Raw genomic sequence first — 144,179 nt, 5'->3', positions numbered from 1 at the left:
AATATCCTCATTGGAACTTGCCTGGGTCTGAGAACAGCCATGCATCATACACAAGAATGACTTTTTGTGGTGCTACAGAAATAGGAGACACCTGTATTTTCCCTTTCTTTTCATTATTGGACTCTTGTTTCATGCTATATTGTGCAGTAGAGTAGTAGACTTCTCTATATAGTTTTGACATAGATAGGACTCACTATTTTCTTCATGGCCTCCAAAAAGGTTCTTCTGTAATCTACTCTATTAGGATTTGACCCAAAGCCCACTGAAGTCAACTGAAATTATTTTCATTGCCCAAGTTCTTGACTTTTAAGGTATCCTGTGGATAGAAGACATAGGTAAGGGGCCCACTGATATCAGCCATCAGACCAAAGGAGGGCATAATTAATATTTCTCTCTTCTATCACCAAATACTACTCCTAAAATTGGATATAATAAATAGTCTTCTTTGAGGCTGTTGTTAATACCTCTTCAAGAAAGAATAGCAAGTGGTTTCCCCTGAGGTTGCTATTATTACCTCATTATGAGATTATAATGAGAGGTCTCCCTGGAGTCTGCCAGCAAGGCAGCTGTTAGAATAGATGAAATGGGATTGCTCAATAGTGTAATGCTTTTGTAATCTTATCCTTGGAGATCATATTATCTTTGCAGCATGTCCTGCTCTCTGTCAGCTGAAGACAAGCAGTTCTGTAGTAACATTTGAACCTGGCTTTCTTGAATGGCAACATGCCATTTAACATCAGGCTGGAATACATTAATATTAACATGAAATGCTGGTACTAGCTTCTAAGAGACCAACTACTTCAGTAATCGAGCCAGTATGTTTGGAGGAGAGTTGGCGTATTATGGCAATGACTGTGTCAGTGAACATTAACTCTGGGTTGTTACTGAGAATGGAAAAGTCCTGAAAGGTGATCCACAAAGGAAAGAAGAATTGTTTTTATGCCCTGTTTAATTTTAAAATAGGTTTCATCCTATGAGTTAAGGATGAGTTAAGTGGAAGGGTTGGGGATTCTGGTAGCTTTTCATGTCTACCCTATTTTTGTCAGTGGCTTCCAGGCTGCAGAGACTTTAATAAAGATTTTGCCCACCATGAAAATTTGCACCAGTTCCTGTCACTGGGTAGCTGCATGCTGCAAATATATAGATGACACTGCCATTTGTACAAGTTCCCCATGCTTGAAAGTGGGATGAGCTGCACCAGTGCTAATTGTGCTTTATAGAAAACAGTTTCACCCATCTAGTGTTGGGATTTGCACTGCTGCAGCTACACTAACAACAGTCTGCAAAATCTAACCTTAAAGGAAAATCTCTTTTGTAGTCAAGTTAAATCAGAATCAGGGCAGCTCAGTGCCTGGGGCTATACCAGCTGGTGCATGAAGTAGCACCAGCTGCTGCATTTCCAATGGCAGTGGCACAGCCAGCCACTGCCATATTTTTGTACCTCCCCACTGTGGTATTCTGGATCTTAGGAAGAGGCAGGGAGACTCCTTGTTCTCATTAAGCCTTTATTGTAACAACTAACCCTCCCCCCCCCCCCCCCCCTCCAAAATGGTCAGCCAACCACTTCCTGTGTAGGACATCACTGTTTAGTAAGGGAGTTAACCCTTACAACTATATCCCCCTTTCTCAGGGGAACATTTGATACATACTGGGTGAGTCTACACGTACATTTATGCCGGCTTACTTTTACTCTGCAGTAAGTTACTAAAGAGTAAACAGGAATATGCCAGTGTCTACACATATGCAGCCATTAAAGCTCATTAACGCTGTGTGTGGACTGACTAACTAAAAATTAGTCCCATGTCAGTCCCCACACACAGTTTTACTGTTCAGTAAAGCGCCTACATGTGCATTACTATACAGTAACTAATTGGGTGTAAATTTGATACCTGCATGATGTTAGTGTAAGTCAGTGTAAGTCGCCATATTTACTGTGCAGTATGGGCATGCATGTGTAGACACACACCTGTACTGCACAGTAATTTTGGTTACTAAGACATAAATGTGCACATGTAGACGTGCCCACCTAGTTACAAAAAGTAACTCACCCACCTGGCCACGCAAGAGGCAAGCAGGTTCCTCCGGGGGGGGAAAAAAAGAAGTGGGCCCCTCAATAATTTTTGGAGAAGGTGGTGGGGACAGTGCACAGGGCACTGGAAGCCTGCCAAGTACAAGCTTCCATGAGCCTGCTCAGGCTTCTAGTGCCCCATGCACCATTCCCACCACCTTCTCCAGCCAGCAGACATGTATGTGTGCACAATTTTTTTTATCCACAATGGGACAATTTGTCCCAATCAAGTTAAAATACATTGGAGGTTATCTAAGTTGCCACACTCAAAAACATTTTTACACAAAAAAATCATGAACCTGTACATAGTGATGCCATTGTATTAGACAAATGACAATTTCTTGTCACTTTTTGTCACCTCTACATGGCCCCACCATTACGTATTTCATAGATTTCATAGACATTAGGGCTGGAAGGGACCTCGGAAGATCATCGAGTCCAGCCCCCCGCCCAAAGGGCAGGAAGTCAGCTGGGGTCATAGGATCCCAGCAAGATAAGCATCCAGTTTCATCTTGAAGGTGTTCAATGAAGGCGCTTGAACAACCTCCGGCGGCAGGCTGTTCCAGACCTTGGGGGCTCGGACAGTAAAGAAATTCTTCCTTATGTCCAGCCTGAAATGATCTTGAAGTAGTTTGTGACCATTTGACCTCGTCATCCCTTGGGGGGCTCTGGTGAACAAACGTTCCCCCAGATACTGGTGGTCACCCCTGATAAACTTGTAGGTGGCCATCAGATCACCCCTGAGCCTGCGCCTTTTCAGGCTAAAGTGCCCCAGGGCTCTCAGCCTGCCATCGTAGGGTCTGCTTCCCTGACCTCTGATCATGCGCATGGCTCTTCTCTGGACTCTCTCAAGCGAGAGAGTATATAAGTGCTCTAATGGATAGACAATGTCTATAAAGCTGTGACAGAACAATAAAGGGACATCCATAATGGATTGCTCTATGCTAGTGAAATAGTGGGTTTGCTACCAAGAAAACCAGTGACTTTTTATGAATTTATGCCCAAAAGCCATGAAGGAGCCTAGAAATTTGCCAATGCAAACACAAGGGCAAAAAGAGGGGACAGAAACTTTGGAAGCTATTTTGCCACCAGAAGCATCATTCTTCTCTTATAAACAGTCAAATAGTGCTTCTTATTTATCTCATCTTCCTCTGTGCTCTCCTACAGTATTTAAAACAGGAAGCCATAAACCAAAATAAATTTAATAGATTCAAGTGTTACTAAATCAGCCACATAGGGTGCTTCTACACAGGCATTTACTCCAGCCTAGATTTACTGTGCAGTGAACTACTGCACAGTAAGGGTTTTTGTGGAGGTGTCTACACATGCAAGGATTAGGGAGAAGATTTGCTCCCAGTTACCAGCAGCTCAGCAATGTGCCCCTGTGGCCACCAAAGAGAGCTCCAGGCTCCACCTGGGTGCTAGCCCAGAGGCTGGCAAGGAGCACTGGACCAGGACACAGCTGTCTCCTAGCCCCGGGGGCTGCCTGCTACTGGGGCAGGGACAATGTCCCCCTGCCCCAGCAGCAGGGAGTTCCTGGTTCTGGCTCTCTGCTCAGGGGCATGGGGCTTGGAAAGAGTTGTGGGGTGAGGGGGCAGGTCAGGTCCCAGCCTGCTGCCTTGATCCACTGGTGGGGCAGCTAGCAGCTGCCTCAATCACCTGCTTAGGGCATGGGGCTGGGACCTGCCCCTCATTGCAATAGTTCCCAGCCAGCCCTGGGCAGCAGGGGGAAGTCTGCATGTGCAGCCTGGAGATGGCTGAGGACTGCCTGAAATAGGAAAGTTCCCAGGCACCTCCAGAGTGCACATGCTTCCCCATGCAGCCTGGGGCTGGCTGGGAACTGCCCTGGTTAGGGGCAGGTTCCAACCAGCTCCAGGCTGGGTGAGGAACTGCCTCCGTGCAGGGAGCTCCCAACCCCTGCTCCATAATTGCAATTTCAATTGCAGTGTGGGTGCTGAGGAGTTTTTTCTCTGCCCAGCTCTGTGAGCATGGAGGCTGGGCAGGAGGGCGAGACAGGCTGGGAAAATTGTTCTCCCTTCAGCTCAATGTTCATGGAGCTGTTGGGGGAGAAACAAGCTTCCTGGCCTGTTCTCCATAGGCGGTGGAAGGGGAGGCTAACGGGGCTTAGCTCCCCCCAAATGCAGGGCAGTGGTAGGGCCACAAGGCAGCCCTGATGAGGGCTTCTAGGACCTGTAGCAGGGGTGGGGAGGGAGTGAGGAAGATGCTGCCCAGCCAGCCAGGCGGGACTGAATCATGAGTGCCTCATCCAGGGGGTGTGGCTCCTGCTGCTGCATGCACCCCGGGAGGCTGGGGAGGGCATGTGCCCCCGATTTGCGTGGGGCTGGGTGGGCTGCTGCTGTGGACTGAGGCCAGGGCCATGCCAGGCTCTTCCCAGTGGGGAGGAGGGTATGCTATGCTTGGGGCAGGTGACAGCAGTGCTAGAAGAGGGCTACAGGTGGAAGGGGCGGCTGCAGCCACCCCAAGGTTAGGCTTAGCCCACCCGATCCCCTTCCCAGTGCCACCTCTGCCCACCCCCCGTGTAGTATGCCTCCCCCCACTGTAAGAAGCCTCATGCATATCTGGGGGCATGCACTTTCCATGCCTCCCAAGATGTGCAGTGGTGGGAACTGCTGCACCCTCTCTGTGCCCCCTGGTTGAGCTGCAGCTCTGTCCTACACCCCGCCCTGCCCCAGCTGTGCAGGGCCTGATGGAACAGGTGCAGGGGTCCCAGGGGCTCTGTGCCCTCTGGCCCAGCCAAGGCTGGCCCTGCTCTGGCCCCCCACTACGGGCCTCTCTGAGCAGTGTGGGGCTGGGCCGGGACTGGTGTAGCGAGGCAGCTGAGGCCAGTGCAGGGCTGGGGAGGAAGTGGGTTTGTTGGGACAGGAGGAACTAGTGCCAGGCAATGACCCTGGGTATGGGGGGAAGGGGTGGCTGAATGGGCACAGTGGCCCTTGGCCCTGATCCCGGGCCTGGCTTGGTCTGCTCCCTCCTGATCCCTAGCCCCCATCCCAGCCCCAGCCCCAGTCCCATTCCCTCTCCCCGCTGCCTCTTCCCCTGCAGACTTTCCCACCTTGGGGGGGGGGGCATGCATGCTCATGTGCACATGCATTCAGCTCCCCATCCCCCCGCAATTTTTCTCTCTCCACCTATGCTGTTGCCCTCACCAGCTCTGCACTTGTTGAGCTGGGCAGGGAACAAGCTCCTCAACCTGTTCCCTCCCAGCTGTGCGCTCATAGATCTCAGTGGGGTCCAGAGAAGGGCCACTCTCGTGACCAGGGAGTGGCAGGCCAGGCCCTATGAGGACAGACTGAAGGGCCTGAATCTATTCAGTCTCCACAAGAGAAGACTGAGAGGGGATCTGGTGGCCATCTATAAACTCATCGGGGGGACCAGCGGAAAATAGGTTGGGCTCTGTTCCCCCGGGCACCACCTGGGATAATAAGGAATAACAGCCACAAACTGATTGAGAGCAGGTTTCAGGCTAGATATCAGGAGGCATTACTTTATGGTTAGAGCTGCCAGGTTCTGGAATAGGCTTCCAAGGGAGGTGGTGCTCTCCCCTACCTTGGGGGTCTTCAAGAGGAGGTAGGAATCATTTCTGGCTGGAGTATTATGATCCCAGCACTCATTCCTGCCCAGGGCAGGGGGTCAGACTTGATGATCTGTTCAGGTGCCTTCCAACTATAGAAACTATGACACTAAGCTTCTCAGACCCCACCTTCGGGGAACTCCTAGCACTGGCTCCACAACCACAGAGCCACCACTGGGAGTTGCTTATCTCCCAGCCTGAGCCCCAAGACCCTTATCTTCCAGCCCAAACCACAGAGTCATAGGGCTCAGGTTGAGAGATAAGCATCTTCCAGCAGTGGTCCTGCAGTGGTGGAGTCACTGCTGGGAGACAAGGGTCTCCCAGCCCCCCACTCCATGATCTGGGAGCAGGGGCTTGGAGCTTCCTGTTGCTGGGGCAGGGGGACATGGTCCCCACCTGGGTTCCTGTGGCAGAACCCACCCCAGCAGCAGGCAGCTCCTGGAGGGAAGGAGCTATCTCCCACCCTCTTGTGGGTGACTGACTGGGAGTAGATTTGGCTTCCAGCCAGGCATCTACATGAGCACTATGTTGCCATTACTAATTCCAAGTAAATTTGCTACTTTCATTTGCAGGTAGCAAATTTACTTGGGATTAGAAATGTAGCCCAGGTACACCCAGGGGGGCATGCCCTGTCTTCCAATGACAGTGGTGGTGGTCAGGCAGGGTGCTGATGGAGGAGCTGGCTACTAAAGCAGTTCCCTCTCCGCTCTACAGAGCTAGGCCAAGACCAAGTGCTTAACTATATACAATTTAGTACTATAATAAATACCTATCCTTAAGATAAAACATGAAATATTTACAATAAAGTTTAGCATATGACACTACAAATAATATCCCACAATCCACATAAACTGGATAACTTACAACATATATAATAATTAACACATTAAACAAGATAGTTAAGGTTTTAACATGATAAACACATATGGGGAATCAACTTATATAACCCAAATAAGTTAATGATAATGTTCTCTTAAACCTACCAAGTAAAAATACAAATATACATATTAATGCATTAAAACACATGAACCAAATAAGCTCCCTTAAAGAATACCCATAGCTATATAGACCTTAACACAGGGGTGGGCAATTCTTTTGGGCAGAGGGTCGCTTACTGAGTTTCGGCAAGCCATCGAGGGCCGCATGACAGGCAGCCCAGGGCAGATTAATTAATTTTCTAAATTTTTTAGGGGCCCCATAGGCCGGATAGAATGGCCTGGTGGGCCACATCTGGCCCCCAGGCCGCCTTTTGCCCACCCCTGCCTTACACAACAACAATCACCAAAATAGGAAGTGCACTCAGCACCTCCCCAAGGGGTTTCCCTGGAGCCCCTCCCCTTCAGGGCTCTGAGATGTGGACACACCCCTCCTGCAATGGAGAGTGGAGGCCACAGACCCTCCTCTCCCTTGCCCACCTCACCTGCAGGGCCCACTTCCCCAGCAATTCATGTTTCCTCTCTGAAGCAGCCAAGGCTCATCCCCTGGTAGCTGATACCATGACAGCCTCTCTCTAGCAGCGCCTTCGGCTCTCCTCAACAGCCCAGCACTCCACACTGGGCACCCAGGATTCTCTCTGTCACGGAAGCTGGGCCCTTACAGGATCCAGCTCCCCGGTCTCACACCAGGGTTTCTCCCCTTTCCCGGGCCCTGCTCTGGGCACCCGGGCCCTTTTTGTTAAAGGAGGAGCCACACTGTGGGACTCTGGTCTCTTGGCCTAGGGCTGGGGCTAACTTGAGCAGCTGCAAGCTGCTTGTAAGCTGGGTTCTCTGTGCGCCAACCCTCACACTGGGTGGGACCCGAGCAGCCTCGAGCTGCTTCCAGGACCAGCTCTCCGTGTGCTGATCTGCACACCAACTACCCAGCCACTTGTTGGGTTCACAGGTATAAGCCACCTCAAGCGGATCCTAGAGCCTGATCCCCAGCGCCAATTCGCATATCGCTGAAGCTCAGGCAGGGTCCTAAGGACAGCCATCTCCAGAGCTCCTCTCTCCTCGCCGTCCCTCATCGTCTGTCCTCCAGTGTGCTGAGCACGCTCCCCTTTTATACTCTTAAGGGCTTTCACCCCTGAAGTTCTCCGGACCTGGCTGGTGCAGTTCTGATTCAGGTCCAGCTGCTCCTTGTTCCCTACCTTCCGAAAAGCGCATGGCATTGCTTCCCTTTTGCTGCCCCCGAATTGGTGGATGGGCTCCACCAATCAAACAGCAGACTCTCGAGCCTGTGGCTCAACCCAAGCCCTGAAAAGGTAAGCCTGCTACAGGAAGATTTACTTTGAAGTAAGCACGTGCACATGTAGACCCACGTGCTTACTTCACAGTAACTGTGCTAATTCACCATTAAGAGTCTTGTGTAGATTATATGCATTGTTCTAAAATTCCAAATAACCTCAAAGATCATTTAATTGTGTACAAATCCACCCAAGACTTGATATTTGTCTCGTCTCTATATTTCTGGTTTGTAGAATAATACCATTATAAATTATTGCTGCTACTTTGTATGTTATCATATGTCCATCCTGGTTTGATGGAGCCATAATTTTCATACCTAAATCTATTATGAATGTGTTATTAGTTCAAGATGTTTCATTAATGCCTTTTTCATCAAATCAATGGAGTGAATCTGCTTTTAACAACGTAATCTTTTGCCTGATGACTTGTTCTTAAAGATACAAGCCATATGAGCAATCAGTCTGAATGGCTTCTTTGAATTCAATTTTTTCAACAGCGCTGATTACTCCTAATTGTCATTTTTTAGGGAGAGATTTGAAATAATGCTTTAAGGAGTCATGATTTTGCAAATCTATTCATATTAAAACAGTTTGGAGATGGTTTGGAGAAGACTGATTTTTCAAAGCATTGCAGTGGAGTTAGATTTACCACTCTGACTAAATGAGCAGGCTGACTAAAGTCTGTGTAATCTTTTAAAAAGGTACCACTTTCATCAAAACTTACTGTTCTCAGAACTTACATTTCTGAATGTCATACAGACCAACCACTTCCAAACTAATCTCCCACAATGTTAGTGATGCTCCCAATTAATTTGTCAACCAGCGCTACCTTGGTGGACAAACTAAATAATATTTAATGGTATAACTGGATTTTCAACTCTCTTCAGTATACTCAGAAATGCATCCAGCACAGGTCTCTTCTGCCTTTTGACAATGGTGCCTTTTTGCATTTATTAAGCTACATAATGCAGATGTCCTTGAAAATATGTGTTTATTTTAATTAAATTTATAATGTCACATATGCAATTATTTTCTTACCTTTCCATCCACTTCCATTTTGAGAAGCTGTGCCTGATTTTATATTCTGTTCATAATGTTCTTAGCTTTCCTTCTAATTTGGATATCAAAGAAAATTAGAAAGAGAGACAGCCTATTCAACTTAGCACACATGCTGAGATGTCAAAAGGCTCAGTGAAGAAATAGGTCTGCTTTGCAGACTTTATGCAAAGTAATAGGATGTATTTGCATTCCAGTCTCAGTGATTCAGACACTTCGTACCTGCTGTCATCATCTTTACTTCTTTGCTACAGTATTCAGTTGAACAAGTCATAGCAGAGACTACTCAGTTCAAACATAAACTGTTGTAATCCATTTTATAACTGATTGTTCTGAATTTCAGCATATGAAAACAGCTTTTCACAAATAATTTTCTTACTTCTTTGAAGATCTATTTCACATTTATACATTCCTCCTTTAAAGTTGTTTATAATATTAACCACAAAAAGTAACAGTTAATTATCAAATTATCAATGTATTTATTATATTTATTATTATTTCTTATTGTATTTCGATGAGAGGTTTTTGGTAATATTTTAAAAACAAAAACAGACAAATAAAACTGTTATCTTGACATAAAACCATAAAATAAAACTTTAATAAAGAATAAAGCAGGAACTTTGGCCTTAGGAAGCTAGTATCCCTTGAGAATATACTTAGCAGTATAAAAACTCTCCAATTTAAAAATCAATGAAAACACTGCTTAAAAACTGAGAGTGGTGTACAGTCCCAAGTATTGCTATTATATTTCATACATCTATTTAGCCTCTCTGAATTGATGTTTTCAGCACTGGTGAGGTCTCATCTGGACTATTGTGTCCAGTTTTTGGACTGTACATCAAGAAAACCATGGACAAAGTAGAAAGAGCAAAGAGCAACAAAAATTATTAGAGGTCTTGGAAACATGGTTTTCAAGGAAAGGCTAGAAGAAATGGGTATCAGGAGAAAAGAAGACAGACATGGGATTTGATAGCAGTCTTCAGATTTCTGAAGAAGGAGTATCAAGAGGGTGGCAATAGACTGTTCTCTGTGGCTAGAGGAGACAGGAGCAAGAATAAAAATCTTAAATGGCAACAAAGGAAATTTAGGTTGGATATTAGGTAGAACTTTCTTGCTATGAGGGTTGTTAAGCACTGGAACAGATTATCTAGAGATCTTCATCCATGGAAGGTTTTTTAAAATATATTTTTTATGTTTTTAAAAGTTTTTAAAACTTTGTCTGGACTGGTTTAGATAGCAGTGATCCTGCCTTGACCAGAGGGTTGAACGAGATGACCCATGGAGGTCCTTCAAACCCTACTTTTCTATGTTTCTCTCATTCTATGACTATGCTGTTTTAAGTATATCATGGCACTTCATAGTTACAGTGTTCCCCCTGACCCAGCGGATCCTAGCTGTTGGGTCCAGAGGTTTGGAGGATTGAGCTCCAGTTTAAAGCGGATGCTTTCCTCTAGTCCACCCCTCCCCTTCACAGCTCCAGTGCTGTCTTCAGAATGGGAGTGGGGGAAGGAAGCAGTGGGAGCTCAGTTTGGGGTTTGCCCAGGCTGCACTGGAGGGTTGGAGCAAGTGGACTGGAGCACCCCCACCTTGATCAAGATAAGCTTCAGCCCAGCCCTGCTCCTGGTGTGCACTGCCAGACATTAATGAAGGTACTCTGCTTTGGAGTGCCTTTATCTGATCCCTCATGTAATGAGGGTTCAGATAATTGCCCAAATGGGCATTTTTAAAGTGCTCTGCAACATGCACTTCTGTCATTGCATGGCTGTAGAGAACTTCAAGGGCCCAATCATGCAATAAACCATCACTTCTGACAGTACCCTCTTAAGTTGGTAGAATAGCCGGAATTGAGATGTGGTGTCATACAAGTCTTCTCCTGTTTAAGATGAAGAACATGTTAATGCAGAGACATTCAGAAAGGTTATGACAAAATTGAACATCTTAAGGCCACTTTACTTCTGCATGACAGCATCTACACAGCGTTTAATGTGCTTTAACTCAAACTCCTTAACTTTAGCTTTAGCTTTGTGCATCCTGACAAGACAAATCCCAAGTGTAGCAACTTTTACAAATCAGATGCATCTTCCCTTGGATGAACCATATTGTGCATTTGTAAACAGATGGATTCAGTGACACGAGCTGGTAGATTGCAGGAGAGGAGGCTCAGTTCCAAAGTGCTGAGAAGGCTGGTGCAAATATTCTGCTATTTCTGAGGAGAGAGAGCACCCAAGTGTCAAAGGTGACTTAGCCCCAAGTGTCAAAGGTGACTTAGCATGTCAGTGCCTTGGAAATCATACAACCAGAGCAGAACAGGAAGCTCACCATTGGCATTCAGTAGTGAATTGAGCATCTCTCTCACTCTGCATTAGTGCAGCCTCTTAGAAAACCCAGAGACTAACAAAAGCATTATAATAAGGACCATGTCTGAAGGGAACCCAAGTGACTTTAGGAGTAGAGGTTGGAGGAGAGAATGATTTGGAAATTATTTTGAGTCTAGATTGAGCTAAATCCAAAGCTTTCCTATAGTCTGTAAAGCATACAAATCTCTTTCCTGTTTTGTTCTATTATTAATGAGCATCTCTAGGGTAAAGATTTGGTCAAAGGTTCACTTCTGAGGGATGAACTAATCTGAATTTCATGTATTATGCTGTCAGTCAGGGAGCTTATTTTTTAATGCAGATGTTAAAGCGTTGCCGCTTGCATAGCTATCTCACTGGTTGTCTACAAAGAGATGATCTATGTTTCTATGTTCTGGATAATTAGCCCATCTAAGCATATCTCACAGTAGTGTTTGGGCAGAGGAGACATGTTAAACACCATTGATAGGGTCAGAGCTATGTTTCAGCATCTAATTTTATATGTTATCTAAGATGGTTAATTTCCTGAGTTTGACTTCTTGAAAGATTTTTTCTCTTGAGTACATGTGCCATTAGAGAGGTGTTGGATGTTTGTAAATAGTGTTTTCCAGTGTAATGACTTTTCTAATGACGCTATTTTGTTCTCAAGTAAATTTCTCTAGTTAGATGTCTGTAGCCTTTATAAGTGTTCATTTCTGCCTTGCCAAATTTCATTTCTGATTTGTTTTACATGCTTTTCAGGAAGGAATTATTGTCTGTCACCTTTTGAATCTGTACTAATTTCTCTTTCATTTGTTTTCATTTTCTTTTCTCTGCTAGAGTGCTGATTTGTAGTTCTGCACTATTCAGCATCATGTTTTTTCAGTTTTTTGAATTGGAGAATTCTCTTTATTTCCTAGCTTTTATGGCAACCTGTATCAAATAACGCCCTTGTCCCTCTTCTGTCCCCCACTTTTCTTGGCAATGCTTTGTTGCTGGTTGTGTGGCTAGGAATTGTTTTGCTATGATCCTCCAAACTCAGTGCAAGAGTTCAGTAGCCTCAGGATAGTGGGCAGTTCCTAGTCCAGAGCATTAAATGCTTTGTGTTACTCCAGCAGTTCAACATGGACAGAGTGCTGATGTAAGAAGGCATCCAGGAATTCTCTGGACTTACAGAAAGTTGTCCAGGTAGTACAAAGTCAGTACAGCCCTGTGCTATATCCTCTGCTCCCAAATACCTCTCTCAGCTTAGGAAGGTTTCCTGGAAGAATAGCAACAGAAGAGGACTAAGCAAGAGCACACCAGGCACAAACTATCCTTGTTGGCAGAAGGGCCCAAAAGCTGAACTGTGGTACAGTCAGTGCTCCAGTATTCCTGAGGGTCCAGTGAGCATGCTGAGTATCTACAGGGTGATTATTTTTCATGTGGAAGCAAAACTTCAGCTAAAATGGTTCACCCATTTCTCTGAAATAGCTTTGGAGAGAGGGAGCGGGAAGTTGTGCTGATGTTATAAACTGCCTTACAACTGGATCATTTAGAAATTCTGGTGCTTCTGATGGAAACATGAACAGCAATGTAGATACTGAGCATGGCTCGATCTGAAAATGCTTATGCTGGCCACTTGGGGAGGCTGTAATACAGGGCAAAGAATGCAAAAGAAAGGAGACCATTTTTTCTGTGGTCTCCGGGCTCCCTGCTGGCAGTCAGGGAGCATGGAGAAGAGGAGTAGTTTGACTAGAATGCAGAAAGCAGGGGATATCCACACAAGGATATAGGTAGGTGCAAGAGCTCAGAGGAGAGTAGAGGAAGAAGACCGTGGGTAGAAGAGAATGGGGCAAGAACAGAGTGTGTTTAGAAGCAAAGGAAGCATAGAAGCAGGATTAGGCAGCAGATGTGGAAAGATACAAGCAGCGGGGAGTGAGAGGGAAGGGTCTATGGAAGGGGTTGAAGAGGGAACATGGGCAGGAGCTGAGAGCAGTGGTCGAAGTAGAGGACAGGTAATGAGGGAGAAGATGGGCAGGTAAAGAACAGCTAGAAGCTGTGTAGGCAACAGTAGATGAGGTAAGAACATGGGCAGGAGCTGGGAAGCAGACATAGGCGTAGAAATGACAGGGATCCTGGAAAGGAGAAGGAGGTTCTGTAACCACCAGAAAATACCCATGTTCAGAACTGTAAGATAGCGACCACAGATCCTTGCCTTATTCTCTTAAACTGAGAGATACGAAAGGATGCCAGCCTTTTCAGCTGGTTTCCTTGGCTTAGAATTAAGCAGCACATTAATGGCTAGAGCTCACTACCATTCTTTTAAGGGGAATCATTTCCAAACTCAGTGGTTTTAAAGAGCATGAAGCTGGATGGAAAGGGAGCAGCATCAGCACTGTTGGGGTCCAATACAGAGATACAATGACCCAGACATAAAAATCCCAGACTCAGGTACCAGTATATATGCTTGTGGGGGAACCACAGATGTAGCAATTTTGGACAAAGCACTGTTGTTGTTGTTGTTGTTTACTGCCATGAAGAAAACATGGAGGTCTGTGCCTTGAGGGTTAGGGGCAGAAATTACACATAAACCAGTATAAGTGATCGGAAACTGGTTCAAATCTGTAACGGAACAGAAGCATATAAACTGCTTTCAAAATAGCTGAAACCGGTTTGAGATAAACCTGGATGGATGTAGTATCAGACTTAACTGATTTAGGTTAAATTGGTTTATTTAACTTCTGTCCCAGATCCCCTCCAGATTCAAGTTAACTCACAGACCCCCAGCATCCCAGGATGCTTTGCACCTCCCCCACAAGCCCTTCTTTGCAGGGTGGTGGGCTGGCCTTGGCCCAAGCTATCTGCTCCAGCATAGCAGAGAGGTGTTCTCTAGCATCCCCAGCTTCTCGCCTGGGCCACTGCAGGAATGTAGCTGCATTTCTAGAATCATAAGTGAATATCTGTTCATTTGCTTATCCATTCAATTTACATAGCTTAGACTAACCTGCAAAGATTGATTCGATTCAGCCTTGGGCTTTTTGACTGTCTTAGCTGATGAGTCTTATTCAAAGTTCTTGCTACATCTTGCAAAGGGAATTCCCAAAGAGGAGTTACATCACATTGATGACACAATTGTATCTCTTGTCAATTTCCTGACATTGCATTTAGAAGTCTTTAACTTCTAAACCTGCCTCTTTGGGACACCAAGAGGTTTTAAAAGAAAAAAGAGAGAAGGGCTCTCTATCTCTTCATGAATCATGATTGAGTAAAGCTTTTTCATTCACAGAAAAGTAAACTATGTTCTGGATCCATTCCCAGACCCTTTGGAATGTTAATAATTCTCCCCCAATTACCTTTCAGTTCAAATGAAAAAGGCACGAGAAAAGGCCAGAGGCATATAAGCCAATCTGACAGTCTTTCAGGATCTGTTTCTTCAGATTGTTTCCAATAATAACTGTAATGGATATTTGTAAATTGTGAGTAAAAAAAGGCTGTAAAATGGCTCAAAAGAATTTTCACAGAGAATGATGTAATCCTTTTCACCAGCTGAAAGGATCTTTCACTTACTATTTAGGTCATTATTTGCTGATAGGTAGAAAGAAGATTAGAATGTCATTTGGATTTTGAAGTCAAATGGATTCTTGTCTGCATTTTTACTTTTACCATTTGTTTCTTTTCTTCTGAAGCATGTAAAGGGCAAAATTCTGTTTTTACATATAACTGCACCATTTTATGCATATGTGCACTTGGGGTCAGGATTTGGCTCAAGTGTATACCTTTCACATTTTCTGAGAAGCACTGGGGGATAGTTCCCTGACAATTCTCGGAGGATCACCTAGAGAATCCTGAGGGTCTGCCTTCTATGAAGGAGAAAGAACTATGTCTGAAATACCAATAGAGAATGGAAAATTTGTGTGCCAACAATTGTTTGCGATAAACTGTGAGTCTCATGGTTTACCATGGAAAACTGCAACTACCTATTAAATTCCAGGACATATAACATGACAGATTGTAGCCCTTGTCTAACCTTTGGGTCAGATATTCCTTGGCCCTTAGGTTACCGTGCGAGGGCAGATAAAAAAACCTCTCCATCACTCTGCACCCCCTTCAAAGGGTCTGACCACAGCTGCAGCTTGCAAACTACCCTGGGCATTGGCAACGTAGAGGGGGTGCACATGGGTGCATGTGTACCCCCTGAGTTTGGCACTGCAACCCTGGAAAAAAGGTGCTGCCGATACTGCTGGCGGTGCCTGTGTATAGTTGACAACCACTGGTCGGTGCTCGCCCCACCCCCGCCACCGACAGCACCATAGCCACCTGTGGGAGTTCGCTGCTTGTTGCCGCCACACTCCTGCCGCTGACAGCGCCACTGCCACCTGCAGAAGCTCACCATGCCCCCCCCCCCCAGCCTCTGGGGGCACGTGGCATTCATGACCCTGGGGCTTATGCCCATTTCACTCCAACACATAATCAGAGGGGAACGCATGCTAAGCCCTTTAAGAAAGTACTGCAGTTGCAGAATTCTCTTACAGCTCCTTGCAGGCATTATCTTTATCTAAGTCCTGGGATTGATGTGTCCTGGAAAGAACAGACCCAAGTGTGCCCGGCCCATGCTCTACTCACAGGTACCCACACAGATACTTACTGGTAAAGATGCTATATTTCTTCATTGTCAACAATCAGAAGAGTCCCCCAGAGACTGTTTTCAAATCCCCAATCTCCAGAGTGCTTGAGATCAGCTGGGGCCAAGCCTAGAGCAGCCTCATTGGCTTTGGAACATCTTGGTTCATCCTGGGCACAACATGACACGAGCAGTGTAGAAGAGGACAAATTCTCCTACTGCTCCAGCTGAAATAGTGTGAGTCCCTACACTACGTGGCACAGGGAGATTTGTGATGGGAAGGATGTGGTGGAATCCAATGCTTCTTTCCTCCCTGATGAGATTCTATGTTTATTATTCAACTTTGAGCAATTATTTGTTTTAAGTTCTATCCTTTCCACACCTAATAAGTTTATTGGAAAACCTGACGGGTTGCCAACTCAAAACAAATCTTTTTATGGGCATTCTGCAAACATATAACTTATGACCAAACTTTTTTTACTACCATATATTTTACTTCTGCCAAGGCTGAACAAGGGCCTGGTTCACAATTTAGAACTGAATAACAACAATGGTAAAAAATGTTTGGTCATCAGTAAAAGGTTTGGTCATCAGTAAAAAGATTATCAATATATCATGCAGGGGAAGGTAAAGGAATAATGGGCATAGACTGATAGAAGTTCACTTCAGACTGGACATAAGGAAAAACTTCTTTACAAGTCGGGTTCTGAGGGTCTGGAATAGGCTCCCCCCAGAGGTGGTACAGTCACCAACCCTGGTGATCTTCAAAAAGCAGTTTGATGCCCACCTTCCTGGGGTCATCTGACCCTAACAGTCTTTTCTGCCCAAGTGCAGGGTGATTGTACCCAATGACTTTGCAAGGTCTCTTCCAGCCCCTAACATTTATGAATCTATGAATAAAAAAAATTGGGGGTTGGTAGTTTTACATAGCACTGCAGTTTCCACTGCAGGGGTCCCCTACTCATCCCTATGCCATGACACCCCTAACTGCACCCCTCACTGTGCTGCCCCAGCTCACTACCCAGCCTTCCTCTACTGGCTATGCACCCCTCATTCTGGCAAGAACTCCAAAGAAGGACTACTGTCTGCCAATCTGTGAGGCACTCAGTGTTATAGGTGGTGATAGGATGCAACAGTCACACCACATGGCTGGTGGGGGAGTGCTACAGGCTTCAAAACCTTGAAAGAATGCTCCCTGTAGTGTTCTGCACTCCTGCTCAGACACCAGGTGGTGATCCTCTGCTTTGTCTGTTCTTCAACAATCGAGATTTGTTAAAAGATAGAGCTTCAATCAAGCTCTGGTTTCTTAGTGCTTTTAGAGGTGGCTCAATTTTTTATGTACTTTATAAACAGGTATTTTTAGGCTTGTTTTTTATATTTGGTCCATAAATGTACAGACAGTTAGCAACCCAGATTTGCTGTATTTTCTAACTTCATCTGGGATGAAGTGTTTCAAGGACTTATGTAACAATTTAATTTTGACTATTAAAAATTTATTTGCCAGGTCCTGGGACAGGTCCAGAATATTATTTTGGCTATGGATAAACTTGTTTTGTCTCCCTCAAAATATAAACTGACACTAGTTTCCAAGTTGATTCCTTACAAAATTATTTAAACCAACATGATTTAAAGGAAGTCATCCTGAAGAATACCTGGATGCTACTACTGATTACACAGGTTGTACCTACATGGAATGTTCCTTAATGTATTTCCTACATATTGTGTAATTGTTCCGGTCAATACAATATCCATTTTCTCTAGGTGAATAGTTAAAGTGAATAATCTATTATAAATTCAGATTCCTGAGGGTTAATGTGTTAAAAGATATTTTGCTTGTTAAATATAAGAGTTATAGAAATGTTATAAATGTTATAAAAAGTGTTTCTTCCAAACATTTTTTCATACAAAATAATAACCTTTGTACCTATTATGCATTAGACCATCATTCCTGAATTAACTGCACCCCTCCTCCCCAAGTGATCTCTTCAAAGCACCTTCCTTATGTAATGGCTGGAGGCCTGAGATTTTCTTGGGGTAGAATTCTGCAATTTACTCCCTCCAGGCTTGTTGCTTCAAAATTCTATGGTTCACTTGATCACCTGAGCAGGTCTGACTTCAGGTCAGCTCCTCCAGGTCTGTTCTCTGGAGGCAATGGTGGGATCACCCAGTAAAATGAGCTACAACTATCATTCTTCAGAATTCTGCTGTATACATGAAAGGTCACCCAGACCTTCCATCCCCTCTTTAGACAGAATTCAAAGGCCAGACTGAGTCCAGACATTTGGTGCCTTGGTGGCCATAGTTACGTATGCACCTGAGACTCAAACCCGAGTCTCCTGCATGGCAACCGTGGATTCTACCACTGAACCATGACAGGAAGTCCCAGTGGAATAGCAAAACAGTACAGTTTAAATATATGCCTAGCTGGCCAGGTGGTCACTCATCATCCACATCCTCTCTCTTCTTCTCAGTTCAGGAATGTTCTGAATCCTTTATGGAGCCTTTATTGTTTAGACATTTTACACAAACTGCTTGGATCTAGTTCTTTCCATGGGCTTTTTAGGTTTTATCCCTTGGACTTTTTACTCACAGGGGCATCTACACATGTGCTTTACTGTGGAGCTGACTAATTAGTTCTGCAGTAAAGTGTCACTGGGTGCATCTACACATTTGTTTTAATGTGCAGTAGCTTATTCCACTGTGCATTAAAGTGGTGCATCAAAAAGTGCTAATATGCTAATACGTAGTGGAATAGGCTGTTACACATTAAGCATCGCCTAAAAAGCATGTGCTTGTGCTACTGCACATTAGCGCAGCCTAATGCACATTTATTTAGTACCTTATATTGGAGGTACTAAATTTAATGATCATTAGGAAAAGTGCATTAATGCACGTGTAGATGTGCCCACTATCTACACATGCAGTGCTATTAGGCCAGAGTAAATGAATTAACTCCACCCTAGGCTAATACTGCCCAACACAAGTACTATCCTATGAGACAGTTATCTAGCGTGCCGCAATGCACATGTAGACGGTGACCAGGGCAAGCTGGAGCACAAGGGTGCTTCAGTGTGGGGGTTGCCTGCTGGCTAGCCCCGCACTGTAGCACCCTTGTGCCCCATCCAGCCTCTCCGCAGCATGTTGAGCCAGGGCAAAGCAGCTCTGGGCTGGCAGGCTCACCCCCCCGGGCTTCTGTAAGCTGGGGGTGCATTACCCGGGCTCAGCATGCTGTGGTCCTGGGCGCACATGTAAACACTATGCCCAGGAGCAATAAACTCTGTGCAAAATGCACTGGAGTTTATTCAGCCACGCTAATTGCACATGTAGATGCGCCCACTGTTTATGGATATGTTTTAATTACTCCCCAATGTCCTTAGATCCTATGGGAAATGTTATTTGTCTCATGCATTGAGCCATGAATACAATCACTAGCAAGCCTATTTACAGCATAGTGTTTGAATATCCATCTGTCCTCTATCCTATAATCAATAACTTTTTGAAAGAAAGAAGGCGGAAGGCAATTTTAATCTGTTTAGAATTGAGTAGATGAGGAAAATTAATGTAACCTACATTGACCTGATATTGTGCCAGGAGCAAGTTCAACCCCAATGTAAACAATTATTGACAGACCATGAAATCACTGGGAATTATGCCTGTGTACATCAGAATAAAATTTGGTCCTTAGACTTGTGACAGGAGGTGAGGAAGTCTGCTTTATTTTAAATCTACTTATTAGTTTATTTTCCTGCTGTCCCTGACACTGTTCAGTTTTCCATATTACTGCTACTTTTACAGTACTTACAGCCTAATTATTGGGAAGAGATACATTAGAAATGAAAAAGTAACCTACAAAAAGCAGAAAAAGAAGAAAGTAGGTTTGTACCTACTCCTCTTTTTTAGGATGCAGAAAAATGCTTATTGTTTAGGCTTTTTTAAGTCCCCAGAAGCCTTGTTTTCTGATTATTTGTATACTAAAATTCAGGTTATGTCTAGCTTGTTTTTGTAGAAAATTCTAGGGATACCTAGAGCTTGTATCAGTGACATCACAGATATCAGGGGGATTGAATCTGATTCAATGAGGGGAAAATGATTTTCTGACTATTACACTTTAAACAATCCGTTAACTCAAATATCTAATGAACTGTAGAAAGAAAACTTGCTTCTTAAAGATTTAATATACTTTGCCTTTGCTCAAGGGCTGAGAGAACTCCTCAATTTACTTTATGTAGTGCTCAGAGATTTAAAGTAAAGTCAGGAAAGACAAGACTGAAAACTTTTGATATTATTTAAAATATGTAACAAGGAATAAAAAACAACTTAAAAAAAGAAAAATAAATGTGCAGACTTTCACCATAAAGGAGAGAGTAGTATATATTCCACATTTCCACTGTTAGTTTAAGAGAATAACAATCACCAGACTACTTCAGAAAAAAGGCTCATCTAGCCCAGATAACTCATAAAAAGACAGCTGGATGCCTGGGGCAGCTGTCACGCACAGAGACAATGGCAACTTCCAACTGCTGCCATGCTACCAGTGTGATCATGCAGATACACTGGCATCTAGTATTTTTCCACTACCTCTCCCCATGTTGGCACCTGGGGCTGCTGTTCTGGTCCCTCCACCTTAGTAATGCTACTGTAACCCAGTATCTTGCCTCTAACAGTGGCAAGCAGTAGATGCGTCATATGAAGAGTACAAGAAACAGGGCACATGTAAAGCAATGTATCCATCACCCCCACAACGCGTACTGGCACTAGGTTACATCTTTAACTGCTTTGTTAATAGCCCTTGAAGGATCTATCCTCTAATACTTTGTGCAATTTTTTTGTGCCCAGTTATACTACTTGAGTCCACAACATCCTATGGCAGTAAGTTCCATGTATTAATTAGATGCTGTGTAAAGAAATACTTCCTTTTGTTTGTTTTAGATCGGCTGCCCAATATTTTTATCAAGTGCCCCCCTTTCTGCTTTTATTATGAAATGAAACAACAGTTGCCTATTCACTTTTTCTTCATCATTCCTGGTTTTATAGACCACTATCACATTGCATCTCTTTTATCAGATTTACAAGCTGAAGAGACCAAGCCTTTTCTGGTCTCTATCCAGAGAGAAGTCATCTTGTGCCCCGATCAGCTTTGTTGCTATTTTATGTACCATTTCTAGTTCTGCTGTAGCCTTTCTGAGATGGGGTGAATACAGCTGAAAACTAGTCATAATGTAAACTGACTGATATAATGGCCAAAAGATATTTTGTTTTATCTTCAATTCTTTTTCCAGTAGATCCTGACATTCTATTTGCCTTTCTGACTGCACTGAAAATTAAGCTGCTGTTTTCAGAGAAAGGACTACAAGGACTCCAAGATCTCATCACTGAGTGGTGACTGCTAATTCAGAGCTCTTCATTATGGTTATGCAGTTACGGTTATTTTTTCCCCATGTGCATCACTTTGAACTCAGGGGCTAAATTCACTATTTTGGTTAGGTTGGCTCAGCTCCACTGAAATCCACAGTGGCAATTGGACTGTCTTTTCAACTCAGTGACTTCAGTATTTTATTTGGAACCAATTTCTGCTGGTTAAGTACAAATGATTCATCTTAAGAGCTCTTAAAATGTAAATGTAAATAGCCGTACATTTGAAGCCATTTGCAGTGCACAGCAACAGCATTTTTTGGCCCCAGAGTAACCATAAACAATGCTGCATTTCTTGAATGGCATCGCTTGGCAAATTATTTATTAACTATTTACATAGAAAACTTTTTTGTAGAGTGCTTACATAACAGTTTAGTCAGAGAAATCTCATTTTGGGAAACAAGTCTGTCAAATCTTCTAAGAATATACCATCCCCTAAGCAACAGAAAAGGAACAACAAGGGGGAACACAACAGGCACTTACTGTTGGAAGAGCAAAAGGTTCAGGTGCCATTTATAAAATAACCACTTTAGGAAATAACTGTATTCAAATCATAGAAAATTAGAGTTGGAAGGGACCTCAATAGGTCATCTAGTCCAACTCCCTGCTCAAGGCAGGACTATCTCCAACTAAATCATCCCAGCCAAAGCTTTGTCTAGCAGGGACTTAAAAACCTCCAAGGATGGAGATTCAACCACCTCTCTGGGTAACCAGTTCCAGTGTTTTACTACCCTCCTAGTCAGAAAATTCTTCCTAATATCTAACCTAAACTTCCCTTGCTGTAACTTGAGACCATTGCTCCTTGTTCTGTTATCTGCCACCAGTGAGAACAGTCTAGCTCCATCATATTCTGAACTCCCCTTCAGGTAGTTGAAGGCTGCTATTAAGTCCCATCTTAGTCTCCTCTTTTCCAGACTAAAACCAGTTCCCTCAGCTTCTCCTCACATAAGTCATTTGCCCCAGCCCTTTCACCATTTTTGTTGCCCTCTGCTGGACTCTCTCCGATTTGTCCACATCTTTTCTGTAGTGGGGGGCACAAAACTGAACACAGTACTCCAGTGCCAAATAGAGGGGAATAATCACTTCCCTTGACCTGCAGGCAACACTCCTAGTAATGCAGCCCAGTATGCTGTTAGCCTTCTTGGGCACACTGTCGGCTCATATTCTGCTTACTGTCCACTGTAACCCCCAGGTTCTTTTCTGCAGTGCTGCTGCCCAGCCAGTCAGTTCCCAGCCTGTACCAGTACATGGGATTGTTCCGTCCTAAGTTCAGGACTTTGCACTTGTCCTTGTTCAATCTCATGAGATTCCTTTTGATCCAATCCTCCATTTTATCTAAGTCACACTGAATCCTAGCCCTACCCTCTAGTATATCTACTACTCCCCCGTGCACACTTGCTAAGGGTGCACTCTATGCCATCTTCCATGTCATTGATGAAAACATTGAACAAAACCAGCCCCAGGACCAACCAACCCCTAGGGCACTCCACTTGATATCAGTGGCCAACTAGACATCGAGCCATTGATTACTACCCTCTGAGCCTAAGGCTCCAGCCAGTTTTCTATCCACTTTACAGCCCGTTCATCTAGCTTGTACTTCCTTACCTGGCCAATGAGAATGCTGTGGGATACCATATCAAAAGTCTTGATAAAATCAAGGTATACCACATCCACTGGTCTCCCCACATCCACAGAACCAGTCACCTTATCATAGAAAGCAATCAGGTTTGTCAGGCATACTGTTTGGTTCTGCTCTTTTTAGAGGACCAGCACCAGAAAAGTAGGTAGGAGGAAAAAAAAGGCAGCAATCCTGTAAAAAGAAGAGCATATAGCAACAGACAGACACTAAGTAAAATGCTTCTCTGTAGGAAAGAGTTCCACCTGCATTTTGCATAACATTATGACACTGTAAGTTGTGAGTAGTCATAGTAGATATATATATATATCTTACTGATAAGCTTTCTAAGAACTCAAAGTCTATCATTCTGCCTCAAGGAACCTGCAATCCAAACACAAGAGATAACAAATAGAAACAAAGGTATGGGAGAGTACAAAGTAACAGTGAGACAATACTGATCAACGTTATGGGTGGTCTCAGCATAGCAACAACCTAACCATTGTCAAGGTTCTGGCAGGTACCAGAGCAAGTTTAAAGAAGGGAGAACAATGGAATGATGTTACAGATGTTTCTGAGTAATTAGGCCTAAACATTAGCTGCAGCATGGGAGAAATGCACATGCTTGAAAATTTAGTAAGGGAGGATTATAGAGGTTGATGCCTTGTACTGACTGAAGGCATCTTTCAACAATGAATGGAAATTATTCTGTAAAGGGAATAGACCAGGAAGAGTCCTGGAAGTACAAATTAGTGGTCCACAGTGATGGAGAGAGGGCAAAGCAGGGACAGATTCTGTGCAGATGGGGGTAGAGGTGGGAATTAAGCAACATCTTAACTATAATGTGTTTGATCTGACAGCTAGACATCCATGAGTATGTCAGAAAGGCAAGACAAGGTTTCAGTTTGGGCAGGAGACACACCTGGAGAAGAGAGAAAGAAAGACCTAAAGATGGTAGGTAACTGTGGGTTTGGTTTTGTGGGTGAGATTAGCCAGAGAGAAGATGTAGAGGGAGAAGAGAAGGAGATTGTGTGGAACCTTGAGAGATACCTGGGGAAGGATGAGGGGGTGGTCTATAAGGAAGGTGTTCAGCCCTGACTCCTCAAAGCATATATGTATTGGTTGTTGTTAAAGGTAAAGATGATCCTCATCCATCATAGTCTAATCCCTGGGAAAGGAGTGTCACACCCGATTTCACTGATCTTTATAGTCCAGTGGTTTTCAACCTGTGATCTGTGGATCCCTGGGGGTCTGCAGACTATGTCTAAGGCAGGTTTGTCCAGCATATGGCCTGTGGGCTGCCATGCGGCCTGCCAAGCCATTTTATCTGGCCCATGGCGGTGCCAGAGTGCAGAGCTGTGGTGGTGGAGCGCACAGCCACGGCACCGGTGCTGCCATGGAGCGCAGACTCGCAGCAGCAAAGCACGGAGCCACAGTGGCAGCGGCAGGGCCACTGCAGAGCACGGAGCCGTGGCGGCAGCAGCAGCGCCAATGGAGCTGCGGCCCTCACGGGCCCCAGCCGACAGCGAGGGGAGAGCAGCTGCTTACTCCCGCAGGGCCCGGCTCATCAGTGAGCCAGGTCTTGCCACAGCTGCCCCGAGGGCTGCGCAGAGCGGGGCTGCCCCACCCGCGCCTGATTGGATGAGCTAGGGATGGGCTTCGCCCCTTGCCCCCAGGGGGAGCTGCAGCATGGCCTGCGCCCTGCACCCATGCATGGTGGATGGAGGCACAAGGTAAGTTCCTGTGCGGAGCTGAGGATGCCTCGGCCCGAGCTGGGGTGGACAGAGGCACGGGGTAAGTTCCCATGCGGGGCTGGGGGTGCCTCGGGGCCGGGTTGGGGCTGCGTGTGTGTGCATGCATGCATGCATGTGCATGTGTGTGTGCTTCCCAGCACATCCCAATAGCTGCTTTGGCTCTGTCTGCTGCAACACACGTGTGCACATTTCCAGACCCATTTCATTGTCACTTCCTGCAACTTCATTGGTATCAAAGGTCCCGTGACATCACTTCCTGATGTGATGTCACTTCCTGTGAGGTCTTTGAATATGGCTCGCCGGCCCACTGGATGATAAAAAGTTCATGATCCAGCCCCACATTCAAAAAGGTTGGTCACCCCTGGTCTAAGGGGTCCATGAAAGAGGACTATGATCAAGAACCCACCTAATTCATGGCTTCATGGTAACTGGGAAATCTGGAATTGTCCACTAAATCAATTAAAATAAAATGCTGGCTCTCCAGTGGAAGGCAATGATCCTTGCCAAGACAGGAAAGTGCCATCTGCCTGGGTGGCATGAAGGGCAGCAGACAAGATAGTGATTGCCCCCGTGTCTGTGCTCCCCTGCCAAGGCCTCTCTGCCAATCAGTGCTGAGGGGTGGGGCAGCCCGAATGGAAGCCAGTAATCAAGATGGTGGCCACTCCTTTGCCTCTCCTCCCCCGGCCGTGTCTCCTCCAATAAGTGTCAATCAGCTGAGGGGCAGGGCCACACAAAGGGCAGCTAGCAATCAAGACAGCGGCTGCCCCCTGTCCCTCCCTTCTCCACCAATCAGTGCCGAGGGGCAGGGCTGACCCTTTGTGTCAGGGCGATTTAAGTAGGTCCCTCACTGTGATGAGCAGGGATCTGGGTTTTCCACAGATAAAGGGGGTAAAACACAGATGCTCTCATTTTTAAGGAGAAAAATGCAGATTTTCTCCTTTAAAGGAGGAAAGCTCAGGAACCAGCTGGATTCCCCTTGTAGGCTGGCAGAGTTCCAGTCTGCAAGGGGCTGGGGGGAGCGTGATCGGGCAGGGGGCACTGCGTGCAGGTGGCAGCCAGGCAGCAAAGGAGCAGCTCCCATAGCTCCCTGCAGGTAAGTTGGGGTTAGGGGGGAAGCAGATTGATGCCCCCATAATGAGGGGGGGGGGGAGGGAGCTGGGCAGGGCAGTGCATGGGGCCTAGGGCTGGGGCAGGAATGTGCGGCTGCAGGGCCCAGCTGGTCAGTGGGACAGAGCCATGGGCGGCTTGTCCAGGGGCCGGTGGGGGGGGGGGGGGGGGGGGGCTTGTTCCCTGCCACTATGCGCACTCCTGGGGGGGCATGAGCCCCGCAGATTTGTGCATAGGGTGGAGGAGGATGCGGGTTGCCCTCTGTGCCCTGCTGCCCTCCCCCAAGGCCTCCACGCCCCAGTGGGCAGGACCTGGCATGGCAGGGCAGGGAGGCTCGGTGACACTGCCTGAAGCCCCACACTGCCATGGCGAGGCACCCCCTGCCCACCCAGCCGCTGTGGGGGACACTTCGTGCTGCCACCCCAGCTGCTGCACCAAGCGGGAGTACCAAGCAAGGCCTGCAGCAGGGCTCCCTGCCCTGCTCTGTCCTGGTGCGTTGGGTCCCACCCGCTGGGCGGTGGAGGACCCTGGTGGAGGGCAGCAGGGTGAGGAGCCCCGAGCCCGCAGCGGGCAGCCTGCATCCACCTCCCACCACAGGCTCTGCTCTAGCTGTGCCACCCATGGGGGAGGTGAAGATTGGGCTCTGTGCTTTGCTCTGGCCACAGCAGCCACCGCCTCCCACAGGCAGCAGCCGGGGCTTGGGCGCTGCTGCGGGGGGAGGGAGCTGCAGACCCGTGTCTCTGGCCCTGTAGCAGCGGCAGCTGAGGGCTCCCTCCGGTGGGGTTGGGGGAGGCAGGGGCCTGTTGGTGGGGCGCGGGGGGCACCGGCATGGGCAGGGCCCTGGCAGGTCAGGGCTGCTCAGACCCACAAAGCAGCTGGGGGACAGCCGTGGCTGGACCTACATCCCCGTGAACAAAGCGGGCAGGGGGAGCTCCAATTTCCATGATAAAACCCCCAAATCAAAGGCCAAAATGTATAGGTATTTAGACTTCATTTTATATCTAGTGATTGAGGCATTATTATTTTATTAGTAGTGACAGTCATTAGTGAAAAGACTACTGTTTTATTATAGCGATTGAGGCGGTGGTAGGCTTCCAAATTGCTTTAAAATTGTAACTCGATCAACAAAACATTGTGCGCGGCAGAGACAGACAGACGCATTTCATTTTACTCGTGGCTACGCACGGATTTGGGGCTTGTTCATCAGAGAATCTGCGGTTTCTAAGCAGAGGGAACCAGGGTCCCGTCGGAAGTACGCGGAGCGCGGGCTACAATCCCGCCCCACGTTGTGTCGAGGTGCAGAGGAGGGGAAGCAGAGGAGGAGGCGCCGAGGGGTTCCCGGGCAGCGCGACCCCGAGCCGGAGCCTGCCCCGCTCCTCGGGGCCGCGGGCGGGTGCGCGCCGAGGCCCGCGACGCCTCCCCGCGCGCTCCGCCAGGCCGCGCCAGAGCCGCTCGCAGCGCCCCCGGGCAGCCGCGCGCGGCCTTTGCGAGGCGGGACGCGCCGCCCAGCCCCGCTCCCCACCCCCGGCCCGGCTCGGCGCCCATTCGCTGCGTGCTGACGCCCGGCCCGGCCGGCTAGCGGAGCGGAGCGGAGCCCGGCGCCGTTCCCGCCGCCCTGCCCGAGCCGGGCCATGCTGTAGCGGCGCGGCCATGGAGCAGCCCCCGGGCGGGCGGCTCGTGTCCTCGCTGCTGCTGGGGCCGCGCGGCTGCGAGGTGACCCTGGAGCGCGAGCTGGGGCTGCTGCGCTGGCGGGACCCGCAACCCCCGCGCCGGAGCCGGGGCCGCGGCGGCGGTGGTGAGTGCTCCCCGCTCGGGGCTGGGGCTGGGGCTGGGCCCGGGGCCGGGCCGGGGCGGTGGACTCCCCGGAAGGGCCCTCGATCCCCACTTCAGGCCCTGCTGCCCCGCCGGCGTAGGAGAGGCAGAGCCGGGTGCTCCACGGGCCCTCCGCCGGGCAGGAGCAGCTGAAGAGATGCAGCTTCAGCCCCTGTCCGCGGGGCTGGGACCGGGAGGGCTGCTTGTAGCTGCTCAGCCCAGCCCCAGAGCACCAGACAAGTGCGTGTTGGGGAGGTTTGTACCAAGCAAGGCCGGGAGCCGTCCAGCCGCGCTGCACAGACTGGGGTTTCCCGTCGTGCGGCTGGGCTGGTTCCTCATGCTCCCCTGCCCTGTTCAGCTTTACTGTGAAAGGGCTCACGGGTGCAGTTTGAGGTCTTTAACCATTATGCACGTAGAGATTAAAGCCTGCCTGGCAGGTGTTGGACATGTGTTCTATAGGAAAACCCTCCCACAAGAGCCATAGCACTGTGTGACCTGCTAGACGGCCAGTGACTTTGAAAGGAAGGGGAAAGCAGGAACCGGAGGAGGTCAAGGTCATAGGAGACCTAGCTGTTTAAAAATAAGTAACGTTTGCAGCACTCGGTTGCATAGTCGCTTATGCCTTGTGAAACGTGAAAGGAGTCCTTAGCCGGTCAGTGCTGGTAATGGTGGGTTGTTGGTACCTGCAGTAGGTGCACTGCTTTTTAAACCCTGCAATTTAACACTCTTAGCCTCCATCTCCAGCACCAGAATGCATGCCAGCATAACTGGATTACAGCAGTGCTAATGTAATTTAAGCCTGTAATTTAAGCCTTCATCATGTAAGAACAACCTTTCGTTTGCCCAAGTGTGGGTTAGTTAGTACAGGGCTTTTTTTGTCCCAGTCACAGTAGGACATGATAGAATGACTAGCTCTTTAAAATGGAGGTAGAAACATTCTTTTGTTCCACCTAGTTGATTTAGTTGTGGTTAAAGAAGCACTTGCCTGCTAGGTACCAGAGTTTTAAGCATTTCACCTTTCAGATACATTTTTCTTGTAGCTATATCATGCTTCCTGGGTCCAAAAGTAAAAACTCCTTTTGGAAACTTCTGAAAAGTTTTACTGGTCATATTTGAGATTAAAGTATGGATAAGAGAAGTTTTTACACAATAAGAAAACTACTGAGATGGTTTGTTCATTTATGCAAGGGGGGAAGAGAGGCTTTAATTTTACAATTTCAAGCTGGACTTGCATTTTGAGTGCCTGACAAGCTGCTAAGACATCCACTGTTTGGAGACAATGAGTTATCATTTGGAAATATTTTGGATATCAACAGTATCAAACTTCCTTTTAAGTAGTATGGTCATCTAGTGCACTGCCCTTGTGGTTTCAAATAGTTCTGTAATTTCAATAAGGTTTATATAGCTCCTGCTGTCATACTATTGAAGTATTGTGTGATCTTTAATGTAGTTAGGCTCACAACAACACTGTGATGTAGAAAAGCACTATTATCCTTATTTTACATATGGAAAAGCTCAGGCTGTTCACATTGCTTGCCAAGGTTGACCTTAAAGCTGGCATCAAGCCTGTAAGTTACAGGTGCAAGAGGTCAGCCAGCAACTAAGCTTAACTACAGGGGGCAGGTTGGCCTGAAGCCAGAGACTCTGCTGAACTCCAGAGGTCAGGCCTGCCCACCCTTGCTGCATGTTTGGAGCTCACTTAAGTTTACAAGGACAGGATGTCTGCTAGCAGCAATCCCACAGCTTCCTGTTCTCGATTGTGACCACTTTTGTGCTTCACATCCTGTCTTGCCTGCTTGTAAATAGAATTAGGACAGAAAGAGAGACCAAATGTAAGATATATATATGGGAAGACACAGCTTGTGTGTTTTGGGTTGGTTGAGGGCAGTCCTCAAGTGTAACCCTAAGTATCAATGTAGATCAGGATGGGAAAAATATGGCCTGAATTCTGCCCTCCAAGGCATTTTGTCTGGCCTGCAGCAAGTCCCTTGACCCCGCCCAGCCCAGGCACATCCCACACCCACTTTGGCCTTGGCATGAAGTGGCTGAATGACCTTTCCCAGCAGGCCCAGCTATGACTCCTGTCTGGTTCTGCCATGACCTGGCCCCACTGCCTGGGCACCCCGGCCCATCTGCCCCACACCCACCACCAGGAGCAGGACCTGCGTGGGCAGGGTATGGGGCCAGGGGGAAGAGATGGAGCCATGTGTCAGTGGGGATCTGTGTCTCGGAACAGGATGGGCAGGTAGGGCTGGGAATCAGGATCACAGGGTGGTGACAGCATGGGCCCGGGGCAGAGCTGTGATGTGCTTCCTGCACATCCTTGCAACAGGTGCCAGTTCCACAGGCAGGGGCATGGAGGGAGCAGATTTCAGCTCTGCCCTGGGCTCCAGCCCCAGACTGTCACCACTCAGCAATCCCAATCCCTGGCTCTGGCCTGCTCCTAGACAGCTCCCCAGCTGGCCAGTTATGTGCTGGGGCCACTTAGGACACTGGTGAGTTGTTGAAGGGGAGGGAAGGGTGCTGATCCAGCCTGCGACAGCTCACTAAAACTCCCTAAGTGGCCCTCTGGCCAAAATAATTGCCCACCCCTGCCATAGAGTTATTCAGAATTTATTTGTACAGGAAGTCAAATGGATCTCTGGGAGAGCAGGGTGCTGAACCAAGGCATCACAAGTCCAAGGCTAATATCTTACCCTTGGGCCGTCCAATTAGAGGGTGATGGGGAGCTGCAAACCCGCAGGCTGCATGGGCTGCACACAGTGGGGATGGTCCTCCTGGATTCCCCAGACTGTGCCCCCATTGGCCCCTCTCTCACTGTGCCACCTTGCACTCAGGAGTGGGGCAGGAAGCAGAAGCTGGAAGGGGAGGGGAAAGCCCAGAGCTCCTAACTACTGTAGCAGAAGGAGCAGTGGGAGGAGTTGTGGTCAGGAGGGAACTCTTGGGCCACATGTTAACTCCTCATGCATGCTACATGCAGCTCATAGCCAATAGAACAGCCTTACCCTAATCCACAGGTATCCTGCCCTCTGATATGTTGTGATCTGTTATGTTTTACAGCTCTTAATATTTCTGTTAAAGTGTACACATCTTAATTATATTCCAGTTGAAGCAAAAAAACACACTCCAGAACAAAATGTAGTTGAGAATTTGGTGTAAATACATCAGGAAACTGCAAAGTATGTCACTGGGTGCTGTTTATTGCTGAAGTACAGCTCTATTGCAACTCCTGTATCATGAGGTCTTGGCAGCCATGGCTGTGGTGTGTGCATGTGCGTGTGCTGTTCTGAGCTCCTTAGATAACTGATCCATAGATTCTTTTGGTTCATTTAAACCAGAAGTTGACTTTTCAGAAGTGTAATAAAATATTTTGTTCCAATTTTTGAGCATTTATTGTGGTCAGTTTTTTTTAAACGAAATTAAAAGGAAAGTGTCAAACAAAGTAATAATGAATTGAAAAATATAAAGCCATTTCATTTTTTTCACATGAATGATGTAAAACAAAACCAAACCTTTTTTTGCAGAAAAATTGTATGCAACTGAAGAGTTTCACTCTGTCTAGTATTGTGCCTATCCTTTGGGGGCCCTTACAGTAGTAGTATTGCACTCTGGACTCACTGGTATTACTTTAAATCAGACCTAGAATTTTTACAGTACTCTTTATGTTGCATAAACACACACTAAGACTAATTCAGTGGTATATGCTTGATGCCTTTGTATAGGCACATCAAGTCATAGGAACCTTCCATTTGAAATCTTAAGTCTAATCTTTTTACCATAATATTAACATTATTTATACTGTTTGCTTTGGAATTTATCACAAGCATGTTCCTGGAGGCAGCGCAGACTTCATCAGCTAAAAGCTGGTGCTTCACAAGAAATAGTATGCCTTGGTAGGCCTAGGCTGCAGTTAATGTAAACTTTACCCTTGAAATGGGTGTTAACTGTGGGTGATATTTACTAGATTTTTCTTGTATATTTGATATTTTGCTTATATCTTTTTGTCCCTCTGGCACTAACTCCAAATCATATAAGAGTTGTCTGCATTACCAGTGTTGCTGACTAATATTTTATTGTCGTTACCTTCAAGCTTTCTGGTGTAAATCTTTGACATGCATTTCTAGTTTCTTTTAATTGCTGGACTGCTGAGGACTAAGCTTAGTTATAAATTCTGAATTTGTATCAACTTAAGTGCCTGACCGAATGAATTAAAGACTTAACTGTAAAGTTCATTCTGCAGTTCTTCCTAGCCAAGAGTGTAACTGTGATCAATATAAAGTTCACTCTTCTTAGTGCAAAGAAGTAAAAGCAGGATCTGTACATAGAAACCATGGTTCTGAATTTACAGTATAAAGTTAAAGCTTTTAAAAACAAAAATACACTTCAAAAAGAAAATGATAGCCACACTTGCATGCATAATGTTGAATTTTTGCAATTCCCTATCAAAAAATCTCTAGACTTGGTAGTTGACTGACTCATAAATTAGTATAGGGCTGCTGTTGAAGTGGTTTCTGTGGAAATGACACTTCCTGCGTGCTACGAAAATGTTGCATAACCCACTGACCTTGGTGCCAGTAATCAGAAAATGCTTGTGTTGCTGGTTGTTATTGACTGGGTTCTGCTAAGATATGACTGGGTATGGACTGAGGAAGAAGATGGCTGCAAAGCAGTTGGTATGTGTGCACCAATAATAAATACATTTGCATTTAAAATAGTCTCTTATTTTTTTATGTAAAATAATTAATGTAGCTGGCTTACATCTGTGCAGGGGGAAAACCTGAGCTCTTCTTGAGATTGACCTACCTAATGCTTCGGAAACTGAGATGCTAGGCCCCTTTATTAAATATGACTGCAATTCTACACCAAGGCTATATATTTAAAAGATATATGGGGAATACAAAAAGTAAGCAAAGAAGCAAAAACAAAGTATATTTTCAGTAGAAAGTAATTCAGTGTTTGAAGTTTTGTTTTATATGCTTAACAAAGGCATGAAATTCATAGAGTCTGCGCTTAATAGAGATGGTGAAGCAGTATTTACTAGAGCTGCACGTGGCCTCATGAGCCTCATACCAACTCCCCTTGTATTCCAGGTTTTGGGGCTCTGGAAGCCAAACCATGTTCTGTGCAGAGGTTTGAAAACATAAATGAAATATATGGGGATTACATAAGTGAACAATATTATGGGGTGAATGACCAATGGCAAGCCAGAAATATCTAAATTAAGAGGTAGTAGTTTGGCAAAGGTTGACTGCTTTTTATAACTTGGTCTTTAATTGGGGCATTGCTGTGCAGTATGTCTAATACAGCTTTATCTATGCACATCAGTATACAATTTAATACACTTTTTGAGTTGGTGCTCAATTATTAAGCTGGTGTTACAGTAATCTTTTTAGATTGAGGTAAAGTATTCATTAAAGGCCATTTAGCTTTTTAGTATTACATTAAGTTTTGGACTTGGCCATATTTGGAGTAACCTGGTCAAAAAGTTTTGGTACATGTGCTGCTAGTTTTTATGTTTTTATAGGAGTGAGGCAAAAAAGTGGTAGATGAGTTTTAAAAATGTTTAAACACCTACCTGGTCCTATTACACTCAAATTTATAAACTTTTAGTAAAACTTAGGACTTTAAGGTTCTAAAAAGAGAATGGTGGGAGGGGAACAAAGGGGGAAGCTCTTTTGTGAGGAGATTAAGGCACCACTTGGAAAACTGTCAGGCTGATATACCTATTCTATTGTTTTGGCAACTGTCGATCCATCTGGATCATAGATTCATAGATTGTAAGGCTGGAAGGGACCTTGGAAGATCATCTGGTCCAGCCCCCTGCACCAAGCAGAAAAGATAACTGGAGGTCAGGTGACCCCAGCAAGGTGACTGTCTAGTCTCCTCTTGAAGATCTCCAGGGTAGGTGATAGCACCAGCTCCGGAGGGAGCTTATTCCACAGTCTGGACACCCTGATTGTGAAGTTTTTCCTAATGTTGAGCCTGAATTGGTCTTCCAGGAGTGGTATTCTGGCCATTACTCCTAGTGTTCCACTCGGGTGCAGTGGTGAACAGTCGCTCACCAAGCCCTTGATGTACTCCCCTAGTGTAGCAGTAAGCTGCTACCAGGTCCCCTCTCAGCCTTCTTTTCTTCAGGCTGAAGAATCCCAGATCTCTCAGCCTTTCCTCGTATGGCTTGCTGTGTAAGATGGGTCATATGGGGGGCTCTTCTTTGGACTCTCTTAAGTTTGTCCATGTCCTTGTTAAAGTGTGGTGCCCAGAACTGGACACAGTACTCCAGCTGCGGTCACTAGTGCTGAGTAGAGCGAAAGAATCGCCTCCCTGGTTTTACTGGAGATGCACTGATTGATGCATGCCAGAGTATTATTTGCCCTACTGGCTACAGCATCGCAGTGCTGGCTCATATTCGTAGTGTGGTCTATTGTTACCCCCAGGTCCCTCGTATTTGTGGTGCTAATCAGTTTGGTGCCACCAAGCCTGTAGGTGTGTTGGGGGTTGCTCATCCCGAGGTGGAGCACTTTACATTTCTCAACGTTGAACTTCATCAAGTTCTGATCTGCCCAAATTACTAGCCTGTCTAGGCCCATCTGTATCTGTAGCCTATCTTCAACCATGGCCATGCTTCCCCATAACTTGGTGTCATCTGCAAATTTGGCCAGTAAACTATTCACCACCACATCCAAATCATTAATAAAGATGTTGAAAAGTACTGGACCAAGCACTAACCCCTGCGGGACACCGCTGCCCCCTTCTCGCCAGGATGACACAGATCCGTTCACTATGACTCTCTGGGTCCTGTCCTGCAGCCAGTTTTTCACCCACCTGATTGTCTCAGAGTTAAGCCCACAATCCTCCAATTTTCTCATGAGGACATCATGGGATACTAGATCAAAGGCCTTTTGGAAGTCTAGGTTTACAATGTCAACCTGCTCTCTCGTGTCCAGGCGGCGAGTTCCCTGGTCATAGAAGGAGACAAGGTTGGTAAGGCAAGACCTGCCTGCGACGAAGTCATGCTGGCTGTCATTCAGGATCTTACCTTCTGCAAACTTATCGCAGATAGACTCCTTGATAAACTTTTCCAGGATTTTCCCTACGATGGAAGTTAGGCTGATTGGTCTATAGTTAACTGAGTCTTCCTTCCTGCCCTTCTTGTGGATGGGCACAACATTGGCCCTCTTCCAGTCCTCAGGGACTTCCAGAATGCCACAAGTTGTGGAAGAGTTTTGCCAGGGGCTTCACAATGACTTCAGCCAGCTCCTTCAGCACTTTTGGATGAAGGTCATCCGGTCCCACTGACTTGTATAATATGTCTAATTTTTTTTTTTAATTGGTCATACACCAATACTATGGCCATAGTAGGTAGGAGATTATTCCTACCATGCTTATCCTATATTCTACCTGGTGTTGTTTTCCCCTTGGTCCGGTGAAAGACTGAGGTGAAGTAGTCATTCAGGACTTCAGCTTTCTCCTAGGTGCCAGTAACCAGTTCTCCTGAGTTGTTGAACAATGGCCTTACACTCCTATTTGTTTTCCTCCTGTTCCCTATGTATGTAAAGAAGGATTTCTTGTTGTCCTTGATTCCCTTTGCTAATGTAAGTTTGGTCCCGCTTTAGCCTTCTTTATCTTTTCCCTGCAAATGCATCATTCCTGTACATCATGGTGTATGCGTGAGGTCACCCAGACCGTTGATGCATATGCCTAGGCAGGAGTACGGAGGAGTGGAGGCTGCCCAGACCTTCCCTCCCCCACTTAGGCCATTGAGACAGAATCCAGAGGCCAAACCGAGTCCAGATTTTTGGTGCCTCCATAGGTGTAGTTGTATAAGTGTCCAGATGTTGAACCTGGGTCTTCTGTGTGGCAGACAAGAATTCTACCACTGAACAACAGGGGACTCCACCTATTTTAGTAAAGTATCATTTTGTGAGGAAAAAAATGACACTTTTCAGCTGTTATAGCTAGTTCTTTTGCTATTATCCTCTAATAAATTGTGTTTTAATGTAAAGTTGTTTGTTCATGCCACAATATATTTGTAATACTTTTATGGCAAAGTAATTCTTTACCTCACCACTCCTGTTAGTGCTGGCTTGCCACAATATATTTTCATATGTTTACTTCAGTCTGATTTAAGTGAATAATGCAGGGTATTGGCAACCCCTGGCATGTGTGCCAGAGCATGGCACACTACAGCCAGCCTAGACTTTAGGAAGCTTCTGCCAGCAGCTGCAGGTCTGCAGCCCCGGTACTAGTTCTGTGGCTGCAACGTCTGTGTGTGCACCCCTGGGTGCGTGGCTGGGAAGGGGCCTGGGGTAGTGCAGCCATGGCTCCTCCCCCATTGTCTGCCCAGAGATGTGTGCAGCTGCTGCTGCCTTGGAGCTGGTGCCAGGGTTGCAGAGCCCAGCACAGCCGTTTGCAGCCTTCCAGTTCCCTGCTACTGCTGCCCAGAGCCTGGGCTAGCTGTGGAAGGCAGCCAGGAAGCTGCAAACAGCTGTGCTGGGCTCTGGACCCCTGGCAGCAGCTCTGTGGCAGCAGTGGGTGAATGCACATCTTGCAGCACGTGGCAGGGAAGAGACTGGGACAGCACAACCAACCCCAGCACCTCCCCTGCCATTTACCCAGAGGCATGCATGCAGCTACTGTCAGCGATGAGAATCGGGCCCCTTGCAGTTCCCCCATCTCTAGCATGCTGAGCTGAGGCATAGGTGGAGGTTGGGGTGATTTTGGCACTCTGGCCAAAAATGTTGCCAACCCCTTGAATAATGCAGTGAGGCTTCAACTTTTTTTCAGAAGTAGTTTTTAGTCTATTAGACTTAAGCGTTAAGAATATTGTGCGTGTGTATACACATATACACACCCCTCCCCCCACACTTGCTCTTTAAGTTCAGTTTAAACTCTATTCTGTTACTTCTAATCTTTTTGGTGCATTTGAGTTCAAGTACTTTTAATGGAATTTCTCTCTTCCCACTCTGTATCCAGAAATCACATGCCTGGCTCTTAGTGATAAATCATGCTCAGTTATTGATTAGTCAAGCTTAACCTTTATTTTAGTATTTCTTCGGAGTAATTTTGTGATCCAGTCCTAACTGATGACAAAGTCTGTAGACACTGAAAATGTCTCAGTACATGTAACTGATTGGACAGCAGACAGCATATTGGATATTTATTTGTATTGGCACTTTGGATATCCTCAGTACAACATGCATTTATATTTTCCTACTTTCACCTCTCAGATTTGCTTTAATATTAATTCACACTTAGTCTGTAGTCAGACAGCTCTTTGAAAAGAAGTTTATGAATACTTCAAAGAGGTTTGAATGAAGACTAATTTTGGAAGCAAAATCAGTATGGAAAAGGATAACATTTCTGTAGTTAAAATGATTTGTCTACTTTGTGTATTAATTACTGTAGGATATGTGTAAAATAAGTTTTTTTTCTGCATTAGGATTCAATGTATCAGAAGTTTTTGCACAAATTACACAAGCTCTCTGAGATCTTGCCTTTGTAGAAACGTGTTTACAAATTTTAATTGGCCCTTTCATTTTTTAAATCATGTGGCAAACCACATAGGTCCCAAAGAGGAGAACTGTAGATTAGAATGTCATATTCCCTGTACATTCCTATTGTTGGGAAAGAGTCTCTCTCCCTCAAAAGCATGGCTGTAAAGTTAACCATGTTATCACTGAGAGCTGCTATAGTTGGATTGACTCCCATGTTCTAGCAAATGCTGTGTATACTGGTTGTAAATGTGGACTTTATATAGCATTACTGAGATTAGTTATCATAAATAATCAGGATGGAAAACTATACATGGGAACACTCTGATCTTGCCAGTGAGGACTTGGGGCTCTGAAGTTGAAACAGCGGCAGGAAAAGAGCTTTGGACCAAGATCTTCAGACCACTGAACTGAGTTTGAGATATCATCACTTATGTTCCTGAAAGCTGAGTGGGAAAACTAATTCTGTCTTGTAAAGCTGCCTCTTTAAATAAAAGAAAAATAAAACATCTCCATATTACATCTGTATACTATGTTTTTTAGTCATAAGTACTCAGTTAATATTGAAACTTAAAATATTTTATTGCTTTTTATAGATGTGTTGGCTCTGTAGGCTGGATTATTTCTTGGTTTATAAATATCTACCAACCTACTGAATTTCCAGTTGTAGTGTTCAGCTTTTCTCTTCTGTTCCTGTGCTGAAATAGTGTAATTACCAGAACTGTCAGTAAGAGCAGAATTTGGCTCACAAAATGTTGTTGGCTGTGATAAGTCTTTACTTTCCAGGGCAGAGCTGGTCTGCATGTAAACTAGTGATTCTCAACAAGGGTGCTGCAAGATCTTTTACCTGGCACCCCATGGCACCTTTGAATGTTAGTGCTAAGTGTGCAAACATGAGTCACAAAATAAACCCAGAGATTTCAAATAGAAAATGAATAGTATTTAAAAGAGTCTCAGGTCAAAAACGTCAGTTCTTTGCAACAGGAAAAATTGCTTTTTTTTTTTCCTTAGTAAAAAGTGAAAACAAAAAGCTGGTATTTTCTGCAGAGTGCCCTGGGTCTAAAAGGAGATGATCTGAGTCTAGAAAGTTGAGAGTGACTGATGTAAACTAAACAAACTTGCTGTGAAAGTTGCTGACGAATTTGGAGTACCAGATTTGCCTCTTAGTAGATCACACTTTAATTCCTCTCAAATAGCTAATTTACTGCATGAACCAAATTAGTGAACATTGCTATTTTATCAGTAGGTGCTAGTACTCAGGAACATATAAAGCCACAACAACAAAGAAAGGAACTAATGATACAAAGGCAATTTTTCTGAAGTTTGTGTCTTACATCCCTTCTAAAACCCCATGTTTTGAGCAGGGTGGGGGTCACTTTGTGAATAAGAGTTAGACATTTTGTACGTCAAGCACAAGACACTTGCCTCCCAACCCTTTATCCTTGGAACAATGATAGTCTTTGCAGACATTTTTCTAGTCTGTCAACTGGTATGTTTTCTGTAAAATCATTGTTACCCAGATCTAAAATTTGTGGTGACTAGACTGTCTTTTCAGTTTGCTGACTGTGGTCTGTCCATTGTGAGAAGAGAGAGAAGGAAAGCCATATAGCCCTAATACGCCAGTACGTGTAATCTATTTAATTTTATTAGTGCCTTGTTTCCATTATATATAACATACTAAAAAAAAAAAACTATAGCAGCTTAAAGAACAATTATTTAAATTTGAGTTTTGCAATTACCAAGTTATTTGACAGTTGCAAAACCTGTAGTATTCCAAAAATAGTTTTGTTAAAACTTAGTTTCCTGAACTTTAGCATGTGCATGCTTTCCTTGTATATCAAAATGAAATGGCTACGCTTCTCTTCTTTATAAAAAATATCCTTAATTTAGTAAGTTGAAAAGCAACATTTAGATGTGGATTTAGTAGAGGAACAAGCAGCATTACAGTATGCAGAGACCTATTTTTGGCTATGTCTAGAGTAGTTTTCCAAATGGACTTCAGTTACATAAGATGATTAACCCAATTCTCTCAAGTAGTTGAGAAGGAGCTAGGGGGGTTGACATACAAGTTAATGTTCACAGAATTTAACTTGTTTATTTAAATATACTCCTATCTAGCAAATGACTGAATACTGCCAAATTTTCATTAAAATATTGTCATAGCAAGACACTTGCTGTACTTTAGGACACAGATCCAAGTGTTAGTTTAAAAAAAAAAATCAAACTGACAACATCGGTGTGGCAGCAGACAGCTCTCAGGGCCAGGCCTCATGCTGGCCTGTCTACCTGTCTCTATGGGGAGTCCTCCCAGTTTCACCTGCCACACCTTTGCTGTTCCATAAACTGTTGGTATGATGTGGGAGACTGCCCATTTCCTGCCCTGATGACAGGGGGTGCTATCTGCCACTCTGAACCTCCCCTACAGCACAGCCCATGCCTCACAGACGGCACCCGGATTAGTATTACTCCCCGGTCTGAGACCAGAGCAAACCCAATCCAGTTTGGCTCCACTCCCCCGTGCATTCACACTGCCTCCCCTCTCATACTCTGCTCCCCCTCTGGGGCCTCTGGCATACCTCCCATTACTGGGCCACACGCCACTGGCCGTGCTTTTCCTTGAGCAGCTCCTCCTGGGCCATCAGGCTTCGCTACTCACATACTGGCTTTGTCGCACAGTCCTTTGGTTTCTGTGAGTTCCCCTGCTCTGTGTGATCCAGCCTTGTGCCAAACCCTGGGCTAATTCTTCCCCGAGCCCCTCACTGGGCAGCTCTACATTACACCCCACCCTGGGCTCTCTGTCTCATGCTTGCAACATACTTCTCATGGAGCTGGCCCTTGTGCTGGCCTTCAGGCTTACTCCCATTTGGCCCTACTCAGCACACCCTTCAGGCCTGCTCCCACTTCAGCTCTACTCTGGGCAAGGCCTCCCAGTGCTCTGCACACGACCCCGTCTAGGGGCTCCAGGATCTGCATTCCTGCTGGGCCCAGGCACCCACATGTGGGCATACCTGCCCACCCCTCTACTCCCCCAGCTCTCAGAATTACCCACCAGATGGTGGGGGCTGCGGTGAAGGCACACCGACCTGCCTTTCACTGGCAAGGTAACTGGCCTTGCATTTCCTGGCAGCTCCTGCACCACTAGGAACCCCACCAGGCCACCCTACCCTGGGAGGGTGCAGTGTTAAGTTTTGCCCAGGACCAAGAGCCTCCTGCCTCACCTCTAGATGTCCCATGCTGCTCAGCCAGGCATTGTTTCTGCCTGGGCTGGCAGCAGCAAACTGCAGCCATTATACGCCTTGTGTTCCAAAGTAGCTGCCCTCATCAGACACCTGGTAGCTGCCTGCCTCTGCCCTTTAAGTGGCAGGCACCCAAAGGTGCCCTGCCACAATCAGTCTGCAGCATTCTGCCTTATGAATTTTCACATTATAGTGTCCCTATTCTTTGGAGCAGCACTATCTCAAAGTCCTGAGGCTGGCATCATGAAGGATATGAAATTAAGCATAGGAAAGAAATCTCTGTCAATACTGGAGTTAATCATGGTCAAGCAGAGCAACTGTGGCTTTTAAGAAGTTTGTTTAATCAAAACAGGAACCTTGCATGTAACAGCATCTATACAATATATATTTTGATTTCCTCCAAGAAGGAGAAATGGGAACTTTGGGTTGTACTTCAGTCTTGCTTCACTTTTAATGATTCTGTGTATATTGAAAGTACAGACAGACTTTGGAACAAAGGCAAAGTATTATGAATTGTTTATGCAAAGACTGTACTCGATTGGCTGTTCATTTAGTTAATAAAGCTGTAAGCACTTAGGCAGGTACGCCACCAAGCCTGACTGAAAACACTTCCGTAATCTGGAATCAACTTTACTGAAGCAAGTGGAGCTAGCCAAACATAAAAACAAAGTGGTGGTGGATCTTCCTGGTTTGGAGGAAAGACTATGATGTGAAACATGTGTGCTTGATGTATTAATTCCTTAAATATTAAAAAAAAACACAGAAAAACAAACAATGAAAAAAGCAAACAAAACTTATTAAGGCTGGTTTGTGCTATTTGTGGAGAGACAATTGCAAAGGCGAAAGGCATCAAGTGTGCAGTTAGTAGATAAATATGGACTTGTTCAAAGGGAATAATCTCTCAACAAAAAGAGAGAGGAAGAGAACCACTCTGTTTCTGTAGGCATGCTGGGGATTATTCAAGTTCATTTTATTGAGGCAGAGGGGAGAAGGGTGGTCTTTTAGTAAGATCTGTTGCAGCTTGCCACTATTCAGGTTCCCAGTTTAGGAAATTATCCTGTTTCCATGAGAGAGTAGGCAGTGGATTGCTCTCCTACCATTTTGACCAAGAAAACATCACTAAGTTAAGGCCAGTGAGGCCCACATTCAGTACAATGGCATTTTTTTCTGTGTGTTAAATCAATAACTCTTGAAAAATTGCATCCAGTTGATTCAGACTTTGGGAAATTATCTAGGTATCATTTCTCATGCTTCAGAGTGAGACCAGAAGAGGTAAAACAGGAATTTATGCCTTTTAAAATACATATGCTAACTGATAACTGATTTAGACCTTGAAGTCCTTCGTTTAGAACAGTCCAACCTTTTTAAGCACAAGATTACTTTTTGAATTAAAGTGCAACCCAGGATGTACCTCAAAGAAAAGTGTAGAAACAACAGTTTATTAGAGTTACAATTTTTCCAGTATCAAAAAAGAGGACACTAGCCGGCAGGAAGGGAAACGGGGGGATATATGATGGGGGGCAGTGATATGCCTATGCCTGCCTCTGCTCCTCACTCCCAAGCCCCTACACCCCCAATGCTGCCTGTGCCCTGCATCCCCCTGCCCCTCACTTCCGACCCGCAGCCCCTGCCCACCCCCAGCTGTGTGGTTCACACAACACACACACACGCGCACAGTGTCTCTCTCTCTCTCTCTCCTGGGATTTTGCCGAGGACCACATGCAGACCATGTGACCCCCAACAGCCAATCACCTTGCCTGCTGCTTCCAGCCCCAAGCAGTCAGCCTGAGAAAGCAGAGGCAAAGCAAAAACCTGGATATTTGCTCACATTTCAAAAACCTGCCCGGACACGACGATAGGGGTCCAAAAAAAGGGGACATGTCTGGGAAAACCCGGATGTATGGTAACCTTAGGACTGAGACCGAGATCAACTGGTCAGTCATGGAGCCTCTGACTATTGCGATCTACTGGTTGGTGACTACTGGTCTAGAAGGACAATGGATCTTTGTAGTATTTGCATGGTTTCTAGTACTACTGCAGCCTTTTAAGATATTTTGGCACTGAGATTTTTCAAACCATGGGTAAAATTAAATGGTCAAACAGCAAGTAAACTAGTATCCATGCTATAAAACACACATTGTCTTCAGAGCAGGATCAGCTCCACCAGGCTATGTGCTAGTGCGCTTTATTTGTGTCCACAAATAGTTGGACCTCAGGGATAGCTCCCTGCTGCTCCTGGGATTTCTGGAGTCTGATCCTGTGGAACAGCCCAGGTACTACACGCAAGTTGGGGCCTAGCAGCAAGATGCTCACGCCAAGGAAATTTCCAGGGAATATAACTGCAAGTGTGGGAGCCCCTATATATGTTTTCCTGCTTGCAGATGCACACCCCAAGTTGAAGCTAAGCAGCACCCCAATAAGCACACTTGTGGAAATCCTCTACGGGGGGATTCTCAGGACATGTAATCAACAGACTAATACATCACAAACTGACTACATTTTGTTGGGGCAGTATTTTGGGGCCTTGCAGTACAACAAGGGACTTGGACATCTTTTTATTTGCAACTTCTGTTGACATAAAAGCATTTCTGGTGGCATAAGTGTAGCATCTGTTTGAACCCTATGCAAAATTTTAGAGAGATTTTGTTAGCTTGCATAGTGTTGCCTACTCTAGAAGTGAAACTGCAAATCTTGTGAGTTCAGTGTTGCTGTTTCTACAAGGCTTTGAGGAGTAATGGAGATGGACCTAACCCTCAGCTGCTGATAACACAGGAAAAAGTCTATCCCCTAATCTCTTTAATAAAACTAGCCATGTGGAAAGATCAGGTAGATCTATGCCCAACTTTCAAAGAATGGTCAAAACCTTGCCTAAACCATTATAGCATTGTACATAGGCTTCTTGGAAGTTCTCCATAGTGCAGAATATGACTGTCTTCAGGGAAAGATGAATCTGAGCAAACCGTATGGAAATTCGGCAATATGCCCATCAAGTGATGATTTTTGTGTTTTTGCCTTGTAAAGTCCAGTTGTGAGTCAGCTTCTATTTTTTTAAACACTATAATCCATTCTGCATCCAGAACCTGAAGCTTTAATGATAAGTCAATGGCCAAAGACAATAGATGACTTCCCTGCTAGCGTGATAGGCATTTTAACATCATGGTATTGAATTCAAATTACTTTCCAACCAAAAGCCATCAGAGCAGGTTTGGAGTCTGGAACTTCCCCAATGGAAAAGCATGGATGCAAAAAACATCTGCTTCTGGAGGGGAAATGGATTCCACTGGAGAATTCAGTAGAAATTGTACAGCATGCTATTGTCTAGGCTTTCTGCTCAGTGCTGGTTTACCTAAGTCTGCCATTTTCATTTGAGAGACTCTCCATCTTCATAAAAAACAGTTTGGGATACAGGTTGTCTTTTAAATCTAAGTCATGTAAAATGTGCCAGGATAAATTTGGTGGCTGTATATAAAGCTTGCAGTAATAGCAATCTGAATATTTTTCATGCAGTAATCCAATTATTATCCGTGGGTTTAGGCAGCTTTATTTCCTTGATATAGAGACAATGTACAATAAAGAAATGTGCCTTCTTTTACTACCCTTAGCATCCAATCAGCAAAGCTCTTTTCCAAAATGGGCATTAAAACAATCTGGCATTTTAAGTTTTATTTAATTGGAATGATTTCCATTTAGCATGTGCAAGTAATATAAAAGTGAATTTTATAATTAAATTGCAGTTGTTATACATATAACAAAGCTGTCTTCCCTAATCAAGTTCATTGGAATGTGCCAGTTATTTCAAAATAAAAGATAAGATGCAAAGAGTGGCAAAAAGGTAGAGCTAAACCCATCTCATTTTCTCCTGGCCATCTTCCCTCCTCCCCCCTTCCCCCCCCCCCCACACACCCTTATTAGTTTTTCTTATTTACTACTTCATATTTAAAGAGTCAAAGCAACTCAGCATTAAAATAACTTTTTTTCACCCAGTTTATTGAAAGAGCTAACCATTTGCTGTAGCAACCCAATATGAAACAATTAGGTATACAGTCCTGAGGCTGGAAAGGACATCAGGGGTCATTTAACCCCCTGCATGAATGCACGATATGCTGTTCCTAAATCATCCCTGTCAAAAGCTTATCCAGCCTTTTCTTGAAAGGCTCTAATGAAAAGATTCTACAGCTTCACTAGGCTGCCTTTTCTGTTGTTGTTCTGTTCTGGCATTAAGGGAGTTTATTCTGAGATGTAATCTTAATCTGTTTTCCTGCCGTTTAAATCCATTGCTTTGTATCTTCCTCTGCAGAGAGTGAGACCAGTTGTTCAAGATGGTCGTTATGGTGTATTTTTTATGACCACCTTTCAGTTATTTAAAAACTACTATCATATTCTCTTCTCCCAGCTAAACATACCTAGTTCTTTCAACATTTCCTCAAATGGCTTGTATTCCAATCCCTTTATCATCTTTGTTCCTTGTTTCTGGATCTTGTCCATCTTATCTACATCCTTCTTAAAAATGCAAAGCCTAGAACTGCATACAGTACTCTAGCTGAGGCCTAACCAGTGCCAAGTAAAGGGGTACTATTACCTACCATGTCTTGTATACAATACTCCTGCTAATGCAGCCCTAACTCCTCTGCTTTTTTTTGCTCACTAGTTGAGTTTTTGATTCTCCCTCACACCCTCAAGATTCCTTCTCATGGTAAAACTGAAGTTTTCTGTCCTTTTTTAAACAGATACATTCACACATATCTATACTCATGACTGTTAAAGAAACAGCTGCCTTGTAGTTTCATAGTAGCTAGAGTCAGGAGGGACCTGAACAGATCATCTAGCCTGACCCCCTGCCACAGACAGGAATGAATGCTGGGTTCACAAGACCCCAGACAGGTGATCATCCAACCTCCTCTTGAATTTGCCCAAGCTAGGGGAGAGGACCACTTCCCTAAAAACTGGTTCCAGATTTTGCCCACCCTAACTGTAAAATATTGCCTTCTGATCTCTAACCTAAACCTATTCTCCATCAGCTTATTACCTTTGCTCCTTGTCACCCCAGGTGGTGCTGGGAAGAAAAGGGCTCTACCTATTTGCTGTTGATCTCCCCCAATGAGCTTGTAAGCAGCCACCAGGTTCCCCCTCAGCCTCCTCTTGCCGAGGCTGAACAGGTTCAGGTCCCAAAGTCTCTCCTCATAGGGCCTGTCCTGCTGCCTTCTCACCAAGCAGGTGGCCCTCCTCTGAACCCTCTCCAGGCTGGCCACATCCCTTTTGAAGTGCAGCGCCCAGTACTGGACGCAGTACTCCAACTGTGGCCTGACCAAAGTTGCATAGCGGGGAGTATCACCTCTCTGGACCGGCTTGAGATGCACCTTTGGATGCATGACAAGGTATGGCTGGCCTTGCTGGCTGCAGTCTGGCATTGGCAGCTCATGTTCATCTTGGACTCAATAATGACTCCAAGATCCCTTTCCGCCTCTGTGCTTTCAAGAGGGGAACTCCCCATCTTGTATGTATGCTGTGGATTCCTTCTCCCAAGGTGCAGCACCCTGCATTTATCTACGTTGAACCCCAAATAGGAGTTTGCCTTCTATTCCTGACTTAGTTGCACCAACTTTTTTCATTGTTGCTTGTCTGATGTTCACTTACTCCTTACACTACATATGAACATATAACTTACGCTAAACTTTTGAAGCTGTTTTAAGATTCTTCTTTCTTGTTGATATACATGGATTTTGTGTTTTCACAGAAAATGTTGTTCCAGCCTGTGAGATCGTTGCTGTAGAAGAAACTGAAATTGATAAGAAGCAATGTGATAGTGGAAAATGGCAAAAAATGTCAAAACCGCATGCTTTCACAGGTATAGTAACTAATCCTATTCTTGAAATCTGGTATATAATTTAGTCCTGTTAAAGCAATTAGGAAACTTTTTAAAAGGCCTTCAGTCTAAAACGAAGTTATGAAAAGAGCTTTTATAAAAAAGAATGTGACCAATAGCTTTCTTTTACTATTAAAATGCTTTAAAAAAGACATTTTTAATTATCTATGGTTTTGTATTTAGTTCTGTAATTAAATCATAACCCTTGTTTTATTATACCTCTCTCGCCAAGCAAATAATTGTAGCAGTATAGATTCTCTGCTACTTCACTAGAGAATTGAATAAAAGCTATTGGGAAACGAGTCCTAAATAAACTTGGCCCTTGTCAAACTTGGGTCTGTCCAGCTTTTCTGCCAAGCTTGAGAATTCTTACATATTTTGTATGCAAGTACTTCAGTCATACATTGAAGTGAGGTCTGACAGTAATCCAGCCTCATTAGTGATGTGATGTCAACTCTTTTCCCCCAACCCCAGAAATGTGGCATGCCCAAACCTTGTGTTAGAAGACTAGAATCCACAGACAAGCATTCATTTTTACTGGTAAGAATTTCTCTGAAGTTCTTACAGGTAGAAAAATAGGCTAGGGGCCAGAGTGTACATGCATTTCAGCCCTTTCGCTGGCGAGCTATGCAGATGAAGTGTGGCAGGCTGTCAGCAGGCAGCTTCCTTAGGTTTTAAGTCACCTCTTTGACAGCCTACATGAGGTGCACACAGCGTGACACCCCATGCTGGAGGTGTGGAGAAGTGGGGTCATGGATAGCCTCTCTACCTTTGGGCCCCAGCTTTTAAATTGCTGTGTGTGCCACCCACCTGGGCAACACATGGAATTTAAAGTGGCAGGGCTGTGAATCAGGGTGGTGAGCCAGAGAGGGTAGTATTTAAAGCCTGGGGACAGAGAACCAAAATGGAGGGAGGTGAGGTAGGTAATCTTCTAGCTCCCAGTTGTACCCGGGGAGTTCCAGGATGGCTCCAGCTGGACCTGCACCTGCACCAGCCTTTCTGCCCCCATCCTCTGGTCTCCTCCAAATTATACCTCCAAATTGAACTGGAGGAGTGCCCTGGGCAGAGGCACTCTTTCTCATCAGGACCCCTCCAGGGCTGGAGGAGGGTTTCCAGGTCAGGAGAATGGCCCTGCATACTGCAGGTAAGTTGACTGGTGGGATAGGGGTGGGGTTCCCACAGGGTTCCATGACAGCTTGACTCTGAGCACTTTCTCTCTCCTTCTGTTTCCCTTGGACAGCAGGAGGAGAAACAGATATTGGGTGTCCTCAACCCCCAAGAGAAGTGGGCAGCCATTCAAGTTAATACAGGCAGGGAGAGTTCTTCCTGGTTGGAAGAGGTAGTACTTTCTTGTGAAAGATCCTTTTTTTCTTCTGCAGGAAAGCCTTTGAATGGCTGTATGCTGCCTTTGTGCTAGGAGAGGCTGTTCCCCTGACGCAAGCATAATGTCAGTACTGTGTGGCCAGAACATATTCTTCAAGTCTTTAGGTGTATTTATCACTCATGAGAGAGAGTTCCTTCCTGGTTCTCTTCTCCTATACACACGTACTACCAGAAAGGACTAAAATTGACTTTTAAAAGTTTTTTTTTTTTAATTGCACTCTATTCCTTTAGTCTCTCTGTCATCTAGTGTGAAAAGGGAGATTCTGAGACCTATGCATTTTAAAAAATATTTATTACTTGAACTGTTCAAATTTGAAATGATGTATTTTTTTTCAAAACAAAAATTCAGGCACATGAATAGAGTAGTTTTTGCATTTCTCAAATCATTTCTGTAATTGGTTTCTGGAAAAAGTAGTATTTGTTTTTAAAGTTCGTTTTCAATATTTGAGCAGGAACTGTAATTTGAACTTAAAAGGAATTACTGTGATTATGTTTTTGTTATCTGGTGATGTGAAACACATTTTTTAACACTTTATATGGAAGTTTTCATTTCTCATCGTTCCAATAGAAAAATGTTCTTGGAAGGAATGGTCATAATTTTGTAGCCATTAATGCCTTTTCATTATGTTTTAGTGTTTAAGCATGAATACAAGCTACAAAAAGTGTATTTCAGACTACATGCAGAACTTATGGGATTAAATTGACTTCTTTTGACAGTGCATTATATTAAAAGAGCACGAAACCACCGCTGGCGGTGCAGTGAAATAACGTTTTGGTGCATTGATGAACAGCTGTGTAACCAGTGGATACAGGCACTTAAAGAATTACTTGATTCACAGAGTAAGTTGAGTAAATTACTCTAATAAACATTATTTTCAAGGTACATGAAGTAGGTTAGTTAAGATTTTGACACATCTCTTAGAACTATCTTTTATATCTTCCCAAGGAAGGGAATGTGGAATTGGCTTGAAGCCTAGCCTATTTGAAGTAGAATAACAGGCATGGAGAAGCTTTGCTTATGAAAATGCTGGCAAAGGACCCTGACCTCTGCGTGTGCAATATACATATACAGGGGATCATGCTGTCGTATAACCACCATCTGAACTTTAGTTTAGCCTCCCCTAACTTTATTAGCTTCAAACATACATGCTGGCTTTTAGCTCCTGTTTTCTGTCTTCCCACTTTCTCCCCTCATATTTCTGTTGTCAATTGGAAAGCCAATGACGTAAGGATTATGCTTTTTTGTGTGTGTTTGTATAGCACTTAGAAGCTCTTTTGTTATCAGGGCCCCACCATGCTAAGTTCAAGTCAAATGTAGGTATATAGTTATAGTAAATTTTGCCAAAGGCTTGGGAAATGAAAACCTATGTCTGTTACAAGTAACTAAAGACGTGCTAACTTTTCCTCCCATGGTAAACCAAGGTAGTATCCACATAAGTGTCATCTTCAAAGTGCTTGCCAATTGCTGGCCATTTAACTACTATGTTTGAGAGAAGCTTTCTATCCCTATTATAACACAAATTCAAAGAATCATCATCAAATCATAGAAAAATTAGGGCTATTTAGCAGGTCATCTAGCCCCACACCTGGATACAACAGGATGATTTCTAATCTACGCCATTCTAGGCAAGTGTCAAAAGAAAGCAAAATCACTCCATTTGTGTATGCTCTCCTTATCTTAATTGTAAATTTCCTTAATGTGCAAAACCTTAATATTAGCTTAATTCTAATTTGAGAGATCACTTTTTAATGAGTAAATTGCTTTTCTACTACTAGCCATGAGCTGTCCAGAAGCTACAAGCTTGAACCTTTTCCTTCTGTAGTTGTAACCCAACAGGGGTTAGCAGATCATCTAACTTGCTTTCATATATAACTCAAACCATGGCATTTAATCCAGTTGTATCTCTCTACTTTATGATTTCCATAAGGCTTCTGGAGCTGGTACATACTTCCTGGGCATATGCCTGGGCAAGACCTGATATTGTCAGCCAAGTTTTCCTTCTCAGTTAAGGTAACTGCAGTACTTCTGTTTTGGATGTAACACATACTAGACACGTATGTACACATGAGAGGCTGGCTGTGCAGTAGGCCAATACCACTAAACAGTAGCGTTGCGTGGCAAAAACCGTGATACAGTGTTATTGTGCAGTAGTATTAGGCTATTGCGCAGTAGTGTCATAAAACTGTTTGTCGGCACTACTGCACAGTAACTTGGGTTACTGTGCAGTCATTTAGTACTTGTGTAATACTAGTACTTGTATTGAGTACTTGTTTATACAAGTACTAAATGACTGCAAAGTAACGACTGCGTAGTCAGCGTCTCGGTAGACGTGGCCACTGTTTAGCAATTGTTCCCTGGTTTGCTGCTTGATTGTGATGAAACTGCACCTGAGAAATGAAACAAGCACAGGCTTGATCATAGCCAATGAATTCAACCACTATAAAATATCTAATTATGCCATTCCAAATTACAGTAGAAGCACTAAGACGAGTAAATCTGGAGTGGCTAAAAATATAAAGCTATATTCTTTCAGAAAAGAAGATAATCTTTTTCATAGCAATTTTTTTAACCACTTCTGTCTTGGTTATTGAAACAGATGAGCCAGTAAAAATAATCCCAACCAAATCTATACAGAAAAAAATTATGCTAGCTCTTTAGGCCAGGACCAATGTACAGCAGGGAGAAGTGACAGCAGTGCAGACACAGCTGGAAGCTGAATGGCCCCAACACAGTTCTTTTGTCTGCACTTGTAACAGGGCTGTGCTGCTTCCAGCTGTCCCTGTGCTGCAGCTGGGAGGTGGTTGCGGGGCTGGGAGAAATGGCTGTCCACCCCCAATCTGGGTTGCTGATGTGCTGCCAGCCATGTCAGGCTGGAGCTGGGTTCTTCTGGCCCACAGCTTAAGAGTTCCCAACCACTGCTGTAGGATATCAATTATTTTTACAAGAAAAGAATGTATGTTTGTGTGGTTCAAGGACTGTCATGAGGTCAGAATTCTTTTTCCAGCTCAATCAGGTTTCCTGTGAAAGTTTATTTTTCTTTTAAAGTAGGGATGATTTATATTAACTATGTAAAAATATGGAACTCTACTCGTACTTTTCAGAAACATTATTCTGTATCTACTAAACCCCATTTGAGGTGTCTACTAGACTAGCTCTTTGTATCGTGTTCCCTGCCACACACGCATACTCCCCCATTGAATCCACTAACTCAAACTTCTACCATTGCAGTATGAAACTGTAGTTGAATAGACTTCATAGATTCATAGACATTAGGGTTGGAAGGGACCTTGGAAGATCATCAAGTCCAGCCCTCTGCCCCATGGGCAGGAAGTCAGCTGGGGTCAAAGGATCCCAGCAAGATAAATGTCTCTTAAAGGAGTCCAGAGAAGGTGCTTGCATCACCTCTGGAGGCAGTCTGTTCCAGGCCTTGGGGGCTCGGATAGTAAAGAAGTTCTTCTTTATGTCCAGCCTGAAATGGTCTTGGAGTTTGTGACCGTTTGACCTAGTCGTCCCTTGGGGTGCTCTGGTGAACAGGCGTTCCCCCAGATCCTGATGTACACCCCTTATAGGCAACCACCTATATAAGGGGTGTACATCAGGATCTGGGGGAACACCTGTTCACCAGAGCACCCCAAGGGACAAGGTCAAATGGTTACAAACTCTTCCAAGAGGACTTAAGTTTATTTTATAGTGAGATAGATATATATTGGAAAGATTCCTGAAGTGCAACACACAACTTTACAACATTTTCTTACCATTTTATTATATGGCAGATGAGCATTTCAGTTGTCTGCTACTTAAGCTGTTTTCTAGAATGCTAATAATACCTTATATCCAGAGAGATCTCTAATATAACTCACCTACACATAGCATTCAGTTTCTGTGTACACTGCTACTCAAGAAAAGTCACTTCCCTTTTTTGGATTGCCACCTTAGTTTCATCTTGTTTGAAGCTCTGATGTCACTAACTTTCATTTTATCTAGTGGAAATGCATTATAAATAATACAGAACATAATTAAAGTAGTATGAATCACATGCTTTTCTCCATAAGGAACTTGTCTAATCTGCTTACTGTAACGTTACAAAAATCTTTTATACCCATTGCTTTTATTTTTGTATAATTTCTTTAAATCATTATATTTTTATAAGGAATTTCACACTGTTAATTATGAAAAATGCCTATTTTTATATAGAATTGCTTACTACTGTATTTCTTGGTTTCATCATGACAGAGTCTAGGCCAAAGCGATTGCTTGTATATATTAATCCATATGGTGGAAAACGGCAAGGGAAGAGGATCTATGAACAAAAAGTGGCTCCACTCTTTAATCTAGCTTCTATCTCAGCTGATGTTGTTAGTGAGTAACCAGTGTTGTTCTTCAATCTCTTATTAATTTTTTTCAGCATAAATGTATCTTTTTTTTTAAGAACACAGTTTTATCCATGAATAAATCTGTGAAATTAAATAAAAATTATTTTTAGCTAGTGCATCTGTATCACTGAAGTTCACAACTTCCAGATGATATAAATTACATTCTTACTACATTTAGTAAATTGTGATAGTTCTTAGCAATAAAAAGTCTTTGTTTTATGAAACATCCTATTCTTTTCTCTTTGGCTAGGGACAGATGTTCCAAAAGCCCGAGCCATTGATTCAATCTTCGCAGGATAGTCTAACCTGCAGAGAGTGAACCAGTTTGCAAGTGGATAGATGTTCGACACATGCCTGCAGTGGCTCAGGCCAGAAGCCTGGGGGCACTACACCAGCCCTTCCCTTCCAATGGGGAAGCTGAGCTGAGGGGGGTGTGGCCAGGCTCTGGCAGGTCCAAGTTAGACTAAGGAGGGGTTTAAACCCCCCCACCTTGGCCTGCAGGGTTTTTGACGGTGAGGCATGGGCAACTGGTGCCTCCTGAGTCGGGGGGGGGGGGGGGGCACTTGCCCCCAGTGGACAGTCAGCTGCTGACCTGCAAGTGGCAGCGGTTCACTGCTGGCACTTCTGGGTGAACGCGATCGACCATGGCGGGGACCGCTTCTCCTGGCACCCCCATTCCCCCGCCGGTGCTCTTGGGGGGGCACCAGCACTGTCGCTTGCCTCCCTGCCCGAGAACGCTGCTGTCAGGGGGTGCATGTGCACCCCTGTGGACCCTCTACACCTCTCCACTGGGGTGGGGGAAGAGAGATCCTCTGCTGGTGGGGGGGAGGAAGAGGAAGAGGAGAGAAGAGCTCTGCCCATCCCAGCAGCTCCCTGACAGCTGGGAGCAATCCCCACACACAGCGCTGCCCGACCCCAGATGGGAACTCTTCCCCTTCCTCCCTCACCACCCCAGGGTGTGGAGGGGGGCTCTATTCAGTGCAGGGGGGGGCTTTTCCCCCTTCTCCTCCCTCCTCCTTCTCTTCCTTTTCCCCAAACCCCCCCTGCGGGGCAGGGAGGGGGACTCTGCTCCATGCTGGGGTATACTCTTTCCCCATCCTCCTCCTCCCCACAACTCCTGTTGCCAAGGGGTGGGGGCTCTGTGCTGGCAGCCACTCCCTGGCTCTGGCCCTGGAGGGGGACACTTCTGCCCCCACCCCACGGGGCAGAGGGGTTCTGTTCAGTGCTGGGTAGGGACTCTTCCCCCCCTTCCTTTTCCACCCCACACTGTCATGGGGCAGGGAGGGGCAGCTCTTGCAGTATTCCCCAGCCTGGCCTGGCCAGAGTCTTGAGAGAGGCTTTAATGGAGCCACAGGTGCCAGGGGTGGCCTCGGCCTTGTGACCCAGCCCGACCTGGCCTCGCTCAGCCCCAGCTAAGGCGGCCACTTTGTGGGGCTGGGTTGGGCTGTGGGGGCAGGGCCACCCTGGTGGGTGCAGCTCAGTGATAGGGAGGTGAGCGCAGCCAGGCAGCTGCTTCCCCTGTCAGTGAGTGGAGCCTGGCATGTGCGGTTGGTGGCTGGCTGGGCAGTGGCTTATCTGGGTGTGGGGTCAGAGGAAGGAGGAGGGGGAAAAACTACCCCCCAGCATGGAACAGAGCCCCCCTCCCTGCCCTGTCACGGCGGGGGGGGTTGGGGAAGAGTCCCTATCTAGGGGCCAGGCAGCATTGCATAGAGCTCCGCCTACCCACCACATAGTAGCAAGGGGGAGGAGCAAGGGGAAGATGAGAGGGGATCTATATGTGAGGCTGCCTGGCCTGGTCCCAGCCCCGGAGGAGGACTCTTCCTCCTGCTCCTCTCCCCTTTCCCCCTCCCAGGGTGAGGAGGGGCTCTGTGCGGCACTACGCAGCCAGGGCGCAGAGAGTTGCTGTAACAGCTGCAGCTGCAGCGGGTGAAGAGGAGGGGAAACGTCCCCCTTCGGGGCCTGGCAGGCTTGCATAAAGCCCCTCCCCCCTCCCAGCCCTGGGAGGTGGAGAGGCGGGAGGAGGAGGAGTGCACCCTCCAGAGCCCCCCTTCCCCACCCTGGGGGGAGCAGGAAGAGGGAGAAGAGTTTCCCCCCTCAGTACAGAACAGAGCCCCCCTCCCTGCCCCACGGAACATCTGTCCTGGCATAGTGCCTTAAGGCGAAGGGAGCAGGGAAAGGGGGAAATTCCTCCCTTTGTCCCTTCTGGTCCCTTCTGCCCTGCAGCCAGGGTCTGCCAGCCCTAAGGGCCAGTGCTGCAGTCCCCTCCCCTCTGCTTCCCAGCTGACAGGAAGATCCTGGCTGCCGTGGGGGAGGAAGGGAAGTAGGGGAGAATTAAACCCCTCCCTGCCCACTTTGCCTTAACAGTGCCATGATACCCGGTGTCTCACCACGTCCTGTCCCTGCTTTGGCTAGAGAGGGCAGAGCCAGCTCTGCTCTGAAGCAGAGCAGAGCCCTGCCCTGAGAGCATGCTGGGATGCTAGGGGAGTCTGATTTAATTTAAACCCGCAAGGGGTCTGGGACAGACATTGCATAAACCAGTTTGAGCCAAATCGGTTAAGTCTGATACTACATCCAACTAGGTTTATCTCAGACTGGTTTATGTGCACTGAATGCCTGTTCTGTTACAGGTTTAAACCAGTTTCTGATCACTTAAACCGGTTTATGTGTAATGTCTGTCCCTAGCCTTTGTGTGTAAAGCAATTTAAATCACACCCTTTGTTTATCCTGATGATATAGTTACTAACATACTGGTTCACAATGCTAGCTTTTTTATTGATAGTTAAATTAACACTTACAAAAATTAGGTTTAATAATTTCCTTATGTAGTACATGTATTTCTCAATTCTTTCCTTGCTTTAAAATCCATTGAAGTTAATTACTTTGGTAATTAGAGACTTTGCAGTAGTCTTGTTTTGGTTGGCAGTTGTGTTCATTTCATTATTTTAAGTTTGTGGAATTGAGCTTAATATGAAGTCTTGAGTGAATAAATATCTGTTTTATCTTTCTCTATAGTAACTGAACATGCTAACCATGCTAAGGATAACTTATTTGAAGTTAATATATATAAATATGATGGGTAAGTGATTTTATTTATATAGTGTTTTTTCCCAAAATGTGTAATATAAGGTTTAATAACATTTTTCCCCTCTAGAATTCAAGTAATCCGCTCACTACTTTTGACTTTTAATGACATGATTAGAAAAGCAGGGTTTGTGAATTACTTGTAAACTTAGATTGAGAGAGTTTGTGAATTTTAGATTTCAAAAGCAATAATTAAAGTGCTAATTTAGTGTCTAACATCAATTTATTTATTTATTTTTGAACTTGAACTTCATATGCTCAGTCAATTTTACATATATTTGTTCATCCAACAATTGAACATACTATTTGGCTCCTAATCTCCCCTAAACAAACTTCTTTAAACACTGGAGGCTTGGATACTTAAGTATTTTGCATCAAGAGTTTTCAGCTGACTTGGGTTACTGTGTAATATTTCATATTTGTATATTTCATTTTAAAAGCCAAACATTGAAAAAGTTTAGAAACTATCAAATTTACTTACCTAAAACCATGACAACTTTGAATTGAAAATTACACCCAGCAGTTTTGATTCTATACAAGGAAAATTATAAATTTGTTATAATTTTCCATGTGTGGAATCTAATTATTGGAGGGTTGTCTCATATTTGTGCTCCCCTCCCGCTCCTGCTGTAGGAGACTAGCAATGGGGAAAGCATAGGCAACACACAGGGGGACACAGTGGAGCATGTGCCCGACCTGAAACTGGCCACTGCAAGCTTTTGCGGGCAGTTGCCACCTCCCACTATTGACGTGGCTGAAGGTGGTCCCCACCGACAGAGCGGGTGGCGGCTGAGGGCAGTCCCTGCTTGCTGCTCTGGTGCCCCCCCAGTTGCAGGAGGCACCAGTTATTCATGGTGGGAAAGCAATGGTGGAGGGCGGAGGCAAGCAGCCTGACTCCTTTGTTTCCCCCTGCTCCATTCCTGACCTGCGCTGTCACCAGCTGTGGACCCACCACAGATGCTGTTGATTCAATGGCTCCTGACTCCAGATAGCAGCAGCTAGAGTTGGAGCCAAGGCAGCCACCTGCCTCATTTGGGGCAGTAGCACAGGCATGCTTTTTTAGTGACAATGCACAATAGATTATTTTACTGCTCATTAGCATAATATCATGTTTTTTTTACGTGATACTTTAATGCACAGCAAAATAATCTACCATACACTAAAGCGCACATGTAGATGTGCCCATAATGTGTTAATTATAATATATAGTAGGAAATGCCAGTGTTGCAGTACTTTGGAAATGGATTTTTGGGTAGGAAACCTTTTCCAAGCAGAGAATATAAAGTCGGATGTGTGATATACATTGAGCGAGGAAATGAGGTGATTACAAATTGTGGCAGTAGAGAATTGTTTTCATCCTTAACTGTCCATCTGTAGACTTACACTTCTGTCTGGAGGGGAAAATTTTACCAAGAGTAGTAATATTGGCAGGATTCCTTTTTGAGACTTACTTAACTTTTCATATCAAACTAAAAAGTGGTGTTTTGAACTGGTCAGATTTTGAGGGTTTTAAATATTTTGCAAAAGCCTTAATTAATCCAGGACACAGGGTCTCAAGAGGCTATCAAAACAGGCTTGTCTACTATGAACTTAAGTAAACCTAGAAACGGTCAGAGTACAGGGAATCTAAATCTGGGTACAGGGAATGGAAGGACTTTGTTATATTCTCAAATGTTTGGCATTTAAAATTCTGAATCTAGAAAAGCTGAGTGTTCCACGTCATTTAGAGCACGAAGCCTAAATATTGTAGGCATTTTTGAAAATCTCCCCTAAAAAATAACTGGCATACGACACCACTTTGCTTGACCAGAATTCCATTTACTGCATCTCTTGATGCATAAGGTTGAAGCTAGCTTTCAATTACTGTAGTTTAGCTACTTCAGCTCCAGAATATAGGCTTGAACTCACAGCTTCCTTTTTAGTAAGGTAGTTTTGGTTCTAGTTTTTATGCCTGTGGAAAGGGAAGCTGTATTTAGCACACTATAAAATTCTTTCCTAATTCATGTCCAAAAATCCTTACTCCCAAGTTTTTCTCCATTGTGTTTTCAGAAAGAGTAGTAGTGACTAAAAGGTAGCTCCTAAGGAGGCTTGGAATCAACCCCTAGGCAAGCCAACCCCAAGATTTCCTACAGTCTTAATAAGAAAGGTTGCTTACAGACATTTGGGGGGGGAGGCGGCAGGGGAAGCAGCACTCTACTTTCAGCTTGGCGCGCCCTTTCACTGAGCACAGCACATTCCCAAAAGAGCATCACATCAGTTTGACCCAGCTCACCCAATATCTGTATAGATCTCACGCTTTACCAGGGCTTTTTGGCACTTTTATCTAATAGCTAATTGAATATAAGGTATTAGATAAAAGTGTCAAAAAGCCCTGCTGCAGCGTGCAGTCTGTACAGATGTTGGGCAAGCTGGGTCAAACTGATGTGCTTCCTCTTCTAGTAAAGCACTGTATTTTTCCTCCCCTTCCTTCCCCCTCCCCCCATCGTTGGCACCCAGAAAGTCTACAGAGGGATATCTGTCTCTGTAATTGCTAAATAGCATTAAAACTTTCAAATGTGATACAGGACTAGATTTTAAGTGAAACTTATTTGTTATAGCTCAGACCAAAGCCTGAACCATGTGCGTGTAGGGGGATAGTGTTTTTTCCTCAATGTCTTGCAGTAATTCAGTAAATACATAATATGTACCATGGGTGTAGGTTGTAGCCGTGTTGGTCTAAGGACATAGGCAGATAAGGTTCCTTGGGTGAATTTGATATCTTTTGTTAGACCAACCCAAATAGTTGGAAAATAGTTATTAAGCAAGCTTTCAAGTTCAAAAACCCTTCGTCAGGCTAAGGAAGTTTCAGCAGTTGGTATGTGCTCTTCCTGGATGGAATGAAAAATATGTACCATATTTTCTTGCATATAACACACCCCCAAATAGAATATGTACTTTATTTTTTGAGAGGTAGAATGAAGAAAATTTGTTTTCCAGTGTTATGATCGCAGAGAGCAGGGACAGAGCCCACTCTTCGCCTGATTCACTCTCCTTTTCTTGAATAACTAAAGCTAAAGGCTGGTCTTGATGGGTGGATATATGATTTTGAAAAGAGTTTGTGCTAAAGAGGGTGTGAAATAGAAAGACCAGGAGCAGCTAGAAGATGGCAGAATTGCTCTAAAGGAGGTTAGCTTGGCTGGCAGAACATCTAGACCATTAAAAAGGAGAGACAATAGATAACATCCGTAGAGTGAGGAACAATGATCCATTAAGTCAATTAAGTCTGTCAGCTACCTGAACAGTAATACAATTGGAGCACTGTGAAGCAGGAATCGGAGTGAAAACTAGCTTTAAAGCAGTAAAACAGTGCATATCCAATCCTGATCTTGCCAAGTCATATTATTCCCTCTGTCTGGGAAGCTCCCACTTCTTTAGATTACATCTGTGGAGTGTCTTTGTTTTCTCTCCTTAGGTAGTTTCCAATAAGAGCATTTTTGAGAAGAAAGACTGGTAACTGAATGTTTAGTATTTGTTTTGAACTCCTGTCTCCCAGATTTGGAAAAACAAGGCTTACAGGTTGGAGACAGGATACAGGGTGCTTGAAGCTTTCCCCATAATCTTCCAGGTACATGCTTGAGGATGGTTATCTAAATGAACTGTATGAAATTCCTGTTCGTTCTTTCCACTACCCTTATTCCATAAGACCAGTATAGTCATATAATCCACCAAAGTAATACAGGAGTAACTTTCTCTTCACTGACTGGATCACTGAGGAGGTCCTCATCCATCATAATGCTGAAATGAACTATCAGTGCCTGTCAGCATACAATGATGTTTTATATCCATTACATAACATCCATTTGTTCCACCCACATGCCCACTACATATGTAGCTGCTATAGATCTTCATCTACTTCACAACTTTCCCTTTTGGAAAACCCTTCCCCTCTACCTGCCTCCTGTATTTGTCACATCTGTACTACTGAACAGCATTCTCCTTGACCTGCTGAAATATCTACAAAATGTACAGTGCCGTGAGATGCCAGTTCATGGAACATTTAAAAGTAGTAGCAACCCTAGTGAGGAAACTTCACGTAAAACTCAGTGCTTCCTGCATTGGCTTTCTGACCAGTTTGAGTCAAAATAATACTGTTGAGATGAATTTCAGCTCTTAGATACCGTAACTGGCCGTGAGGATTAACCTTTTGGAAGAGAACATTTATGTAGTGCTGACTCTGTACCTGCTGTTGAAGAGCTGAGTAATTTTGGCTTTGATTCTAAACCCATTCCTTCCATCCACCATGTCAGGGATCAGATTTTAAATCAAAACAGGAATTACTTAAGCATTTAACTGGCCATAGAATATCTTTTAAGGGAGTTAGTGATGCATAATAAAGCTCAGCTTTAAGAATTTATCTCTTGCTTTTTAAAAACAAGCTGTTTGACCTATATATACAGCAAGCATTGCTTTGCTCTGTAGGACTGACCCCCTGTTTAGGAACAAAAGAGGTTTCTTATGGGATAAATGTTACTTGTCTACAGCATGACTCAGTTTCTCTGCTCTATTCCAAGAGTTGGATCAGGTTGCAAATGAAGCAGTACAATGATAATGACAGAATGTAAAATGTATGAATCAACAAATAACATGAAATATAGCATAGCAGAACAATGGCTTGTGTATATTGAATGATAGAAAGAATTTTATTCTGATCTGCCCTGTACAGTGCCTATTCTCCATTCATGTCTGTTTTGTACAGATTGCCAAACATGCAAAAGTGGCATTATGCCTATGAAATTAATTCAAATGAAATTAAAAAACAAAATCAAGGTTCAGCCACAATCGGAAGCCATAAGCAAGCATATGACTTTTTGCTTTGGAGGCCACTGTATGTAATATCTATATTAAATGATCACTGTCAACCTAAATATTACCATTCTGTCTGCAGCTACATGTTAATTTACAAGATTTTAAGAAGGTAAGTTTAAAAAGAGAAACTTATTTCTGGTTTGTTCATATAGTACATTAGGCAATTCTGTGTACAGTCCTGTTTCAGTGTTTTGCTTGTATTGTTAGTTTCCACTGATGTTTGCCTGTGTTTTCACACCACCAGGGGACAGAAATACAACTTTAAAAAGAGGGGAATACAGTTGAAAAGCTAGTTGAAAGAGACAGGGCCTGTTTGTTTCCTGAAAATGTAGCCTTTTTTTTGTGTGTTTTAAATTGAGTATTTTGAGTTGACTGTGGCCACATTTATGACTAATAAAGGCTAAGGAAAACAAAAGTGACTTTCTCTGACAAGTTTATATGTGCTCTAAATAAAGCATTAAATGTGTTGTTTATTGATTGTTAGCATGCACTCTAATTTGTGTTTTCTGGCAGTATTGTTTGTGTTGGTGGGGACGGCATGTTCAGTGAAGTGATGCATGGTCTAATTGGAAGAATACAGAAGGATTCTGGCATAGATCAAAATAATCCCAAAACGCCGCTAGCCCAATGCAGTATAAGGATTGGCATAATCCCTGCTGGTAAGATTGCAAAAGGGTTAACTTTAAGTTTATTTTATTCCTTTATTAGCTTTTTGTAGCAAAGCCTACCTCTTAAACACTATGAATAGTAATACTCTATGAAGATGCCCACAGAAGTTTAGTGTCACAGTATACCTAGTGTAACACTACATTCTTTTTTGCAAGTGGTTTTTATCAAGAGAAATCAATATATAAGTATGCTAATGTTTTTGCTACTAGAGCACCCAGGAGGTGCTCTCTTGCTTTAATGTGCTGGCAAGCACCAAAACACTGCCAAATGAGAGAGATACAAACCCATACTAACACATCAATCTATCTGGAAGCACCAGGGAATAAAGTCTGTTGATTAGAAGCACATCTACTAAATACTTTGTTCTGATGCGAAACTCCCTGTGACAAGGGTTGGCAATGTCTTCTAGTGACGGGGGAGGTGGGTGGCTTTAAGTTCAAGCCACTGCCACAACTCTCTACTACTCAGGTGCCGTGCTCATGGAAAAAGGTCCCTCTCTCCTCACTAGAGTCTATGCTGCTTGGCCACAGCAGGGCACAGGCAGAGCTCCCCTCTGACAGAGCCCCAGGCAGTTGACTGCAGTGTGGTATAGGGAGAGCCCCCAGTTTCCAAATGTGGAAGACATGGCTAAACAGCCATGGGTTGCTGACCCCTGCCATACAACATGAAGTGGAAAGGTAGTACTTTATTTGAATTCATCATTTGTAAACTCCATGCAAACAGTGAATTTGTGCAATACTCACACCTCCTTTCTTGCAATTTCTATCACAATCCAGACCACTGATGTATAAGTCTACAGGTTCCAGACACAAGTGCACTTTGTCTTTGTTTTGTAGTTAAACACCCTCCGTTAACTCTCCTGTATGCCTTTAAAACACTAGTCAGTGCTAGTTCCCTATTGCAGTCACCTTCTCAGGCCTTTTTGCCAGTGACTGGTATCGATCAGAATTATTCCCTTGGAGTTCAGTCCCTAAGTAACAAACTAGTTTCACCAACAAATGTTATCTGAAAGGGTTGCTTTCTGTGGTGCTTGAAGGTTAATGACCCAGAAGGCAAAAAAAGTAAAGATCCCAAAGGGTCCCCTCAAAAGAGTGATCTGATACTTTGGCTTTAGTACAGGAGTCAGTATTAGTAATGAGTAGGGATAGCATTAGCATGGCAGGAGGTGGGAACAAATGTCCAGGTAAGGCACAAAACTGACTTGTTGGACTGATCAGTTATGCAACAGAATTAAAGAATGGTTATGAGAGACAGATCACTTGGTGCCATTTAAAAGTAAAATCTCTGAAATTCTTATTGTACATTGACAATACATTTCTCAATTAGATGAATATATATATAGTTCCCTTTCCTTCTTTTTTTGGTTAGGGAAACTTTCTATTGACTTGAATCAGGTATTTTTCTGCTTAAGTTTCCAGCTTTGAAAATGCTAATCTACCTAAACAAGGTATGGTTAACTGCCATTTAACACTACAGTTGTGCCTCTTTCAAAAGTGGAGGAAGTAAGACTTTAGAAAGAAGTTGATTAGCCCTTTACCTTCCTGATATAAATGGATTGATTTATCACCATTTTAAGTTAACTGTATATTTTAGGTTAGTGTCTGTAAAAATATCTTGACTTACATCAAACAGTACTTAATGTCTTGGATCACTTCCTTGTGCTATATCCTTTATAGTCTGTTTGTCATAGATGAAAGAGCTGTTGCTTTCTTTGTTGTCTGCTGTATAGTCCAAGTGATCTGCTGTATGAATATATATTGCATACACTAGTCATGTATTACTTGTAAGGCTGTAATTCATGCTGATAATTGCATAACATAGTTTTAGAGATTTTTAATTTTGTCTCTGGATAGTGATTCTGGAAAACATTTAATTAACATGTTTAAACCTAAGGGTTGTTTGTTTGTTTGTTTTAATATCTTCTGAAGAATATCCGAAAATGAACATACTTTCTTGCATACATTTGAGAATGTGTGTGTTAGGTTTTTTAAGTGTAAAGTTACTTCTTAGCTTCTCCTTTCCTCCCCACCCCCAAAACAAAGGAAGGAAATAGATGCAGAGTATATCTACCTCCCTGATGTTTTGACTAATCAATTTGATGTACAAATCTTTCACCTCTCATTTTGAGCTGCTCCTGCATGCTGAAAGCCAGATGCCAGATACATCCTGTCAAACTTTTGGAAAGGTTGCTAGAATTCTCTACAGCCCTTGGTGAAGCCACTGACAGTGGTACTTTACCTGATTAGAGTTTCTGTAGCTCACCCACCAGGGAGCATAACATAGCTGTTAACTTCTTTGAAAGAAGCAAGGATTTTTGAAAGTCTTTAATTGGAACAACTGTATGGTTGGGAAAGATGTTATATGCTCTCCCAAGCTTTCTGACACAAACATCTCTCCCAGTCATATGGTTGGTACAGTCAAAGATATCACCAAAAAGCCTTATTTTTCTCACATTTATGGACCAATATGGCTACAACACCACTCGGACTTCTCTGACATACAGACAATAATATTGACTTTCATACTGAACAGTTCTCCATTTGGTTACAACACATTTTCTGCCTCTTTATGTATCTTAGGGGCAGCTGTGGAGAGACTGTTAGCTGTTTTTGGATTTTCAAATACTTCGTCTGGCATGATACAAGATTTAAGTTATGTATTGCAAATGCTTCAAATGAGAATTAACATACTGAAGTAATGTATGTTCCATCCTGTTTTGGAACAGAATGAAAACACTATTAAAAGGTACCAAATTTTGTCCAGGCTTCCCAGTGGGCACATCTACATGTATGCATTTACTGCACAGTAACTAAAATGACTCCACAGTACAGGCTCACGTCTGCACGTGCACGCCTGTACTGCACAGTAAATATGGTGACTTACACTGACTTGAGCATAAATTTGATACCTGCATCATGCAGGTATCAAGTTTACACCTGATTAGTTACTGCACAGTAATGCACATGTAGACTCCTTACTGCACAGTTACACTGTGTATGTGTACTGATTTGGGACTAACTTGAGTCCTAAGTCATTCCACACAGTGTTAATGTGCTTTAACACCTGCACATGTAGACGCTGGCCTATTTCCACTTCCTGCACAGTCAATTTAAACCAGCATAACTGGGCGTGTCTACACGTGCATTTACTAATAATAGAAGTTGTCTTGGGGAATTCAGAATTGGCTTCAGTTGATGCTGAAATGATTTAGGACTAGAAAATATGAGTTGTAGAAGGAAACTATTTTAGCTGAAAATTTGTACTTAATTAACTCTGTTCTTATGGGAAGCTTTTCTCCCAAAAACTTACTTTGCATGTTTGCACCATTTTTGTATTTATTATACCTGTCCATTACATGGCTAGTAAAAGGATCTTAGACATCAAGTACTTTTAACCCACATGGCTTTTAAGAAAATTATGTTTTTAATCACCATTAAAAATCAAAACTACTGTTTAAAATGTTAATCAGTAATATATTATGAACAGTGAACAATTTTATATAATTAGTGAATAAGCATATGTTGACATCTGACCACTTGCTCATTTGTTTTCACAACTATCATATTTCTTTGATATGTCCTTTGGTTAAAAGATCACCAATTATACTTCATTATTTAAGGAATAAATCAATATACAAACTTTTGCATTTACTAGCATGAATAAAGCCTACTATTTCGACTGCTGCCCTGGCTGCTGAATTTCCATATTAATTAACTGCAGTTGTCCTACAAATCTGACCCCATGAATCAATATGTGCTTGTCTGTCACAACACTCTAAGTCTAGTTCACTGTAAAATAGTAACAGCTTGACAAAAGGTTTTTACTTTTATCCATTCTTACTCCTCTGCAGTCTGTTTTGGACAATAAAATTACTTTCTCTTAAGTGTCATCCAGCAGGCTTGAAGAAAAGCGAATGTGGTGTGATTTTTTTTTCCCTCCCCAAAGTAGAGCTGTATCCAGAGAGCAGTAGTATTTTTCATAATTTTTAAGGCCAGATGGGAATCTCAGATAGTCTTGTCCAACTTTGTGTATATCATATGATATATGCCATTAAGTATCACCTACCAATTTCCATAATAAGTCTAAAAACTTTACACTAAAGTATTTCAGTCCTCAGGCTAAACTAATTGACTCAGGAAAAGAATAGGAGAGAGCAAAGTGCCACCACAGTCTATGGTACCTGCAATGACAGAAAGTTGCTCAGGGAAGACATGTTCATATGATTTTTGTGGTAGGTGGGTGATCCTTGCTTATCCTTGAGAAAAATGTACTTCCAATGAATCTGAGCATGGGGCAAGACTCATCAGCCAGGCATCTAGAAAAGTGACTTGCTGTGTCACCTTAAAGCTTTAGTTCACATAGCTATCATCCTACCTTTTTGCTGTGACCAAGCTCAGATACTTAAAAGGAAGGCAAAAAAACAAACAAAACATCTAGCTATTTATTTTATTTCTTTTTTTTTTTTAAACCTAATGCTTAAAGTCCTTCAGGATCCTGGCAGGTAACTGGCTGAGGTTAGATTTCTCTGACTTCAGCTTCTATCTTTTTGCTCTTTTTTAGCAAGATTAAAGGTCTTGGATATGGAAAAAAGAATTTTATGTACCTATATGCAGTAGCCAAGTGACCTCTTCTAGATAAGCTTCATAAGTTGAGCTCTTTGGGTCTGGTAGTAAAGCTTGCTTTTAAGCCCCTGGTTCATTGTGTGATGTTCCTCTCAACTGTATTATTTCCATGCCCTGGAAATAAGGGCATCAGATCTGGTTGCTGTCTTTTCATTGTAGTAATACTATTATTGTATACAGTGGCAAGATCCCTTTCTTGTTTCTAGTGTAATTCCTTCTTCCATACTTCTCTCTTTCTTTTTGCCACAGCATTGGACTGAGGTAGTTTATAACTGTTCTTTGCTGCAGGAGGCAGAACAAAGGCTTCTAATTATAGCAGAGATGATTTAGATTAAGTATTGGAACTTCCTTACTATTAAAACAGTGTGGTAGTGGAATACAGGGCATGTTTACACATGCTTGGGGATTGAAGAGGGGGCATTTTCATTTGAGCAGCTCCAAGAGCTTTAGTTAAAGCGTCCCCACTACCATTTGGAAGCATGGGGATGCTGATGCATGAAATGTGGAGGCTGCTGGAGTGCACTAATTAGCATTCTCCAGCAGACTCAATTAACTGAGTCTGTTTTGACATGCTGTAATTACAGTGCATCAGAGCAGCCTCCCTGCATGTCTACAGGGAAGTTGTGGGTCTCCTTCATTGGAGGCTTTCAAGCAAAAAGCATTGGATACAGATAATTTAGGAAGAGCCTTCATGGAGGGACTTGGATCAGATGGTCCTTTATATCCCTTCCAACCCTATAACCCTGTAGGGATCCCTGCTTCTAAGCTACTGCGTACCAAAACAACTGGGTACAACCTACATTCTTGGTTCCACAATGGATTGCACCGCATTTGGCTGTATTAAAACACGGTGGGAATGTAACATTTGAGCTAGGCCATTCATATTACTCCTAACAGTAACATGTCCTCATACCTACTATCCTAGCAATATTCATCACTTGAAAACCAGTTAGCAGCGAAGATTTAATTATCTGGATTAAATAGCTTTGGACCAAGAGAAGATACCTAGGCAAACACCTTAAGAACAGTCTGGCTCTGTGGTTTCTCCTCATTAACTAGGTTTCTGAAATCTGTCAGTAAACCAGTTTAATCTAACACATGCCCTATTGATTTTTATTTTTAAACAAATGCCTTGAATTATTTAAAATTATGCTGTTGTGGTACAAACCTCAGTTTTCCAAGTCTTGTAGCTGGCTTCTACTAAATGTTCAACAGGGTGTGGAACTTTCTTCCAGTCTTTGGCAGGGAAGATAACAGGGACTATGCCATACAGAGAATGGCTTTTCTTATTCAACAATGCTGTACTTCTGAAGTGAAAGGAAGTGAAAAGAAAACACAAGCACTAGATTGAAGTCAATACATTTCTCCACCTATTTCTTATCATGTAAAGTGGGCATGCAAGTTGAGCATTCTGTGCATAACTGGTGTTTACAATCCAGGATGCTTGTGGTATATCTGAAAGTAGGCAGGTAGACTAAATAGGGGGGCGGGGGGTAGGAATTCTTCAAATTGCTAGAGTAAAGCTTGAAGGAACACCTCACATAGGTGTATTAGGTATAGTAACAATGGCCTTAAGTATTTGGACACCTACTTTTAGATGCTCAGTCCCTTCAGTGTTAATCCAGAGCCACCTGTTAGGCATGTAGGCTTCTTATGTAATGTCTGGTGAGGTAAGTGCCTAAGCACAGAATGGAATGTAAAAACCCCAGGATGCTGAGCAGGGAGCTGCCTAGAGCTGGCAGTAGGTCATGATGAGCATAGCGGCAGATCCTGAGTCCCTCCCTTTGGAGCCTAGATCTCCAGCTTGGGGTTGCATGGGAGGCACATCTGAACACTTGGGATCCCCAGCTCTGAAAATGGCACTTGCAAGCTTTCTCTACAAGAGTTGAGGATGGTAGAGTCTTAAAATATGACTGGATGAGGATATAGTGCTAATGGCACCTCCTTTTATAAGCTAGCCTAGTAATTACAGCACTTGGTCAAGAAGTGGGAGACTCTGAAATTCAAACCCGTCTCTGAGAAGATTGCCTAATCAGCAGACTTTACACCAGTGATTCTTAACTGCAGTACAACAAGATCTGTTAAAGGGTGTCATGGGTACTACACAATATTAGCACTCTTAGGTGTACAAATACCAATACAACTCACAAAATAAATCCAGAGATTTCAGATGGGAATCAAAACTGTCAAAAACATTCTGACCTATTGTGCTTCTTGTGAGCTCTTCGCAACAAAAGAATTGCTCTTATTACTTTTCCATAGTCAAAAAACAAAAGCTAAGAGCTGGCATTATCCAGAGGGTGCCTTGAATCCAGGAAGGTTCAAAACCACTTCTCTAGGTTGTTGTGGGTAGTTTCCAACTTTCCTGTGGACACTAAGAAGCCAAGAGTGCAAAATTAATTGGGTCAGAAGGACAGTGACTGACCTGAGAGGTGGAAGTTCTCAGTTCTGGTGAGTTAGTCCAGTCCTGCAAGACAAACTCCCAGATAAATTTCCTAACCAGTAGACTACAGAGTCATTCTCTCGCTTGCTTTTTATCTCAGCAGATCTTGTATTCTTTGTTGGACAACGGCATTGCTACAACAGGAAGGGATGGAAAGTGCTGCCATCCAACCTAGTTAATAGCTTAATGATTGGAGCATGCCCTTAGAAGATATGGATTTTAATTCCTCAGAGCAGAGAAGGAAACTGAATTTGAGTCTCCCATGTCTTGGGCAGGTGCTTTAGTCACTAGACCATTATATAAATGGACGCCACAACCATCTTGTCCTCTGGCTGCATTTTGAAAGAAATTTTAGTTATCCATGCATTTTGTGTGATTTCTTATCCTGAATAAATGCCTTAGAGAATGCCTACCACATCAAATCCATCAGGGGACCTCGAGCAGAGGAAAGGGTATTTCTTTGGGATTACAGTCAAGCTTGTACTTCAATAGAGACAAAACGCTGTTGAGTCCCGTTCAAACTGAGATGCTCTTATACATATGAAAAAACAGAACTTTCAGGTGGGAAGCAAATAATGTATTCATGAACTCAGGATTTCAGTCAGCTTCAGGGTTTGGTGGGAAGTGAGTTTCATAGATTCATAGATGTTAGGGTCGGAAGGGACCTCAATAGGTCATCGAGTCCGACCCCCTGCATAGGCAGGAAAGAGTGCTGGGTCTAGATGACCCCAGCTAGATGCCTATCCAACCTCCTCTTGAAGACCCCCAGGGTAGGAGAGAGCACCACCTCCCTTGGGAGCCTGTTCCAGACCTTGGCCACTCGAACTGTGAAAAAGTTCTTCCTAATGTCCAGTCTAAATCTGCTCTCAGCTAGCTTGTGGCCATTATTTCTTGTAACCCCTGGGGGCGCCTTGGTGAATAAAACCTCACCAATTCCTTTCCGTGCCCCCGTGATGAACTTATAGGCAGCCACAAGATCGCCTCTCAACCTTCTCTTGCGGAGGCTGAAAAGGTCCAGGTTCTCTAGTCTCTCCTCGTAGGGCTTGGCCTGCAAGCCCTTAACCATACGAGTGGCCCTTCTCTGGACCCTCTCCAGGTTATCCACATCCCTCTTGAAATGCGGCGCCCAGAATTGCACGCAGTACTCCAACTGCGGTCTGACCAGTGCCCAATAGAGGGGAAGTATCACCTCTTTGGATCTATTCGTCATGCATCTGCTGATGCACGATAAAGTGCCATTAGCTTTTCTGATGGCTTCGTCTCACTGCCGACTCATGTTCATCTTGGAGTCCACTAGGACTCCAAGATCCTTTTCCACTTCCGTGCCACCCAGCAGGTCATTTCCTAGGCAGTAGGTATGCTGGACATTTTTCCTCCCTAGGTGCAGCACGTTGCATTTTTCGTTGTTGAACTGCATTCTGTTGTTTTCTGCCCACTTGTCCAACCTATCCAGGTCTGCTTGTAGCTGTTCCCTGCCCTCTGGCATGTCCACTTCTCCCCACAGTTTTGTGTCATCTGCAAACTTGGACAGAGTACGCTTCGCTCCCTCGTCCAAGTCGCTGAAGTTGGGGATTTTCAAAACTGCAGTTTTGGATTTAAGCACCTGAAGCAGGACTTTTTGAATCTCACTCTGTTCCTGGCAATTTCCTCATTAATTTTCTCATTAATGGAGTTAATTAGTATATGAGAAGTACCAGTGCCTTCTGAATCACTGTTTTGCTCTAGATATTTTCCTGCTCAAATTAAAAGCATAAAATCTATAGGCAGAAAATCAAAATATATATTTTTAATAATCTAATCTGGGGTGTTGATTCATAGTTATGGTTATAAATTAATCCTGCAATCCATTTGAAGCACTATATCTAATATCCATTTCATTTCATGGATCTTTTCTATTATTTTACAGTTGTATCTTTTAATTCTAAACGTACTTGTTTGGGTTTGTTAAATAACCATATGTTACACACAAAGGTATGCTAAATTGCTGAAAATTTAAGGGATGCTGTTATGTTGCTTTTTTCAGTTAGATCTTTGTTTTCTGTATTACAGCTCAACCCTTAGATGATTGAAATTGAAAAAAAAATCAAATGTATACATTTTATATTACATTAATTGGAAGACTGAAAATAAACTAGAGTCATTTTCTGTCTTGCACTTACTCTTCTAGTCAGTTCTACTTTCATCTGTGTATGTTAGCATGATACTAGAATTCCCCTCTTTTTCAAGCTCCTGTAGAGAGGTATGTGGAATAAAAATAATTTTCTCTGATCTGTATAGAGCAAAATGTTGTTCTTAACAGTTCTATTTTGGAATGTTAAATATATCTAAAACCGCTCTTCCAAGCAAAGATATTTTCCTAATAAATAAACCTACATCTTTGTAATATTCCAGCATATCTGCTAAATGGATACCACTGTGATTTTAGTGTTTCACTTTGTTGCAGACATTTTTACAATGCAGATGCAGAGTTATTGACTAGTTAAACTGTCTGTAAGGAAGTAATTTTACATTGTCATAACAGTTGGTGCAAAAGAAAAGGCATTTTTATTCAGAGAAAAGATTAATAAGACTAAAGGAATGTTCTAGACAGAACTGAGTGATCATGTGAGTACAAGTATAAGTAACCCAAATATGTTAGCTTTATTGCACATTTTATGTAAATAACTGTCTGCTTGCTCCTCAAACAAAAATAAGGAATTTAAGCAAAGCTGACTGCAATGAATAATAATAGTTAATGTATTTGTGACTGACTAAGCAATACCTCTGTGCATCCTTCAAGATTGCCTGCCAGTGAATGAGTCACCATTTTCCCCATCTGTATCTACAGAGTAGGAAAGCCTGTGGTGCAATCTTGAAATTTTTTCTTTGAGGAAAGATCTGACTACACTTCCTCAGTTCCTGCTTGCAACATTGTATAAAATGCAAGTGCTTAGACTTTGTGCAGGGGCAGGAGTAAAGTTTATTGACAGACAAAATTAGTGTTCTGATTTTAAGCATCCTAATTAAATGTTCATATCCTAGTGTTGTTTGGTTCTGCTCTGTTTGTCCAGGGGTATCAAACTCATCTGGCCCTTCAGGCTGGATCCAGCATACTGAGCCAGTCTGGTGCAGGAGCTGCCTGCAGTGCACCCCAACTGTGTGTGGAACATGGGACTGAAGGTGGCATGCACGCTGCATGTAGCGAATGGGGCCAGACTGGGACACATACCATGTGTGGCTCATGGGGTCAGGGCCAGAGCCAGCATGTGCTTCATGTGGCACTTAGGGCCAATCCAAGACCCACCGGCAGCACAGTAGACTGGATTATAGGGCCCTGCTCTGACATCATTGTATTTGTCCATGGTAAACAAGGGAATAAAATTAAGTGATAGGATATAGCATTTTTATCTGCACCATTAAAAGGACTATTTATTTCATTATTAAAAGATGGAAAATGAAAAACATATTCATTTTACAGGTTCCACAGATTGTATATGCTATGCGACAGTGGGCATCATTGATCCAGAAACATCAGCATTACATATTATTGTAGGTAGGTATTTGCCTCACATTTCACTACCTTGCTATCAAGTTCATCAGAATATTCAGAAATCACTCATTTCTATGTCGGCTTTTTTTTTTTTACATGTCTAATAGAACAGTTCAAATATATAAGATAGGAGCTCATATTTACTTCTGTAGATAAAGGCACTGCAGACCACACGCAGCACATGCGCACCCATTCACCGTGCTGCTAATTCACAGCGTGGTGCCAAAATTTGACACAGGGAGATCCTGGTGTCAAAAAAACACCACTAAAAAGCAGTGTAGCACACATGGCAGCAGTGTGCATCACCAGAAACAGCCTGGCCAACCAGAACCAAGCTCTGGCTGCCAGCCAGGCTCTAAGCAGCTGGGTCAGCACCACTGCTGCCCCAGGAGCTCCCCGGGACCCTAAGTAAGGCTGCTGGGGCCAGCACAGGTGCTGGCCTCAGCCTCTCCTACCCCACCCAGGTCAATTTGTGTGGAACAAAAAGCAGCAGCACAAATGTGACATAGCAATGGGTCAATGTGCTGCTGCTATTTGTCCCGTGAGAAACATACGCCCCTGCCTGTGCGCGCTTGTATGGATGTGCTCTTAATTTGCTGAGTGACACATTGCATCAAGTGCAAGTGCAGTTCAAAGTGCTTAGCAAACTTATCCTTAAGTAAATCTTGAAGTTTCTACAAAAAGGAAGTCTTTTAGACTCTCCAACATTGAGAGATGAGAGCAGGACATAAACTATGAATAAGGCACTAGAGACAGCAGTACTGTCACCGGTGTCAATGCAGAGATCTGACCCAATATTGAAATACCTCTTTGTACCAAGATACACCTCCAAAGAACCACCTCAGAACTAGCCCCACATGTAACAACTCCACACGCAAGAAATACATTTCTTCCTGGCAATGTGCTTATTCATTGGCACAGGAGTTGCAATAACCCTGACACAATATACTTTATTATAAATATCTGAGACTTCAAGCCAGTCTTGGTTCCCCATTCAAAGACTAGAAACAATCTCCTATTAAACTGGAGGAGTCCTATGGCTGGGATCCCAACATGCCCTGAATCAGACAGTAACACATAAACAGAAGTGGACAAATGAGCCACACCCTGTTCATTATATGTTATGATTTACCACTGTGGTCCTGTTGAGTGCCACTTTCCCACAAGTCTTGGAGAAGAGCTATTTAGCACATCTTAAAAGGAAAAAAGGTCTGTCTCCATGGGCGTCAGGCCTCCCTTACTAGAACCAAAGGGACTGCATTGCAAGGGAGAGGACTTGATCAGAAAACACCCCAGTTCCTCTTTCTACCAAAGGAATAATTCCTTGGAGGAGACTGTCACCTCAGCTCCAAAACCAGCCATCAGTAACTACAGAGCCTTGCAGAACCTGCTGTTAATTGCTGAGGCCATGCGGTCAAGTTCATCTTAAGAGCTTGAAACAATTGTATGTGCATCTGGGACCAGGGACATTTGAGGTATCTGTGATCCACACAGAGACCAGTTTGACCAAGGGGACTCCAAAAGATAGACCTTAAAAAATTGGACCCCTTTAGAAGAGTGATTTATTCATCAGCTTCCCTTTTTGTATCCCACTATTTTTGGCCACAAATATTTTCTGATGTGGGAGAGGATAGTTTCCTTCATACTCTAAGACTGTGTTGATGGAGTGAAAGATTGACCTACTCTCTAAAACAAAGAGAAGATGCCCACCTATTCCTACAGTAGCCAGCCAGAATGCCTGCCCAGAAAGCATGCCCTGTATACATTTGCCCTCTGTTATGCATCCCAGTGACAACAGGTTTGATGTGGGTCTCAACAGCCAAAATCAAGACCATCCTAGAATTGCCCTCCAGGAATCACTTCATCTCATTCTGTCAGGTGTGGTAAGAGGTGGCAACCTAAACTACTGCCATTCCAAGGGGAATGTCGTGATATCAGGCGTTGCTAGTATGTGGAAAAATGGGCCAACATTGGCAAGGAATATGAACAGCAGCAAATTAAATAATAGTGGGGAGCTGCTCTCATTACCCAAGGCTACTTCCTTCCTACTTTAGCTGCATAGAGTCTATGGTAAGATCCATGCTGACTGCAATGTCTTGAAGAACTGCAGATGTGGTAGAGCAAGTAACTGTTTCCTCTGTTGTATTTCAGAAATGATTTATGACTTGAAGACTACAGTGTAATGTTTAAATATAAAGGACTGAATTTTACAGGCTATGTTAATGTTAGTATTTTCTGCTTTTTTGAGTGCTGAAACATTGGAATTCTAAGATTTTGTCCTGCTGTATGTTGACATTAATGGTGCTGTTCATTGTGTGTAAAGCGAAGTGGACATCTTTGAAGGATCAGGAACGTAATGTGCTCTCAACATACTATAATATTTTGTCTAAATTAGTACATCTATATTTTGTCTAAAACAGTAAATGAATTGGTAAATTAATTACAAAATAAACGAATTACTAAATACATTTTCTCAGGAGACAGACCTGACAAAGAATGCCATTGAACACTTATTTAGCTTTATCACTACTACAGAGTTGGTCCAATAAAATATATCACCTTGCCTCTCACATAATTTATGGACCATCATGGCTACAAAATCACTTACACTACCATCAATTTATGTATACATTTATATTTAAAACTGACATGATACAATATAAATATTAAATATAAATCAAAATAATTTGAACAGCTTACAAAATGGTAGGGTTCAACAAGATGCTGAGTTTGTAAAGATATGGCTTTGGTCTGCTTTCATGTGACCAATTTATTACTGTGTTTTCCATTGCCCCATTGTTCTTTTGTCTTCTTTTTCTTTTTCAAAAATATATGACAGGACTGTCCAATTTCAAAGCAGCTGGGGGCAACATGAGACACTGGTTATGGGCCACACACTGAGGGTTGCATGTCACAGGATGCACGCTGTACATGCTCCTGGTACCCCTGCCATGTGCATCCCTTTTGCTGTATGAGCCATGCAATCCATCCTCTCCACCACTGCCCTGCTACTGTGGGAGCCTCCCCACCTCTGTGGCAAGTCCTTTATCCCCATCTCCCTACAACTGCTTTGCAGGAAACGCTCCTCTCCAAACCCACACTGTCATTGCTGCCTGGGCAGCGAGCTTATGGCACCACCTCCAACTATGCTGCACTGTCCTGAAGACCCTGGCTACTGCTGCAGAAACAGGAGCTGTGGCAGCTGGGCAGGAGCCCACAGGCCAAAAATGCTAATCGCTCACAGGCCAAATGCAGCTCGTATGTCTGCTAGTCGAACAGCCTTGATATATGGATTAGTTAGGCTTCAAAAATGTTTCTCTTGTTTTATGTATTATAAGGTTCTCCTGTTTTATGTATTATAAGGTTGCTATCAGAAAACAATAGGTCTGCTGTGTAAAATTAATATTAAGTTTGCAGCTGGAAACAGTGTAAACTTTGGTAAAACTTGGAATTTCTGTTCCTAATAGGTGACTGTCAGCCTTTGGATGTCTCCTCTATACATCACAACAACACATTTCTGAAATACTCGGTATCACTGTTGGGTTATGGTTTTTATGGAGATATATTAAAAGACAGCGAAAAGAAGCGGTGGATGGGTCCAATGAGATATGACTTTTCAGGTAACTTGTGCAATTGCTGTATCATCTTTTAGAAAATCTAAAGATTATAGATTACCTAAGCATACTTCCTTGAAGCTTTTCAAAAGTTACAGTCTGTAAATTTCCTATGGTAGCACCAAACACATCGGATTTCTTAAAGATAATCTTGTCTCTTGTGAAACTTGATAATGGCGGAGGGGTGGCTTTAACACCTCTCCGTTCAGGCCAGCTGAAATACGTGACAGTTCTTTATCTAAATTCTGTAGCTGGCTTTAATACCCTCCACTTATGTTTTTATTATTCAAGTAAAGACACACAAGACAAGTGAAGGGGAAACATATTTTACCCCTCACCTAGTCTAAAAGATACAGAATAGCAAACAGCTGTGGAGAGAGGAGAATAATTATTCTCTTGCAATTCCAAAAGAAGGAAACAGAGAAGCAACAAAGGGTTGGATGCAAGCTTCAAATGACTAAAAGCTATTGAATGTTTGGTTTTTTTTTAAGGTTTCAAGACGTTTCTCTCTCATCAATACTATGAGGGAACAGTTTCTTTTCAACCAGCAAAAGGTACAGTGGGATCTCCAAGAGATAAAGAAAGCTGTAGAACAGGGTAAGCTCATATTTATCTGTGGATACGTGAAACAGTTTGAAAGGGCTCAGAAATGAAAGTTACTGAACTTTGATAAAGTAATCATTTTCATTTTCTGCATGACAACAAATAAAAGGGACACACAATACAATATTTATTTGTTTTGTAAAAGAGCAATTTTGTTTTTTCAACATCTAAAACATGCTCAAGAAGAGATGAGGTTTGTAAAAGAAGTGAAGTTCACTGGTTATCAAATAAAATACTTGATTTTACTAGGTCAGTAGATGGAAAAAAATATACGAAACAACCCCAGAACTGGCTTGCTAGTGTCTTTTATTATTACATGCATTACAAAAATGTAGCTATTGACAGTCTGACACATTGTATTCCACCTTATTAAATGAAACAAAATAAAATAACATAGTGCTCAATTACAGTGGGATGCTCAAGGGAACATGTTATGTAACCACTAACAAATGGCAGGTTCAAAAGTCTGATGGCTTTAACCAAGGAAATAATTGTGTTTGTTAGAAATTTTCAGCCAAACAAGATTTTTTTAAAGAAGCAGCTTTTCTTAACTGTTTTGTTTTAATCTGGTAACATTAGTCATCTTGTCAGCAGAGAGATAGTGACATATTTTCACCATAACTAATTATTCCTGTAGCTTGTAGACTTTAGATTTTTCCATGTTTTTTTCCTTTCCTGCTTTGAGATGACAGATGGCCTTAGCCAATTGCAGCCTGCATTTATAGTCTAAGGGTGCCCGTAGATGTGGGGGACACCTGCTCCGATGCACTGTATTTACAGTAAAAGCTGCATTATCTGGTACCTTACAAACCAGCATGCTCTATTAAACAGCATGCTGCCTTGTTAGGTAAAAGCGAAACCGGAAGTGCCCACCATGGCACTTCCGGTTTCACCGAGCCCCCACAGCCTGGGGCAAACCAGCCTGCACTGTCAAGCTCCCACAGCCTGGGGCATAGCAGCCTGTGCGGGGCCCCCTCCCAGTCCTCCAACACACTGACACAGTGGGAGGGGCTGCGACGCGGCAGGAGGGGCAGCAGTGCACCCGACGCGGCAGAAGAGGCAGTGGCTCGAGCAGGCAAAGACGCCTGTTCGGGCCTCTCAGATAACTAGCATATTTGGTTATCCAGCACCCCTCGTTCCCCATGGGTGCCGGATAACAAAGCTTTTGCTGTACAGTGTGTTGGAGCAGAGTCAATTAATTAAGCCTGCTGGAGCATGCTAATTAGCACACCCCAGCAGCCTTGGCATCTGATGTATTCAGCGTCTGTGCACTTCAGAATGGCAGCAGGGGCACTTTAACTAAAGCTTATTTGACGAGCATTAATTTAAAGTGCCCCAGCCACCATTTTGAAGCACAGGATGCTGAATACATGAGATACTGTGGGTGCTTTAATTGGAGCAGCTTCTGAGAGCCACTCTTAATTGAAGACAGCTTCCCCCCTCTTTCTCCCTCCACTCCTCCCACCCAAGCACTTGTGAAGATACCCTAAGGTTCCAGGACGGCAAAGTCTTGAGTATGAAAATAATATTACTCCTGTGTGTGGTTCTGTTTATAGGAGTTCTGCATCTTTTCAAGTATTACAAGATGACTTTGGAGGCCAGCAGACTGATTTTTGATTAAGTCTTTACAGGGTTAGGACCTAAATTCTGTATTCTGCTCCCACTGAAATAAATAACAAAACACACACTATATATAATTAGTAGCAGATCGGGCCTGTAATACAATCACTGATGTCATTTTATTTATTTGCTGATTTAATTTTGTCCACTAACTTTTCTAATAATTGGGCTCCAACATTGTTCTGTCTCTGTCAATGAGCATACAGTTAAATAATGAGTGTGACTGACCATGCTGTTCAGCACTAATGCTCCTAATTATATTATATGATAAATCATTCTTGTTTATTGTGGCTCTGTCCATTTCTAGCAGCTGACCTCTGTATTGGTTTATAAATCTGGTTTTGAGGTAACAGACTTGGATCTTTTAAGCTTAGCTAGTAAAGTGTTATGAAATCAGTTGTAACAATTAAACAACCTTGTAAAAGTTAAATGATAGTTTCCAACTAACAGACACAAATGAAAAGTTTTCTGACATGAAGTTCAAACTCTTCCTGCCTCCTGGCGCTACTGCTAATTTGGCTTTCCCAACAGAATGAGTATTAGCCAGGTTTTTGCAGTTAGTGTCAGAGGGACAGATCCTGATTCTTCACAGAATTGCTATAAAATAAAGGAGGTTTCATATGAGTGCCTATTTCCATCAGGGTGAATCTAGCTGAAGGAATGGGACAATGATATGCTTAGATCTGGGGGTTGGGGAAATACATTCATGCATGTTTGCAGCCCTGTTATGTTGTCTGAACTCCAGAAATCTAGGTATTCATTACAGATCTCATGGGATGACTTCAGTTTGTGCTCCCTAGGCAAAAACAAACAATTTCAATGTCATTTTTTGGTAGTTTAATTGAGTAAAATAAACTAGTGCAGTGATTCTCAACCAGAATGCTAGAGCACCCTGGGATGCCTTGAGATCCTTTCAAAGGTGTAAAAGGGTGCCACACTGTGTTAGCACTGTTAAGCTTATAAGTATGATTCACAAGATAAACCTAGAGATTTCAAATAGAAACCCACAGTTGTGAAATTTCTGAGTTCTTTACAACAGAAAATCTGTTCTGTTATTTTGCAGTAGTCAAAAAAGACTGAAAATGAAGAACTAGTATTTTCTGAAGGGTGCCTCAAGTCTCAAAGGGCGGACAACCTGTGTATGTGTGCACATGTGCTACTGAAAACCACTGCCTTAGAGAGTGTGTGTGTCCCTTTTATGAGCCAGCTGTTTCTTGCACAGATCTGTTTAGTGTAAACTGAAGATACAAACTTTATTGCAACACTTGTCAGATCTTAATGATTAGCATCTGTTCCCTCAGCCAAAAGGAATTATGATTGTTGGCTTGGGGTAAATCTCACATTTTCTAAATATGTAATAAATAATTTACTAGTTAGAAAAACATACAAACATTTTTTTCATCTTTTAGGTGCCACATCTGCAGACAAACTAAACAACTAGAAGAGCAACAGAAGAACTATGGATTAGAACATAAAGGTAATGTATATGAAAGTTTTAAATAATGTACAGACAAGGTTCTTTGGGCAGAAGGGTGTTTGTACCCAAAAGCTTGCAAAGAAAAACATTTCCAACTACAGCTACTCTTAACTTAATGTTGTAGTTAGCTTCTTGATAAATGCGACTTTAAGCGAAACATTGTAGAGCAAATCCAGTTACATCACAGTAGTTACCTACTAGCCGGCAGCGGCCAAGCAATGTTATAACTGAACATTGCGTGACTTTAAATGACTGTGTTCTCTAATAGATCAGTGACATAATAATGAAACAACGTTAACTGGGACAACATTAAGTGAGGAGTACCTGTATTTAGTTGGTCTAATAAAAGATATCACCCAAAAAGTTGGTCTAATAAAAGATATTTAGCCAAAGAACCTTGCCTGCCTATGTCCTTAGACCAGGGGTGGGCAATCATTTTGGGTGGAGGGCAACTGAACAAGTTTTAGTGAGCTGTTAAGGGGTGCATGGGTAGCGCTGCCCCTTGATAGGTGCCCCACTCCCTTGTGGCCATCTTGGGACTGGAAGTCCCACCCCTAACCCCTGACCTTTGCCACCAGAAATCCTTCCCCTTGTCCCCCCCCTCCCTCCCCCTCAGAAATACTCCTTTTGGGAGGGGAGGGGGTTGCCATCTTAGAACCAGGAAAAAAACCAAATCCTACCCTAAAAGTCTAACACCTACTATAATATATTTTAATTTTATTATGAAAAATATTTGTGTCCTGATTCGTGTTTGCATACCGTATACAGAGGTGATTGCATAAGAACTCAAAATAAATTCTTAGTCTTGTATATTGTTGAGGGGGTGTATGGTGGGGTGTGGGGGTATGTGTATGTGTATGATGGAGTGTGGGTGTGTATGGTGGTGTGTGTGTGGTGGGGGGGTATGTATGGTGGGGTATGGCTGTGTGTGGTGGGGTGCTAGTGTGAGTGTGTGAATGGTGGGGTGCCAGGTTTCTGCATGATAGGGTGTGGGGGGATGTAAGGAGTGTGGCTGGCTGTATGTAGCAGTGGCATAGGATATGTTGGGGGTGTATATGTGGTGGGTTGTGGGGGCAGAGTGTGGGTGTGGGGTTTGTGGGGTGTGAGGGAAGGTGGGGTAGGTGTGGGGACCCCCCCCGAACTCCCATAATGCAGCAGCAGCAGGCAGGGCACTCAGGACACAGGCACCCAGCAGAGCACAGCTCTGGTCAGGACTGCACATCGCAGCAAGGGGTACAGCCTCACCCGGCCTGTCTGTATCGCCAGCACTCCCTGTCACTTACACACAACCCCTGCACTCCCTGGGCACAGAAGGGAAGCCCTGCACACTGGAGCTGGCTGCCTTCCCCTCTGGGGCTGCACTGAACCACCCCTGGGGGGCAGGGAAGGCAGCCGCCTCCAGCACACAGGGCTTCCTTCCCTTGCCCAGAGAGTGCAGAGGCTGCACGCGAGTGGCAGGGAGCACCAGCGATACAGACTGCCCAGTGGGGGCGGGGCTGTGCCCCTCGCTGCAATGTGCAGTGTTGGCCGGAGCCATGCCTCGCTGGGCGCCTGCATTCTGAGCACTCTGCCTGCTGCTGCTGCTGCTGTCCCTGTCTGCTGGGGCTGCGCACCATGGGGATAGTGTGAGAGGGAATGTGGGGGATCCCCACACACCGCCACCCTCGCTCACACCCACACACTGCCCAGCTGAGCTCTGTGCTGCCACTGCCCCCTGGGCAGGCACTTCGCACTGCCACCAGCCCCACGCTCTGCACCACCACCCAGCTGCAGCCCAGCCCCCACCACTTTCCTACCTGCTGCCCGGAGCCAGCAGGAGAACAGAGCAGGTCCCTGGGGGCTACAGCAGCAGCAGCTGCACACGGAAGCTGCATGCTGGCCATGTTGTGCCCTTCCTCCTACAAGGGTCAGAAAAAGGCAATAGGGTATGTTTGGGGCTGTGTGTACGGTGGGCGCATTGCTCCCATCCTCCTGGATGGAAAGTCTGGGCAGGGTGCAGTTTGTTGAGGGGTTCCACGGCCCGGATGAAAGTGTTGGCGGGCTGAATTTTGCCCACCCATGCCTTAGACCAACACCACTACAACCAACACCCCTTAAATAATGTACAGTACTCCAGAAAATAATTATTGTAAAAAGCTGTATAATTTTTATAAATTATTTTAAACCAGTGGAGAATTCAGTGTTTGTTCAAGCTGAGCTGTTTTTTACAGAAAAGCCATAAGAAATTAACTCCCTGGTGTACTAATACTTCAGATAGTTGAATAGATCAGGTTTCTGAAGGGTGCATATTTTGTATTTCAGCTAAATCTTAGATCTTTCAGGTCAGGTACAGACAGTAAACTCTTACCGGTATAAGTGATCAGAAACCGGTCTATATCCATAACAGAACAGAAGTCCAGCTTACAAAATGGGTCTATAAACATAACAGAACAAAAGTTGAGCGCATACAGACTGGTTTAAAAATGATGGAATCCAATCTAAGATTTGCCGCCCCCCCCCGAATCAAAGGACAAATGTGTGTTCTGTTCACTACAGATCTAAACTACGCCATTTACCAAAAATCACGTAACTTAGATTGATTCTGCCTTGGGCCTTTTGAATGTCTGTACCTAGCCTCAGAATTAAGATCACAAAACAAGACTTAACTATTGCTAGCTGGAATCTGAATTGCCTCCTAGTTTTTACTTTATTAGCATTACAACGCATGCTGAACAAAGGCATGCATTTGTTTTTGAAATGTAAGTATTATTTTGTGAGCGTGCACTGTTAGCAACCCATTTAAAATCTTTGCCATTGACAGCTACTGGTATCCAGTATAGTATACATACGATGTTTTTCATTCCTGCTTCAATCATACCACTCTTCACCCTACACATTGGCTTCCCTTCTTCTTCTATAATACATTTAAACTCTTGCTCCTCACTAGACAAAAGGCATTTTCTCTTAGCTCATTGCTCTTAGCTACATCTCTTCTTTTATGTTATACAACTATTCCATTAGTCATGTTCTATCAGTTTGGCACACCTTGAAATTTCATTGGAGCTAAATTCCCACCTAAAGTGCGTTCACACAGTTTCATTGACTGGAATAAAGCCTCTAGTCTGTGTCCCAGTGTTCTTGTGCAAGTCCCATCTCAGTGGTAGTCAAACGTACAATAGCGACCTCCAATCCTATTCTTGTTTGGTGTCTGAGGGTCTGATCCAAACTCTCATCAAGCCCTTAATCCTTACATGTAATGAATAAATCCTCCAATCATTTATTCATCTGCACCGGCAGATTCTGGCATAAAGCAATCACCAAAACAGTCTTAACACTCCCTGGTAGCATAGAGCTAGTGTACATACTTCTATGCCAGCTTCACTTCCTGCTGCCAGGATGGGACTGGGATGCCCTTATGCTGCTCTGAACCACAGCTGCTAATACAGCTCCTTGTGATAATCAACAGACAGTATAAATTGGAACAGTCATTGGCCCATTTTGACCTTTTACTGAGATCTGATCCAGTTTTGTTGAAGGCAATGGGAGTCTTCATTAATTTTATGGGGGATGGGACTGGCCTGGATTCTGCAACTTCAACAGCAAAAGAGCGATTGCAGAGCCGCTTGCCATCGTCTTTGAAAACTCATGGCAATTGGAAGAGATCCCAGATGATTGGAAAAGAACACATATAGTGGCCATATTTAAGACATGGAAAAAGGAGGATCCAGTTAGCTTCACCTCAGTCGCTGGAAAAGTCATGGAGCAGGACCTCAAAGAATGCATTGCTAAGTACTTAGGGGAAAAGAAGGTGATTAGAAACAGTCAGCATGGATTCACCAAGGGCAAGTCATGCCTGACCAATCTGATCGCCTTCTGTGATAAGATGATTGGCTCTGTCCATGTGGGGAGACCAATGGATATGGTATACCTTGACTTTAGCAAGGCTTTTGATATGGTCTCCCGCAACATTTTGTCAGGCAAGCTAAGGAATTACAAGTTGGATGAATAGACTGAAGGGGCATAGGAAACTGGCTGAAACATCGAACTCGGAGAGTAGTAGTCAATGGCTCGATGTCAAGTTGGCAGCCAATATTAAGTGGAATGCCCTAGGGGTCCATTCTGGAGCTGGTTTTGTTCAATATCTTCATCAATGACCTGGAAGATGGCATAGAGTGCAGATGACACCAAGCCAGGGTGAGTTATAGATACGCTGGTGGGTAGGCCTTGGATTCAGAAAGACCTCAACAAATTTGAGGATTGGACGAAAAGAAATCTCATGAGGTTCAACAAGGACAAGTGCAAATTCCTGCACTTAGGACGGAACAGTCCCATGCCTTGGTACAGATTGGGGACTGTCTGGCTAAGCAGCAGCTCTGCAGAAAAGGACCTGGAGATTACAATGGCCAATAAGCTGAATATGAGCCAACAATATGCCCTTCTTGCCAAGAAGGCTAATGGCATACTGGGCTTCATTGGTGGGAATGTTGCCAGCAATCACTTTTGCAGTGACTGCTGACAACATAGTGATTATTCCCCACTATTCAGCACTGGTGGGGACACATCTGGAGTCCTGTGTCCAATTCTGGTCTCCCCGCTACAGAAAGGATGTGGACATGTGGACAAGTTGGAGAGAGTTCAGTGGAGGGCACTGAAAATGGTGAGGGGGCTGGGGGACGTGACTTAGGAAGAGAGACTGATGAAACTGGACTTATTTAGTCTGGAGGAGAGAAGACTGAGTGGGGCTTTAATAGCATCCTTCAACTATGTGGTTCCAAAGAGGATAAAGCTAGACTATTCTCAGTTGCAGAACAAGGAGCAATGGTTTCAAGTTGCAACAAGGGAAGTTTAGGTTAGATCTTAAGAAAATCTTTCTCACTAGGAGGGTAGTAAAACACTGGAACAGGTTACCCGGAGAGGTGGTGGAATTTCCATCCTCAGAGGTTTTTAAGACCTGGGTAGACAAAGCTTTGGCTGGGATAATATAGTTGGGGAGGGTCCTGCTTTGAGCAGAGGGTTGGACTAGATGACCTCCTGAGGTCCCTTCCAGCGCTAATTTCCTATGATTCTAAGAACATTTTCAACCCTGTCTGGCATTTGGTGTCTTGCATCTTTTTTCTTCATTTTGGCAGGCACCCAGGCAGAGCATTGATTTAAAGGCTATACCTCTATGCAGTTAAGAATCTGACTCTAATGACAGTAGCTCTGTATTCAAAGAAAGAAACCACTACCCTTCTGACAATTTAAAATACTAAGAAACTGCCAGTTTTCCTCATCAAATTTTCTTTTGTTTACAGATTTTGAAATAGATTTGAATTATGCTTTCTTTTTACAAAAAAAGCAGCATAAATGAAGGTTGTCATTAACCAAGAACTAGCTGGTACTGAAAATTGTTTTTGACAAATGATTTGCACACTTTATCAGAATTTATCAAAACTGTATTTCCTTATTAATTATTAGCTAACTAATCATCTTATAAGGGATGAAAAAAGAAGCAAGAGGGCAGTTCTAGAAGGGATTGGAATAAAGTTCCTACTGAACAAGAGTCTGCTCTGATGCTTTTGTAGCAATCTAACCTTTTTAGCATGCTGGAGTTATATTTCTTTTAGATCAGTGATCCAAAAGCTTTGATTAATGGAAAGATCCAAGAAATTAAATAATATAATAAGTTTTAAAAATCACTTACAGAGCAAATGGAACATTTTAGGCCATAAAGTGACGTTTTAAGTTCTTCTTTACTTTCTAAATTGGAAAAGATCTGTTCCGTAAAATGTCAACACAGGCATGAGGTACTGTGTTAGAATAAAAGCTCCATGATTGGCTTAGTTTTTATTTGTGCAAGTAGAGAAAATATCCTTAGATTACAGAATTTTAAAAATACATTAGAGAATATCGTATTTTCTCACATATAGCACGCCTGGGAATAAAATACAGGTCAGTTGCATCATACACACATTTAACTTGCGCGAATTCAACTATACGCGGGGTGGGAGGGGGTGGGGCTTGAGTTTGCACGTGGCAGTGCCACTTACCTGGAGGCCCATTATGGCGGTGACAGCCACTGCCTCCAAAACCTCCCGCTGTCACCATGGAGCCGTGCCTGGAGCTGTGTGGCTGGCCGCCAGGCGGCAGCGGCAGCATGGTGGTGGCCGGGTGGCACGAAGCCATCCCCACCACCACCCCGCGCTGCGCCGCTGTCACCAGCCGCACAGCTCTAAGCATGGCGCCGCATGCAAACTCAGGCCCCGCCCCCCCCCCCCCCCACTGTGCATATTGTCACCGATTTTTGCCTTACGTGCTGACTTCAGCACCTAACCCCCGCTTAAGATCTTTCCTGGTAGTAAGTAACGAAGTAAACTATTTAGGGAGCTGAACCCCTGAACACTGATTCTCTACTAGTAGAATTGTCCCATGATATTCAGCTGTCCAGGTTGTATTTGTACAACATATATACAGTCTGTTATTGTGCTTAACCAGGAATTTGATAATCAAGGTCTGCCTTCTTTGTTGGTTCCTTAACATGTGCTTTGGCATTCTCTACCCTAGTCTTCCATAACGTTGCTTTCTCTAGGTCTCTAGAAAAATGTTCCTCGTGATAGTATCTTCACACATCATCTTGTGACAGTCCAGTGTTCTAGAAAAGAATACTGCTTCCTGTTAGTAGGACTGCTGACACCACACATTAAGCAAAATCTAGTTATCTGATAATGCCAAAATTTGTTCTTGATGAAAACAAGCTGCTCTGCTGTTTGTGCAATATTACAATCCTAATAAATTCACTGAGACAGATTTTACTGTTAGTTAATCCCATTCAGCTACAGGTGCCAGGAAAGGTTTTTAATTTTTTTTAATATATATATATATTGTGACATGGAGAAAAATTAACATTGATTTAAAAGAAAAAAACAAACAAAACATCCAAGTCACGTGGATCCCTTGTTTACCCAAACTAGAATGTTAAAAGTAGATCAAACAAAATTCTGCAAAAAAATTCCTTCCCAGTTTCCTCTTGTACTTGTGGTGCTGTTTTTTCTCTCCTTTTTTGGTGGATCTAGCCAAAGACCATGAATTTTGAATTTGTGGGATCTGAATTTGATACCCATGTGACAGAATTGTCAAAGAAGTATTTGAAAGAAGATCAGGTATCAATCTGGTACTTAGTAGGAAGTAGATATGTTTATATAAAATATGTCAAATTTGAATGCTTTGTAATACTTGTATAATATTGTGTGTGTGTAAAATAAAAAAGCATGTTATATATGTATCAATAAAGGATTATACTATTTATTTAGAAGGTGAAACTTGCTAAGAACGGTTGAGTCTTACTCATCCTGTAAGTAGGTCACATAAGGCAGCAGTCAGCAGCCTATGGTTCACAGGCTGGATCCCACCCATAGAACTGAGGCTTTAGCAGTGGGGCCTTTGCCTATGTACTGCTGTACTGCGAGAGAAGTGGCAGGGAAAAGTGGTGGCAGCTGTGCCTTAGCGCCAGCTCACCTTTGACCCAAACTGAGTCATTGCAGCACATTGCTGGAAAAAGTTGCCATCCCTTAATGTAAGGTGTTACCTAACTCAGGTGGAAAAACATGGACTTAAGCACCTAAAGGTCATTTAAACCTTGTTTTGGCAACTAAGTTCAAAATAGCAGTACAAAGCCTTGCTGTTCAGCAGCTGCCTAAACTCACAAGTACCCTCTCTTAGGTGCCTGCAGTACTCCCTTCTGAGTACATGCAGTCCTGCCCAATCTCCTCTTAAATCCTCTCTAAATGCAGGAGTTAGGTAGAGCAGTACCTAAATGACCTACATGCATGCTCCGAGCTCATCCAGTGCACACCAGAACATTGAGTTTAACACAAAACATGACAGTCAACCACTTCCATTCAAATTCAGTGGCAGGAGAGGCATCATAAGAATTGGAGGCCTAGTGGTCAAAACACTTTTCTAGGAAGTGGGCAATTTGGGTTTAAGTCCTCAAAGGAACTTCAAATCCTTATATCTTAAAAGAAGCCCTAATAACCAGGCAAAATGCTAGCCACAGGGGGAAACTCAGGATTAAGGTACACTTAATTTCTTATAACATGCACATCTCAATCATGCATGATAGCTTCTAAATGCCTCGACCCTTTTCTACCTAAGCACTAGAACATATAAATCTACACTGAAACACCTTGGACTTCACATACAGAAACAGTTACGGAGCACTTAGCTGAATCACATTAGAGAAGAGGTACCTACCTAAATTCTGATTAAAAAGCAACTAGTGCACATAAATCTCTTTCTTAAATCTGGGTCCAGGCACTTAATAGCTAAGTACTGTGGTTCCTAAATCCTTTTCCGGTTCCTGGGTCTTACATGCTTCTTGTGTCTGTTTCAGAGGTTGAAGATGAATGGAAAGTTATTAAAGGAAAGTTTTTAGCTATCAATGCAGTAAATATGAGCTGTGCTTGTCCACGGAGTCCAAAAGGCCTATCACCAGCAGCTCACTTGGCTGACGGCTCTGCTGACCTCATTCTAGTTCGCAAATGCTCCAGATTTAATTTTCTGCGGTATCTTGTCAGGCATACAAACCAGGATGATCAGGTATGTGTTTTCTTAGGGCTGTGATACAAACAAGGCATGTATGAGGTCACCACATTGAATTTTTTACCTGGCACAAATTATCAGTGGTAGTACTGATTAGAAAAGACTGGATGATGTATTAGATAAAGTATTACAACCACATGTGCCCACCAGAAATCTCAGAATATTTCATATAAAACATGGTATCTTAACCAAATTCTGATTTTGATACTTAAATTAGTCCTTTCTAAAAATGTTTCTGTGGTTTCTGTTGGGCACTGTTTAAAATCCTTTTTATCACAAAGTTCCTGCATGTGCACACAAGTCTGCCCATGTCACCAGATGCTAAAGAGCATTAGCTTCTGGGATGGAAAACTGCCTACAGCAGTATTATATAACTGTTCAACACAGGAAATGGGAGAATAATTCATTCATAAGAAACTAAATAAAGAACATAGCTTAACAGAACATAGTTATCAAACTATAATCTGGTTATGGCAGGTTTCCACAAGAACTTTGGTGATAGCAAGTAATCAACAATGAGTTATATATCCTACACCAAAATTCCTCCTGTGCCGCTACCCCTGTTTAGAATGAATTCCAAGAGCAATGAACATGTTTTTTGTAGCACGTAGGTTCTGCTGAATTAGCTGTAGCTGCTGGTGTGCTCATTAACTGATATGATTGCTAGACATTCAGTTTTAATGCTATGTGTTCTGATGACTGAATGAAGAACAGATCAATGATGTGCCTTATTATAAAAAAATTCAAATAATTCCACCTGTTTGTGGTTTTCACTCCTCTTTCCACCATAGTTTAATAGCTACTATTACATACTCCTGTATTGCCTCATACCAAACCCTGGAACATAATTGTGTATGATTTTTATTTTGTCCATTCTCTATCTCCACCTTTCTGTTTTCATTTGCTTTTTTTGCTTATCTCACATTTTGTCTTTGATTTATATTTTTAACAATTTTACTCCTTACCTGGTGGTTATCCCTTATTCCATCACTTATCAGAAGGCTACATAGTGCTCAAGCATGCACTGGTGGCTTTGTGGGGTCATGGAGAAAAGCTTATAGAACTAAGTCTCTTGATCTAGCAAACTACTCTCTGAGCCCTGTGTTCATGAGCTCCACTGGAGCTTGATCAGTTTATTAAAGGGTGTCTATGATTTGGTTGCCTGTGGTAGCAGACAACCAAATTCAGTGATGCAGAAGGATCTTTCCAGTCCCAAGTCTGTAAGAACCACAGCATGAGCAGGAGGTGAGTGCAAGTTGTAAGCTGCCACCATCTTCCTTACAGAAACATTTTTTCCTTGGGGGGTCAGAATGACTCTAGGGTCAGACAGTTATCCCCAGCACTCTGTCCTTTCTACTGCCAGACCCAGAAGATTATGTCCAGGAGCACTTTCCATTTGTCTCCTCTGCTGTGCTGTCCCTGGATTAGTCTAGCACCCTCTGGCTGCACCTATATGAGATGCGTACTGTGCAATAGCTTGGTACTACTGTGTAGTGGCATCGCTGGGCATGAACTGTGACATGATGCTACTGCTCAGTAGGAATGAGTGACTGCACAGTCAGCGTTGCCACAAAGCCATGCGGGGACACTACTGCACAGTAGTTCTGGTTACTCTGCAGTCATTTGGTACTTGGGTATGCAACTACTAAATAACTACAGTAACAACTGCGCAGTCAACATCTCATGTAGATGCAGCTTCTTATTGGGTAACACTGAATTAGGCGCTCATGCTGATGAGCATGATATAAAACCTGAGAGAAACGGATTTAAATTAAACCTCTTGAGTTGCCTGTATTTTGGTATAAGTATAGACAGTAATATTTTATATTATGATATTTGCTAGTGTTTACATGTTTAGCTATTCCTGTGCTCACTTTTTTGTTTTCCCAACTCTTTGTCAGTTATCAAGTTGAGTCATACCTTATTATGGCTTTTTAAGCATTTTAGGCTAATTCTTTAAGTTGCCTTTTGTGATATGAGGGTACCTAGCAACTTGATTTCTCCTTGGTGTACAAAGCTTATTTTAAAGCACTTTAGACACTTTTACAATCTCAATGTAATCATGTTAGTCTTTGATAATTGGGGCATTTGTAATTACAATGCTAGTTTCCACTGGGGTTACCTAGTTAAGAAGGTGCGACTCCACTGGAGCATATTATTAGCTCTCCACACTCCCCAGATTCTGATAGCGGGATGATACTTCCATGGACTTCTCTGGATAAAGCCTACTCATGAAAACCCTACAGCAGAGAGGGAGGGGGCTTGCAGAAATGGGATTTCACAGAATTCAGTGCATAAGAATTGGAGAACAATAAATAAGTTAGTAGAGCAATGAATCTCAACCCCCTTGTGACCATATCGTACAACATAAAACAGTTTTGGGACCCTTCTCATCCATAGTTTCAAAACTTTTCCCCAGTTTATCCATAGAGATAGGATGTTGCAGCCTTGCAACAACTGATAGCCATTTGAGGTTAGAGGTGTTTTAGAGGTGAAGCAAAGGACTGAAAAGTAGGACATCCTGTATTTTTACTGTGAAATTAAATATTGAGTGTTGTGTAATTTTTTTTTTAAATCACTATTCCTATATTAACCTAGGTGAAAAATTTGAGTAGAAAAACATCACTGAAAACTTCCTGTTATAAAAGTCCTTTTTTAATTCCTCTTTGCAGTTTGACTTCCCATTTGTAGATGTTTATCGGGTGAAGAGGTTTCAGTTTACATCAAAGCACTTGGAAGACAATGAAAGTGATATCAAGGATGTAGGAAAGAAACGTTTTGGTCAGTTCTGCAGTGATCATCCAGCCTGTTGCTGCAATCTGGCTAACAGCACCTGGAACTGTGATGGTGAAACGTTGGATAGTTCAGCTGTTGAAGTCAGGTGAGTATTTGCCTTTCCCTCCATATACAGTATGTAGCAAGAGGATCATGTTAAGATATTTAAAGTCCTGTCTTTGAAGTTTTAAAAAGTTACTATGTAACATTTGACAGCTACTAAAAAGGTTTTGTGGGGGGTTTTTAAGGCATAAAATGTTTTTAAAATCAGGTATTATACTGGAACATTTAAACATGTCCCTTATATACTAGAGAATTCATTAAATTGTATGTAAAAGCAGAATCAGATCAAATCCTAACAAGAATTTCAGTGAATGGGTGGTAATTTCAGGTTGTCTTATGGGCCTATTTGACTAATAAGTAAAATTGAATGCAAATGTGCCTAAACAGAACTGATCAGAAAAGATGATTCCAGTCCTCTCTTTCTGTGTCACATAAAACCTTATAGGGTTATTAGTAACTTCCACCATACCTAGGATTTGACAAAAAGGGTACAAAAAGCACTGTCAGTCCTCACAGTGGGTTAGTGGATACTAAGCCCACTCATCAACCAAAGCTAGTTAAACTTTTGGAAAGTTATATAATATTTGCATAGACAAATCCTTATATTAATTATTTAATGCCATATTTTCAGTCATAGAAATATCTTAAGACATGTTTTTGGTTCTATATTTGTATGCTTCAAATATGCCTCATTTTGAGATTATTCATAATTAAATCTGGTAGGAGCAGGAGTATTGGAAAGTAGGAGATTGTTTTTGAAATTGGTAAAAGGAACCAGAAATGCAGAGGTCTTTTCATAAAATATCTCCATTAAACAAGAATCATGTATTGTTTCATTAATGACTTTTATAAAAGGTTGTGATCTATCAAATTCATCTACTTGCAAGACTCCCATAGACTCCTCGCTGGGCAATACGGTGCGGTATGAACATGTTATTCCACCATTCAGCTGTTTTTTCCACTTTCTATATTGCTCCCATTTACAGAGACTTATGTAGCCTGCAGTGTAGCCCTTTTTGTCCAGGTGCTTAGAATGCCCAGTGAATCCATATTAGGACATACAAAATGCGGATCCTTGTTAGTAAAAGAGACTTCAAATAACTGTTTGGTTTTGTCTTGTTTTGCTTTTGCAGGGTTCATTGTCAGTTAGTAAAACTCTTTGCAAGAGGAATAGAGATCTATAAAGATGAAGCTGCTTACAACTTGAGTTCAAATGAACTATTATCATAGATATCCTTCCATGCTGTTAAAAAGTTTGTTATTATGAGTAAATATGCATTTCAACCATTGTTATAAATATTTTAAAATTGGAAATTATTTTTGATGTTTACAGTATAATTTTAGAAATATTTTATTTCACCTACCTACTTTTTAAGGATTATAATTTTCTGTGCATCATCAGGTTATAGTTCGGAGTAGCTTAATCTGAATTATGTGTGGTAGGAAGGAAGAATTGGCTTACATTTTACAATGACTGATGTCCAGTGTATTTTTAAAAGAGAATTTAATGGATGTGCTACAATAATAAGTAGGTGTTATGAAGTATTGTACTTAGCATTGAAAACATGATTGGAGTAGATCAAAATGAGGCCTCTGTAGTGTCAATTGGACAAGGCCACTTTGATAGAATTATTCTATAAATGCATGTGATTAAATCCTGGAAGGTAATAACATAATGTCATTCATTTTACCTTTTTTTTTTTTTTTTGGTAAAATTTGATAAAATGCATTATATTATTCGGACTATACCTTGCAACTTATCAATGCAATTCAAATATACATTCCTGGCTTTAAATAATAATTTTAATAGTTTTAGAAATATTTTAGTAAATACAAAGCACATCTGTATATAGATCATATTTTATTTTACATAGGGTATTTATAAAAGCTCCCTTGCATGTTCCTCTGTAACATTTTAAATGGGTTTTATGAACTGTCTGGACATTACCAAATATATAAACTGCAGCAGATAAATCATGGGAGCAGCTTACAAGGGCATTTTATAATACCAGAAAGCCACAGGCAAGGGAAAAATTATAAATATATTATAAAGCACCAGCAAGTTTTAAATTTTTAAAAATATTCAAAAAGCATATACAAAAATCTTCCCTCTTCAGGAATGACAATGGCACAGTCCTTTGGAGATTCTATTTACAAGGTGAAATGTCTTCAAAATAAGGTGTCAGTATGTTCATCTTAAATATGTAACTTGATTGACTCCAAGGTTTTTACATACTTTTAAAGTTAGATCTAGAAATAGGATAGCATTATGTGAAGTCATAGGAAGAAACTGGCATTTGAGAATTCATGAATTAGTCTCTTAACTGTTTGCTGTTTGTAGCAAAGAAAATGGACTATCCTGAACAGAAATGTGGCAACTATTTAAATATGTATATTTAGTTTGTGTATTGTAACACTCCTGTGCTCTGTGTAGATTTGGGGCCAGATTCTGCCTTATTATGACAGGTTACACCTCTGTAATAGAGATCAGAATTTAGCACCCTTTCTCTATGCTGCATTTTGCTGAGTGTATTCTTTGCTTTAAAAGGTTCCATGTCTTTTGTTTTGTGTCTGAATAACTAACAGTACTGTATTTACATATATTTATTGAAATTTATGTTGTACTGTTTTTCTCCCATCTGTTTGTTTTGTCTAAACCTTGATAACTGTTCATTTTGTTGCTAAAGCACTTGAAAGAACAGTTATCTTAGATGGTTGCTTTTTTCGTTGAAGATATTTACATTCAAGTCAATGTGTAATTACTAATGGTGTGCTGTATCATCACTACACTCTTCTCCTGCTGTATATCATAACATTTATACAAAGTAATTTCATTTAAAAATACAATACCATAGAGCTTAGGATCTATTTTTCATTATGTACTATGTCAGAAAAATACTTGAAGATTTTTTCCAAAGTTGTGCTATTTTATCCTGTTTTGCAGTGGAATGAGTTGGAACATTGATTGGACCAAGGTTGTTCACACATATTTAACTTTAAAATCTTATTTACATTTTATTTTTCAAACCACATTTACAAAGTGTAGCACAATGGTTTGAAGTAAATACCTCTCTGAAAATACTGTTATCCTATTTACAAAAATAAGTATTTTATAAAGGCATTAAGTCTGTGTGAAAGCTATCAGTCCAGTTCAGTGATAGGCTTGTAGAGGGAAACCATGCTCAAGTTCTTTTGAACCGTGGGCAGGCAGAGGCTCACCAACTGGCTCACCAGTACTGTAGATGTGGCACATTCAGTTCACCAGCAGATACACTGTGGCATCTAGTCGTAGCTGGTTAGGAGCATTTTCTAGGAACTTACGGATGAGTATTATCTAGCTGTCCCAGGTAGTTTCTTAACTCAGGTAAGAGGTTCAAATACAGGCAAAGCAAGGATAGATAGGTAAAATCCCTTAAACCTGTCATGAATATTCATTGCAACTCTTTTAGGAACTCCTACTGCCTGAATCTGTTTGTGGTGTTTCCAAAAGAACTCCATTCTAAAGGACCTTATTACAAGGAATAAAGAAGTTGCATAGTATAAAAAGTAAATATTTGCGCTAGTGCAACATAGGAAAGAGTTCAGTAACTGACAAGCTATGTAGTTGCAGCTGAATATTTTTCCTTGTAGCATATTACATTAGCGAAGAACTATATATAATTATTTGACATCTTTTGGTTTAGAAAAAAATCTGTGTAAGTACTGTCTGCTTGTATCATCATTCATAGTAGAATAGGACTCTTTCGCTCACAAAAGACAGTCTCAATGTAGAAATTATGGATGGAAAAACTAATAGGTTTTAATCTTGCTGGTTTCAAGATTAGAAAAATACATTGTCTTGTGATCATGTGAAGCCCTCTGAAAAATAAAGGAATATTGTACATAATATGGCTTGTTTTCTTTTTTCATGAATTGGTGCTAAACAACCCTATTGTCTCCACCGATTAGAGCCTGATCTGCCTTTGTAATATTGATACCCATGCTCTTCAGCAATTTTGATCTACAGAGCCGATCTTCAAAATGGGGAATAGCTTGTATGTTAAAGGAGTAACTGAAAAACACATTCTTTTGACCCATCCAGATAATCTTATTCTTCATAAAGTGCCTGTAACAATAGCTCTATATTCCAGGTTTGTGAAAGCCGGAGCTAACTGACAGTAATGTAGGCAGGAATAGCTAAATATCGAAGGAATTAATAGGCTTCAGTGAGGGTGATTTGGAGTCAAAGTAACAGGTAGGATTATATTAACATGCAGCATGTTTGATGAAAAGCAACAAGTATGGGAGAGAGTACATTGTTCTTTACTGCCAATGGAGACAGTGTTTGGAAAAAGAGGAACAAAGAGCTGGCAAATTTGTAAGCCAGTGTCATGTATGGGAGCATCCCTGAGTTTACAACCATATTTGCTAATGTATGTAATATTGTCAACAAAAATTTATTTCTGGTTCATATTTTGTAAACACCTGACATCTCCTAATCTTAGCCATTAATACCTCAGAGTCCCATTTGTGAGCCGAAACATATTTGTTATAGGACATTAATATATAATATATGCCTTAAAATTATTGTAGTGATGATGCTCCTGCATAGAAACCATCAGGAACAGGGTTAATTTCCAGATAATGCAGCACCTGGATCATTTGCTGATTTATGTTGCATCCAGTGATTGACTGACAACAGGGATGCTCAACCCCTGGCCCATGGCACCATGTCATCTGGCCCATGGGGCTCTCTAGGGATCCAGAAATTTGGTGGTGGGGGAGCAGTGGCACTGCACTCTGCACAGAGTCCCTGGTCCCAGTGCTCAGGGCCAGGTAGGGCTGGTGCTGGGAACCCATGGCCTAATCTCAGTGTGGGAGGCCGGGAAGGGGTGGTGCCAAGCCCTTAGGGCTCAATCATTGTGCATGAGAGGCAGAAGGGGGCAGTGCCAGGTTCCTGGGACCCAATCCCAGCATGTGGGACAGAAAAATGTGGTGATGGGCCCAGGGCCCAATACAGTCTGTGGATAGGCCACACACCACTTATCTGGCCCATAGAGCTAAACAGTAGAGCACTACTCAACTACAGGACTTACTAGTAGCCAAATTGATTTACCATGAAATGAAAAATAAGTACTGGCCATTTTCAAGGAGCCTAGGCCAAGCTGCAGAAGTGCAGCTAAGCAGAAGGCCCCCAAAGCTTATTTCTGAGTGACTGTAGCATGAACCTTTGCAGATCTGGCAACTAGCTTGGCCAGCAAAGTAAAGAAAGCCATCTATATGTCTGATTAAACACAGCACAAGGCCTAAAAGGAGACATTATAAAGGAAGACCATAACTTTATCCATATATACTATATCATAGCTTTACTTTAAAATATTAGTAATAGTATGCTTAAGTAGTAGTTCAATGCTAGTATCCATTATTTTAATGAACATTGGATCGGGCCCACTAAACGTATTTATTTATGATCTTTTGAGGAATATCTTCTTAGGCTTTCTCAAGTTACTCAGTTAATGTAATGGAAAAGACTATGCCACTGTCAGAAGGTTAAACGTAGTGAATACCAATGCTTGGGGAAAGTTATTTTGTAGTAATGTTTCATTAAAATGCTGTTATTGCAGATTTATTTTTATAATATAAAATATCTTCTATAACATTTCCTTAAACAATTTTCATGTTTGAGACAAAATATCTGAAAATTACTTCCTTTATTGACATAACTCTTATTAGTGGTTTTTTATTACTCAAGTACCCCTTTCTACAATTGCTATTTCCTGTGATGTGAACTGTGCCTAATATCAAATCACAAATTAATTTGAACTAGTTGCTTATTATCAATATCTTTATACATAACAAGCAAAATGATTTTTATCTTTACTGTGACTGGGACAGTATCAGAATACACAATAAATACATGCATAATAGCAGGCTACCTAGAGAAGTTGTAGAATCTCCATTCCCAGAAATTTTCAAGAGCAGGTTAAACCGACACTTGGCTGGGATGATTTAATCAGGGATGATCCTTTCTTGAGCACTGGGCTGGAATTGATGACCATACGAGGTTCCTCTCAGCCCTACTTTTCTACGATACTATAATGAGTTAAAAACTGCAGGGTACGTGCATTTTAACTGTTCTTGGAAAAATTTAGTAGCTTGATACCCAAGATACTCATTTTTTCCCATAAAAGTAAATGTGGGTAAATTTATCAATAAGATATGCATATCCTGAACTGCAGGCACTTGAATATACAATGGACAAAAAGGTACATATTTTGGCATTACACATTAGATTAATATTCATAAAGAACACTTCCCTCCTGTCATTTAAGTTTAGATTTGTTGTTTCTTCGGAGTTTTTTGTTTTGTGTGTGATGATAGCAATTTCTTAAAGGGATAAAATTGACAATCTGGATCCATCATATTACTATAAGCCCATATGGCCAGCATTCCTACTCAAACTCTGCTGCTTCTCACCTTTCTGGTATCACTCCTGATTCAGTAAAGATTTCCCTTTTGACTGCTAGAAGTTAAGAACCTATCAGTGCCAGTTAAATATGGAAACTTTGGCAGTGTGTGAACTTGATGGTAGGTTAGAAGGGAGCCTACGTTTTTTCTTTTGTGAGCATGACAGGCGGCATGGGCAAAATGGTTGGTAACATTTAAGAATATTTGGGTAGGTAGGCAAATTTCATTCCTGGTGGGACTCCATCCAGCTCAGTAGAGTTCAAACAGAGAGGGGGAGACTTAATTATATCTCCCAATCAGTTTTACAGATAAAGATAAAGCAAGTAGTTTTCAAAAGATTTAGATTTTACTCAAATGCTATAAAAGCTAATTTAGTGTAACCCAGCAGCAAAATTCTCCTTTGGCTACTTGAGTGTAATTCAGAGATCCCATTCCTTTGTGTACTTCACTTTACACCAGCATACTTTCTTCCCTTTGGCTTTTCAAAAATGCTGAGATCAGAAATGCCTCATGGAGCCTATCTGTGCAGATTCATTGTATTCAAACTTTAATTACAAGATCAAATACTATTATTTCTCTAGAAGCCCTGCCTCTGTCTGTGCTCCTGCCTCAGACTGTAAAGCAAATAAAAGCAGGTACTGTTATTTTTATTCTCACTGGTCTAAGCCAGTGGTTCTCAACCTTTTTAGATTCAAGGCACCTTAGCTAGGCACTCCTGGTTAGACTGAAGGCACCCCTCGGAATATGTCCACACTTGGTTTTTCACTAGACCAATTCTTCTGTTGCAAAGAACTCAGAAATACCACAACAGGTCAAAATCTTTTTAACATTATGGATTCCTACTGGAAGCCAAGTTTATCTCGTCAATTGTGTTTGTACACCTAACAACATTAGCATCGTGTGGCACCCTGCAACACCCTTGAAAGGATCTCAAGACACCCCTGAGTAGTGCGGCACCCTGGTTGAGAATCAGTGGTCTATGCTATGCTGTTGTAAATTAGATCTAAGTCCAGTCACTACACTTTGCAGTAAATTTGGACTGAAACAAAGCAGCATTCTCCCTAAATTCCTGTCTCAGTGACAGCAATAAACCCACCGCACATCCCAGAGAGACTGATGTAGGGTATTAAGTAGGTATGAACCTTATTCCATTGGTGTCAATTGGTACAGCTAGGGCTGTACAACCAGCCCTGGACTTTAGGTGCCGTGCTTTGCAATGCCAGTGTTCTTTTAACATTTTTGTACTGGTTTTTCTACCTACAGAAAACAACTCATCAGAAAGAACAACTGATTCAACAGCAATAGACTACTGTGTACTGCAAGACAGACACAATCCTACATAACCCTTTCCTCAGGAAAAATGCAATTTGCTCCTATAGAGCTGAGTCTTAGTGTTGTGCACTGGTGGGGACTACTTCATTCCTTTCAATATGCCCCTTTAAGCACTGTGTATAATGAGGTAGCATGTGTATAAACTGGAAGAATTTTAGCAGAGCAGAGTAGGAAAGAAACTTAAGGAAATGGGGAAAACAATTAGGTAAAAGTGGGAGACACAGAATAGAGACACAAAATAGTCACTGGAGACAAAAATAGGACTTTGTTAAACAAATAAACAACAATTTAAAATCTGTTAAGAGAAGGAAATATAATGAACGAAAGTAAAGGAGCAAATGAAAACGAAGCAAAAACTTGGTAAGGATTTTGTATTTTGTTGAAGAGCCTTTAGTGAAGTACACGGAGATACTTATTTTATAGGTACTGAAAGGCTAGCACTATACATTTACAGTTGATGTCTGCTTTGCATCCATCATAACTGGCATCAGATGAAAGAGGTAACAGCATCAGATCAGCTGTTTCCAAGATAAATTGCTAACAGCATACCTGGCCAACCCACCCTCAGCTACCTGAATCTCCACACAGGAATGGTAGTAAAGGCCATCCTGCCTGAAGAAAAGTTTAGGTGCACAGCCACTTAGCTAGACCTCAAAGACTTTGGGTTAACTAGCTATTGCTGTTTTTGTTTTTATCCACTAAGTTTTCTCCATTTCCATTTCTTAGGTTTTTAACTTTGTCTGCTTTAGAGTTAGCAAAAATATGCAACAAACAAGACACAGGGAAGGCCAGATCCCCAACTGGAGTCTAGTGGCACACTAGTAGGGGAATGAAACAAAGTTATGGCAGTTTACACCACCTGAAGATTTGCACCATGGACCAGGTGATGTCACCAGAACACAATGTGGACAACACACTAACTAGCACAGGCAAACAAGGCCGAAGTTTGCCTGTGCCTGCCTAGGTTAGAGTCTAGACCACCAAAGTGAACCTATAAAACGAAGCTTGTTATTTGCATGGGTGCAGCAGAAATAACAGCAATGTGCATAGCACCTTCAAATAGATACTGTTTGTTCCTCCTTGAACCATATTTTTGATGTGTGCTGTGCCACTTTGGGTTATAACTGCTGACAAGTTCTCATCAGATAGCCATTCTGTCCACGGCCCAAAGGTCCCCTCCTTACAGATGTGAGAGTACTTGATAGCATAAAGGGCCCTACAGGCATTCCCCTACTAGTGTTGGGGATTTGCTCAAGTACTGTGATTTACTCAAGTTTACAGGCTGAATGATTGCAGCTTGGTTTTCCTTACCTTCCTGTGAGGAATCTGAATGCTCCAGAATTAGCCAATCCTCTAGTTAGAACTGGAATATACCTGCTCTGAATCTATACCAGTATTTTCTTTAGTACTTAATAATACCCAGTCTTTGGGGGGGCAAGGAGGTGCTGAGGAGGCACAGAGTCTCCCCCATATCTCATTGCACTTGAAATACAATTTCTGTGTGAGGCCAGTGCAGCTGGAACTCACTTCTCCAAAAGACCCAGAAGAGGCTGTGGGGAAAGTTGGCTGCTGCTTCCCAAGCGCTCTTTATGGGAACTGCTTCAGTGCAATGAGGTGAATGCTACACCCTGCAAAAAGAATGGCAGAGTGGCCCTTGTATTCCCAGAGCTTCAGGAGACAGCATGCCTTCCTCAAACACAATCCTTGACAGAGTTTCAATGTGCTGATCAGCAGTTGCATACCCCTCAGCACAAGAAAGTGCTGTAAAGGGACGCTAGAATCTTTTTCAGCCTAACATTGCAACTGAATGAAATCAAAATTAAAAAAAAAAATAGTTATGGAAGGGACCTGCAGAGGTCAGCTAGTCTAAGCCCTTACTGGGAAGCAGATTTAGCTCTGTCTAAACCACCTAGTCAAGTATTTATATAACCTACCCTTAAAAACTTCCACTGACAGAGCTTTCACAGTCTCTCTAGGTAATCTGTTTCAGTGCTTAACCAGCCTAGCATAGCCAAAATGTTCTTCTAATATCCAACCTAAATTTAAGACTTACTTCTTTTCCTGGTCCTGTGGACACCAAGACTGTTCTATCACCATCCTCTATATGTATTTAAAAACTGCTATATCAAATCCCACTTTAGTCTTCTCTTCCACAGGCTACGTAATCCCAGTTCTTCCAAACTTTCCGTGTCAGTCATGTTTCCTAGACTTCCAATCACTTGTTGCTCCTTGCTAGACTCTTTCTAATTTCTCCAAGTCTTTCTTGAAGTATGGATCCCAACACTAGATACAGTTCTCCAGGTAAGGCCTCACCACTGCTCAGTAGAGTAGACAAGGGCTGTTCCACTTCTGAGTGACTGCAGGGCCCTGGGGCCTCTGGCCACACCTCATGGGCCGCACACCTCCCAAGCTGCAAGCTACGTGGGGCACATGCCAGGGTCAACCCATCACACCATGCCTACCCCCCCCTGCAACACAGGCACACCCCGCCCCCCCCCAGCACCATGGGCATGCATGCTCCCCAGTGTACCATCTCAGCACCTTGCGCACTGCACCATATCCCTCCCACTGTGCTACATAGCAGGTGCTCTGCTGTAATGCGCCAGTGTCCTATGCTGTGCCAGTGTCCTATGCTGTGCCACACAAGATCTCTGGCTCTCCCTGAGCCATCCAGGCATCGGCTCCTTCAGCCTCGCCTTCAGAGACAGGGTCAGGAAGCAGAAACTGAAGAAGAGAGAGGGAGCCTAGAGACTGGCAGCAATAGTCACCAGAGTGGTGCAAGGAATCGTGACCAGCCTGGGACCCACAGCTCCCTCAGGGCTACACGCAGCATACAGGCCAGCGGTTGGACAACCCTGGGAGTAGAAGTATCACTTCCCATGACATGCGTGTGATACTTTTGTTAATAAATCCCAATATGTTACTGGTTATTTTTGCAACAATAGTATATTGCTGATATAATCAGTTTACAGTCCACTATAACCCCCATGTCCTTTCCCACAGTACCGCAGCATAGCCAGTCTTCCCCAATTTGTCTTTATGCAGCTGATTGTTCTGTCCTAAGTGCAAAACTTTGCACTTACTTTTATTGAATTTTATCCAAATAATTTAGCAAGGTCATTTGGTATCCTAATCCTGTTTTCCAAAGCATCTACCTACTTAGCTTGGCATCTTCTGCAAATTTACTAAGAAAGCATATGATTTAATCCTTCAGGGAATGAAGGAATTAATTAATTAATTAATCCTTAGGCCCCATCTCCTGAGCCCTTGCACCTGGAGCCCTGTAGTCACTTTTTATCTACTTAGAGTCAAACAATATATCACCTAAACAAAACAGAGTGGGTCTGGACAAGGTGGTGGGGTGCTGGCTGATCTCATTCTGTTGTTCTGTGTGGGTGACCGAGCTTGGGATCCGGGAAGGGTTGACTGGGTTTTAGCCACAAACCCAGAACGAACAGATGGGTACTTGCGACCGCCAGAGTAGAATTAGGCACAAACGTGTACTGGTTCAAACAAAGATGGCTTTACTTACACTGTCATGATGCACAGCGTAGGAAGAAAGTTAACTTCAAACTCCAACTTCTGTTACAATCAAACCGAGGAGCTCTTATAAGACGAGATATCTTCAAACTGGGTCTGAACTCGAGCATGCAGGACACGGGGGTACGTCGGGGGGTCGGCGACGGGGAGTCGTCGGCGGGTGATCAGACCACCAGGTTCCACTCGGAGATGAGCACGGAGTTCTCCAAGCTGGGTGGAAACGACTCCAACCCTTTATACGGCTAGCGAGACAATTGCCAGCCACCACGTAGGAATAATTTGAAACCGGCCAATTAGAGTAAGCACATTTGCATATGAATGGCGGGAACTTTCCCACGCCAGGGCTCTCCACCGTGCCGAGAACTCCACTGTCTCACCGTGCCTTGTGCTAGAAAGTTCCACTGTACCAAGGCACTCAACTAATCACTTCTGACATTCTGTAATTTAAACCCTCATGTCCTGACTTCTGTAGTAAGGGAGACTATATTTTTTTCTATTGTATTTATAGTATTCTTTCCAATATGTGACAAATGCTATCTTGTTCTCCTATGCATCACCTTTACTTGAAACTAAAGGTATATAGTTTTTTCAATCGTTCATCACATGGCATGCCTTCCAACCCCTTGTCATCTTCATTGCTCACTCTGAATCCTTTCCAGTTTCTCTTCCCTTCCCTCAAACTGGGCATTTAGTTGTGGCCTAACTAGTGCTGAGTGAAGTAAGACAATCACCTCTGATGCCTTGGATATAATTCTTTGTTAATACAGCTTAACGTTGCATTTCTTTATTTTATCACAGTGTTACAGTACTGACCCATTTTGAGTCTGATTCCCATAACCCCCCCACCCCGCCACACACACACACACACACACACACACACAACTCTTTTTACCTGTGCTGCTGCCAAGTCAGTTATCCCCAATTCTATATTTATGTTTTTGGGTTTTTTGTTCCTATTTGTGACATGCTACATTTCCTTGTGCACAATTTCATTTTGTTATCTATAGCAGCCCTCCAATCTATCAAGAATCCTTTACATTTTAATTCTATCCTACAAAGTGTTTCATCCTAGTTTCATGTTTTCTACAGATTTGATTAGTTCACTCTCTAATCCTGCAGCCAGTCATAACATTGACCATTAATTGGAGACAGTCCTGCATTGAGCAGGGACTTAGACTAGATAACTTCCTGAGGTCTCTTCCAACCCTAATATTTTATGGATTCTATGCTTTTGTAAAATATGTCAGTAAAAAAGTTTACTTGTCAGTAAAATGTTTTCATATTGTCAATAAAAATATTTGGGGGGGGGTTGGCAATCCTGCCTAGAAATCAAATATGTACCACATAGCCACATCCACCCAAGCGAGCATGTGTCTGTCTCAAAGTTTGAGACACTACAACAGGCATGCCATAAACTAAAAAATGTTCCCCGCACTGCATATTTGCAGTGTGAACTCTAAGTCTGATACAGGGGAATCCCAGTATCAAAAGAAAACACACTGGAAAAAAGTGGTACAGGGTGCACTCCTGGAGCATGCCCTGAAGCAACTGAAGGCTGGGTCCTCCAAGGAGATAGTCTAGCACCTGGCCAGAGCATCTCTATGCCTAATGCATGCCCTTGCTGTTCCTCAGCATGTTGGAGGAAATAGAAGAGGGGCATGGCTGGTAATAGTGGCTTGGAGCTGGCTGAGACCCAGGCTCTGTCCCTGGTATGCAGGGATGTGGGGGTGGCGGGACTGTGTGTGTGTGGGGACTGTGTAGGAGGGGTGGGTCCCCTGTTCACCCCCCACCCCACCATGGTGTACACCCTCCACTGCCAATGGCAGCAGCCAGCAGCAGACCCTTGGAGCACTCATGACCTGCTGCAGGCAGAGACCCTTGGCAGCACGTGGTGCCACCTGAGTCCCAGGGCCAGGGCAACACATGGTGCACAGAACTGGCCCAGCCCACTGGCATGCACCTTTAGACAGGACCAAGCCAGCTCCTACTGGCACCTGGGGCTCCTGGCACTACAGGTAGGAGCTGTGTGCCATCAGGCTGGGCCAGTTCCTGCCTCCATGTGGGGATCCCTGGGGCCTAGGCACAGGGGGCAGAACAGCAAGGGATACTTCAGCAGTCCAGCTGGCACAGGGGGCTAGTGTCCCCAGATACCAACTGGCTGGGCCTCAGAATTTCCTGAGGGCAAGTAGCCCTGAGCTGCTCTTCAAGGCAGCTTTTTATACTGCTGAGGCCAGCACATACTACTGGGGCCTCTAGCTCCCCTTGGCCTAAGATCTGAGAGGAGCTGAGCAGGGTCAGTTTGCCCCAAGTGGCGCAATTTGCCCCATACCAAGTGCATGTTCAGACACACATGAGGCACAAGTCTCTGACACAAATTTGTGCTGCTGCTACTTGAGCTGTGCCTGCATGTATGGACATGCCCCATGGCCATGTCCACGTGAGCATGGATGTTTGGATCCCTAGGAACAGCTAGCAACGGGACACCTTGTGCTGCTGCTAGTTGTCCTTGGGGAATGCCTGTGCCACACGCCCTCTGGCACATGGCAAGTTACTTCAGGTGGGGTTGGGCAGGCTGGGGCCAGCACTGGGCTGACCCCAGTAGCCTTACCTGGAGTCCTGGGGGCCTCCTGGGGCTGCAGCCATGGTGATTCTGCCGTTCGGAGCCTGGCCACAGCCAGAGTGCCTTGGCTCTGGTTTTGAGTGGTGCATGCTGTCCCCACATGTGCCACTCCACTTTTTGTTTGCATGGGTGGAGGTATTTTGAGCCCTGGGGCTGTGTCCAAGTGTGGCTCTATGCTATGTGGTGCCACAGACACATCTGTGGCACCACATACTGCACGTTCAGCTGTTCTCCACACTGCAAGGGAGCAGCGCGGGGGGGAGGGGGTTGACCCCTGGGTATCTAGAGGTCAAAAAAACCTGTGCAAAAAAAAAGTGGAGTGGGCAGCACATGCTGCTTAAAGCCAGAGCCTGGCCAGCCAGAGCCATGCTCCAGCTGCTGGTCAGGCTTCGAGTGGCAGGATCACTGCTGCTGCAGCCCAAGGAGGACCCCAGGATCCCAGGTAAGGCTGCTGGGGCCAGCCCAGTGCTGGCCCCAGCCGCCCCAGAATGCACGTGACACAGGCATTCCCCAGTGACAATTAGCAGCGGGTATCCTACTGCTAGCTGTCCCCAGGGAACTAAACATCCACTAATGTGGACACAACCTGAATATCCAGGAGTCAAAAAAACCCAAACCCTTGTGATGCTCCCTTGCAGTGTGGAGAAGAGCTGAATATGCGGTATGTGACACTACACACTGCACGGCTGCGCTCATCTGCACATGGCCCATGAGTCTACAGAAAACTGAAACTACAAACTTTGTGGGCTTGGGCACAGGCTGGTATTTTCTCATGCAAATATGAATTCATGTTCATGATGCATAATTCTGTGCACAGTCATCCTTTGGTGTGCAAGCTCTCTGGTTTGAATTTCCATATTTACAGTCTGCAATTACCTGTTTGTGCTATGTGAACAAATTTTGCAGGTACAATTTATGCACCTACAATTTGTTCGTAAAAATACCCTTAATGTTTTGAAGTAAAAGTTATTTTACATAGCATGACATAAATATGCATCTTCCTTGGGAAAACATTTGTAATCCAAATCAGTTCTTTCAAAATGGAGAAGGAGGGTAGCTTCCATTATTTTCAGTGGGTTGTCATACCTTAATACTTACATGTCTCTATAGGGTCATACATTTATGAGGATCCTTTGTTACTATCAAGTCCTAAAGATTCTCCAGGGTTTAAGTCCTTTATCAGGTATTGAATCTAGTAATATATAGCCTAATAATTTAATGAAGCCTGTTAAAATCATGTTAACATAAATGGTCATTTATTCACTCTATTACTGCAATTGCTGTTCAGTACTAAAATTTGGTTTAGTCCTATAGCTCCCTCTACTGTAAACTGCTTATCTTAAAAATAGCTGTATATTTGAGCAAAGCTGTCTGATTTTTAAGGTGGGCTGGCAAGTCCAAGCCAGCTTTGTGGGAGCGATGTAAAATTTGCATGCTTCACTTAAAAATGTAGTTCTATTCCAAACGGATATTTTCTGGTCATGATTTTCCTTGCAAGGGTGTATGGCATGCAAATAATGCTACATGGATTATGTAAACTACATGTTGAACTGCAGTTGTCTCTCACATAGCTTCTCTGAAAATGAATGCTTTTTATATGAATGGCTTGGGCATAACCTTTTGTTTCTGTCTTCATTAGAGAGGAGTAAATACAGTGTGTGCAGGCACTGAAAAAACAGACTTGTAAGTTTTGTTTCTGGAATCTTTTGACTCCGGTTCATATACCATCATGCTTGCCACATAAAGTTGTTTATCTCATCAGATCAGATGTTGTGTTTGTCATTTGTTAGCGTGGGACAGTTCATCAAACTGCTATTTGATGATGTGTATGAACTGAATTGGAGATGTGTGACATCCTTATTTTTCAATTGTTTCTGTAACAGAACCCCCATGACTGATATTAATGAGTGTAGAGTATATATCTGTTGGAAGCCTTAGTAGAGAGGGGAAGAAATAAATAGCCCAGATGGAGCAACACGCTAAGTCAACCACACTGCTTCTTGTACTTAAGCTAGTTTATTTGGATTTAACTCTGATGTTCCTACACTACACTGTATTGTGTCATGTAGATACTACCTTTAAGGCTGACTAACAGTGCAGACTATGTGGGTGAATAGTGAAGATCAGCATATAGTTCTCTTTCTGGCACCCTTCAGGAAAACCACTTTAAAATCCCTCATTGTCTTGAATCATTTGAAGTCAATTTGGCCTCTGATGAAGATAGGCAAATTTGTGTGAAGTGTGTTGGTTTTATTACAGGAACATCAGCAACTAATATATTGTTTTCTTCACTTTCTTTATTCCTGGCATGATGTGCCTGGCTGCCATGTACTCAAGTCATTTCTCAACTCATTTGTTCTGCCCCAGCTTCTCCTAATGCTTATCCAAGCTACTTCAGTGCCATACTTGTCCTCTCCTTTTTATACTGCCTTATTTGTGAGTGTGCATCATCTTGTTCTACTCCATTCTACCATATCCCTTTACCCTCCCTTGTCTTCATCCAGTGGTCCCCTCATGAGTTTAAATCTAGTTCCTGCAATACAGTCAGGGACACCTTTCTCTGTTCTCCTTTTTGCTTTTGTAAAAAGCCCTTCTTTGATATTCCAGTGTCCCACTTACCTGTTGCTCCAGAAAACAGTCTTTCTTTACAACTTGTAAGTCAAGGAGAAAAGATACAGAATAGAGGGAACATAAAGATATCCCAAGTTCTGACAAATCTGAATTTGAAATGAGGGATTTACTTGTACATACCAGGGAAGGGAGTTGTCGTTGTCGTTAAGGGAGAGTCGTCGTTGCTGTTGTCCTCATGTCTGGTGTCACTGATGTATTGCTAGTGTTGAAGTCTCAGGAACTGTGGGGCCAGCAAAAGTCACAGCCAAGAGATTCCAACACCAATCTTGTCTTAAAGAATGACCACAGGCTCAACTCATGGCAAAGATTTCGCTAGGCTCATCATCGCGAAGCACAGCCCTAACATGTTTTGGCCTAACAAGTACATCAGAACAGATGTTAATGCATTTGTGCCTGTAACAAGGTACTCGGCACAATATCATGCAGGCTTCCCTAGCAGGCTGCAAAAAGTTCCCCTGATTTCCAATTCTCCTACTATACAGTGGTCAAAACAAATTACATATTACTTTCTACCTGCATTTTGAATATCTTAAACCAGCCTGCACCCTGGGCTTGTTTTACATCCTGATCTGAGTGTTCCCTTTCCAGCCTTATCATTCTGGTCCTGGACTATCCTACACCTTGCACAGCCATCTTCCCCTCCCCCATCTTTTCTCAGGAGTGGACATGTGGCCCATGTGCCAAGTGTTGTTTATGTAAGGATTTCATGTTTTTGGTTGAGTTTCCTGGTCAGGACTACTCTGGCCAATGCTTTAGCAAAGCCTTTGTGTAAGCTGTATATATTGATCGATGTTCCAGCGAGGCCTACAAAGGGTATGAGAATTGCGTGATCTGTGGAAAGGTCCTTGTGACTCAGAGTTCTCTTCTGTAACGACACACTGTCCTGGCCAAACTGCCTTTAAAATCGAGACTGTAAACCAAAAATGGCTTAGATCAGATTTTTATCTATTTTGTCTTTACATTTGTCTGAACGGTACATTAACACCTTTTTTGAAAACTTTTTGTAAGACAGAAAGGGTGAGGATGTAGCATATGAGTGAACATGTTAATAGGTAAACAATATTAGCTGTGTGGAATTCAATATACAAAGGCTAGGAAGAGACTTTGCATTTGTCCCAGGTCTAGCTGCACCTGTGTTTGTCCCAGAACAGAAAAGTTGCAGGGTTGGTGTGTACATGTCATCCTTCCAAGTTCCAATCGGGGTTAATAAGCAGCTAAATGCACTGACACTTTTTAATCACTGATCCAATGATACAATCCTGGGACAGTTGTTCAGATGTACTCTGCAGTGCCCCAAGACAAACTGTTAGTATTTATTATCTTGCAAACCTTCTTAAGGTTTGGTCTGGGACAATGGACTTGGACATCTGAACAGTTGCACTTTGGTCTCAAAGGAAAATGGTTTCTCCCAAGACACATGCAATGTCTGTTCATAGCCAAAGAGATGTGTAGTTTCAAAGAAAGTAGGGAAATACCTGTATACTGTGCTTTTTCTGGTAAGACAGTGTCATCTTACCTGTTTGGTAAGATGTTGGCAATCTCACATTTGCAATGAATCTGTCTAATGTTACTAAGAGAGGGTTAAAAGAAACATCTGGCTCGTATGCTGTGAACAGTAATTTTCCCTTTCTTGTTTTTACATCTATAAGAGTCTCCAAGGAAACAGAAGTGCTGTATGGTACTGCTAGGATGTTTGTTCCTACTCTTTTTAACCTTCCCACGGCCATTCTTTATTGAAAGCCTTCAAAAAATAATGGATTTCTTTAGAATGTGTAAGTGTATGGACAATATAAATGTCAATATTCATGCTCTACATATTTTCTCCTGTATAGCAAAGCAATGATATATGTGTAAAGGCAATTTTGCAGAAAATAGGATAGAGTGATTGCAGCGCAAATGTTCCTAACATTTATTGCCATGAGGTGGCTTGTTTACAATGGGATCCCTAATCCAGACAACACTTGATTGAAGAGCATCCTAATGTTTGTAACTGGATTTCATCAGAGACCATAAGCCATAAATAGGAAAATGGTTGTTTATACTGCTGGAAGGGCTCTGTGCATTCAGTGCTAAGCATGGACTGTTTTTAAATGCGGCAGTACTAAAATCCCTGGGGTCTGTAGTGGAAATGATGAGAGAAAACAGAACACCATCAAAAAAGGTAGGGAGAAGTACCATTCATTCTACCCTTAGGGGAATACTAGAATAAAGATAACATACCAGGAAAAGCTGACAATCAAAAGCCAAGGCTCTCCAAGTATACTCAGATTTACATTGAAGGTTTGGCCCATGGCATGTTGCTTATGAAATCCAAGCTGACTGTGCTTTGAAGCCTTTAACATATGACCAGTCTGTTTGAACATAAATGTTTCAAAATCCAGGCAATTCTTAAAGAAAATGCCAGCCAGTAAAACAGTGGTGGTAGTGAAAGCAACATAGTTTTCTTCTCCTTTTTCAATACAATGGATAATAATCATCAAGCATTAATGGCCACATCCTCTGCAAATGTAAACTAGCATAGCTCCTCTGATTTTAATGGAGCAAAGTCATTTTACATTTGCTAAGGATCCATTCTGTTTTGGCCATTTTACCTCTAATCCAAGAGATTTTTCGGAGTGTATTTCACACATTTTTAGTGTAATGGCTATATGCATCTATAATGCTACACCTAGAATTGTTTTTGGTTATGGTTCTCAGCTAAAGTTTCTTTTCTGTCTTCATGTTCTAGTCAGATCTAATCTCCAAACAAATCTTGGGCAAGGCAATTCTGAATTTCCTAGTGAATACACAAATTCTCAAGAGAAGACAGTTTACTGAGAGTATGTAAGAGAGGCATATTGGTTTAAGGGGCCATGTTTGCCCAGAAGAGAATGTAAATGAAACTATTTAAATTACCCCTCTAAGATAACACAGAGTTTATTATTCTATGTATTTGCTTGTAACTCAGTTAAGTGTGCGTACTTACCTGTATCACCGTTATAAGAAAAATAAACATTGAAGCGTTTGAAAGCTGGAGAGAATGAGACATCCCTCCAGATACATAAAAGGTTAGGACGTAGAAAGAGCTAGGAAGCATAAAATGATGGCATTGGTATTCAAATATAATAAAAAACTAAGGGCTATGTTTATCTGAATTCCCAACATTAGGGTTGAGCTGAGGAGTTAACAGATCTGAGGCTGAGAAAGTACAAACCTGCTAGGTTGGAAGGACACAGCATGGGCATAAACTAGTTTTAGCTCTTCCAGTTTCCAGTGGGTATACTGGATGTTTCTTATTGAAACTACCGTAATTGCTAGGCTCTGTATCCTGCAGTTTTAAAAGCGGCACACATGCCAGGAGATGTAACTATATTTATTTATTTAGTAGGTTAGATGGCCAGCTTAGTTCATGGTCTGCTTTCTAGCATTCATTTTTACTGTTATTTTAAAAGATACTAAATTGGTGGAAATGATTGCTCTGGGTAGTCATTTTTAAAGTAGCTGGCTTTCACTGCTATTGTTATTTGTGTTTATTGGGACCCCAGACAGAACCAGGCCCCTGTCCTGCTCCGCAGCATGTGATGCAGAACAAAGAGCCAGGCCTTGCCCCAGGCTCTGCACCTGGACCATGGTTATGGAAGGCCCAATTGTAAACCTCCTGCATGGGTGTGAGGGGATTCAAGGTTGGGATAAGAGGAGACCATTCTCAGCGCTAACTCCTCCTGAAACACAGAGTTGGAGTTAGAGCTGGGGTGAAGATGTATGGACAGAACCCGTGAACTCTGAAGATCCATTTCCCATCTTGATTAGGTGGCAAAAGCACTGTGGAAGTTACTGCACTAACAGCCAGTTTTACTCTCACTTTGTAGCCTCTGCAAAACAGCTTAATGTCTAATCACTGTCAAATTTCCCAAGCTAGGCATTTTAGCACCTGTCTTGCATGCAGAGTCTGACCTGGTAGATATTTTAAAGCACACCTACTGGAGTGGTTCTTGCACAAAAAAATGGCTAGAGAGAAGACTGCCTGTGTGTATATCTGTGTTGTATTTTGTCCATTAGCCCAGAGGCTAGAATAGTCACCTGGCATGTAGCAGACCTGATTTAGGGCAGGAGATAAAACAAGTTTTCCCATATCCCAGGACATAGCCTAAGCACCAGACTGTTGACTAAAGTTCGCTCAATCTCATATCTGTCAAAGTTGTTCCACTGCATAAATCAATACTTATTTGGCAAAGGAGAGCAAGAAAGAATGGGAGTGTACAGGCCAGTGGGTAAGTTATTCACGCAGGATATGAGTCAAGCACAAGACCTTTATTCCACAAATACTGAATGACTTTGATGGCCTCGTACTCCATTTGCTGGCTTCTATGAATGCAACTCTTAAGTACTGAATCCTCCCCACACTTCGGGCAGGGAGCCTATAAAAAGCTCAAGGGAAGGCAGCTCCATTAGGTGGTAGAGTGCCTAGGAATGAGACATTATAATACCTGTGTCCCTTTATGGATTTAAACTGAATTCTGCAACAAAGTGAAAGCCTGAAGTTGGGAAGTGAGACTGGGGATTATTTTGCTAGGCTAGCCTGGGGAGTCTTGAAGGCACAGCAGAATGCAGACACCAATGTAATAAACCTAAGGAGTTAAATGGTTCCATTATCTTTTTAATGGGTGTGTCTGCACATGGCTGTACAGCACCTTTGTTACTGCGCATCATTTAGTACTTCCTTTTGGAAGTACCGGTCCCGTGCCGGCCACACACAATTATTTTGGGCCACTACGTCACCACAGCAATGCGCTATAATGAGGGAGCATATTGCTATGACGACATAGTGGCAGTGTCACGGTTTTTGCCAACAGACGCTATGGCAACATAGCATCTTGTGTAGACATGCCCAGTGTTCACAAACTGGCAGTATGCAGATGATTTGAGTCCTCCAAATGCTTGTAACAAACAGTTGTCCAGTACAGGGCATAACCTGCTATTTTCATAGATTCACATAGACGTTAGGGGCTGGAAGGGACCTCGTGAGATCATCAAGTCCAGCTCCGCTGCCATAGGCAGGAAGTCAGCTGGGATGAACTGATCCCAGCAAGAAAAATATCCAGATGTTTTTTGAAAGAGTTCAGAGTAGGTGCTTGCACCACCTCTGGGGGGCATCTGTTCTAGACCCTGGACACTTGCACTGTAAAAAACTTTTTTCTTATGTCTAGTCTAAATTGGCCTTCCTGGAGATTATGGCTGCTAGACCTTGTTATCCTTTGGGGAGCTCTAGTGAACAGCTGTTTCTCCCAGGTCCTGATGTACCCCTCATATATAATTGTAGGCTGCTACCATGTCCCCCCTGAGCCCTCTCTTTTCCAGACTGGAGTCCCAAATCCCTCAGCCTCTCCTTGTATGGTCTGCCCTCCAGGCCTGGGATTATATGAGTAGCTCTCCTCTGGATTCTCTCAAGCTTTTTCACATCCTTCCTGAAGTGGGGGGCCCAAAACTGGATGCAGTACTTCAGCTGTGGCTTCACCAAGGCCAAGTAAAGTGGGAGGATGATATCCCTGGTTTTGCTTGAGATGCATTGGGAGATGCACACTAGTTTGCTTTGCTTCGCAGCTACAGCATTGCACTGGTGACTCATATTCATCTTGTGGTCAGTCAGGACCCCAAATTCTCTTTTGGTCACGGTGCTAGTGAGAGTAGCACTGCTGAGCTTGTAAGTGTGTTGAGGGTTCTTCCTACCAAGTTGCAGCACCTTACAGTTCTCAACATTGAAGGCCATGCAGTTTTGGTCAGCCCACCTTGGTCAGCGTGTCTAAGTCAGCCTGTATCCCCAGCCTGTCCTGCGGTGTGGTCACCCTCCCCCATAATTTGTTGTCATCCACAAACTTTGCCAGTTTGCATCTGACTTCCAACTCAAGATTGTTAATGAAAACGTTAAAGAGTACCGGCCCAAGTACTGAGCCCTGTGGAACTCCACTGGTCACCCTGAGCCATGTTGATTTGTTCCTGTCAACTGACCATGTAACCAGTTATCAAGCCATCAGACCGTAAAATGATCAAGGCCACAGTTCCCCAGCTTAGCCATGAGGACATCATGGGGAACTAGGTCAAAAGCTTTCTTGAAATCCAGATATATGACATCCATGTCATCCCCCTTGTCCAGGGCTCGTGTTACCTGGTCATAGAAGGAGATGAAGTTGGTCAGGCAAGACCTGCCAGTCACAAAGCCGAGTTGGCTGGCATTCAGAAGCTTGCCTTCTGTTAGTCTGATGTTGATAGATCCCTTGACAATTTTCTCCAGGATTTTTCCAGGGGTGGATGTCAGACTGATTGGTCTATAATTCCCCAGTTCATCTCTCCTCCCTTTCTTGAAGATAGGGACCACGTTGGCTCCTTTCCAGTCTACCAGGACCTCACCTGAGTGCCACAAATTTTCAAATATCTTTGCCAAGGGGGGTGCAATGATGTCTGCCAGCTCCTTCAAGACTCTCGGGTGCATTCTGTCTGGGCCCACAGATTTGTGAATGTCCAGTTTCTCAAGGTGTTTCTTTACCTGATCCACATCAATTTTGGGTCCACCACCTGCTCCCAGGCTGGTTTGTGTCCTTTCTGACAGTGTGATCCCCTTGGGAGGGTGAAAAACCAATGTGAAAAAGTCATTTAGGAGATTGTCCTTTTCTTGGGCATCAGATGTCAGCTGCCCCATTTGATCCCTCAGGGGCCCAATGCTATCTTTGTTCTTTTTTCAACTTCCCATATATCTGAAGAAGGACTTTTTGTTGTCCTTGATCCCCAAAACTAGCCTGAGTACCTTGGCTTTTCTGAACTGCTCCCTGCAAGTGCTGGCCAGTGCTAAGTAGTCCTCCTGTCTTTTGAGTTTAATATAGTCCAACAGTTTCTTGTTCAGCCAAGGGGGCTTCCTTGCCCATTGATTACATTTCTTGTGAGATGGAATGGCTTTCCCCCATGCCTCAAGGATTATGTTCCTGAGAGATGACCATGTCTCATGTACTCCCTTATCTAGGGGGGGTATGACCTCTAATTGTCTGACTTACCACATTTCTAAGTCTGCAAAAGTCAACCTTCCAGAAGTCAAGGATTTCTGTTTTACCGAGGGATTTGCCTACTCTTTAGTGAACTGAGAAGGTGACCAAATCATGGTCACTGTCACCAAGCTTCTCCTCAATCCTCAGATAGCTCACCAGGTCCTCCCCTTTGGCCAGGACCAGATCAAGTAATGCCTCTCCCCTAGTTGGCCCATAGACTTCCTGTGTTAGGTAGAGGTCATCAGTGCAAGCAAAAAGCTGTGCAACCTGTCATAGTTGGCCATGCACTCATCCCAAGAGATGTCAGGGAAGTTGAAGTCCCCCACGATGATCATGCATCGAGAGTGTGTGGCCTCGACCAGTTCCCTATTGAATTACCAATCAAGTTTTTCCTCTTGGTGGGGAGGGTCTATAGTAGACTGCTACAAGTATGTCACCCTCCTCATGTTCTTCCCATATTTTGACCTAGAGGGTCTCAAGTTGCCCTTCCTGGTTAGAAAACTCAATTTGCAGGGAAGTGAACTGATCTTTGATGTAGAGAGCATGGGTGACTTCTGGGCAGATCGCAGCTAGGCATGTTTGGTCACACCAGCAGAGCTGACTGACCACTTTTAGTTTTGCTGCTGACTTGGACTAAGGACCCACTGTTCAGGGCCCTAGTTTTGCAGCAGCAGAGCTACTAGATAACACCCCAGGCCAACTGGGACTTGTTAGAAATGCAAAATGAGCAAACAAAGTTAAACAAATAAACTGTCATTTAGCTCTTGGCTGTCTTCCTGTGGCTTTTCCTAGGCTTTACCTCCTGGTGGTCTCTTTCAGAGGCTTTGAAGAGTCTGCAGGCTTGTGCAAATAAAGCAAACAAACACGCAAGCAAGCAAACAAGCAAGCAAACAGACAAAAAACCCTGCTCTCGCACTTCCTGTGGCTGCTTAAATCCTGGTAATCCTAGGCTCAAGACAACCTGCTCCCTGCTGGTGCAGTCACACCTGAGGCTGTTTTCAGCATCTTTTATTCCCCCTCTGTTGGTCCACGTGGCTGGCTCTTCCTCATTCACCACACATGTGTTAGCTCCCTTGCTGGATCCTCAGCCTTCAATGAGTCCTTCCAGGTCTGGGGTGGGTGTGGGGAAGTGCTTCCAGAGTATGGGGCTGTTCAGGCTCCCTCATACCATAGGTATGAGGACTGAGCTCAGTTACACAGGGATTCTCAACCTTTTTCTTCCTGAGGCCCGCCCCAGCATGCTAGAAAAACTCCATGGCCCACCTGTGCCACAACTGTTTTTCTGCATATCCAGTAGATTAAAAGCTGTGTTCAGTTGATAGTTATACAGTTAAACACACGCATATAGTCCATAATATGAAAAGAAAAAGATAATATAGGTACAAAAAATGACAATTGACATAAAACAAATTACAGTTATTATAACTGGCATAAAAAAATGATCATGATGTTTCACTTGGATATATTATCATGATATTGCATCAATTATACATATTTGTTGTACCCATATCAATCTTTTCTTTTTGAAGTTTTCATTTTCCTAATTATATATATATTTAATGGTTACTTTTGTTTTGCTTGCTCAGTATGAAACTTGCTACTGGTGCAGGACAACAATTTTGTCAAGACGCAGGGGGTATCTTCAATAAGCATACATGTATATCATGGGCAATGTTCATCCTGGCTTGGTACTTTTTTTTCATTGATGTCATAGATGAAAATCCAACTTCAAATAAGTAGCTGGTGTTAAATGGTATCAAAACTTTCAGTGCTGCAGAAGATACAGTACCATATTCATCCAAACACTCACACCAAAATGTCTCCAGTGGCATTTCATTGAACCTGGTTCTGAGGGAGTTGCCTGATGAAATATCAATGAACTCTTCCAGTAGTTTGGATGAGACAGTGAATGGCAGTTTAGCTTCAATGTTCTCACTAAAGGGGGGTGTAATCCAGATGTGTGTAGTGGCTTGTTCCGTTGTGAGTTCAGGGAAATAAGCATTACATTTGTTGAGCAGACCAGACAGATGCACTGCTAGCTGAGGTTTAATTATGTTGAAGTCAATGTTTCTTTCCCAAATAAAAGAATGCAAGAGCTCAAACATATCAGTAGTATCCCTACAGACACAAACTCTCCAGAGTTGTAGTTTTCTTTTGAATGCCTATATTTTTATTTCTTTCATGCTGGGCAATAAAATTAATGCTCATACCTTGCATAGTTTTATTCAGCTTATTCATTTCACTGAATATGCCTGCAAAGTAACCCAGTTTTGCCAGCCATGCATCATCTTTCTGCACTTCAGCAAGTTCAGGGTTCCTGTCAGCTAAGAAAATACATAAATCATCCTTGAGATTAAATATATGGATAAGCATTCTGCCTCAAGATAGCCATCTCCTCTCTGTATGCCTAAACAGGGAATGGTGCTCTGCTGCCCCCTCCCCCCTTCCTTACAGGGTGCAGCAAAGCACCTGGAGTTTGTTGCTTTGGATTAATGAAATGAACATTTTACCACTCTGTTCAGTGCGCTGAGAAGACCTGGTTCAATATCTTCATCAGCAAGCACCTCTCAGTGTAAGCAAGAGTGCGTTCAGATAGTGCGAGGTGCAGTGACTTTATTTTTTGCACAACACCAGAATACTTTCCAGGCATTGCTGAGGCTCCATCAGTACAGATCCCAATGCAATTTGTTTGGCCGATTTCTGCAGAAATCAAAAAGTCATCTAAAAGTTTGAAAATGTCATCTGACATCATTGTCATCTTGAGCTCTTTGCAAAGTGAAAAGTCTTCCTTTACTTCTTTATTCCCTGGGACCTACCAAATACATGATTTCATGGAAATCATGTAATTGGCAGTCTTCTGTGAAATACCTGGGTCCCCGTGAAAAAGTGTGGGGAACTGGCTATGTTAAAAAAGCCGGCAAAGAGTCAGGAAAAAGCTATTTCGTAGAAGGGCAGTGGGAGGGGGAAGGGAACAAAGAGAAAAAAAAGGCAGACTGTCCATCACCTGAAGGGGGGGGGGGGGCGGGGAGAGAGAGGGGCAGGAAAAGTTTCAATCTCTGTCTCCAGAAGGAAAGTGGGGAGGGGGAAGCAGGGAAAAGCCCACCATAAATCCCCTTCTCATGAAAGGAGGGGGGTGGGGGGGAGGGCGGATGACAGCCAGACTCATTGGATTAGTAGCCCCCAGTGATGAGATCAGCGGGATCAGCTTTTGTGAGGGGGCACTGCCGCTGTGGGCTCTCCCCGTCCAGGCCACCTCCCTCCTGAAACAACAGAGTGGAGCAGAGGCAAAGCGAAGCAAGGGAGAGTGGCAGTGGCACCAAGTCAGTAAGGTGGCATGAGGGCTCCCAGCAGGCTGTGGCTTTCTGTGGGGAGTTATGGCATTTGAGCAGTGGGTGTAGGACAAGAGAGCACCCAGGTTGTGCTGCTCGCCTTGCTGCTCCCCTGCGGATCTAGGTGCAGTAACGTGACTGTAAGTTGTGGCAGGGCTGCCTTCCCACCAGGCCAGGCCGGGCCACTCTCAGCGCACTCCAGCAAGCAGAAAAAGTAACACAGAGTAAATGGCTGGGACTTGACTGTAGTGGTCTGGGCTGGGCTGAGCAGGGTGTAGCATGGCTGCTTTGAACGCGGATACAAAGGAGCCCACAGGAAGGAGCCACTCTGCCTGTTTGGCGCTCTGCTGAAGCATGGTGGGTGAGGAGAGGAGCCTCGCACTATCTGGACACACTACCCACTGTGCCCGGGCACTATGCACGGCAGCTACAGGAAAGCAGATGGCAAGGAGACATGGGTGCAGCTGCACAGGGCATCCTTTACCCCTTGGGCAGCCACTTCTCCCAGTGCTGGACTCAAGTTGCGAAGTCAGCTCCATGCCCAGGCCAAGCAGCATAGTGGAAGACTTTCTTCTCTTCTTGCTTTCAGCCCTTCCCACTGGGTCTGGCTGTCAGCTCAGCTCTGGCCCTCCAGCTAGGGCTTTCAATTGATGCCTAGGAGGGGTAGGACTTGCGGCGCCCTTCAGCCAGAGGTGTGGGAGGGGCCACTTTGCTCAATCTTCAAAATGGCAGCCCCGGCCATGATATAGCCATGAAATTGGACATGTTACAGCTGTATAATCAGCTGCCGGGGCCCACTGATTTGGTAGGTTCCTACTTATTCCACAGATACTGAACATAGGCAAGTAAATGGGACATTTTCAAAAAGCCTGTCTAATTGTATAGCAAAGTCATTCTCATGCAGCTGATCAATGCATTGTGAAACTATGTTTTCAAACACAGAAGTGATCCATCGTTTGACAATGTCATTTGAAACTGGTATTTTTGCAAGAACCTTGGCCATCTCCTCTCCAAACATTTCCCTTGCGATTTCAATAGCACACAGAGTTATCAAAGTCTCAGCAGTCATATGCAATTTTTTTGCTTTAGCAATTTTCTGCACCACTATGTAGGATGTCTTTACAAGCTTTTTATCTACAGCAGTTGTAGATTTCATTATTGCTTTAGTAACAACCAGTTCCTGGGCCTTTCACTCAAAAATGAATGTTGCTTGTCCTTATAGATTTCATGCTTTGTAATTAAATGTCTGTAATTTGGAGGGTTTCAAACGTTCATTGAACAGTACTTGTGCACAAATTACACACTGCAGTTGAGGTATATCTCCACTTCCAGAACAAATAAAACTGATATTCAAGTAGCTGTCTCTGCATTTCCTAAATTTTGCAAAGTGTTGAATGGTTTGTGTTTCTTACTCACACCACCTCCCTGGTGTTCTTCAGCCCTTACTGTGGTTGAACTTGCTGGTGGAAGTTCGGTATCATCACTCCATGGCTTTTGTTGATTTGATGCTGATGGTCAAATTAAAAATGCATCTGTAACTGATATGTGTTGTTTATATACAACAATTTCCCCTGTGCTGTGTAACTTTTCACGCTCTCACTGAAATAGCTCCTTCACACTTTATGTAAATGGAGAATGTATTAGGTAACCTAGGAACATGAAAGTGTTAATTTCCATGCATGCTTAGACACACTGAAGCCAATAGGTTTCAGCATATCGTGTAGGAAAATGAACACACTCTCTGATAAAAAATAAATAGATAAGAAAGAAAAAGGGTTTGAATAGCACAATGTAAAATGCCTTTTAATTTTTGTATCATCTCTGGTTTATTTTGGCAGACCTTCTGAAACCTGCTCACCGTTTCCTGGGGGCCATGGACCCCCGTTGAGAATTGCTGGTCTATTACACTCCATCCAAGCAGCATATTTTCAATATTTCTAAAGTTCTGTCTGCATTTGTCATTAGTTTTCTGGCATCTTAATGTGCTGTGTTTTACAGCTAATGATTATTGCTTGTATGGGACAAGCCAGACTGCTTCATTGGTGCTATCTGCTGCTTATACTCATTTCCCTTTACTTCATTCAAAATATTCTGTTGGAATAGTCAGGTTTTCCCTATGAACTTTTTTCCTAGTGAAATACCCAGCCTGTGACAGCCTTTCATGTCAGCACTCAGCAAGAAACTTTGCTACTAATGGTCCTAGTCCACCAGAACCAAGGAAGCAGCATGGGCAGTAAAAAAATGACAGCAAGGTGCAATAGCACATTGTCACCAGCTTGTGACACTGGAGGAAGACATGCAAAACCAGCTGATGTTACCTAACTACACAGAGATCTGTTATTTTTAGGATGTAGCTTGTTAGAACAAAACACTGGATGACTTCTTACTGTTTCTGGCTGTTCTCCACTTCTGTACTATGGAACAGGAAGGAGTCAGGGGAAATAATTTGGATGTTATAGAGCTCAGAAGCATATTTTGTGATGGTGTGATGGCACAGCAGTAAGGGAGAAGACACTTTTCCCTACCTGCCCACATCTAATTTTTCTTCAGACTCATTTGATAATATGAACATGTTTACTAAAGTCCCTAAAGACTTCTACCACTGCCAGTTATAAAAGCAAATGTCTTATTACATTTAATTCTATTTTTCATAGAGTTAACACATCATTATCAGTATATCTGACAGCAGGTTTTTTTTACTGCATCCACCACAGCTGATACTATTGTCGTTCCTATCATAAATTTCTGCCTTTTGGTTTCAAACCATGATTAAGACTGCTCTGTATTCTGCTGGCAAGGCAGCTGGACCTGTAGGAATGATGATAACAACAGTGCAAGCTCCTTCGGGAGGAGAACACCACCTCTGTAGCTGTGTCAAGCAAATGCCACCTTTTAAGAATGATTGTTCAACTCTAAATGACATTTTTGTTTTTTAGAAAAAAAATAATTTATTTTCCCAGGGTTCACACTAAAGAACACTTGCATCCCCAGAGAATGATCTTGTTATTCAGCGGCAGAGCAATTACTTACAGCTGCAACAAGCACCTGGTGTTTAAAAGTCTGTATGGTTTCACTGATCCAAGAAATGCCCTTCTATTAGGGACTCCTCACCTAGCTCCTCTGAAGCTTCCCACCCCAGTGGCACAATTACAAAGTTACAGAATTTCATCATCTAAGGCCAGGCCAGTACACTATTATCAAGTTGTGGTTATGGGGAAATGAATTAACTGTACAGGACTATCTTATGGCTATCCTAAAACTCCCATATTCCTTCCATATTACATTTCATTCCTTACATTTAAGATTCACCCAAATTTTCTGATCCTCAATCCAAGAAAAAAATACAACCTCAAATGAAGACTCACTTACTAAACTACAATCTCCATAGTGCATAAAAGAAATTTTTACTTTTTTAACATTACTTGAAGATAAGCCATTTTTATAAGAAACATTTGGCATTAAAAAGTGTGTCATATTGGAAGAAATATAGCAATAACCTGAATTCTGAATTGTAAGGGCAGGTGAATTGTTTTATATGATCCTTTAGAAGGACAAGCGCCAACACAACTATTTTTTATAGATATCACCTTCATTGTAAAAAAAACCAAAATGGCCTCCCTTCCTGGGGGTTTGGTCTGTTCTAACACTTGATTGTGCCTGCAATTTGCTTCATCAGAGGTGCAACCACTTAGAAGAAGTAATAGTGTTCCTATTTATTATTGACATGACAGCAGTGCTAGAGGCATTGCCCTGATCTGCATAAGGGCTACACTGCACAAATGCACAGCAAGACAGAGACCTGAAGATTTTATCTTCTAAGAGGTAGGATGCCAGGGAGAAGTATACAGGCTAATGTAGACTTTGACAATATAAAAATTAGTTATTTTTTAATTTTATCTATATAAAGCTAGGAACAACCATCTTAGATTTTCAAAAAACTTTTGACAAGGTCCTTCACCAAAGGTGCTTACTGAGTGTTCATGGGATTAAAGGCCATTCTTGGCACAATTTCTTTTTTTTCCAAGACATTTGCTTTCTTTGATTAAAATTTGGTCAAAAGACACAAAAAAGTTGAATTAAGTCATTATTTTTCACAATGAAGGAAGGTAAACAGTGCCCCTCTTCCACTTCCCAAGATATATGCTGTGACCTGTGATGTTCAGCCTACTCATAAATGATCTGGAAAAAAGGTAAATAGTGATGATACAAAGTTTGTGCAAGATACCAAGTTATTCCAGCCAGTGAAAGCTAAAACTGACAGTGAAGCATTACAGAAAGATCTCATAAAACTGAGGGAGTGGGCAATGAAGTGTAGGTGAAAGTCAGAGTCTGCATTGGTGAGTTTTTGGTTGTAGCCATGTTGATCTAAGGTCATAGGCAGGGAAGGTTCTTTGAGTAGATGTGATATCTTTTATTAAACCAACTGAGTGATATCTTTTATTAGACCAACTTTTATTAGACTGACACATTTGGTCTAATAAAAGATATCACATCTACTCAAAGAACCTTGCCTGCCTAGAGTCAACATTGGTAAGTTCAAAGTGATGTACATGGGATAAATAACCCTAAGTATACATACTCATTGATGGCCTCTGATCATCATCTGATTAGCTGTCATCACTTAGGAAAAAGATCTTAGAATCGTTGTGGAGAGCTCTCCAAAAGAACTATTTCAATGTATAGTGGCAATTAAAAGGCAACCCTCTCTCCCTCCCCCCCCCCCCCCCGCCTAAAACCAAAATCACCACTGGAATTGTTGGGAAAGGATTTGAAAACAAATCAGAAAACATTCTCATACCACTACATCATGGATGTGGGGTTGTTTGGGTCATCCCAGCTCAAAAAGAACAGACTAGAGCAGGAAAAAAATACAGAGAAGGGCAACAAAGTTGACAAGAGATATGGAATGGCTTCCATATGAGGAGACAATGATAAACCTGGGACTCTTCAACTTGATAGAAACCTGAGTGATGATATATGGCAGAATGCTGCAAAATTAAATGCCGAGGAAAAACTCAAGTGGGAACTATGATTTACTGTGTCTCATAGACAAGAAATGGAAGACACCTAATGAAATTACTGGGCAAGTTTAAAACAATCAAAGGGAAATACCTGATTACACAATGCTTAGTTCAGATAATTTGAATCAGGCTGATCCTGCCCCAGGCAAGGTGTTGGACTAGATAACCTCTGGTGGTCCCTTCCAGCCCTACTTCTCTATGATTCTATTTAACACGTGCAACTTATTGCCACAGGATTTTATGGAGGCTCTGGGATCAAAAAGGAATCATTAAACAAGTTTAGGAGAGGTAGGTCCGTTAGGGGCTTTTAAGCACAGTAATTAGGAATATAACCCAGGTCTGGTGACTGGGAAGGGCATAACAAGGGGTGATCTACTGTCCTGTTTCTTACACTCTTTCTCTAAGTATAGAGTATAAGAAGCAAGTGCCACTTGCTACTCTTAGAGGCAGGATACTTGGCAAAATGGACTTTTGGCCTGATCCAGTCCAGCAGCCCTTAACAGATCCTAAAGCTACTATTAATTTTGGAGGACATAAAGCTGGAGACCAGCAACTGCACCAATGGAGAAGTTAAGAGGAAAACATGTTTAAAAACTCAGGTGCCTCAAGATGGGTACGTAGGGCTAGATACAAATAGGGACTTGGGTGTTGTAATGCAGATTGTTGCAACTCCTAACACTTAGGCACCTGGTGGAATCCAGACCCCCAGGCAGGCTCTGTACAATGAATGGGCAGAGTTAGGTTTCTAACAGAAGCCAGTATGCTGAGTTAGGAACCACATTGCCTAGCTACTAGGCAATACTGATGATACAGCCATGTCTTAAACCCTGCCCTTTCCAGGGTGTAGCGACCTTACTGGGGCTGGAGGAAGGTACCTCTCTTCCTCACAGCCCTGCAGTCCTCATTTTACAATTAGGCACCCAAGTGAGAGTGATGGATTGCCAACCCTTCTATTGCTAGAGCATTCAGCCAGGATGTGGGAGGTCTGGGCTTAACTCCCTCCTCTTCAAGAGGAGATCTAACCTGAGTCTCCCACTTCACAAGTAAATGCCCCAACCAACAAGGTGGAGCATACTCATTCTCTTCTGTTAAAGCTATTCAATTTTGCATAGAAACAGTAGTTATAAATTGCCTGAGAGAGAAGCCAGGGCAGGATTTTATACCTATTCAATCCCTGCTCCAGTGATTATTTAATTACATAAACATTTTTGGAGCATGGACAAGATCCCAAGGATCCCTCTCTTTTGTAGTTGACTTAACCACTCTGATTTAAAGGAAGGAACTTTCTCTTCCCTTTTCTCTTTACTGAAATGTGTACTTAGTTATTTTATTTAGAGTGAAGAGCTTCAACAGGAAGAAGCTCCGTTGGGTGATGGTGAGAAGGTTCTTCTAGGAGACTGGAGGTACAAATCCAAATTGTCTTGGAAACAAAATAAATTGTACCAGGGTCTCCCTACGGCTAGATGAGTCCTCTAACTACTAAGGTATTAAGTGAAAGGTGGGTCTAGCTCAACTGTTTCTCCCTCTGCCTGGGTTTTGTGTACAGCACAATCTTCTGCTTAGTTTATGAATCCAGACAGGATTTTGCTACTCAATACTGTCAGGACTTAGGAACTGACATTCTTTACTGGGGAAAATGTAGGTACCTATAGACTTGAGCTACCATCAGAATTAGGCAGGAGTTTATTAGGGGCTGTAAGGTTTTAAATTTTCAGGTTTATGCATATGAAGTGGAGTTATATAGGACTGTGATTCAAAATTCTTTTGTGGTTCTAGACCAGAGGCAGGCAATTATGTGGGCCTGCGGGCCACATAGGCAGTTTTGGGAAGCTGTAGCAGTCTGGTCAGCACCCCCCTTACCTGCAACAGCTCGGAGCCTGCATGCCCACAACAACCCTGGACTCACTCAGAGCTCCAAGCCAGCCAGGGCCCATCCACATAGCCCCGACCCCAGCCCACCCCACACCTGCTCCGGACTGGCCTGCCCACGATGAGCAGAAGGTGCTGCTGGGCATGCCTCCTCTTTGCCACTGCTGGGCCCTTCTTGCTGCAGCCATCCAGAGCTTGTGCCCAGGCTACCCTGTGGCTCCTCCGCCATCACCACTGCCACCAGCAATACCCAGCAGGGCGGCAGTGGCAGTGGAGAGGAGCTGCAGAGAAGCCCAAGTCCAGACTCCAAGTGACTGCAGCAAGAAGGGCCTAGCAGCAGTGATGGGGAAGTGGCCAATTTTCCCCTGTGCCCAGCAGCTGCTTCTGCCTGGCTGCTGCTGCTGCCACCACTGCTCATTGTGAGCAAGCTGGTCTGGAGCAGCTGCAGGGTGAGCTGGGGTCAGGGCTATATGTGTAGGTCCCAGCTGGTCCAGAGCTGGTCCACTGGCTGGAGTGAGTTCAGAAAGAGTGTGGGATGGGCTAGGGCTGGGACTACGTGCACAGGTCCCCACCAGTCTCCATGGGGAAGAGGCCAGCAATGGTGGCAGCCAGAAGGAGCTGCCACCACCTGGGCTGCCTAGAAATGGAGTCCAGCCACAGAGATGCACTAGCCCTGCTGCGCACCTGGGGGTGGTGAGAAATGCCCTGGGCCAGAAAGCACCTGAGCCAGGTGGATCAAAGAGACCTACCACAGACCAGACAAAGTCCCTCCACATATTGTGCCCCCCCCACCCCAATTCTAAACCTCAAGTCCACATTGGACACCGGAGTTGCCTGTTTTTCAGGGTTATAGGCACATGAAAGGAAACATCAACAAAGGTGGAAAAAGATGGAGATGGGAAACAATTTCTTTTAGCTTCCCAATATCTCCACATGCTCTGTTATTCCAGGAAGCATTTATACCACCATGTCAACAATGTCAGCTAAGTCTATGAGGTGATAAGAATGCCAGCCACCACCACTTTGCCTATAGATACAACTACCATTTAGGCAATAGGAGAATTCCTCAGTATTGTCTGCCTTTGTGACCAGAAGAAACAAGAATAGTATTCATCCCTGAAGACAAGAAACTCTGTCAACAATGAGAGACTGTGCACCTGCACTATTGGACTGTTTCTATTTATTACTAGCATGAATCAGAACTTTTATTGACTCCATAATCCACTGAGAGAATGTCTAGAAATGCAACTCATAAAAAACAAAAAATGAATATATATAGATTAATCTATAATTCATACTCACTGGAAGCTTTTTGACACCCAAATTATTGCCTTACTGAATAATTAATACACCCTTTGTGCTAGATAAGGTGAAAATAACGTACATGAAATATATCACAAGGAAAAGCAATGAGATGCATCAGAACATGCTAGTTACAACTGCCCAGGCCCAACATTTAAATAAGGTAGGACATATAAAAAAGATAAAGAAAAACTAAAGAAACCCAAAGTCAAGGACTTTCTTAGGCTTATGCAGTTGTACAGTCGTACAGGTTCACACACGCACGTGCGTGCGCGCGCACACACACACACACTCCCCTTTAATTCCGTCTGTTCTCCTGTTTGACTTCAAAAGCAATGGGTCCAGAGACATCCCTTGGAGGTGCGAATCAGGGTGACTGCCCAGGGCCCCATGCTTTGGGGGGCCCTGCAGACAGCGCCATTGGCACATGTTGAGGGCGCTGCCACTCTGTGCGGGTGCTGCATGCTGCCGTCTTCACACTCCAGTTGCTCCCCCCCCCCCCACTCCAGCTGCTCACCACACACACCCCTCTCCCGCACGGGTCCTGCACAGGCTGATATGCCTCAGTCCCCACACATCACTAGGGATGGATCATTGTAGAGAATTACTTCTCTTCAGTGCCTTTCTGCTCCCCATTTGGAAAGTGGTATTTCTCCTCCACTCCTGCCTTCCCAAGCTACACCTGATTGAACCTGCAAGGCTTCCAGTGACCAAACTGGTGAGGTGTGGGGGCAGGATGGTTCTACAGCACTGTTACCCACACTCACCCCATGATGTATTTTATTCCTAATTGCTATGGGATTAGGTGAGACTCAGTTTTCACTGACCTGATTTATATTTTTCTCATTTTTGTTATCTACTTTCTCAGGAGACAATGTAAAAACCTTTAGACAAATAAAACAGATTTGGGTAAACATTGGACTATAAACAATACACACATCTTTCCATCTGCAAATCAGTCCTAAACAGACTTTGTTTCTTGCCATTATATCTGTTATTCAATCAAAAAATCCCACATATGGGTTTAAAATTTTACATAACATGTTATCCCTTCACCACAAATAGTCTTTGCCTAACCCCACAAACAGATGTCAGCCGCAGCGCACCAATGTGCCAGGCTGGGCCAGAGCCCCTTCCTGTGGTGCAGCTTGGCACTGCTGCCTGTTGTCCCTGGAAACCCTGTACTAAATTCATAGTGAGTGGAAAACCCTGAAAGCTGGCCTTTGAAAATATAGGGCTATGGTGCTATGCCTTGTTGCTTTAAATCCCACTGCTTCAGCCGCTTTGATACGATGACAAAGTGGTTAAGGTGTTTTGGTATAAGTTTGAACCCTGCTCTGGACTTGTGCTGAAGCTATCTCCAGCTGACCCAGCTACAGATGGATACCTGGTCTTTCTGGAAGTCAAAGGCAGCTGGAAGTGATGCCAGTCATATCACTCTGCTGTGTGCTGTTGGCTACACAAACTGGTGTGCCTTAACTATACTAACCAAAGGTGTAATAAGCTCACTGAGCCCGTGTGGTGCAAGGGGGCAGGTGGTATGTGGGGTATGCCAACCACTTTGAACCCGGGGGGAGTGTGGGGGAGTGGAAGGGAAGGCTTATCTTCTCAGGGTTACCGCTGCTGCAGTAGGAGCATCATCTCTGCTCAGGCAGCAGCAGCCCCGTGGCTGGGCTCTTTGAGAGCAGACCCTAGTGCCCTGTTTGCTCCCTTTTTCCCCTTCCTTTCCAAGACATATTGGGTGCAGGGCTATGCCTGCTCAGGCAAAGGCTCCCTGGGGTTGGGTGGGGGGAGCATCATACCGATCACTTCACTGGCCCCCATTCCCCAGAGACACCGCTTGGTGCAGCACAGTTGTGCCTGGCTCCTATGGCTGGGCAGAGCAGTGCAGGGCTACTCCTGCCAGGACGACGACTTCCCAGAGGGGTGGTTCTGGCACCTCCTTCTAGCTGGCTGCCGGGGTTGGGATTCTGCTCCCCTCACCCTACTTACGCTACTGCTGCTAGAAGTTCACTCAGGTGAACTTCTGACTATTTTTCCCTTCAATCAGCTAAACCTGAGTGAGAATGTGTGTGCTGATCCTATTAAAGTCAAGCAGGAAAGAGGTGAGGGAAGGTTCTAGACACGAGCTTGACTGTAAAGTAGAGGGAAAGACCTTTATTTTAGGTATAAGGCTGTATCCTTTATACAGAACTAAGTTCCTTGTTCAGTGTTGGAAGAAAATAACTCTTCCGCTAGTCCCTTACCATTATCATTTGTCTCTAGGACTTACAGCTTTGTGTTGACTCCCACAGACAGATGGCATATTCATTTTGAAACTTCTATCAGAGAATCTCAATTGCTTTACAAATATAAGTCACTTTTATCCCGAGAGTATGGCATAATTTTCTCCATCTTAGAGATGAAGAAAATAAAGCACTCAGGTGGCAATTCAGCTCAGCAGGGAGAGCCACATTTGAGGCTTATGTTGTGTGCAGACTCCATGGGATCTGTGTGCTTGAGAGAATAAGGCCAACATTTTAAAACTGGACAACAGTAGGAGCTGTGTGCACTCAGTGGGTCTTGAAAGCTAGGCTCATCAATTCAGGTGTCAAACACTAATTTAAATGGCAAACTTCAGGCACTTCATTTAGAGGAAAAACATTCTGTGTGACTTGCTAAAAACCCACAGATATTCAATGCAAATGAAGGAACAGAGCCCAGATCTCCTTTTTCTAGTCCTGTCTCTTTTCTTCCAGAGATGTCTCTCCCAAAACAAGCTGTTCTTAAACAAAAATAGCTAATGTCCTCTCATCCCCATTCAGGAACAGGTCCCTCTTATTCTCTATACCCAAGTCATGACAGCCTCAGTGCAGACCTGAGTTTTAATTGAAAGGGCAAAGAGGGAATCCACCAGCTGGGAAATTTCAGATTTTTTAAATTTCAGTCAGCACAGCAATGTGGCCAGATAAATTTAACTGCCAATTAGCCTGGATGTCACAGTCTCTCTGAATAAACCTGAGCACAGTGACTCCACTCTTTATACAGTTTAATCAGTACATTCCATCTTGTCACTGAATGCCAAGAGCTTTCGTATGGTCAATCAAGATCCTGCATTAGCTTGTTACCATGTACGCTTGAAAACATAAAAAATAAAAAAGAGTGAGATTGCAGGACTGCTCTGCTCTCACTGCCTTTTTTCACTTTATCAGTTTCCCACAAACACAATGAACTCATTGGCTTTTTTAAGCCCTTCAATTACTTTTTTCAGTAACACAAAAAAAGAGGGGTTTCTTTTGGTTTTTTTGTTTGGTTTGGTTTGGTTTTTTTGCAAGATCATTTAAATCCAGCTTATTGATTTGAGAGGTTTTTACAACCATTGTACTTTTGTTTTGAAAACAGACACTTTCCTGAGTTTATTTTGTCTTCTTTTTAATAAGATGACAGGGAAAAACAATTGTAGCAGGCTTAGCTCTTCGGGGCTTGGGCTGAGTCCCTGCCTCAAGGGTCTGCTGTTTGATTGGTGGAGCCTGCCCACCAATCTGGAGGCAGCACAAGGGAAGCAATGCCTGGCCCTTTTCCAAAGAGAGGGGGCAAGAAGCAGCTGGACCTGAATTGGAACTGTGCCGTCAGGTCCGGAGAAGTTCAGGGTTGAAGCCCCTGAAGAGTATAAAAGGGGATCATGCACAGCACACTGGAGAGAGACAACAAGGGACAGTGAGGAGAGAGGAGCTCCAGAAACAGCCGTCCTCGGATTCAGCGGTCTGTGAATCGACACATGGGGATCAGGCTCTAGGAGCTGCTCAAGGCGGCTTGAGCCTGCAAACCTGGCAAGCGGCTGGGAAGTCAGTGTGCAGATTGGCACATGGAGAGCTGGCTGTGGGAGCAGCTCAAGGCTGCTTGGCTCTACACAGTGTGCAGATCAGCACATGGAGAGCCAGCCCTGGGAGCAGCACATAGCTGCTTGGGCCTCACCCAGTGTGCAGGTTGGCGCACAGAGAACCACCTTGGAAGCAACTCACAGCCGCTCACCTTAGCCCTGGCCCTAAGCCGAGTGACCGGAGCCCCGCACTGTGACTCCACCTTTAACTAAAAGAGCCCTGGTACCCAGAGCAGGGCCCAGGAAAGGGGAGAACCCCTGGAGTTAGACCAGGGAGCCAGAGACTGGAAGGGCTTGGCTCCTGTGAGAGAGAGAGAGCCCTGGGTGCCCAGTGTGGGGCGCTGGGCCATCAAGGAGAGCTGAAGGCACCACTGGGAGAGGATCTTGTGGGATCAGCCACCAGGGGACAAGCCTTGACTTCTCCAGAGAGGATGCATGAGTTACTGGATGTGGTGGAAACTTACCTACGTCAGGAGAGAGGCAGCAGGACACCATGCCAGGAGCCAATTGCGGTGAAAGTGCTGCCACTTTTCAAAGGAAAAACCTGTGGCAGAGCTGGGAGGGGCCGGGAATGGCTGGGCAGACACCCAGTGCTGAGATAAAAGACCCGGCAGGAGGGAAGCTGTGGGGACCAGAAGCAGTGTCCCCAACCAGCCCGGAGGGACCAGAGCACCTGGGTGATCCTGGTGAAGGGATGTGGGGCTCCCTCAGAAGGGGAGCACAAAAGGAACACTGGGCCAGTTAGGAACCAAGAAGTCACTCACGGGGCCAGCGTGGACTGAGGTCGGCAGCAGCAGCAACTGGAACACTGGCAGATACAATGGGGATGGAGCCCTGACACGAACAACAGGCAGCAGGTACTGAACACAGGGAGGAAACAACGTGTCAAGGAGGCTTGGAGCCCGGGCAGAGTCAGACTCTGCATAAGCTGAGAGCAAAGAAGGGCCGTGGGGAATGCTCAGTATGAGTATCACCAGTAGCCAATGACTGCAGCCCCTAAGAAACCAAGCACCAGGAAAGGCCAGAGCATCGGCCCTGACGGACAACATCACGGTTGGCACTAGGCGGGGTATAAGGGAGGCAGAGCCCCAAGAAGAAATAACTGCGAGGATGACTGAGGGAAAGTACCAGGGGAGGCAGGACTAGACATCATCCTCCCAATAGAAAATGACTTACCATTAAAGACATGGCAGGAGAGACCCCTGGGGAACTGACCCAAGGCCACTCCCAATACCTTGGTCGTGCAGCCCAAGAAGCCATGGCAAGGTTTGAGAAGAACCCAAATGTGCAATGCTTGGGGGAGAGGCATGGAAGGTTACACTGGGGAAGTGGGCCCCGCAGGGGAGGCTGACATGGGTGAGGAGGGTCTGCCACCTCCACCCTCCATTGCAGGTGGGGCATGTCCACATCCCAGGGCCCTAAAGGGGAGCAACTTCAGGGAAACCTCTTGGGCAGGTGCTGAGTGCGCTTCCTATTTTGAGGTTATCATTGTGTTAAGGGCTATAGAGTTAGGGGTATTCTTTAAGGGGGTTTATATGGTTTATGTATTTTAATGCTTTCCCAGGGGAGCCGGGGTTACAGGAGGACCCCAGGCCAGAGCGAAAGAAAGCCCCCACTTACCTCCTGCAGGGTGTGAAAGGCATGGTGAAATGTGTGCGGCGAAACCACCCACATGGTTTGTCAGCCGCACTTATATTCAGCTGGGGCTGGGTGACGTCCGCTGGAGATGCCACCCAGTGGAGATAAAAAGCTGCCCCGAGGGCGCAGGAGGGCGGCAAGTGAGCGGAGGCTCGGGGGGAAAGCCCACACCCCAAGGGGCGCAGCTGCTGCGTTGGGCAGCGTGGGAAGCCATGGGTGGAGCCTGGGGAGGCACCAACAGAGAAGCTGGCAGTGGAACCGACAGCAAAGCCGGCGGAGGTGCCGGCAGCAGAGCCTGCAGAGAAGCCAACAGTGGAGCCTGGGGAGGCACCGGCAGTGAAGCCAGCAGCAGAGCCGACAGCGAAGCCGGCGGAGGTGCCGGCAGAGAAGCCGGCAGCAGAGCCTGCAGAGGGGCCAGCAGCGGAGCCAGTAGAGGCACCAGCAGCAGCACCGGCAGCAGAGCTGGCAGCGGTACCGGCAGAGGGGCCGGCGGAAGTATTGACAGCTGCACTGGCAGAGGAGCCAGCAGCAGAGTCGACGGAGGCATCAACTGGACAGCCAGCAAGGAAGCCCCGGAGAGGAAGTAACAAGGCTGTGACTGAGGAGAACCCCAATGGGGATCGCCATGCAGTGCAGCAGAAGACCCCAAGCAGGGACGGATTAAGCGGCAGACGGGCCCCACTACATCCCAAGGATATTTGACCAGGACTCCATACCGAGTGGGGCAATCAACCGGGGTTGGGGGGTTGTGAACCAATGTACGTAAACCACGGGGCTCATAGGTTAAGGGCACTCTTCATGGCCTCCTGGCCCACTGGCCGCATTGCTTTGGCTGTCACGGTGGTGGGGATTGCACACGTCACAGAGTGGTTGGGAAAGGGCACTAGGGATACAGGTTAGTTGGATCCAGGTCCGAGGGCCTCGAAGTCTTCATGTTGAGCCGCAACCTGGGGACACAGACTTGTGGCTGGAGGGCCACGGGAAGAAGCTGGGTGGAGGCAGGGACGCCAAAGGGCCAGAAGACCTGCGACCTAAGGTGGCGAGTGGCTGGGGTGTAGGGAAGGTCAGAGCCCCGTGAGTGCCCGCTGAGCAGCATGACATCCATGGAGGCTGCCTCAAAGGAGAACCCCTCCACTGAGGTACCATTCAAAGTCGTGGCAGATGAGTTAAAGGGATCCCCTGACGTCAGCCAGGGTAGTCTTTGGGGTCCACTCGCAAGCCCAGGACAGGCTCGATCGATAGTCCGGGCTAAGGCCACACGAGAGCACCTGGTAGAGCAGAGGCGGGCACAAATGCCTCAATGTGTATATTGGTATTGTTATTTGTGAAGGTTTAAAGAAATATTATTGTTAATTTACCTGGGTTATATAGGTTAATATCCCTATGCGTTAATTGTGTTGTATAGGTTGTAAGTTATTTGGTTCATATTTGGTATGATAGGTGAATTGTGGAATATTATATATAGTATTATATGTTAAGCCTTGTAAATATTCTATATTTTATATTAAGTGTCAATATTTATTCTTGTAATAAATTGTACATAGTTAAGTACTTCGTTTCGGCCTAGCTCTATAGAGAGGGGAGGAAGCTGCTCTAGTAATTGACCCCTTCCTCAGCACCCTGCCTGACCACCACCCCTGTCATTGGAGGACAGGGCATACCCCTCAGTATACCCAGGCTACACAACCATTCAGCATCACTTCTGGAAGTTATCATTGCAACTTTTGCTAAATATAAATTAACATAATATCCTTACTTTAAGCAGCAAAGGCTCTTATAACTACACTGGTGCTTGAGTACTCAAAAAACATACAGGGTGAAACCTTTATAAAATAACCTTTAATTACATTTCAAAATTTCCTTTCAAGAATTTAACCCATCTCAGACTGCTTTAATGGCAAATCTGATCTGCAAGAATAAAGAGCTTCCCTAAGAGGAACACAATACATTTTCTATTTCAAAGCCCTTCTTATAAACATTACACCTCTTTACCTATTCTAGCAGATTTTAAACACGTTCCAGGGGATGCAAATCTGCCCTTTTTATTTCAGTCTACAATCTTTTGAGTAAAATCATGGTTCCACTAGAATTAATAGGGTCAGGATTTCTTTCTGTTTTTGAACTGGATGCTGTTTCATACCACTTACAGCTCTATCCCTAAACAAACTATAAAGTGCTTCCATATGACTCTTTGTATACCTGTTTCAACCTAACAAAACAGGGAGATTATGTATTATTCCCAGTAATGTTATTAATGACTCATAATGTATATATTATGTTACAGCATTGCCCTTAGGTTCCTAGTTACAGCTCAGGTAAGGTTAATGGATAGTTTTCTCTTGAGCTCTCATTCACAAAACATCCTGTGGTTTTGGTAGTTTTGCCCCGAGATGAAAGTCATTTCCCTTTTATGGTTTTTATCAGGGATCCTGGTTTTCTCAATTTAAAAATCACAACTTCTCAGATTAAAAAGCACTACAAATTCTCTGATTAAAAAAACCCGAAAACATGTTTTGCCATGATTAAAATGAAATGCCACTATATATATATATATATATATATATATATATATATATATATATATATATATATGTATGTATGTATAAGCTGAACACAATGATTATTGATATATTTACAATGTTAAAGCAGTTTGGAAGCCTACCAGTGCTTCTATCATCATAATAAAATAAATTTGAAACATCTATACACTTTGGTATTCACTTTTGGTTTTCTTATCATGGAAAATCAGAGCTCCCCTGCCCCCTTTGCTCACCAGGATGCAGGCCCCGCTGCAGCTGTCACCCCCACTGTTTTGTGGTACTGAGCAGCCCTGATATGCCAGTGCCCTGCCCATGTCATTGCCCCTTACTCCCAAGCCACAGCTCCCCAGCCTTACTGGTGCCCCTCACTCCTGACCCACAACCCCCCAGCCCTAATAGTGCCCCTCTCACTCCACCCACAACTCCCCAGTCCCCCAGCCCTGCCCAGGGGTATGGGTCCAGGGACCTGAGTCCACAGGCACCTGCCCTGCCCCCCTAGCAGTGCCGAAGACCTGGCTGCCACCCATGAGAGGCAGTGGCTGCATTGGCTGCTTCAGCTAGAGTGGAGTGCAGAGCCCAGCTTCCTCTCCCCCATTGGCAGCATGGCTGGAGTGGACCCTGTTGGGGGGGAGGGGTGGGTTGGTTGATGTGGGCTCAGGGATCCCTGACCTGCTACCCTCCCACCATGGCCTCCATGGTCTAGCTGGCAGGGCCTGACATGGCAGGGCAGAGTGGGGTGGAGAGGCTTGGTGCTGCTGCTGGGAGCCCCATGTTGATATGGTGACATGCCCCCTGCCCACCCAGCAGCAGTAGAGGGCACAACTCCACACCACCATACCCACTTCTGCTGGTCTGGCAGGGCAGGTGTGCACTTATCATGGTGGTTCAGGGCTTCTGGTGATGGCACTGAGCTTCCTCACCCCACTTTGTCCTGCTGCACCAGGTCCCACTCACTGGGCCACAGAGGCCCTAGGGGAAGGACAGCAAGGCACCCCACATGCTCCCTGGGAGTACATGCAGTGGTGGGGAACCAGCCCCCCTGCCACCCCTGGACAAGCTGCCTGCAGCTGTGTCCCTCCTGCCGAGGCCCTGCAGCTGCACATTCTCACCCTGGCCCTGGGCCCCAAATCCCAAGCCCACTCACTGCCCCGGCTGGGCAGTGTCCCCAGCCTTAGCCCCAACCCTGCCCAACTCCCTCCCTCCCTCCCTCCCTACAGGGGCCTCAAGAACAGACTTATCCGCGGGGAGCTGTGGGAGCTGCTGTCATGCTGGCTGGCTGCCACCTGAACATGTATGCACGCACCTGGACATGGTGTCCCTTGCCTGATCGCCATCCTGCTTTCCCCAGCCCATTGCAGGCTGTAACTCTCCCAGCCTTCAAGGGGAAACCTGCCATTTCCCAAGGGTTTTTGCCTTAAAAAGAGAAAATGTAAAAAGGGAAAACCTGCTTTTACTGTGTTTTCCCATGGCAAGCGGAAAACTCAGGTCCCTTGTTATCATACCTCCCACCTGTTAATCAGTGCAGTTTTCCAAATTGAAGGCAAGTGTCCTATAGGAAAAGGGCTACGTTGTATAAGACTGGTCATTTATAATAAAAAAATAATCAAGGCGTTTCTTTCCCTCTTCTTCCGATTCCTTTCCTGTAGTGGTTGCTTCCCTACAGTAGTTTTAAAGGGCTTCTGTGATTTACTTTTACAGATATCTAGAGTTTGATGTTGAACAGTGATGTTCACTGTCACATTTAACCAGCAACCCTAGGAACACTCTCCCCTGGAGTTATCAAAAGAACCTGTTTTTCTCCCTTGAAGAGGATCTTTTGGGTATCTCTTGGAGCCACAAAACTCATGTATGAACCCCTCCCTCTCAAAGGCTCAGGCAGCTGGGCACAGCTCCCTCCAGAGCTTGCAGTACAGTGGAGTCGCATCTTATGCAGGGGTTAGGTTCTGAAGTCAGCGTGTAAGGCAAAAATCACATAAGGCAAAAATCGGTGACTATACGTGGGGTGGGAGGGGGACGGGGCTTGAGTTTGCACGCGGTGCCGTGCTTAGAGCTGTGCAGCCGGTGGCAGCGGCGCAGCGTGGGGTGGTGGTGGGGATGGCTGCGTGCCACCTGGCCACCACCATGCTGCCACTGTCGCCCGGTGGCCAGCCACAGAGCTCTGGTCACAGCTCCATGGCGGCAACAGGAGGTTTTGGAGGCAGTGGCCGTCACCACCATAATGGGCCTCCAGGTAAGCGACAGCACTGTGTGCAAACTCAAGCCCTGCCCCCTCCCACCCCATGTATAGTTGAATTTGCATAAGTTAAATGCGCGTATGATGCAATTGACCTGTATCAAGATGGCTCTTGAAACAGACAACATGATTCCTTCTCCCCCTGCAGCTAAGGACACAGTAGGGTAGAAGGGAAGAGACAGGAGGCAGGAGAGTTGTTTTTGCTGACAGTAAACACCCTAAGTTCCATTAGACAGGGCGCTAAGCCTGCAAATATTGAAACAACCCTGCAGCTACATAAGACTTGGGTTGCAGAATACTGAAAAGTGATCATTACTGCATCATCTATCCTATCTTAACAAAAGGGCTGAAATTGGTTTCAAAGCCAAGAACAGCTAGCAAGGTCATTAGACCAGCTAGGGTATGTTCAAAGAACCTGCTTTTTTCTACTACTTCCTTTGCTAGTTGTATTGCATGTTCTACTTCACCCTTCTCCATTCATTTTTTATGTTTCTTTAATCATTTAGTCCAGATTCCTGTCTACCATGTCCCTGAATTGAGCTCTTTGTTATTAAATAAGCCAATAGTGTTCCTTAAACATTACATCATGAACTTCCTCGCTGTACCCCTTAGCCTTGTGTCACTCCTCCTTTATTTATAACTGTCACACACAGACTTTAAGCAGGCATCAGTTTTTCTAAGGATCCTTTCCATCTCAACTCTCCCTCCCAAACAACATTAGACATTAGGCAAGCACAGGAAATGAGCACTAACATCTAAATGACGACACTAGGACTATTAGGACAAACCAGAACATCAGTGTCAGAATCTTGCTAAGACTTGAAGCCTAATGTCATTGCTCTTGAAAACACATTCCACACACTTAGTGGTGATGGGTGGATTGTCTGGGCAGGAAGAAACAGTCCTGGCTCCTTTAAGACTCCTCCCCTTCCTTTGAGTGCAGGGAAAAAAGGCAGAGATATCACCTGAACTGATAAAAGAGCTGGTGAGGCTCAGCTGAGTCCTTGTACACATTGAGCAGTGAATATATGCCCTGTCCTGCTGGACAGAGCTGTCCCAGGGACATGAAGGTAATAATGATGTAATTAATTAAGCAGCATCCCTCACATCTCATCTTTATTTCTGTGAAGAGGAGCCATCTGGTCTTTAATAACAAATAGTTCAACACTTCAAATCTAGGTCCCATCTATGCAGCAATAGGATTTGTCTTGTCTTCTGAAAACCTTAAGGTTATTTCTATATAACACCCAGGGGGGCCTTTACAATGATTCCTACTTTGCACTTTTTACAGCAAATTTGCTCATAAGTCAAGCAATTTCTTGGGAGTGAGTGAGCCTGTTGGGGCCCTGCCTCCCTACTTGAAAAATTTGGCACTTTTAGTGCTTGGTTATTATTGTTGCTTCCAGTATATTACAGTAGCCCCAAAGGCTTCAGCTAGAGTCAGCTGTCTCTTACGCTGCACATGGAGAGACTTTGGATGTTTTAACAGTGCTTTGAGGGTCTGGGGGGGAAAGCTTTAATTAAAGCGACTCTGAGAGCTGCTTTAATTAAAGTGCCCACAGTGTCTCATGTATCAGTGTCCCCAAGCTTAAAAATGGCAGTGGGGCACTTTAACTAAAGCTCATTGAACAAGCTTTAGTTAAAATGCCTCACTGGCATTTTGAAGTACAAGGACACTGATACATGAGTCCTGGAGGCTGGCAGGAGCATGCTAATTAACACACTTCAGCAGAGTCGATTAATAGGGTCTTCTCTCATGCACTGTAATTACATGTACAGGCACCTTTTGTCCCTGAAAAGTTCACAACACAAGACAACAAGGAATAGATGAAAAGAAAGGTATCAACAGGCCCATATTATACATACATTTTACGTACATCAGATCCTATACAAAAATACACATCTAGCCGCACCATAGCCTGTCCACTATTGTTTAGCTAATTTCTTGTTGCCAAGATGCCACAAAACTAGACACTTATACTATCTTGTTAACAAGATCTTATACTAAACTTCATAGACTTCATAGACATAAGGGCTGGAAGGGACCTCGGAAGATTCATAGATTCATAGATGTTAGGGTTGGAAGGGACCTCAATAGATCATCGAGTCCGACCCCCTGCATAGGCAGGAAAGAGTGCTGGGTCTAGATGACCCCAGCTAGATGCCTATCTAACCTCCTCTTGAAGACCCCCAGGGTAGGAGAGATCACCACCTCCCTTGGGAGCCCATTCCAGACCTTGGCCACTCGAACTGTGAAGAAGTTCTTCCTAATGTCTAGTCTAAATCTGCTCTCTGCTAGCTTGTGGCCATTATTTCTTGTAACCCCCAGGGGCACCTTGGTGAGTAAAACCTCACCAATTCCCTTCTGTGCCCCCATGATGAATTTACAGGCAGCCACAAGGTCGCCTCTCAACCTTCTCTTGCGGAGGCTGAAGAGGTCCAGATGCCCTAGTCTCTCCTCGTAGGGTTTGGCCTGCAAGCCCTTAACCATACAAGTGGCCCTTCTCTGGACCCTCTCCAGGTTATCCACATCCCTCTTGAAGTGCGGCGCCCAAAATTGCACGCAGTATTCCAACTGCGGTCTGACCAGCGCCCGATAGAGGGGAATTATCACTTCCTTGTTCTGTTCGTCATGCATCTGCTGATGCATGATAAAGTGCCATTAGCTTTTCTGATGACTTCATCACACTGACGACTCATGTTCATCTTGGAGTCCACTAGGACTCTAAGATCCCTTTCCACTTCCGTGCCACCAAGCAGGTCATTTCCTAGGCAGTAGGTATGCTGGCCATTTTTCCTCTCTAGGTGCAGCACTTTGCATTTCTCCTTGTTGAATTGCATTCTGTTGTTTTCTGATCATCAAGTCCAGCCCCCTGCCCAAGGGGCAGGAAGTCAGCTTGGGTCATAGGATCCCAGCAAGATAAGCATTCAAATTTCTCTTGAAGGCATGCAATGTAGGTGCTTGAACCACCTCTGGTGGCAGGCTATTCCAGACCTTGGGGGCTCGGACAGAAAAGAAGTTCTTCCTTATGACCAGTCTGAAATGGTCATGGAGGAGTTTGTGACCATTCAGCCTTGTCATCCCTTGGGGCGCTCTGGTGAACAATCATTCCCCCAGATCCTGGTGAACACCCCGATAAACTTATAGGTGGCCATCAGATCACCCCTAAGCCTGCGCTTTTCCAGGCTAAAGAGTCCCATAACTCTCAGCCTGTCGTCGTAAGGTCTGTTTTCTTGACCTCTGATCATGCGCGTGGCTCTTCATTGGACTCTCTCAAGCTTCTCCACATGCTTTTTGAATTGTGGAGCCCAAAACTGGACACAGTACTCTAACTGCAGCCTCACCAAGGTCGAGTACAAGGGAAGAATGATGTCCCGGGATTTGCTTGAGAAGCATCTATGGATGCAAGCCAGCATTTTGCTTGCTTTATTAGCAGCAGCATCACACTGAAGGCTCATGTTCATCTTGTGGTCAATCATGACCCCCAAGTCCCTTTCATCTGTAGTGCTAACCAGCGTAGCACTGCTGAGCCTATAAACATGCTGCAGACTTTTTCTCCCAAGGTGGAGAACCTTGCATTTTTCAGTGTTAAACACCATCAGGTTTTCACCCATCCATTTCCTGAGCCTGTCAAGGTCAGCCTGGTTCGCCCTCCTGTCTTCAGGCGTGGATGCTTTCCCCAGAGTTTGGTGTCATCGGCAAACTTAGCCAGTCCACTTCTCACTCCAATGTCCACGTCATTAATGAAGATGTTGAACAACATGGGTCCAAGGACAGAGCCTTGGGGGACCCCACTGGTCACAGGGCACCATGACAATTGACTTCTGTCAACCACCACCCTCTGGGTCCTACCACGGAGCCAGTTCCTTAGCCAGTGGATTGTGGTGGACCCGAGGCCGCAGTTGGCCAGTTTTGCCAAGAGGTGATCATGGGATACCAGATCAAAGGCTTTTTTGAAGTCAAGATACATGACATCAATCTCTTCTACCTTGTCCAGGTGATAGGTCACCTGGTCATAAAAGGAAATAAGATTGGTCAAGCAAGACCTACCCACAACAAACCCATGCTGGCTATCCCTCAGGATGTTGCTGTCGGCCAATCCATTAAGAATGGCCTCTTTAATAATATTTTCTTTAATAAACTGTACTATTGCATACATCAAAATGGAGAATAAACATCAACACATAATTCCTATGCGTCTCTCTATCTTGAAGATATATATAGGGACAGGTCCTATGCCACTAATTAGGTGTGTAAATAGATTTAGACCCATAAGTGTGATTTTATACCACCCGACTCAAGTCCCTGAAAACTGTTATAGGTATCCTCCCACATGCTGCTTTTTCTTTGACTCACTCTCTAGTATTAGGTGGCACTGTATTCCAAAAGTAGATGCATTGATGCATTTTTAGGACTTGAACAGGGTGCAATGGTTGCACTAAGCACCTTGCTCCTCTCAGATGCCTAACAGGAGGAATAGAGTCTGGCCCATAGGTTCATTTCAACTGTAGGAGAAGGCATGTAATGCGTGTATAAGGACAAAACAGCTTATTTACTTTAAATATTTCTGGCAAAAATATGTAAGTACAGTGGAACAAGGAGCTGGAGGCTGCTGTTATAGAAACGGGAAAACACGCCAGAATGGCCACTGTGTAGGCAAACAAGCAACCAAGATAAGGGACTGTAGACCATAAATGTAGGCAGCCACAGGGAGGGCAGAGCAGCTCACAAACTTAAAAAGAACAAACACCTGGGATCCGGTGACTCAGCAGCCTCAGGTGTGGTAATGGATGGGGCTAGATAAGGGCATGCTCTGAGGCAGAGGTGGCCAGAGAGCCGAGCTCTGAGTGAGGAGGTGCTGCTTGGGATATCCCTGCAGGGAGCCCAGTCCTCTGGAGGGAGAGTGACTGCCCAGGAGACCCAGGCCAGAGCTAAACCCTGGGAAGCAGGATGGTGAGCACCCCGGGTTGCAAGGGTTCATTTACCAGAAGGGGAAGAAGACTTTGCTTGTTTAAAGAGACATCTCATCTTCCATTTGCTTGGCTGCCCAAGCACGGGTGACAGCATTAAACCCACAGCGTACCTTTTTGTTCCCTTCCATGGTGTTTACATACCCAGCAAGGGGAGGATTTAGTTAAGCCACTCGCCTGTTTTTATGTTGTAGTTTACAACCAGTGGACTGAACTGGGACTGTTAGGGAGCATGGAGGACGCAGAGTGCCAGAGAGGCATGTCAGGAAGCCCTGTCAGGGGGCAGGGACATGGGACTCAGAGGGGCTAACTTGCCCAAACCAGAAAAGCAGGAGGGAGAGAGAGGCTGGAGTACTGAAGTCTGGTATGGTGGACCCAGGCTGAGAGGTGCCAGCCAGAGAGCAGGGAACAAGGCTGTGAAGGGTGAAGCCAGCCTGAAATGATAACTGATATCACTGGTGAGGCATGGGCATGGCTGTAGGGGTGATCAGAGGCCACAAACTCAGCCCTTAAGGCACTGGGTATCAAAAGATACTGAGAGATTGAGAGAGACTGGACAAGCTGTGCCCTTGGGGCCTTGGGCAGCCTCCCAATCTTTTACTTTTGAATAAATCAAAGGCATGGGAGGTGAGGGAGAGGGAAGAGCCCAGGATCCAGAGTCGGCAGGTGGCTGGTGATCACTAGAGGACAATATTACACCCCTCAACCTCACCCTACTAAATATAGCTACAGCAGGGAGCAGCAATGTTTTTTGGGCAGAGTGCCAAAATCAACCTTGACTTGTAAGATGTTGGCGCACCAGGGGCAAATGGCAGGAGAGCTGCGAGAAGCCCAATCCTTGTTGTGGCAGTGCAGCTCTGGCCACTTCCCCACCTCTGCTCCAAGGCGTGTGCCAGGCAAAATGTGACACACTCCAGTGTCCATGCCAGGGGTTGCCTACTCTTGAGCTGCAACAACCTCTTAATATGTGCTGCCACCTCATGTGCAGAAAGAGCAGACAGCTCATTAACAGCTAATGTTGGAAAAACTAATGACAAGAACAAGCCTGTTGCCAGAGAACAGATGAAGTACTACAGTCAACCCTAGCAGACACAGGCTTAACTCCCATTGACTTTAGGAGGAACTGCTCCATTTCACAACAATTGACTACAATATCTGCCTATGATTTATGTTAAAAACATCTCCCCACTTAAAACAACAGACCATAAAACAAGACAATGGTCATATGACAGGTGATCTGCAAAAGAACAGAAATTTCCTTTCCTCCCAGCCCTGCTCTCCGAGTGGGATTTCACACACACAGTAGCCATCCTTCTGGCTTTAACTCATTTGACACATGGTGTCATTTATATCCAGGTCTCCACCATGCAGATGCCCTGGGGTGCAACAACCTGTTACATTTCAGAAGCCACAAAGCTCTGAATGAACCTTACATAAGAATAGCCATTACTAATGTAGAGCCCACCAAAGTATAGGTATAGTTTGGGTTATTTTTGGCCATGTACATCACTTTACACTCTTCTACATTTAATTTCATCTGCCATTTACTTGCTCATTTGCTCAATAGTGCCACTAATCTGATGAGCTGATCAGCACTGAAATCATTAAAATACTGGCATTTATATTGTCATCATGAGATTGAAGAGTCTTATCAAGCTCCCACCTATCAGAATTATTGTCAGCCTGCGTGCAGACTGAGAGACAGCAAATCACAGGTCTTCTGCTGACTTCACATATGAAGAGGTTCCTTCACAACAAGAAGTGTTAGACATGCAATGTGGTTTGAAACAAATGCTTCAATACCTGATGGCAAAGATATTTTTAGGAAACTCTAGGGTTGTGGAATACACTTCCCTTCATATTATTCCATGACAAGGGAAACAACATGCATTGCATTTTTTATATTTTCACTTCTTAATTAGATCAAAGGACACACCCTGTCACACCTCACACCTCTAAGGTAGCAACATGAAAAATAATTTATTAAAATGGTTTTGCAACTCATTGAACTCCTTACATTCTCACCAATTATCTTGTTTGACAGTAAATGATTAGCCCATTAACATATTTTGTGATTATCTTGCTTGCGAGTTTATAGAATGGCTTTGACTTTTTGTCAGTTAGATAACATCAGAGAAACTTATTTAACTAAATGCTCTCAGCAATGACAACTGGCAACCCTAATTATACTTGACAGTATACAAGATGTTGTTTTTTCTTTCTAGCAGATGCTTCCACTGCTTCAGGCTCTCTAGTCTACTAATTCCTGCCCCTGGTAGAACTTGTTAAGACATGCACCTGTCAGTTGGGACATCACAAATATGTAGCAAGACATGTAAAGTGTAACAATGTGCAGCAGAAGGGCCACAATAAACAGCCTCTGCCTGTCACTGCAGACTACCTCCAAAAGTGAAAAATGACATTAGGTAGACACTTGTCACTAAAGTGACATGATGGGTTCTGCAGCTGTAGCTCCTGGGGGTCACATTCAGAAAGGTATCAGGGTGCATCACTGTCCAACTGTTTTAGTGTTGATGTGCTGCTTTAATCTTCACACAGTCACTTACATGTCTTAACCACCCTAGTGGTTTCATAGATTCGTGCTTCATTAAGTAGTCGAAGCAAACAAGATCACCTGATGACTACTGTGATATGATACTTCAAGGTACACTAGCTTGGTGTTTTCTGGTTCATGTGAATCACAATATAACAATCTGTCAAAATACAAGTGTATATTCTTTGTGTTTGTTTAGGTTAGCATCTTAAATTTATATTAGTTTGGTTTTGATATATAGAGAGAACTGACATAATTTTTGCTGGAAATCATGTGCAAGAAAAGGCAATAAGTGAATAAGATATTCTACTGGCATCTCATATTCGATATCGTGGAAAAGAACAATTTTTAAAGTTATTGGAAATATTTTTCTTCTATACAAAATAACAATTTTTAGAATAATGATCAGCAGAATACTGAGGAGTTTCTGCTGAGAAGTACCAGAAATGTATGAAGGTACAATATTTTGGAGATCCAAATAATATTCTCCCAGTTAATTAACAAGAAATCTGTGATCCCAACTCGCAATACTTCAGTGAGAGATATTTTCCACTTTCCTCAATAAATATATATTGTCATTATAATTATCAAGAAGAACTGATGCATGAAGAACTTCAACACAAGGGAAATTAGTCCATGAGACTTCCAATGAATTTTTATAGCTGTGATACTCGCAATGGAAGAATTGAAGCTTACAGATTTATCCATTTCTTTCCCAGTATTGTGGGCAGTTATTTGTGCTACCCAAATGATATAAGGATTTGGGAGATCTAGGAAACCAGCCCAATAGATTTTTCCCTCCTGTCTCTGCTAGAGGCAATTTCATTGTTACATTATCTCTTGTTTAAATGCTGTCAGCAAAATCCAGCAGTTCTTACTGTCATATACCCATGACTTTTGAAACTGTTGCAAGTATGGTGCTTGTTACAGAAAGAAAAAAAACCCATATTTTAGAAAAGTTTTGGAAAGTTGTATAACATTTTAGTAGACATATTTTTCTTATTCTTTCTCTCATAGAAACAGGGGCTAGAGTGACTGCAAGTCTGCATGTCCAGGGCTCAGAATTTGCCACAAACCTAAAAATGAGAAAAAGAAAAGAAAAGAAAAACAAACTGACAAAACTTAGAACAAGTTTTTTATATTTAAGAATTATATTGTAATCAGACCTTAAGATCTACTGGAGCTAGAACATACTGGTAAATCCTTTGTTCCTTTTCAGCCATGCAGGATGTGAGACATTGGACATTATTAGTTTTACATTTTCACAGTTCTTGACACATATTTGGAAAGAAGATTTGTAAGTTGCGGCAGGGTGAATCTTCGACTCATAGAGAAGTAGGGCTGGAAGGGACTTCCATCTAGTCCAAACCCCTGCCTGAGGCAAGATCATCCCTATCCAAACCATCCTATGCAAATCCATTACCTAACCTCTTAGAAAATCTACAGTCTACATCTACACA

General features: G+C 43.7%; 1 protein-coding gene across 1 annotated transcript; it reads left to right on the top strand.

The window, feature by feature from the left end:
- The first annotated feature begins 27,184 nt into the window (after positions 1-27,184).
- Positions 27,185-93,706, top strand: CERK (ceramide kinase). Its single transcript, XM_014606453.3, has 13 exons — positions 27,185-27,556; positions 46,035-46,145; positions 48,264-48,386; positions 51,781-51,906; positions 54,933-54,996; positions 60,360-60,505; positions 71,038-71,112; positions 74,577-74,729; positions 75,215-75,320; positions 78,356-78,423; positions 86,774-86,979; positions 89,655-89,863; positions 90,954-93,706. Exons 1-13 carry the CDS (start codon positions 27,412-27,414, stop codon positions 91,048-91,050), a joined length of 1,629 nt encoding a protein of 542 aa, XP_014461939.1. The 5' UTR covers positions 27,185-27,411; the 3' UTR covers positions 91,051-93,706.
- Positions 93,707-144,179: the final 50,473 nt, after the last annotated feature.

The sequence above is a fragment of the Alligator mississippiensis genome, chromosome 4, assembly GCF_030867095.1.
Source record: "Alligator mississippiensis isolate rAllMis1 chromosome 4, rAllMis1, whole genome shotgun sequence".
NCBI classification, from domain to species: domain Eukaryota; kingdom Metazoa; phylum Chordata; order Crocodylia; family Alligatoridae; genus Alligator; species Alligator mississippiensis.
Note: the sequence above shows the minus strand (reverse complement) of the source record. Positions and strands in the feature narration are given on the sequence as shown.

Bases quoted from the DNA above. Each gene is read 5' to 3' on its own strand.
- CERK (XM_014606453.3), top strand. From the start codon at position 27,412: ATGGAGCAGCCCCCGGGCGGGCGGCTCGTGTCCTCGCTGCTGCTGGGG. The intron at 27,557-46,034 runs GTGAGTGCTCCC...GTGTTTTCACAG, and splicing joins CCGGGGCCGCGGCGGCGGTG to AAAATGTTGTTCCAGCCTGT. The intron at 89,864-90,953 runs GTGAGTATTTGC...TTGCTTTTGCAG, and splicing joins AGTTCAGCTGTTGAAGTCAG to GGTTCATTGTCAGTTAGTAA.